The sequence below is a fragment of the Macrosteles quadrilineatus genome, unplaced genomic scaffold (assembly GCF_028750875.1).
Source record: "Macrosteles quadrilineatus isolate MER2022 unplaced genomic scaffold, UCM_ALF_1.0 Scaffold_2__2_contigs__length_208266976, whole genome shotgun sequence".
NCBI lineage: Eukaryota > Metazoa > Arthropoda > Insecta > Hemiptera > Cicadellidae > Macrosteles > Macrosteles quadrilineatus.
Genome location: NW_026542595.1, coordinates 105,709,076 through 105,853,254, shown reverse-complemented (window position 1 = coordinate 105,853,254; position 144,179 = coordinate 105,709,076). Strand labels below are relative to the sequence as shown.

The 144,179-nt window shown below is 37.0% G+C and overlaps 2 protein-coding genes across 3 annotated transcripts; one reads left to right on the top strand and one right to left on the bottom strand.

Moving 5' to 3' along the window:
• Positions 1-56,238: 56,238 nt before the first annotated feature.
• On the bottom strand, positions 56,239-115,621 carry LOC128987077 (kynurenine/alpha-aminoadipate aminotransferase, mitochondrial-like). Of its 2 annotated transcripts, none has more exons than XM_054407767.1 (11): positions 115,403-115,621; positions 80,615-80,719; positions 79,588-79,745; positions 79,136-79,304; positions 69,641-69,830; positions 65,807-65,923; positions 64,866-65,009; positions 63,440-63,619; positions 61,986-62,112; positions 60,108-60,319; positions 56,239-56,445 (listed from the first exon to the last, which is right to left on the bottom strand). In XM_054407767.1, exons 2-11 carry the CDS (start codon positions 80,659-80,661, stop codon positions 56,392-56,394), a joined length of 1,398 nt encoding a protein of 465 aa, XP_054263742.1. In that variant the 5' UTR covers positions 80,662-80,719; positions 115,403-115,621; the 3' UTR covers positions 56,239-56,391. The 2 variants fall into 2 exon arrangements, with proteins under 2 accessions (XP_054263742.1, XP_054263743.1); XM_054407768.1 differs by lacking the exon at positions 115,403-115,621 and adding an exon at positions 81,053-81,151.
• On the top strand, positions 82,951-139,047 carry LOC128987078 (CD151 antigen-like). Its single transcript, XM_054407770.1, has 6 exons — positions 82,951-83,025; positions 97,770-97,979; positions 108,094-108,276; positions 133,752-133,955; positions 134,827-135,003; positions 138,867-139,047. The coding sequence occupies exons 1-6, from the start codon at positions 82,963-82,965 to the stop codon at positions 138,897-138,899; spliced, it is 870 nt and encodes a 289-aa protein (XP_054263745.1). The 5' UTR covers positions 82,951-82,962; the 3' UTR covers positions 138,900-139,047.
• The last annotated feature ends 5,132 nt before the right edge of the window (positions 139,048-144,179 follow it).

Below are 144,179 nucleotides of genomic sequence, written 5' to 3'. Positions count from 1 at the left end.
GAAATAAATTAATTCACCTCTTAGGTATCTTCATTAAAATCACTTTGGCTTGATCACCAATTTCATGTGATCATGATCATATTACTGGTAAAAGTTTATATTAAACTATTGCTTGCATATAACATATAATATACAAACAAAGTACCGTAGCTTAAATGCTTACTGAAATTGTCCTTATTCTTTTGGGGTTTAAAAAGTTCTTGGCAAAATTTGATTGCGCCATTGTCAATAGTTCTCAAGTGAAGATAGAGTTTCATTTCCTTCAAAAGATTTTAAAGACGTTTTATACACTTCAAAACTCAATTTGTTCTTATTATGTATTTTAATACATGTATTGAACAATTTCCTATCCAATTGTTTTGTTGATTCCAAAATAAGTGAGTATCGATTAAAGGTACAGTAGAAGGTCTGTGTTTGTAGTTGCAACTCCTCTAGTGTCACAGTTGACACTTTTAGGCGTTGCTTCTTTTATGAAATGTATTATTATATTAAATTCTTCCCCAAAACGTCCTACCATCACATGCCCCTCCTTTGGGAGATATGGTCCCCATGTCTCCATATCTAAACACAATATTACTAAAAACTTTAAATACTACTAAAATTACATTATTTTTATTTTGTAGAAATACAAAAAGTATACAACCGTTGTTTGTAACAATAACGAAATATAGTTAACAATCGACAAAACAAGCTATACTAAAAAGTTAGAAATTTTTAAGATAACAGACTGAAAGCTACTCAATTCACCCCGAATAGTCACCGAATAATCTGTTCTTGGAGGTCTTGGTTCCATAATTAACTTTAACAGATCAATTTTGAAACTAAGGTAGACTACGCTTATAGTTAGTATAGTCATCCTCAAACACACCAATAGAAGAACAAATGATTTGTCATCATGTATGTCATACCAGGATTTGGGAAGAGCTATTGAAGCAAATGAATCACAGTCTTCTTCTATTTATAGTCCCGGGATCAGTTCTCATGAGTGAAGTAATTACTTTTTCCATCTCTTGGAATGGTGAGTTTATGTCGCACGCCTCCAATGGCTTCTTTCATCCTGAGGCTTACATCTTTGGCAACACCTGTTATACTGTGCACCATTGAAGCTTCCAGTTTTGCTTTCTTTACCGGAGTCGTCTCACAATGACTTCCATGTAGGGATTGATGACATCTCCAGGGCTATAGCTGTCGGACTTTTGCTCTCATACTTGATGAATGCGTGGAATACTACAGAGTATCAAATAGGTCTTGGTCGTATTGCTGTTGCACTTTTCCTGAGAAAATTGGGTTTGAGCTGTTCTGTTGGGATATTTCGGTCAGGAAAGGAGTGATGTTTGCTGAAGCTAGCTTGCTGTAGAATTTTATCTTGATGGCCTCTTTGCAATTCCAAATTTCTCCATAAAGACACTTATTTCATGTCACCGGCTCTATTGTCTGATAACATTCAAGTTGAGTCAAGATACTGCAGTTACTGACCAAGTATTGGCCTTTAAGATTATTATCAATATCATTTTCAAGTATATTATTCACTAAACTTCTTCGTCGTATATTTAACTTCTTATTGTCAAATAATACTATCAATAATACCCAAACTAAGTAATGCAAAATTAATCCAAAGGATTTAAAGAACCAACACAATATTATGACACTTATATACTTAACTACTTTATAACACTGCCCCTCACTACCGCACATGATGTTTGCTGCACACAACCGACACAACATATTACGACCAACAGACCGAATTATAACAGGACAACTCACTAACTGGCCGTTAACTAATAAAACAAGAGTGGGTGTATAAAACAAGATAGCTGAATACTACTGTGATATGCAAAAAACCCCTCACACTTCACACGTTATCCTGCATATACAAATGGGAGCGTAGCCTTAGTGAAACCCGGATCTTTAACCTTATATGTATAATTCTAGTTATGAGCTGGGGGACTTCAATGAGAGGACCAGATTAATTTAAACGTACTAAACCTTTTTATTATCTCAAAGCAAACTACTATCCTATACAACAATAAAAAAATATTGACAAACCCCCACTAATAAATGGCTGGTGGGAAATGTCCTGGAGGCTGCTAGAACTCTGAATATAAAATCCTCAAAAACTAATCTACTTCCTCGTAATTCAATCAAACAAAATATCCGACCCTAAAGAATTTCCCTTATAAAAAAAATCACAAATCCTAATTAACTTATAATCCCAGTAAAAAAACTTCCCCTTGCAAAAACTCGTGACTAAAGGGCCTAACCCTAAGATAGAGCAACCAGTACTCACCCAACTCTTCTGGGCACCTTGCTCTGGGCGACCGACCCCTTTCTCTACCTCAGGTGTCCTATTTATTTTGCGTCTTCTTGGAGCTGTTTTAACGTTGTAGTTAAATTTTGTGGGTTGACAAGATTTTGTGATATAAATTTTGATTGCATTTGTCTATTATCTCCCGCTGCTTATCTTGAATGTAGTTGTATAAAATGTGGCTCCACGACTGTTGTATTGTAGCATAGATGTGTTGTAAAATGTTTTTACTGTGCTGAGATTTTATTTCGTTTAAGTTATTTTTAACAATTGTAAATCCTTTATGTACCTTGACGGCTAGGTTTTCATCATTTTTTGTAAAGTTGTTTAGGTTAGTTTTTATTCTAACTAAATCTTGATACTGAGTTCCTACGGAATCGATTATTTTGTTAGTATGCTCTTCGATACCTTTTTGGTTTTCGTAAATGTTTGAGATTTGAATGGTCGCAACACCATTCAAAGAACTTTTGTAGAAATAATAGTCCCCTCTTGCTTCTAGTTTCCGAGAAAGATTGGTTGGAAAGTTCAGTATTTAGGTAATTTAAATTTATCTGGTCTATGATAAGATTATGTAATGTAGCGAGATTATTTTGAATTGTACACAAATCTTGAGATTCGCTGCAGTCCGAAAAGTTTGATTCAGTTGTCCATGGGTCTACTTTAGGTTTAGTAAGAATAGTTGTAGTGAATATTGCCGGTATTATAGCCTCCAGATCTCACGCACACATATCACTTTCTCACACCTTAAAATTAAAGCGTATAAATACGCCGGAATAGAATTCCTTGACTTACTGAATTCATAACTATATAAACCTGCGCCAGCGGTTAAATTACGACCAAAGTCGTAAAAAGCAGCTTAACTAGGGTTGGTTGGCGAGGAAAGATGGGTAGCCACCTTTTTTTATCCCTAACTTAAAAATAATTATAACTAATACAATTAACACAATCACAAATACCACTCACACGTTTTGAAAGGCCTTTACCTGAAGAAATATCTTTGTCACGTATAAGTTCTTCGAATTACCAAGAATCAAGAATACTATTTATATCAAAACAAAATTCCAACATATAAATTTATCAACCGCAATTTAAAATGGATGGAAACAGCTTGGGAATTAAAAACACGGATACCAGGAAATATTGCCGAATTGAACAGGAACTCTACAGCTCTACGCTACTTTTAAACAACGCTACCACTCCCAAGAATTTTCTCAACATTCATCCAGCATTAAAATATACTTTGTAAAATTATAACACAAGAATTTACAAGAATGACGCACCCAACGAAATTTGAACGGACCAACGCAACTATTGATGCTTACAAGAATATAAAATACTAGTCATTATATCTTTGTGACAATCAATAGTTACCCACTCAACTAATAATTAAGTATCATATATGGTGGACGAGGCAACAAAGAGAAAAAATACTTTCATCTAAATACTTAAGAAAAATAAAATTATAATAAATAGAACGCTATATTTTACACGCCTACTCAAATAAAGAAAATTTAAACCCTGTAAAAAAATATCACAACATTTAAGGACCTACCTTCACAATGGTATTCCAATGTATTCCAAGAATTTTAGGAACCAACACTATATTCGTCACTACCCCTTACTACCGCACACAACGTTTACCGCAACAACACAGAACGCACAAAACAGTCAACGACCAAACTCGACAACTCACTAACTAGCAGTTAAAACAACAGTTAGAAACTAGAACAACAGTGGGTGTATAAAACAAGATGGCTGAATACTAAGAACATACGTGCATTCCACCAACGTCTGTACATTTTATAAGATAAGAGCACCGAGAAACGCAGCGTTATAGCCTGGACTCAGCAGATCCCACGCACTAGTCTGCAGTACTTCCACGGAAACTGGACAAAGTTAGAATATTCATCTCAATTCTTCAGAATACTTCTAGAACAGTTACATAAAAACCACCAATTACTGTCATTTAAAGCCATATTACGGACTGATCACCCGTGTTATGTCTATAAACCCACAGTAATAGCCATTACGAAAAAACAATACAACCCACAAACAATTTATCATAAAATTTACGATTTCAGGTCGAAAAAATAATATCTTTATAACCAGGAAGTCATATTTTAATTACAAGCATGAACTAATCTAATTTAGTATCACAATGTCCAAATATTGAATATTACTAATACAATTTTGCGGTCCAGATATCCTACGGCCTAGAAATGAAATATCGAAAGCTACTACTGTTATTGATGTTAATAAGTGCACACTCCCCCCACCTCTGGATCATGCTGCCCACATCGGGAGCCTGAAAAACTACTTCCATGTCATGGCATAGCCCTTCCCAGTTCTTAATCCATCCCACCGTAGACCTATACCAAACCAAGACAGAACCAGAACAAATCGACAGCTGAATTGAATAGGTCGACAGTACTGACCCCTCTAGCCACACGCAGTTCCTCTACCCGTTGCAGGAACGCTCCCACCCTTTGGGATTTCCTGTCAAACTGCAGGCCCCACTTATACACAGGCACTGTCCCCGCGAGTACCGTTTGTTGCGACATCGCCGGACATTCTTCTCCGCTCTTCGCCTTAGGGGCTACTGCGACTGGACTCTCACCTGCGACAATACTGATCTCTTCATTTGGAGATTTGTTTTTATCAATTTGTCCTAGCAGAGCACTGAATTTCTCCGTTAGCTCATCACGCCGCGCAGTGTCGTCGCCGTCATCTTCCAAAGGAATACGATCAGACCTCGTTTGGTAATGCCCCAGCCGCGCCTGTATTTTCTGAATTCCTGTGTCATGATAGTCGTCCTCGTACTTGGTTAGCATCGTCGTCAACTCTTCCAGCGCCTCCTCGCAAGCTGGAATTCACTTTCGGTGTCCAGGGCAGAGATCGCGGTATCGGACAACGGTGTTTTCGTCTTGAGGCATTTTGTCAAATTTTTTCCGTAACGTATCTGCATCGCCCACCGCTGATTGGCCTCTTATTCTCAACTCATACTGGTCTTCAGTCTTTTTCAAATGATACGCGTTTATGTTGATATAAGACACGAGATTCCACAACGCAATCGAAACTGGCATATACCATTGCCCAATATCGGAGTAAAGCTCGAGGTATCAGCCGTTACAATCTCTTATTTCGCGGTAATGTCTTTGGCGATACGATCCGCCAAGATTTATTACTGGTCCAGCTGAACGTCCATTTAATAAAATTTTATTCAGTAAAAAAACATTAAAATATCTATTAAATGTTTTTAAAGTCTCTCTCTCTCACTTTTCAATTATTTTTTTATTACTTATTTATTTAACATCAGATCACTCAGCTGGTCAGTATCAAAAATCAAATTCAATTTGGCCGCCTTGTGCTAAACTCTCCAGATGCCTACTATTTATCGGCGCGGAACTCCCCTTTACCCACTACTTTTAGAAAATCTTCCAAAAAATAAGAAATTCACCGAAGTCGATTTCCTTTCAATTTACGTCCGTATTATTGCTTACAGCTACCAATTAGTCAAATTTTTTTACACAAATCGACCTGATTGCTATCAGTATCTGGAGAGTAACCACATTACTAAAATCAATCAATTTATTTATTACTACTTGAATATAAGCAATTCCGCAGGCCTACTTACGTTCAAGTTATCAATTAATTACTATTGTGAGGAAAACAAAACTTATTTAATTTCAACTATTTACTTTACTCTCCAAGATAGCAACTAACAACTGCTCTTTGTTTCTCAGTCGTCAACCAAGAAGATTGTATTAACTCCACACTTAAATATTTAAATGTTATTTTACAGAAGCTTTAGCACTAGGTTAATGTGCATGCAATTATATGGATACCTAATTAAATTTATTTCATAACAAAACAATTCTTATTGACAATATAAATTTAAACTAAGCTCTGCCTTCAGTATATCATCACACGAGGTGACACCACGATTCCGCCATCTTGTCTTGTCTTCTTGTTGGATAAGCTTGTCAAGAGGTAGAGGGGGAAGAGCTCAAGCTTCTCTCAGCTTTGGTGACGCAATCAAGTCGCCATTATTAATCAACACACCGATTCCTAACAAGTTCATTACTCAGTTACCGTTCCAGATCGTAGAATGCTGCTTGGCTGGAGTGAAGTACTTGTACCAAGACTCAGACAGCAAAGACTGGGAGGATGAAGTGATCGACATGATATACGATCTATCACGAGATGAGAATGAAGGGGCAATAGCCCCACCTGGAAAAAGAAAAGAGAACCTCTCACGTAAGGAGAAGGAATGCGAATCCACCATCGTGTCGCTACGCTCCTCACACCACCAAGTAAGGTGGAAATAATTTTTTTTACCTGGAAATAAAAGAAACAACTCCGGGAAATTCTGTGAGACCCAAGTCCCACCAGAGGGCAAGGGGGGGGGTCGGGGTGAGTCGTGACACCGGCTCCAACAAAAACAGAACAAGTGTGAAGTCGCAACGGACATAAATTAACCTGAACCAAATTAATTTAGAGACCCATGTTGGTTGTAGGAAGCCAGGCACTAGACAGAGAGTTCGTTCAGTCGATTTACTCGCCTGCTCGCTTGCGCATGCGCGAGCAGCCCTGGGGTTGAGATTAGGCGAGACATTTAAATAATTGCTGTGCTGTGGTGATTGACTCCACAACGCACGTCACTACACAAAGTTGTGGAAATGTTCTGTGTACTTGTCACTAAACTAACTGTTTTTTTTTGTAGCGTTATTTCACTACCCGTCATCTTACATACCTCCGATCGAATTGGAACCGTACCTCCACATTGTAGAGGAATTTGTATGTCTTCTAATGTGTAAACATTAATTATGTGTTGTTGCAATACCCCCGTAATTAATGTCCTATCTATGTCCTGATAATGGTTAGGCTCTCCCTTGTGTTCCTCTCTCTTAACGGAAAGATTAGCAACCTGTAGCTGCTGCCCTAGCTGGGTTAGCGAATCTAGATATCTCTCCAAACATTCGTTAATTGCCGTGTTAGGAGTGCCTCCAATATTTTCCAGCCCTAACCTTTGTCTTATCAAAAAAGATTACATTTCATATTTTGAAATGTTTTACTGCAATTTCTCCGTTTTCGAGTTGTCCAGCATCGAAATTTGCTGAAGGAGGGCTGGGTTGAGCCCTTTAAGGACATGACCACATTTCTTGGCCTCCGACATCCCATTGTCAATTCCCACACATAATTTTTCTACGTCCACCAAATATTGTATTACTGATTCCGTTGGCAACTGAACTCGTGAGTTCAGCTTAGCAAACATTAACTCCTGCGATTCGGCTAGAGAGAAAACTTGTACGAACCTTCTCTTAATCTCCTTCCTTTCTATCTCTCCATTCGTCCTTTCAATATTCTCAAAAATATCCAGGGCCGTGTCCATTAAATAGATTGGGAAATATGTCTTCTTTTTTCTATCATCCGAATTGTTAATGGTCGCTTCCCTTTCGTATTAAAAAAAAAAATACAATGGATTCTGATTGAGCACCTCTAGGCTACCCTCCTTTGCAGTATTATATATTCCCTTTCAACAGTTACAAACTTTTCTTGAATGTTAATAAAAGCAACAAGTTATTATTAACTAATGGTACCGTAATCAATAGATAGAAACAAATTTCCTTTTAATAACCTTAACTTCTCCACCTCTTGTAAGAATTAATTGTATTTCCTTTTTTCCAATTTAAGAAAACATTTTATTTAATGTTAATATCAGCCCAACTTTAAAAATCTTCAGTAGAGGAAGTTAATCTTACATAATTTATGGATTCATCATTATACCAACTTACTAAAAAAATATAGATATATTAGCCTTAAAATGTCCAATATTTGATAATATAACAAACTGTATCTAAAAATAAATTTGATTGAAAATCTATAATTTTCCAAACAATTATTTATTATGTCATTATTCATCTATACTATATGATTTAAACTCTGCAAGTTCTTTTACTTTGTCTAATCTTCTTAATTCAGCCATTAGATTAATAAAACCACCAAGTTTCAATTCAGTTACAACTGGATTCTCTACCTCACTAATAGATTGAACAGCTTCTTCTTCGTCTCTAGTTGTTTCTATTCTTTTAATTGCTTCTCCATACCTGAGGTTGTCTTGCTGAGTTGTTTGATTCAGATGATTGCAAGGAAGTCTGTTGTTGTCCAAAACTCCAGTCCTCAACAAAGGTTCTTCTATCCTCAGTTGATTATGAGTCCTCTCCTCTTCTGTAGGATCACTATCTCTTCTTCGCTTATTGAGTCTTAAACCAAGTGACTTTCTTGATTTATCCTCAATTTCTGGTCTTCCATCTGTAGACAACAGTATATATACACTAAAGGTACTAATTATCAGCAAGTTTGACCTGTAGTAGTAAATCTGGCTTTGTTTTTGAATTATTAAGTAACCTATTAACTTTTTATGCTTTAAATTGATTCTAAACATTGGGGTGAACATTTCTTTGTTGTAATAAAGCATTTCCAAGCATTAAAACTACTGAATTACAAAACTATAATCTAATGAAGTTAATTTTTCAGTAAAAAACTTGAACTTTCATAAAAAATCCACCTTCTTTATCTTCTACTTAATAAACACAATTCAAGAAGTTTTTTTTAACAGAAAATGATAGGTTTGGCATCACTTTAATTAATTGACCTTTATTAATCTCTCCAAATGTTATTATGCACTAAGATAGTATTTGTTAGGTTAACGAAATAGTAACATTATTATGGAAAACTACTAATAACTTAAGATATTTCACCAATCTTGAATAATTTATATTAAAAGTAATAATAATCTATTAATACTTAACCCTTTGGATATTAAGAAGGTAAAATAAGGTTAAAGCAACAAATATAATATAATATACTTATATTACTTTAAACAATATTATGTTATTATTATACAATATTTAAATATTTACATTCAATATAATACACAAAAACCATTATTCTATTTACAATTTATATACATATTAGAGTTTTACTTCATTGTGTACTATCCCATTCCCTTACTAAATTCACATTTTCAATAGAACATGTTTTATGAGGTTTATGATGAATACAAGTTTTCAATGGTTTATATGTAGAACTTAATTCATTTTTAAAGATGGACATCCATAGTCTTCTATGTTTACTATCTTCTTGCCATGAATTAAGTTGTCAACAATTGTCTGTTTTTCTAGTACTTTAAACAATATTGCTTCAAAGTCACTGGTACATAATTCAAATATTCTTCTTACTTCATTATAATTAATGTAACCATCATTCCAGTTATATCCATGATGTTTATCTTCAAGCCACTTTGCAACCCTTTTTTGGTCTTTAGACAATTCAAAAAAATCATATAGTGGTGTAACATTTTTCCAAGGTTTTTTGCTGAAATAAATCAATTCACCTCTTAGGTATCTTCATGAAAATCACTTTGGTTTGATCACCAGTTTCATGTGATCATGATCATGTTACTGGCAAAAGTTTATAATTACACTATTCTTGAGATAGGATTTTCAGAACTTCATTAATGCTTGCATACAACAAACAAAGTACCGGTACCGTAGCTTAAATGCTTACTGAAATTGTCCATATTCTTTTGGAGTTTAAAAAGTTCTTGGCAAAAGTTAATTGCGCCATTATCAATAGTTCTCAAGTGAAGATAGTAAAAATTGGATCCACACCTTGACATACAATTTTCTAAACAAAGTGTTTCATTTCCTTCAAAAGATTTTAAAGATGTTTTATACACTTCAAAACTCAATTTGTTCTTATTATGTATTTTAATACATGTATTGAATAATTTCCCATCCAATTGTTTTGTTGATTCCAAAATAAGAGAGTATCGATTAAAGGTACAGTAGAAGGTCTGTGTTTGTAGTTGTAACGCCTGTGTGCGACTAACACCTTTAGGCGTTGCTTCTCTTATTAAATTTATTATTAAATTAAATTCTTCCCCAAAACGTCCAACCATGACATGCCCCCTCCTTTGGGAGATATGGTCCCTATGTCTACATATCTAAACACAATATCACTAAAGACTTTAAATACTAATAAAATTACATTATTTTTATTTTAAAGAAATACAAAAAATATACAACCGTTGTTTGTAACAATAACGAAATATAGTTAACAATCGACAAAACAAGCTATACTAAAAGTTAGTATTTTTGTAATTTTTAAGACAACAGACTGAAAGCTACTCAATTCACCCCTAGCCTGATATTAGAAAAACTAATTTATTTAATTTAGCGAATAATCTGTTCTTGGAGGTTTTGGTTGCATAGTTAACTTTAACAGATCAATTTTGAAACTAAGGTATACCACGATTATAGTTAGTATAGTCATCCACAACAACACCAATGGAAGAACATAAAATGATTTGTCACCATGTATGTCATACCAGGATTTGAAGAGCTACTGAAGCAAACGAATCATAGTCTTCTTCTATTTGGAGTCCCGGGATCAGTTGTCATGAGTGAAGTAATTACTTTTTCTATCTCTTGGAATGGTGAGTTTATGTCGCACGCCTCCAATGGCTTCTTTCATCCTGATGCTTACATCTTTAGCAACAGCTGTTATTCTGTGCACCATTGAAGCTCCCAGTTTTGCTTTCTTTCCCGGAGTCGGCTCAGAATGACTTCCATCCAGGGATTGATGACATCTCCGGGGCAATAGCAGTCGGATTTTTTGCTGTTGCAATTTTCCTGAGAAAATTGGGTTTGATCTGTTCCGTTGGGATGTTTCGGTTAGGAAAGAAGTGAAGTTTGCTGAAGGTAGCTTGCAGTAGAATTTGATCTTGATGGCCTCTTTGCAATTCCCAATTTCTCCATAAAGGCACTTATTTCATAACCATCATGAGATTTCCTTATGCCTAACAAATCTTGTCTAAAATCTGAGGGTACAACTAAACGCCATATATCTTGTTCTTGGGGTTGAGAGTTTTCAAATCTTACTTCTTTGTAGAGGTTGTTTGTATATGCGCTCGGATACTGTAAATTCGGTTGGTAGTCGTTGAAAATACTTCCCTATACTGTCTGATGATATACGTACAATTGCGGGGGCTATTCAGTACATTCATCTGAGGCTGTACCACCAGGTAGCAACGTTCTATGTCTACCCTTTGCGTCGTCAGATAGGCGAAATCCTGTCCCTCCACAGTGATATATATGTCTATTCAAGTTTATCAAGAACATCTGATATCTTTTGCGGAAATGCTCAAATAGTGCACACATTTTAACGGCATGAGTTAGACAGGCAATAATCTGAAGGAAGATTGGTGGCTCACCTACAAACACTCTGTCTAGTTCCAAAACATTTGCTTCGATTACCTGGTCCGCATATGAAGGTAATACCGCGATTCCGTCATATAATGGGTCAGGGATTACTATAACGACCTCAGTTTCATGATTTATCTAACCGTTACCGGTAACAGTTGTTTCGTCTGTTGTTAGATTCCTCCATACGTCTCCACCTCCTTTTCCAACCACTTTTAGCGGATCATTGCGTAGTTCGCGAGTATATCCCATCGCTACCAGCATATCACCTACAGTGGCGTCAATGGTCCGAGCACTCACGGGATGTATACTTCGAAAGAATGGGGAAGTTGAAAATAGTAGCTTACACATCAGACCTAAAACTCCATTACATATCATAGGTTTTAAGTAATCAAACACCACATCCACGTTCACTTGCTACGGGAATAGCAACGCGAGCATTATTCTCCAAAAAACCAACAAACCTATGAAACAATCCATTAGATGGTTTGTATGTAGTTTCATATATCAAGCCTATACTAGTTACTGCATTTACTGTAGGACAAAAATGAATTCCAGAATCCCCTAGATTAACAGCTTTGTTTTGTATTTTATCATAAGCACTAGTTAACCTTTTATACGTTATTCCGTTGTCAACTGGGTTTCCAGCTCCAATATGTTTTGTTTCCACATTTGTGAAACTTGATTTTGTTGGCAAATCACTTAGAGGACATCCATATAGCAATTTGGAGGTAATAGAGGATTTAAGTTTAACTAGACCATGTTTTTCAAATCCTCTCTAAATTCCCAAATAATGATTTAGAGAAAAGCTTTTTATTGCTACACCATTGGCTTTTTTGTATTGACTGACTATTTACTCCTAAGCTATATATTCTAATTGTTACTTATTCTACATGACCTGTGTAAAAAAATTTATTATAGTATTATACATTCCCTTTCAACTGTTACACACTTTTTTGAATGTTAATAGAAACAACAAGCTATTATTAACTCGTGGTAATTAATAGATAGAAACAAATATCCTTCACCTTAAATCCTCCACCTCTTGTAAGAATTAAATGTATTTCCTTTTTTCCAATTTCAGAAAGATTTTTTTTTTTAGTTTAAATTTAGGATCAGCCTAACTTTGGAAATTTCAGTAGAGGAAGTTAATCTTACATAATTGATGGATTCATCATCATACCAACTTGCTCCAAAAAATATAGATGTATCAGCCTTATTTTTTATAACATATTAATTTTGATACATATTGATTTTTAATAGGTTTGATTGAAAATCTATAATTTTCAAAAAAGATTCTCTATAAAGTAATTCTTACTATCTATACTATACAATTTAAACTGTACAAGTTCTTTTACTTTTTCTAATCTTCTTAATTCAGCAATTAGACTAATAAAACCACCAAGTATCAATTCAGTTACAATTGGATTTTGTACCTCACTAATAGATTGAACAGCGTCTTCTCCATCACTAGATGTTTCTATTCTTCTAATTGCTTTTCCATACCTGAGGTTGTCATGCTGAGTTGTTTGATTCAGATGATTGCAAGGAAGTCTGTTTTGTGTTCAAAATTCCAGTCGCCAATAAAGGTTCTTCTATCCTCAATTGATTATGAGTCCTCTCCTCTTCTGTAGGATCGCTATCTCTTCTTCGCTTATTGAGTCTTAAACCAAGTGACTTTCTTGAATTATCCTCAATTTCTGGTCTTCCATCTGTAGGCAACAGTATGTATACACTAAAGGTACTCGTTATCAGAACGTTTGACCAAGGTCCCGTGCAAATGGTTTACCTTCAGTTTATCTACCTAGCTTGACCAGTTACCTACTTGGCAGGTAAATAGGTACTAGATCTTTTACCCTTTTACCACAGACAGACATTATATGATTATAGAGTGTTTGAGAGCTGTGTGGTGCATTCTTTCAGTGTTTAGTACCATTTTAGGCAATGAGTCGACAAGTTGAGTCACGATCCTAGTATTTTTTGCAGCTTGATAGAGTGACCATTCTGCAATGGAATTCAAGGAACTTCTAAGTTTCTTTGTCGTGAACACGGACTCCTTGGCTTTAACATAGCACACATAGCATGTTGTGCATGTTTTAAAACATCCTTAGCAATTTCGATTTGCCCCTGATTACGTTTTACTTTAGGCTACACAATCTAATTTTGTCAACAATAGACTGTTAAAGTACTTGATCAATCTGCACAATTCTACCTTGCATATCAGCCAGTCTTTCCAATGCAAGGTCCATTGACTGTAACAGCTCCTGGACATTGTTCTGGAACATTAGAGGATTACTCTCAATCAAGTTGAAAAGATCCACGGCTTCTTGGAAAAACAGGCCAGATGTTGTGCATGTTTTGAAACATCCTCAGCAATTTGCCCCTGATCATGTGGTACTTACATAACCTAACTTTGTCAACAATGGACTGTTATGTTCTTCATGGTTAGGTAGCCTCTGGATCACTAAATTTAAGCTAAATGGTTTATGTTACCTGGCTTCGTCAAGTGATTCTGCTTTAGTAGTACACTACTATAGTTTCGGACTTAAAAAGTCCATCTTCAGGTTGTACAAAAACGTCAATAAGTCATCTGACCAATTTTTTGGTTAGATTCATCGTTAAGACTTAATAAGCGAACGAGAGATAGTGATCCCATAGAAGAGGAGAGGACTCATAATCAATTGATATAGAAGAACCTTTATTGGCGTCTGGAATTTTGGACACCAACAGACTTCCTTGCAATCATGTGAATCGAACATCTCAGCATGACAACCTCAGGTATGGAGAAGCAATTAGAAGAATTGAAACATCTAGTGACGAAGAAGAGGCTGTTAGTGAGGTAGAGAATCCAATTGTAACTAAATTGATAATTGGTGGTATTATTAGTCTAAAGGCTGAATTAAAAAGTTTAGAAAAAGTAAAAGAGCGTGTAGAATTTAAATTATATAGTATAGATAGTAAGAATCAACTTATAGAGAATTTTTGGAATTTGGTATTTAGGCTATTAGTGTATTAGGGGATGTGTATATATGGTATTAAAATAGAAATAGTTCAGGGTAGTTATTAAGCTAGTTATATAAATGCAACTCTAAGCCATTTTTGATGTAAATGTTTAGGTTTAGATACAGTTGAATAGTGTACAAATGTTGATGTTAATATCTCATTTGGTTTTCGTTTAAATTAGGAATTTCAGAATGGTCTAATGGTTTCATTAGACAAAATATGGATATGTGTTGTGTTACAACTTCGTAAACCCTGTTATTTTTTCCATAAACAAATCAATGATTATCAGTGATATAATATAATACTTTTGGTAATATAAATAAAAAAGTTTGTTATAGGTCTACATTTTTATTACGATTATAATTGAACACTCAAATACTAACGCATTATTAGAATTTGCAAGTCCATTTAGTATGATCTCTCTGGCCAAATTGCAAGTGTGAGAGGTAGCCGAATGAAACAACGAAAATGCGCTAAGAATAAATAATTTATCATACTTATATGACGAAACAAATATGTAGCTTCTGACTTGCTGTATACAGTTAGTAATTAACTTACCTTTAGCTTACAAACACGATACTTATGGTCACAAATACTAGCTGACGAGTAAGAGAGAATACAATTTCGATATGAGTCGTTTGTATCTACAAAGTTAATTTACAGATTTTCATGATAAAATACATTTTAGAAGAGTGGGGAAAGGCCACAATTTAGATGACCGACCGAGCCGAATTTAGAATTTAGACTAACTCAACTGAGTGCTCTCTGCCCATAGCCCAGAGTTGGGTGAGGAGGGGAACCAGCCAATCACGTTGCGGCTATGCCGCTTGACGTCAGTGCAAGCACCAGCAAGTTGCCGCGTAACGATCACTCAGGGCGTTAGGCAAACTGTAGTTACGCATTAACTGATTTCATCTAGCAACCTGCTGAGCTGTCTCAGCGAATTCCAGTCATGCGCGTAACACTTCGGAGAACATTGGCCTGGCCTAGCGCTGAGCCACGGCTGACGGAATATTCCATGGTGAGGCAACTGGCTGACACAGAAAGTTGGGAGGTTAACAATCCAATATTACAGACCCTCCTTTTATATTTGAAATAAAGCAAAGCTTCTGTGACGGTACTGACAAGAGTTTCTTGGAGGTGTAGCAAAAACCTCCCCAACTGATATGTAATGGGTCTGGGAATTTTTGGGGCCGTCACATCCCCCTCCTCCTCAGACCTTGCTGACCCCAGCAAGAGGTAAGCAGGAAGCAGTGAGCGAGCCTTGCACCTGAGGACTCTCAAATCTCCATACTATGGTTCTCAGCCACAGAAATCCGGCCAGCCAAACCCAACGCCACGCCAAGGCCAATTTAAACGCCTCGTAAAATGTAACTTAATGAATTTAAATTTTCCAGACGAAAGACCCATAAAAAGAAAATCATATAATTGAACTCTTTAGCGTCATCACCTTTCCCTGTTATTGCCATAAATTCCACTATTACATCCATAACTCTGGATTCCAAAAACACTAACATTCAACCTACAATCCTTACACTATATATAAAGTTATTCAATCTAAACAGCAAGTCGAAGCAAAAGAACAAAAACAATAAACCACAACAAACTACAATAAATAAAATCCTTCATAACTGGACCTAACACTAACAGTAATAAAACATTTTAGTAACGATACATTAATTTTAAATTTCAAGAATAAAAATCAAACAAAACAGATTCAAAGCTATCCTCATCAAGAAAAATTTAAACGATTATTGCTACTGCATTAATACAGTAATAAATCAATAGCTTAAACAAACAATAATAGTTATGTTCAGCTCGGATAATGCTTGCTTCCCTCGGATGAGAGAATGCACAGACCCGCTTATCTTCGGTAATGATTCAGAGCAAGCGCTCCTGCCATTCTGGTTGGTAGTCCTTAGAAATATAAAGGTAACAGTGAATTTAGGCAGTCACAGCCTAATCTATATATTCTCCCCAGGTAATATCATGGGATGTACTTCAAGTTGGTTGATAAATTTGAATGTAAAGTGAATACGGTTTGCAGCAAATATTTCTCAGCCGAATATAAGGGGCGTTTACAATTTACAACTTAGTTTAGTTTCATTAATACTTAGCATAATGTACCAAATGCCAAAACGAAGCAAGCACTGTAGAGCAGAACATGGCACTACTAAGTGTCAACAACAATGGGAAAAAAACTATTATAACATTATCCCTCTGCTAACTTCCAAGGATTCCCAACATGTTGGAATCTAATGAACATGGAAACTGATAACTCCTAAAACTCAACTTTTACTTTTACTTCAACTAACTTTTCCATGGCTAAAACAAAAAGCCAACCAAATATACCTATCCAAATAAATAACACTTACCTAAACAAATAATGAAATAAATAAATCTAATAAATAAATAATAATAGATAAAAAGCAAAATCCGTTAAATGACAATTTATTGTGTCATGGGTCTGGCTACCGAGGTTGAAGGTGCCGGCCTACCTCCAAACAAGGCACATTGGCTTGACAATGTCCAAAATCGAGTTACTTATTATTTGAATTCAAATAAAATTTGATTATAATTTTTATCAGATAAGAAAATATCATAGTCCAAGGCCAAGGGCACGGTCCAGCATTATTAGATTGTAGGGAAGGATAAGGGTAATTAGGAATTTAGTAGGACTGTAGCTGCTTACTTTCCCGTGTTGCCTTAACTATGCCATACACACTCACTGAGGAGTACATTTTCTTCATTTAGATTTTAAATTTCTTCTATAAATAGCTGTAAAGCAAAATTTTGGATCAAACTTTAACAAGCACAGCCGACCCAATCCACTAACCAATATAGGAAACACGAGACACCAGTGCCTAACGGTGTGCATAAAAAAATGGAAAATGAATTAATTTTTGGTAGCGCAATACACATCATACTACTAACGAGCATCACATAAAAGTATGCATTGTCCTATGGCACCTACTTCTAAATTAATACCCCTTTTCTTTAACAGTGTGTTAATAAAATACTTATAAAAAAAGAACACCAATTATATAATAGGGAAAAAACCTGTCAGTTTCTGGAGTTCCATTTTAAAAGTGTCCTACCACTCGCTCACTGCACTAGTCAACTCACGTGAAAGTTACGAGGAGTCCGATTCACTGCCTACAAAAAATCCCTCTCACACTTGTGAGTCTAAAAGAATATATAGGCTAGCCTACCTCCAACGCTTCATTATATTCTATACCGGATGATGTCTCTGGGGCTGCAGTCCCCTCCTCCACTCATATATTTGAGTCCAGTTGCCACTCGTTGCCAAACTCAGTTGTATTGCACAAAGTTGGCTGAAGCTGAGCTCCTCACACGGTGTTGGTATTACCCCAGAAGTCAAGCCCAGGACAGGTGATCCCCCTCTAACTCTGGGTCCCGGCAGCTTCCAACCTTACACAAGAGAGACAATCATTAGCAACATTACAATGGCACTTCTCTTTACATTAGGCCTACCAGTTGGACCGTAAGTATTAAACTTCAAGTGCCAAGCGGGTTATTGTTTTGGTTACTTCTCAAGGACGTCTTTTAAACATTTCATCACAAATACACACGTCATGGCCTTGAAAAGGGAGGCTCTTTGCTCCACCCCCCTCTACAGCTCAAGTGTAGCTGGTAGTGGCTAACAGGTTATGTTAGGCAGGTGTACGCAGGCACGAGCAACAGTCAAAATGAAATTGACACCAGGGGAGGCTCTCCTTCCCTCTCCCCTTTACGGCTCAAGTGTTGCTGGAAGTTGCCAACGGGTTTTGTCGGGCAGACATACGCAGGCACGAGCAAAAATATGCACTCTATCTCTCACATATCATTGGGAGGGACTAATGGCAAAACAAAATTATTCCCAGAGATCCTTATGGGACGTCCCTGATACTGTTTGAAGTTCTTCCAGACTGAAATAAATCTTAAGGTACACTGAATTTACTCTGCTCACTACCACACTAAATCTAGTGTTGCACTTCAAATGTGAATCTTTTGTAGTGGCCTTTTATTTACTGTATTTTACCAAACTTCTATTGAATGACTATTAATGCTAAAAAGTAATACCAGGATATTGAGAACTATGAAAATATATAACAATTAAATTTATTATGCAGATTAATCAATGAAAACTTTTCACACTTTAAGATTATTTCACAATGTCTAGTTAATGAATTCCTACACTTTAACGACAATATAATACAACGGCTGAACACAGGTTTCGAGTGCAACAATCAGTAATAAGCTTTAATCAAAAAATGGTAAATGAACCCATTGAAAGGGAAGTATATGGCGCGGTTACACACTGACTCCGAATATGCCAAATGAGGTGTGATATTTACTTTAATTTTTTATATGACCAGTACCAGCAAATCCTTCGTTGGCCAACGACTTAAAAAGGTGAAGATCGAGTCTCGTAGTCCAACTGGTTAAACAGTATTTCTGTTTGAGTGTAGTAATATATGTTAGAAGATTGCTTATTATTTTATAACTAAAAGGTACTTTGGCGGTTCATCTATCACAAAACACACACTACCCCAATTAACAACTCCGTGTCTAGCCAGTTGCCTACCTCAACTTTCAACTATGGATAAAGGCAATTCATCTCAAAAACAATTTTGAGGACAACGGGGTGTTCGATTTGAGGCATTTTGTAAAATTTGTCCATAACGTATCTGCATTGCCCACCGCTGATTGGCCTCTTACTCTCAACTCATACTGGTCTTCAGTCTTTTTCAAATTATACGCGTTCATGTTGATATAAGACACGAGATTCCACAACGCAAACGAAACTGGCATATACCAATGACCAATATCGGAGTAAAGCTCGAGGTATCAGCCGCTTCAATCTCCTATATCGCGGTAATGTCCTCGGCGATAAAATCCCCAAGTGTTATTACTGATCCAGCTGAACGTCCATTTAATAAAATGTTATTCAGTACAAAAAACATTAAAATATCTAATAAATGTTTTTAAAGTCTCTCTCTTTTGCTTTTGAATTATTTTTTATTACTTATTTATTTAACATCAGATCATTTAGCTGGTCAGTTAAAAAAATAAAATTCAATGTGGCCGCCTGGTGCTAAACTCTCCAGGTGCCTACTATTTATCGGCGCGGAACTCCTCTTTACCCACTACTTTTATAAAATCTGCCCAAAAATTAGAAATTCACCGAAGTCGATTTCCTTTCAATTTTAGTCCGTATTATTGCTTAATGCTACCAATTAAGCTAATTTGGTTGACACAAATAGACCTGATTGCTATCAGTATCTGGAGAGTAGCCACATTACTGAAATCAATCAATTTATTTATTTTTAACAAAAAAGTGTAGTGTTCAAAATAACTTGATTAGCGTTACTGATTATAATTACTATTGGTAATGATGTTAGTACTTACCCAATTGACCCATCGTTTTTCAGCAAGTAGATTGGATATTTCTGATTCCAAAAGACCCCACACCTATGACACCAATTTGTAGCGCGAGCTCTTGTTGTCAATCAAGGCACCCAGTCGCAAGTGTTGGATTAAATAACGAGTTTGAAACGACTACAAAAAACGATGATTTATTACATAAAAGAAATTTAGATGCAATTACTACAACACCATGATATAGCATGTCAGAGAAAACCTGGTTAATTGCTATCGAGAAGCATTATTTAGCAATTCTAATGCCCATCGGTAAACGTTTTCACTGATACAAACCCTTGTGCGTAACAAAAGCTGTATATTTCCGACATCTTTCTTTCAATGAAATTTGGAAAAGGCCTGATTAATATCCATTGTACAAAAATATTTTGATGACTCCAGTGTGTCTAGTATAGAATCGACTGTAGCTAGAGGAAATCTATCGGGCACGATAGTAGCATTAGTTTTGGAATAATTTACAGTTAATCTAAATTCATTTCCTGGCTTTTTGACCAAAAGTGCCGGTGCAGCAAAATCACTACGTGATTTTTCGATTACACCTGCCTTCTCTAACTCTTTGATCAGCCTAACCATTTCTTCCCTCTCTAGCTTACTTAATTTATATGGAGTCACTGCTATAGGATCTTCTGACAGCATTTCAAAAGAACTAGCAGGCACCCTCGCCTCATTTAAGTCCTCTGCATCTTTGGCAAAAACATCCAAATATCTCGAAATTAAAACCTTTGCAGCTTCGTACTCTTCGTGAGCTAAATCTGGATTTAGATCCTGTTTCGGAACTAGCATTATTAGCCAAATGATTAGCACATTATTCCATAACCATGTCTTCGTTGCAATTTTCCGGTATAACCCTTCTCCAAACGTAACCGTGCCAATACACAAGTCATTCCATAAGGTCGCGGTAACTTTCTGCATATCTGTTACATAAATAAACGGTGGAGTCATTCCACTTTCTCTTTCTGCCATACAGTAATGACCCTTTCTGTGTAACATATTGCCATCCTCAAAATGATAAGGGATATCATTTTGTAATGTTCGAAGTCTGTTTAAACCGGAACCGCAACTCTACAATGAGGAGGAACTCGAACGTCCTCTGTGGTGTAAATACTTATGTGTAACACCTCCTGTCTAGTATTGAATTTCAATAACCAATCCTTGTCCATGCGCAATATCAGCTTAGAATTTTTAAAATCAAACTTGATTACATTATCGATATAATCCAAAATCACATTATATTTCAAGAAAAGTCATTTCCTAAAAGAACTTTGGAACTTAAATTTTATACAACGTAGACATTTTGATTGAAACGAACATCATCAATTGTAAATTTGATATCCGTTTTGCCTAATACATTTAGAGGAGAATTATTTACAGACTTAAGTAAAACCTCTCCTGGGTTGGCCATAGTATTCTCTTTAACTAGACTGCAATCAATTAAAGATACATTTGCCCCTGAGTCTACTGATATTTGTACATTCCTTCCATTCAATAACCCATTGGCATGCAAGGTTAGCTTAGTAGTATTGTGATTGTTGTTTACTGACTCAATGTCACCGGACTTACACACCAAGGCCTCAGCGCTGAGCGGCGCAACGTCAGCACTACTCGAGTTCTCTGCACCGCTACGACCTTCTTGATCATCAAGACAACTAGAATTACTGATCCTCCACCTTAGTATGTCTCATTCTCGTACTTGTCCTTGTTCTGGTTTTCGAATACAACCTCCCTATCTAAATTTGGATTCGATAGCTGTTCTTGTATAAAACAAACTCTCCTATTCCACTTACTTATATCCTCATAACATGTATTACCTTCTTGCTTATGCTTATGCTTATCGTCTAATTTCATTAACCCTGTCTGTGTAGCCAATGGGTGCTGCTCGCTACCTTCCAGGCTATCACGAAGCAGGTCAGCAACTCGTACTCTCTATCATAACAGAAGAAGGACAACAATCGTCAATAGTTCCACACTCAAGTTCACCAGAGAAAGCTGCTGATAAATCAGGCAGGCATTCTGCAACTATCAGTAACCAAACTACCCATGGTTCTGATTCGAGATCTCACGCTCACAACAACACAACACTTCTCACTCTCTCCAAAGGAGGCTCTCTTACCACTCCCCTATATGGCTCAAGTACAACTAGTAGCTGCTAGCGAGTTATGCTAGGCAGGCGTACGCAGGCACGAGCACAGTTACTCCATCCCCCACCGAGAAACAACTCTGTAGTAACACCTGGACATAGTATGTTGCCGTGTGTAATGTAATGTAATACAGCACGGACAAGCAAGGCAATCTCAAAAGGTCAACCACCCAAGGGTTCCACCACACCACAACCGTTCTGACCATACTCAATTATGTCTCTTGCCTCCAAAACCAATTCTTCTGTGTATTCATCCATGGGAAATCTTCACAATAAGAGCCCCAAATTCCATGAAAGAATGCTTGAGATATCTGGTGTGGAACTGTGAACCTTTTGGAAACACTAACTCGGTCATCTCTGCGACTTCATTATAGTTCAAGAAGGAGCCTTTCCATTTGCAGTCCCAAGTTTGCAATGCAGGGGCGATCGGAAAGTTTCCAACTGCATCCCTGTAGACCTAGGATGGCTGGTAGTGATCTTCAGTTTTTCTTCCTTGTCTGATGTAGGAGCCCATATTACAGAATAATGGGTGCCCTCCTCCTGGGTCAGACATAGCTGAGCAATCATGGGAAGAAAGCTCTGTGTTGGGTTCTGGGTGGCACCACCAAGCTTAGCTTTGCCAGTGCCAAGACAAGGTGAGCTGATGATGTTACAAGCAGGCGTTCAAATGAAAGCTACTGCGTCACGATGCTTCTTCACGTAGTCTGAACCTTTGGTTTCCTTCACTAGCCTCATTACACCTGTGATTGCTCCCACTGATTGAGCCATGGATGATCTTACCTCTAGGGGGAGCAACAGCCCTTCACAGAATATGTGGTACTTGCTTGTGATTCCGAACTCAGAGGCCTTAGCGTCTTCTTCCACATCATTCTTTTTGCCAACTGAAAACTTAGAATGTCCCACTCACAATTATGTTAACCTGTGTTTCCAGTCCAATAAATGAGACATGGCATCGCCATCTCCTACCAGGGTGTCCTTTATCACCCTTTCTAGGCATTTCCATGATGAGACTGAAAAAGGTGAATACATTCCTCAAGATGATTTCTACAGAGTCTCTCTTGCTGTTGACAATGTTTCCGTCACTGTGAAATCTTTAGAGTCATATTCTTTAGAGATAAACAGCACACATGTGAGCAGCAAGGGCAGCACCAAGCACAGCCTACGTGCGATTATGTGCTGACGCCGCGGTACACTTCTGCTCCGAGTGTGCAACAACCTATAAACCCGTCACTCGTGAGTCTACTGTAAAATTACAATCCTTTACATTTTACATTTACTATCCGTCATAACACTGTATGCAAAATTATACCTTTATAAAGAAAATCCCTACCAAAAAACATTTTTTGAATAGTTGTCTTCACATAACTCTTTGACTTGTCAACTAACCTCTCATCAATGCAACTGACTCATGCTCCAGTGTCCAATATGACATGCCCTTTCATTTGGTTGATCTATGCTTCAATCTCCAATACTCCTAGCGTTCTAACAGTACTGGTAATGGGTCGCTCCATCAGTGGGCTAGCTTCTGGTCTTCCCGGTAGTGCTGTTCTCGGTGGGTGTCTGTACAACCGGTAGGTATCTGCCGATTCCTTCCTTTCAGGGTTTTTACCCAGGTAAGACATCTGATTGTGGTTGGTTGTTGATTACTGTTGTGGGAAGTCTCTGTCTTACCTTGGGAGGTCACCCGCTTCCCTGCTTAATGGCCTCCTCTCCCATTTCCCTGAATCTTGGCTCTACATGCAACAGCAAAATGCCCCGTCCGGTAACATCAGTAGCAGATAACTCTCCCATCAGTGGCCCGGCCGCTTCCGGGCCTAACTTAACTTCTTAACGTAACTTAACGTAACTTCTTTGTCTTGGTTCGTATCCCCCTCGTCCCTGTTGATCACCAAATGTCCTTTTTCCTCGTCTACTGCTGTCTCCTCTGGATCTTTACCTGTTCTCCTTCGTCGTACGTCTAGTTTCTGCCCTCCAGTCATCGTGTAGTTCTCTGGCTAGCTCCTGGGGTCCTTGTCTCACCTCCCTGATGACCTTTTGTAGTGTTCTCCTACCTGTTGCAGTTTGCTGCTCCATCAGCCTCATGTTAAGTTTAGTGAATTCTGCTGCCAAGTTTCTCAATTTTTCATTTTGTTTCTACTCTGTGTTCCTGAGCATTCCTTCTCTTAAATTCTATCCTATCGTAGATAATCTTTTTGATGGTCTCTATCGATGATCTGCTTGTTCTTGTCAACGTACCTTTACGTTCGTACAGTTCCCAAAGAGAAATGTTTTAGGTTTTCAATAAAATAATTTCCAAAAACAGTTAAAAATCACAGACCAGTGTCCAATTGATAACTGTTTCTATATTTGTGAACGGTTATGTGGTTTTATTTATTGATCATTCCCATCTCCTGGGATTGCTATTTTATCTCTGTGTTGTGGGAGGCATTTGGTTTCCAAGCCTTCCTGTTGGGAAGAACTTCCTTATGGTAAAATTATACGGTGCTACCTACCTTAAATGCTACCCTAACTGGGGTCCACCTTAGGAAACATTTATCAGATTCAATTTTTAATTGGGTTTCCCTAAATCTGAGATTCATCATCCCCCACACTAGACCTTTCTTTAGTCCTTAGAGCATTGGTGATTGGTAGAACCTTTCTAAATCACTCTTCAAAACAAGGTATAGCCATGTTTGTGTGGTCATCAGTTCCTCAAACCTTCCTTTACTTCCTGTTTGCTTTGAAAACCAAACTGACATCTTTATTTTTATTATATGGGGTTTCAAAAATCCATCTTCGTTTCTGATATATACAACTATTAGGTGACTTACTCTTCTGGAATATATTTAATCCTGTCGTTTTGCCTTTTATGACATTACTAGGACAATTTAGAAGTTGGGAATGCCCTGCGAATTCCCCGGGGAAAGCCTGACTTAACAGACGCTTTCATCGTTGTCAAAGTTTTCACCGGATATCGGTGCCATCTTTGATCTTTCTATTAACTTCAGAGTGGTATGCTGCAGTTTTAATGTGATGGATACTAAAATATTTAGTCATCTCTTGAAATAAATTACAGTCAAATTGTCTTCCTATATCTGCATTATTTTTATGAAAAAAAAAATACATAAAATACATAGCCTCTGCCTTTGATTTTGAATAAAAAATAGATTAAATGGGTTGACATAATGAAATCAAGCATTATTTACAAATCAGATTCTACTCTCTACTCCTGGGACATGAATAGGCAGGAAATGTCTTCGCTAGGCCCAGGAACTACATTCTCATCTTCTGTTGTAGTCTACGTATTGTTGTCTTTCTATTCCACTACACCTCAGACCACTCTGTGCTCTTCTATGGCTCTCTTGAACACTAAGGCTGTATAGGTGAAGAGTTGATTGTAGAGATTCTAGGTGTCTCCTCCCAGGCTGCGTGTAGGCCGACTTGCTGAGTTTCTCTCGGAACAGGTTGCTACATCAAATAAATCAAAATGCTACAGAGTGATACCGTACTACGAGTATAATGACTGAAAAAGTAAAATAGATCAATAAAGTTTAAATATATTTTGAATATGTACACTCTATATTTTGTTTGAATAGTCTGTTTCTTTATACAAAAGTTTGAATGAAATATCTCCCTGAAACCTTAACTATTAGCATGATAAATCATGAACACTTGGAATATTTTAACCTAGATTAACACCAATGTTTACAAGCAATTGAAGTCATCCTTCAAATATTCTATTTTAATCAAACAAAATATTTAAAGATTAGGCTAATCGTAAAGTGGATATGATTTCATTGGAGTCCCGTTTCAACTGATAGGAGAACCGTCCGCGGTTAAGAACTATATATAACCGGCCAGGCATAAGAGTAGTGAGGATTTGCGGTTACTGGCCAAAAGGGTACCAGGTATGACATACCCAGCATGTCACGTCTACTATAGTAAATATGACATGTTTACTATAGTACTCGTGTGTGCTACGAATGTCATACCTAGCATGCTATGTATGACATGTCTTCTATGGTAGGGATGTCATACTTAGTACCCCCTTCTGCCAGTAGCAACACCGGGTTCTGGCACAAGTGTGGTTTCTAGCACAAAGTCGTGACTAGCTGATGTAATCGATTATATTGTATAATCGATAATCAATAATCAAATAATCAATAATTAATAATCATTAATCAATCAATAATCGATGGTTAATAGTTGTTTATATGATGAGCAAGTTTCACTCAAAGAAATACCTAGCATGCTATGGTATGACATTTCTACTATATTAGTCCTATGTAATACGTATGTCATACCAAGCATGCTACATCGTCACATGCTTGCTATAGTCAACATATGATGTGGTGTACAACGCGAGATGAACAGGGAGGATCAAAGGTTGGTTTAGCAGTAGATATTTAAGGTTAAATCTTTTTTTGACAACGTATACGGTAGGCTTTACTAGAGAAATTTTGGAACTTAGTGAAAACGGTTTAAATGAGGCAGTGAAAGTTGTAGTAACCTTAGACTTGAACTTTTCCCACCGTGTCATCCTTGTGATCATTAATAGATTTAATTCTGTTTGGATTATCATTATTTCGTCTCTCTTTCTCATTCTTCCTGAGAAAATAATGGACGAGAGTTTACCACCAAGCAAAACATAACTTCCATGAAAATCCAATGTCGTCGTATAATTCCTTCATGTTTATCAGAGGATTGATCATAAATATAACAGATTTCAATATCAGCGTTATCCCTATTATTGCTGAAACGTAATTACCAAACCAACCGAGGTGATAGAGTATCTTGTCCCCCATATCTGACCGATTTTGCTATTTCCAAATTTTACTAATTCTTCAGGTGTCATCATGTTGGTAACAGAAGCTGGTCCAGTTAAATGTCCTTCTCCTGTAATGGCTCTTGTTACTTGGGTTGTGATCGCATTATGGTTTAATGAGGGTTACATAATCCTTTCTATTATATCAAGATCTTGGGGGTGTATATCCTGCATATGCAAAATTCTCAATGCCTATGAATTCCCAATCGTCTGATTGGTTGATTTTTTTCTTGTCCGGAGGTGTAGCCGACATGATTCCTCCTGGAATTATAGTGTACCAATTGTTTTGCAATTTGTACTTGACTGGCATAATAGAAGAGCATTCTACCAAGGTACCTTCATTGCGAAGAAGCCCTGAGCTGGGAGACATAATTTTTATGACTCCCATATTGATAACTGGTATTTCCTGGTAGCATAGTCGTTCAGAATTTTAAGTAAAATTGACTACTACTGGTTGGTACATAACAACATATATATCCTCTCCTCTTTGACTTATTGTAAATCCTTCCTCTCCAAAATACTGGTATGCAAACTGATGAGGTGAAAGTGTGGCATTCTTTGATTCCAATATGATAATATAATGAATTACCAGATGTTCTATCATTGATACTATTTATATCCTCATTCTACATGTTTCTTTCATGAAATGCAGTCCTACTATTTTTTGAACCCTCAATTATTTTGTTCTTGTTGTGAGTCCCCTTATTAAGCATCGCACGTATCTTTTGGTTCTTCAAGCTGGATATGTACACTTAATCTTCAGTTGCCCTGGTATCCAACACTCTGATTATACATTTGTTGTCGTGTCCGTTGAGTTTCCAGTTTCATATTGCCATAAAGTCCACTATTCTTGCTCCACCAGGAAATTTCTACTATGTTCAATGCCTGGTCAATGATTCTTTCTGCACTTGAACTTCGGCGATTTCCCTAGATTTGGTTAGCCGTATAGCTACCATACTTCGCTGAGATAGCTCTAGTGTTCGACCATAAATAAAGTCAAGAGCCGATCTGAAGCAAACACATGAACCTCGTGAGGGGGAAGAATGAGCTTCGCCCATGGAGCCATTACTCCAAGTTATTGATATTGGCATATTGGTGCACAAATAGGGTGTAAACTTTCCCAGCTCATTCCCGCTCAATAATATATCATTTGTGGATTAGATCCATACCAGTATCATATAGAAATTTTTCATCTCCGAGTTTCTTCGAAGATTTACGACGACACTGATTCCTTTGGCCCTTATGTGATTGCTTTTGGACATAGACCATATAATTCGAAATACAATGATCTATGGTCCCAGTAGACTCTGACCTCATCATAGAACCTCCTGCATGTAACTAGAGTCGGTCTCAGATGGGTCAGTTTTGGGTCTGTATCCGTTGAACCTAGCGGTCTTGAGAAGGATCTTGTTCTTTTGTTCATCCAACCAGTATAGTTATTTGAATTGAGTGATTTGCCTATTAGCGTGAACAATAGGCTGGATCCAAAGATGTAGTGCGCTTGATGTCATATGGGTTGATTGTGTGACTAGGGCCAGAGTTAGGTGTACTTTTCTTCCTGATATGTATCCAGGATTGTTCCCTTGTCAATGGATTCTCTCAATTTGATACAAACATCTCTTGAAACTCCTGTTACTCGGTGTACCAGTGCAGCTGCCTTGATTGCATTTCCAGAGGTTACAACATATCCAGCCTGTACCAAGCGTCCAATTTTCTTCGATGCACTTCTGTGTGCAATCTCATCTGCCTTGTCATCTCCACTCTTTTCTTTCAGAGCCCTGTAGATACCTGTGTATGTCACACCATATGCGAATGATGGATCTTAGAGGTTCGCCTTGTGTCCTGGCCTGTAGTATTCAGACTCCCAATCAAAACCACATTGTACGCCATCTAAGCATAGCAATAAGTTTATTGGTGTCCTGAATACCATCCTTACAGCTGAGTTGTCCTATCAAAGTCGTCCTACCATCACATTAGTAATTATAACTGTACTTACCTGGCGGTCCTACTTAGGAATTATGTATCCTAATGTTTAACTAGGGGATTCCATAAATAAGAGGTCTATTATCCTCCTCATCCACACCCTTCTTTAGTCTTTCTAGCACTGGTGATTGGTAGAATCGTTCTAAATCACTCTTCAAAACAAGGTCTAGCCATCTCTGTGTGGACATCAGTTTCTCCAACTAATTTTTGTTTGCTGTGAAAATCAACTGGCATCTTCGTTTTCATTATCTGGGGGTTTCAAAAATCTATTTTTGTTTCCAATATGTACAATTATTAGGTGGCTTCTTCTTCTGAAATATTGTTAATCCTGTTGTTTTGCCTTCTATGAAGAATAACAAGAACAATTTGTAGGTTAGGCATGCCCTGCGAATTACCTGGGGAATGCCTGAACTCTACCAGACTCTTTCATCGTTTTCAGAGTTTACACCTGGATATCAGTGCCATCTTTCGATCTTTACATTAGCTTTAGGGTGATACGCTGTAGTTTTAAAGTGATGGGTACCAAAATTGTTAGTTAAATCCTGGAATAAATTACTATCAAATTGTCTTCCTCTATCTTTAATAATCTGATGAAAAAGAGATTACATATACATAGCCTATGCCTTTGATTTTACATAAAAGTATATATTAAATGGGTTTACATAATGAATATAAGCATGATATACAAAGCAGATTCTACTCTCTACTCCTTGGACATGAACAGGGGAATCGGACAATGCGTTGATGTCTTTCCATTCCCCTACAACTTAGACAATTCCGTGCTCTTATGGCTCTCTTGAACACCAAGGCTTTATAGGTGGAGAGTTGATTGTAGAGATTCCCGGTGTCCCCTCCCTGGTTGCGTGTTGACCGACTTGCTGAGTTTCTCTTGGAATGGGTTGCTGAGCATGGCTTTCCTTTTGTCTGAAAAGACTCATCTTCACCAAATGCTGTGTCCCTTCGGAGGTGTAGTTGGTGGGGAGTGCTTCCGATAGCTTGGTGTACTTGGAATCATCTTGAAGGTTACTAATGTCTTGGATGACCCTTTTCGGTTGAAAGAGTCGCCTAGGTCTCTCCTGTTCATGAACTTGACGGTCACGAAGTCCACATTGAGTTCCTCCCAATGGTTTCCCCACACTGAGTGAGAGACAATCACCCTGACTGTCTGTACGCTGGCATTACTGAACATGGTGAAACCAGTTTCCTTCACCTTTTTCATATGTAGAATGCAGCTTTCTCTGAAAAACTCTAATTTACATACATAAACCCGTCTCTCCTTTACATCCCCCCCCCTAACTTACGAGACGATGTCCTCAGCGTCTCCACTATATAAATCTCACCAAAAAGTTTAAAAACAAAGTAAATTTTAAAAAAAATTACAATCAAAGTTCTATTGTATATAACATCTTACTCATTGGTCAAAAATGTCTATTATAATTACTCCCCCCTAATTTCCTATTAATCTGTGCATTTAAATCCAACAGTGCAACTTCAACATTAAACTTGTACAATTTTAGACTTATATAAATCAAAAGAACCCATAAAATCCCCAACCGTACAAAAATCACAATGTATTTCAAAGACGACACATATGTGACATCCCACCATGTGTCTGGCAAAACTACGTCACCACCCATGGTGGAATGTCCTGGTGGACCACAAAAGAGGGAGAAAAAACAGTCCAATTCGTATTTGAAATCTGAGAACAATTTCTAAAAACCGCACTAGAATTGGACACAAACGGATCTACTGTGAATTGTCCAAAAAGTCCACGCCCCAGGCAGTACATGAATTATGGAAGGTAAATCTGTGTTCGGCAAACAAGGGTATTGCCTGGATATTTAAACCACGCCCCCATCAATCAACTCGCAATTGAAACCTATTTTAATCTCAAACTCCCCTGGCACATCTACGGGTAAAACTGACGAAAAAGTGGGACAGGAAAGGGTGATGTTCGATGAAGGATTCGTGACCAGGAAAGAGTCCTTTGCCACCTGTGTCACCAACACACCACCATGCGAAGGGCTGCAGTAGAATGGGCACAGCTTTCTCAAATCCTCTTTGGTTCAGCGTCCAACAACTTCTCCACACACTCCATCGATTAAACTGATCCCCGTTGCTGTAGTGGTAGCTTGAAGATCCGCGTCGCCCCAGGCCTGCAGTCATCCTAGAGATAGTTCGAACGGTGGTCCCCGCCAGTGCCAAAAGAGTTGAAGCAGCTCATTTTTCACCATAAAACATTTCTCGAAGCAAGCAACCTACAACAATAACAACAACCTACAATCGCTCATGTCAGCGTTAGCACACTCCACCGCTACAGTATCAGCGGTTGTTGTCTCTGCGCTGTGTCAGCTGCTAGGCAAGGTCATTCACTGAGACCTAGTGAGTAATCCACAACTCTGATCTTTGCAAATAACTAATGACATAATATTACATTGTGGAAATATAAAATTTACAATCTTTCTGAAAGTACATTAAAAGTCACAAAACGGTCAGTCATTCGTGAAGAGTATAGACATTTCTATTCCAAGGTAAGCCCTTTCATTCTCCTTTTTACAACCTTTTAGGACCTCCCGATTAAAAATACCTTCACAATGGTATTCCAATTTATTTCAAGAATTTTAGAAATCAACACTATATTCGTCACTACCCCTACCCCACATAACCGACACAACACATAATGACCAAACCGTACATAACAACGGACCGAAACACGACAACTCACAAACTGAGCAGTTAGAAACTAGAACAAGAGTGGGTGTATAATACAAGATGGCCGAATACTAAGAACATACGTGCATTCCACCAACATCTGTACATTTTATAAGATAAGAGCACCGAGAAACGCAGCGTTATAGCCTGGACTCAGCAGATCCCAGGCGCTAGTCTGCAGTAATTCCACGGAAACTGGACAAAGTTAGAGTATTCATCTCAACTCTTCAGAATACTTCTAAAACATTTACATAAAAACCACCAATTACTGTCATTTAAAGCCATATTACGGACTGATCACCCGTGTTATGTCTATAAACCCACAGTAATAGTCACTACGAAAAACAATACAACCCACTATTAATTTATCATCAAATTTACGATTATAGATAGAAACAATAATATCCTTATAACCAGGAAGTCATATTCTTAAATATAGCATGAGCTAATTTAATTCAGTATCGCAATGTCCAAATATTGAATATTACTAATACAATTTTGCGGTCCAGATATCCTACGGCCTAGAAATGAAGTATCGAAAGCTACTACTGTTATTGATGTTAATAAGTGCAGCCAAGACGGTGACGGCTGAATCACAAGACAACTCAACACGATTCCAAATTTTCTCAGGACATCACTTTCAAGAAAGAACAGACTACATTCCCTACGAAGCTATAATACCGGCAATATTCACTACAACTATCCTTACTAAACCTAAAGTAGACCCTTGGACAACTACTGAAACTAATTTTTCGGACTGCAGCGAAACTCAAGATTTGTGTTCAATTCAAAATAATCTTGCTACATTACATAATCCAATCATTGACCAGATAAACTCAAATTACCTAAATACTGAACTTTCCAACCAACCTTTCTAGGAAACTAGAAGCAAGAGGGGATTATTATTTCTACAAAATTTCTTTGAATGGTGTTGCGACCTCGCAAATAAACAACAAATCTCAAACATTTACGAAAACCAAAAAGGTATCGAAGAGCATACTAACAAAATTATCGATTCCGTAGGAACTCAGTATCAAGATTTAGTTAGAACAACAACTAACCTAAACAACTTTACAAAAAATGTGGAAAACCTAGCCTTCAAGGTACATAAAGGATTTACAATTGTTAAAAATAACATAAACGAAATGAAATCTCAGCCATAGCTTTATAGGTGGAGAGTTGATTGTAAAGAGTGAAGGACAGGACAATATCCCTTACTGCCTGCGCGCTGGCATTACTGAACATGGTGAAATCAGTTTCCTTCGCCATAGGTAGAATGTACCTTTCCCTGAATGGTCTATCCAGCTGGATAGGTCACAGACTATATGTCTCTTGCCTCCGAAACCAATTCTTCTGTGTATTCATCCATGGGAAATCTTCACAATAAGAGCCCCAAATTCCATGAAAGCATGCTTGAGATATCTGGTGTGGAACTGTGAACCTTTTGGAAACACTAACTCGGTCATCTCTGCGACTTCATTATAGTTCAAGAAGGAGCCTTTCCATTTGCAGTCCCAAGTTTGCAATGCAGGGGCGATCGGAAAGTTCCCAACTGCATCCTTGTAGACCTAGGATGGCTGGTAGTGATCTTCAGTTTTTCTTCCTTGTCTGATGTAGGAGTCCATATTACAGAATAATGGGTGCCCATATTACAGAATAATGGGTGCCCATATTACAGAATAATGGGTGCCCTCCTCCCGGGTCAGACATAGCTGAGCAATCATGGGAAGAAAGCTCTGCATTGGGTTCTCGGTGGCACCACCAAGCTTAGCTTTGTCAGTTCCAAGACAAGGGGAGCTGATGATGTTGCAAGCAGGCGTTCAAATGAAAGCTACTGCGTCACGATGCTTCTTCACGTAGTCTGAACCTTTGGTTTCCTTCACTAGCCTGATTACACCTGTGATTGCTCCCACTGATTGAGACATGGATGATCTTACCTCTAGGGGGAGCGACGGCCCTTCACAGAATATGTGGTACTTGCTTGTGATTCCGAACTCAGAGGCCTTAGCGTCTTCTTCCACATCATTCTTTTTGCCAACTGAAAACATAGACCTGTGTTTCTAGTCCAATAAATGAGATATGGCATTGCCGTCTCCCACCAGTGTCATTTATCATCCTTTCAAGGCATTTCCATGTTGAGACTGAAAAAGGTTAATACATTCCTGAAGATGGTTTCTACAGAGTCTCTCTTGATGTTGACTATGTTTCCACGTTCTGTCACTGTAAAATCTTTAGAGTCATGTCCTTTCAGCGATTCTTTCTTGGATAGCTCCTGCTTCATTCGTCTGAAGGATGTTAGCAGCACCTTCTTGCTTATTCTTATCATCTAATTTCATTAATCTTAGGCTAGATCGTAAAAACTCTAAGTCAGCTCCCTTAGGTATAGGTAATTCTAGTTTATGAAACACTTCTTTCGCTTGTTCCTTGTTTAAATTTTTTATGTCAGTTAAACTTAGAACCACATCCATTCTCTTCGTAAAATAAACAATTCATTTTCTATTGTAACTGTAACTCTAAACTTCTAAACTAGGTTAAGAGAATGCTTTGATCGAATATATTGCCTCACAGTATACCTTACTAGACACAATTAGACTAGATTGCTTAATCCCTACTGAACAAAGTACAGCAGAACCTATGTAGCAATATTGCTAACTATGCCGAGCTAGCACAAATCTAGCATGTCCTAACAGCAACCCAACTCGCTCTGTATCGCAAACAAAAAATTGAATTTCAAACAAAATATTTGAGAGCCAAATTAAATGAGGTACCAGAATCGAAAATTTTGTAAAAGTTTACAAAATTCCGGCGCCTACACCACTTTGTGATATGCAGAAAACTCCCTCACTCTTCATAGGTTATCCTGCATACGCACATGGGAGCGTAGCTTTATAGCAAACCCGAATCTTTAATCTTATTCTACTTTATGCTATGAGCTGGGTAGCTGCATCAACAAGAGAACCAGGATGTTAATCAAACAGGATTTTAATTGTCTTTAAGTAATCAAGTTTAATACAGTGAGTTATTTTCAAGTATAGCCTACTAACAAATGCCTGGTAGGAATCGCTGTGGAGGCAGATTGAATATTAAATTTGTAATCCCAGAAAAACGAATCTATCCCCTCGTGATCTAATCAAACCAAAGTATCTATCCCCAAAAGAATTCCTTCAAATCAAATCACAAAACTCCAATTAACTTACAGTCCCCTTAAATCAAAACTTCCCGTACAAAACTCCCGACTACAGGGCCTAACCTCAAGATAGAGAAACCAGTACTCACCCAACTCTCCTGGGCACCTTGCCCCGGGCAACTGACCCCTTTCTCTACCTCAGGTGGCCTATTTATTGACCCGACAGCTACTGAGTGCAAAGCCCTCAGTGTTTACCAAAACACCTCCAGCACGCTTCACAGCAAGCAAGGCCTGACCACAGGTCATCAACCTAGCTTGCCCAGGCTACCCTCCTTTACATTAGGATTATGCTTGCTATCTGGGATGAGGTATGGAGGTTGAACAAACCGAGTCTGTTTTCGCTGACAACCCAGATATAAGCTGTGGAGATGGCTTTTAGGCTTCTGCCTCTCTGGTCTTCATTCAAGACGATTTGTTGTCACTTACTTTCTTGCAATTCCTGGTTTCTGTCATCGAAAGTGACAGTTTTCCTTTGCTTCTTTTGCCATAAGGCTGAGTCCCTGAGGTTGGGGTATGTCCATAGTTGTGGTACTAGTCCTTTGAAAATGGTGTGCATTTCGATTCAGTATGAGAGATACCGAAATTTTTACCCGGCGCCTCCACCAATTTGTCACGATTGAAAGTTACGTGACATTACGGGATCTCAAAGAGGTATAATAATATTTGGCAAAAATGAAATACTAACATTCCTTGATAGGGGTCTTATCTCGCATGTAGTGAGAGGTATTAAACAATATTTAGGCAGGAATCATAAAATTTTAATTCAATTTTAAACTTAAATTAAAGACAAAATGTTAATACCAGGAACAAAAAACTAAATTATTTCCTAAACGGATCGAAACAAAAGTATACAAAATAAATTAACTATTACCAGGAAAAAATTACAATGTTAATAAATAAATGTTTATAAAACAACTTCAAAGTACTTGATGACCCCAATTGAACAGTTAAAAGGTACTCCTCCTATAACTCGAATAAAATTGATAATACAAAATATAAAAATATAAATCAACCAATCAATGATTTGAAGTAAGATAAAAATTATTCTGGACAAATCCGTTATAAAAAAAGTAAAGATTAAAAAATATACCGCGTTACTACAAAAACAAGGTGGAGATGATTTGGACCTTTGTGTCCAAAGACCCCAAGCTAACTCTCTCGTCTCTCTAGCCGTCAACCCCGGATCAAAACTGACGCTGAATCTGCAAGAGCACAGGCGAGCGCAACACTAGGCGAGTCGAGGCAACCTGAGTCAGAGAGAAGCTTAGCGCACCAAGTGTACTCTCTCACTTGCACTCGCTTGCATTGTCTTTTTGAAATATATGTGACGCAAAATTCTAGGGGGGGAATAAACTGGTATTCACCTAAGTCAGGCTAGGCCTACCCTAGAACCGGCCACACTCAAATTTCTTCCCCGGAGTGCTCAGAAGGAGCCGAGAAAAATCCAGGGGTCGATACGAAGGTGTCACGGCTTTGACTGATCAATTTATTTAAATTTAATCGAAGGCTCAGAGCTCTAGAAGCGCTCAGGAAATCCTGCAGACGCTCAGTAGGAGCTATTTCATCCTCACCTTCGCTAGCGTGTTTTGGAGAATTTTGCCTAACTTTTGAATGACTCTGTAGGGCCAACGAGTATTCAATCTTAAGCCAGTATGATTCAATTACTCGTAATGAACTTTAAAATAATTAGCTAAAAGCCTAGGTAAATAATATAGAATCGAATATAATGTAAAACCCAATCCCTACAGAGTCGTCGGGGCCTAATTAATATAATTGGACGGATAATTTAACGTGAGTGGTTTAAAATAAATTTAATACTAATTTTTGTAGCTGATTATTCAACTCAGCCTGCTCCCAAGACTTGGTTCTTTCACCCGCCAAAGACGGGGTTTAGAACGTAGACGACAAGTCTCGGGGTATTAAAACGTCGAATCGACTGGAGTAACTTAAGTAATAATTTAATCGTGAAACGAACTGAATAAACGTAATTTAATAGCCAATTGGTTTAAAAGAGCCGAAAAATATCCACCGCTAGTCACTGGCAGGCAGGAACTGGCGGGTTTTGTACGAGTCGGCGAGAACTAAGTTAATAGAATTTAGAAAATTATAATCGAACGTAGACGGATAAAATAAATAGCAGACGAGTATGCGTATGTTAGAAAAAGAATATTTAAAAGAAAGTAGGAAAGTCTGAAAACGTAGCTAACCTGAATCGGTATCGTATGGCGAAGTTAATTTCGTTGTGCGAAGAGGCTTCTCGTTAACGAGTCGACGGTCGAACAGCGAATAATTCTTGTCCGGCTCAAATCCCGATTTCCTCGGCCGCGGCTCAAGCGCTGCGGTGGCGATTTCGGAAACTATCCAACAGCTGATTGGGGATTCGCCTGTTGAGCCGGTCTAGTTGTCGTCTGTCGTTGGTCAACAAACACCATTTTGAGGTTAAGTGATGTTGTCATCGGCGTTAAATATTCGTAAAATCGGTCGTTTTAACTTTATTTGGTGAAAAGGATTGCTATTATGAATAAATATGTAGTTGTGGGTGTGTTCGTGTACTTCACTGTTATCAAAAGTAGGCCTACGTTCTTTGGCCCATAGCCCAAGCTAGGGCCAACACATAGGCCTAGGATTAGGATGTTGTGGATAAAAATCGGGTAAGTTATGGTGTTTGTTGACTAGCAATACGTTTTTACCCCCCTTAAAATTTGGTACCTCACACCCCTTACCAACTTCACAAAAAAAAAGAGAAAAAAAAAGATTTCTAACGTGAGGGGGATGGTCCAAAGGGTCTCGAAAAAGGGGCAGCTGAAGAAACGGCGTCGTGAAGAAGAGGTCGTGTACGAGAGGGAAAAGGAAACGAAAAAATAAAATCTTCTTGAAAACAAAATAAAAAGGACTTCTTGAACGAAAATAAAAACCAACTGGTATAAAAACACCTCTCGTAAAATCGAAAAACGAATAAAAGAACGATAAAACTAAAGAACTTCTGAATCATCCGTAGGGGTCGGCCCTCAACGTTGGTGGTAGGGCTTCAGGTCCTTCACGTGAACCACGTGTGACACCCCCGTGCGCACGTCTCTCACCCCGTAGAGGTTGGCCCCACGCCGCTCCTCAACCTCGCAGGGTCCGTCGAACTTGGGCGCGAGCTTCCCGACCACGGCGTCGGCCGCGGAAGACAGCGTGTGAATCCGCCGCAACACGCGCTCGCCGTTGCGGTACCTCACCTCCCGCCGGCGGAGGTTGTAGTACCTTGCCTGCTGTTCGTAGGCGGTCTTGAGGTTGGCGTGGACCTTTTCGTAGAGGCGTTCGAATTCTCTGCTGCGGCTATCGTGGACTTCGGCGAGCGTTGGCTGTCCGTCAACGTCGGGCGTCGCCTCCAACGTTTTCCCTCGGACAGCCTTCGGAACTCTGAGTTCGCGGCCTAATGTTAGCATCGCCGGCGTGTAACCCGTCGAATCGTGGACGGCGGTGTTTATGGCGAACTGGAGCTCGGCGATATGGGCGTCCCATGACCTATGATTCTCCTTCACGAACTGAGAGATCATGGTCTTCACGACACGGTTGACTCGTTCTACCGGGTTCGATTGCGGACTGTAGGGAGCTGTGTTCGTGAAAGCTATGTCCCAATCCGTCGCCAGGTCCCTAAAGAGGTTCGAAACGAACTGAGTCCCGTTGTCGGTGATTATGGACTCAGGTGCTCCGTATCGAAGGAGCATCTCCTTAGTTTTACTGACAACGTTCTTGGCCGTTGCCGACCCGATAGGACATAGCTCAACCCACTTGCTGTACGTGTCCTGGATCACCAGCAGGAAGCGGTGGCCCTTGCCAGACCTGGGTAGCGGACCCACTAGGTCGGCGGACACCGTGTACCACGGACCTTTTGGAGCCCGGAAGTACATCTTCCCTGCCGGTTTCGTCTGCGCCACCTTGTACTTTTGGCAGGCATCACAGGATCTCACGTATGCTTTCGTCTCCCGACGCCATCCAGGCCAAAAATATTCGGGCCCAACACGACGAAGTGTTTTCTTGACACCAAGGTGTCCTGCCGTAGCGTCATCGTGGTTCTGTCGTAGTACCGCCTCTACTTGCCCTGGAGGAACGCACATTCTCCAGGACAGCTTACCACCACTCCCATGGCGTTGGGAGGTTCGGTAAAGGCGGTTCTCCACGATTTGATATCACGGATAGCGTCGAGGGTTTGTGGTCACAGCTGCGTACAACCGGTCGTACCAATCAGTCGGAGGGACGTCGTTGGCTTCGTCGGGGCGTGCGTCGGATTGCGTCGCGTCACTCGGTTGATCTTCCGGTCTCGTCGATTCCCTGCGTCTGGTCGTGCGTCGCTCGCGAGGCGCGTCTGTCACCTCCGATGTGAGATGGCTCACCGCGACCAGGCCCGATTGGCTCTCGTTGGTCACGGGTTGCCTCGACAAAGCGTCGGCGACGCGGTTCAGGGTTCCCTTCCGGTATTTGATCTCGAAGGTGTACTGCTGAAGTTCCATCACCCACCGCGCCAGACGTCCGCTAGGCTCGTGTAGCCTCATTAGCCATTTCAGCGCGACGTGGTCGGTTATTGCGACGAACTTGTAACCCTCGAGGTACGGCTTAAATTTCCGGGTCGCCCAAACCAGAGCAAGACACTCTAACTCCGTCGTTGTATAGTTCTTCTCTTGGTCCGTAAGCAGTCGGCTGGCGTACGCGATGACGACCTCGCCGGATTCTTGGTTCTGCGTGAGAGCGGCTCCAAGACCGATGGTCGACGCGTCGGTCTGGAGGACAAACGGGACCGAGAAGTCGGGACAGGCCAGGACAGGAGCGGAGGTGAGGCGTCGTTTTAGTTCCTCAAACGATTCTTCCTGTTCAGGGCCCCACAGCCACCGAGCGTTCTTCTTCAGTAGTTGTCGCATCGGGGCGGTTACTTGGGCAAACCTGTCCACGAAACGACGGTACCAGGACGCGAGACCGAGAAAGCTTCGAAGGGTTTTACCGTTCGTAGGTCGTGGGAAGTCGGCGATAGCACGGACCTTCTCTGGGTCGGTCGATATCCCCTCGTTGTTGACGACGTGTCCGAGATATCTGAGCTCCTTTTTGCAGAAGTTACACTTCTCTGGGTTTAAACGTAGGCCAGTCTTTCTAAGGCGTTCGAAGACAACCCGGAGGATCTGCAGGTGCTCAGTAAACGTGGCGGACACCACAACGAGGTCGTCGAGGTAGGCGAACACCTTCGGCTCAAGCTCCGGACCGATGACCTTGTCCAGGAGGCGTTGAAAGGTCGCTCCGGCGGAATGGAGTCCGAAGGGCATAACCGTGAACTGGAATAGGCCTAACCCGGGTACGGTGAATGCGGTGATCGGCCGGCTTTCCTTTGCTAACGGCACCTGCCAATAGCCTTGCTTCAGGTCCAGTGTACTGATGTATCTCGCCGGCCGTAGTTTCTCCAGAATCGCGTTGATTCTGGGCAGCGGATACGCGTCGGGGACAGAGCATTCGTTGACTTTGCGCATATCGATGCAAAACCGAAACTTGCCGTTGCTCTTCCTCGTCAGCACGACTGGTGAACTCCAAGGGCTATCCGATGGTTCGATAACACCATCGCGGAGCATCGTCGCCACCTCTTCGTCGATGATAGCCTGCATCGCGGGATTTCTGGGGTAATACCGCTGCTTGACGGGGGCGGCGTTTTCTTTGAGCCGTATCGTGTGCTCAGCCAACGCCGTCTTCCCCGAAACGTCGTCAAACAGTGGAAGTTCGCGTTCCAGAAATTCCGCAAGCCTCGTGTCTTCGTCGGGGGTCAATGTCTCGAGAGCGTTGACCGGACAGGACGGAGGAACGTCGTCGTGGCGGAGGTTCCGTACGGCGGTGTGTACACTGACAAGAGCGAGGTCAGTAATACACCGAATGCCAAGTACCACCTCCACGCTCAGGTTCGGGACATGTAGGGCATCCCACAAATACGTCTGGCCCGCGATTTCACCGTCCACTCTGTATCGATCCGAGACACGGCAATTCGCTCCGTTGGCCATGCGTAGGTTGACGTCAGCCTGGTCGGGTACGATGCCGCACGTCCGAAGGTGACGTACGGCGCGATCTCCAATCAGACTGACCGACGAGCCGGTATCGATGAGGGCGCTGAACGTCTCACCTGAGATGACCACGTCGACGAAGGGTCGGTCATCTCTGGGGGCGCGTTCACGGCTGACGGTTCCGGTGAATTCCGTTATGAAGCCGAGCCAGCGATTCCACTCCTCGGAGGTCGTGCGACGTTTCGTTCTACGGGGCTCAGGCGACCTCCCGCAGACTGAACCCGATGTCCGTTTCCCGAGCCGCAGTTGCAGCGACGCGTCGAGATGCCTACCCTCTTGCAGTGGTAGCAACGCAGGACCTTGGGCTTCGAACACTCGCGAAACAGATGTCCAGTTTCGTCGCAATTCCAGCACACGAATTGCCGAGAGCCTGCCGCTCGTTCGTTCGTCGTACCGGGTGATCTGGTTCTCGTAGAGTCCGGCGTCCGCCTCCGCCTATAATCGTCTCGTGGCGAAGGGTCACGGGGGTTTGACCGCGCAAACGTCGTTCTCTTGCGGCCGTCCTCCAAGGGTTTACCAGGTCGTGACCTGGCCGTCACCTCGGATTCCTCGGCATGGTCGTCCGACCAGCGATCAATTGCCGCGCTGCTGTAGACCCGGTCGACTTTCCGATCTTGAACGTAGGCGGTTTCCGGGATCAGCGACATCGAAGGTGGTGGCGGCGGACGGAAGGTCTGCCGGCTCCGAACGTATGCCTCGTAACCCTCAGCTCTCTCCAGCAACTCCTCCAGAGTACAAAAATCGGTACGACGTAAGACGAGTTTGTACTCCGGGCGCATGTTGCGGTATATAAGGTCCAGTTTACCCTGCTGCGAGAACGTACCGCTCCTCCGGATCAGCGTTGAGAGCGCTACGACGTAGTCACGAATGGATTCGCGCTCGCCTTGTGTCCGTCGCCTTACCTCGTCGTCTAGATCTTGTCGATATAACGGAGGGAGGTATTGATCTTCGAACTGACGTTTGAAATCTTGATACGTCTGCCAGCTGCCGCGACAGTTCCGATACCAAAGCAATGCCGGGCCGTGAAGAAGTTCCGGCAAAGCCTTCGTCACTTCGTCGATATCAATTGAGTAGGCCTCCGCCAACTCCTCCAGACGTTCTAGAAACGAGACCGGGTCCTTCTTGCCGTCAAACCGCAGATTCCACTTGCGGACCCGATTGCACAACGACGGCGTGTCGTCTCCCACTCTCGTCAGTAGAGAGTAAATGTCTGTTCTGGCACACGAAATTTTGAGGAAAAACACTGTCTGTTCTGGCGCACGAAATTTTGAAAAACACTGTCTCTTCTGGAACCGAGCTGGCTGAAGCTGGGAGGCAAGAGCTCCGCTGATGAGGTTTAAGTAGTGTAGCGTTGCAGAATTTCTTACATTTACACTAACTAGAGACTCTGACCGTCCTACATACCAAATTTCAACTCTATATCTCAAACGGTTAAGGAGATATTAATTGTAAGGTGAAGGTAAATAGTTAAGCCCAAGTCCTACATTTATGATTTTTTTTCAAATCCTTGCATGCGGGTCAACTGTATTTTATGTCCTTAACATATGTACAAAATTTCATATAAATCGGTTAGTAAATAACCAAACACAAGGCAACTTTTAAAAATTCACATGATCGTGTGTAGTGTGCAAGCTTATGAACCATTCCGAATTTTGTTTGCACTAAAACAAACTAGAGACTCTCACCGTCCTGCATACCAAATTTTAACTCGATAGCTCAAATAATAACGGAGATATTACATATTGGGCAAAGGTCAATAGTTAGGTCCAACCCAAACATGTCCTAGAGGAATGAAAATTATATAATTATATAGCTCATGTATGTAAACCTTCTTTATGGAATTTCTTAAAAATTTTCTTATTTTTGCTCTATCTCTTACCGTTTCCAAGATATAAGCGATTAAAGAATTTATTGGTAAAAACAAAATTAAATTTAAGTATAAGTTTTTAAAAAGTTAAAGTTTCAAAAATATTTAAGTTTCAAAACGATTCTAATTCTTAAATTGTGTTTTACTCACCAAGTTAGTGGAAGGAGATGCTCACTGAAGCTAACACAAAACCACAGCTTGATTGAACAGAGACATCAAGTAATATACCCAATCTATCATGATTCTGGCTGACGCAAATGAGTGATAATCATGAGCATGTTGTAAAGGACGCACGTGGTGTTAACAGTCCACTGTGCAACAAAATTTTCCACAGAATAACAGAAGTTGGCAAATGCACAAATTAGTGATTGGTAATCAAACATGGTGACCCGGAGGTCAGCGCGCCGCTGATAGCTAAAGATTGCTACAGCATTCTGTTGCCCTGATACCCAAAACAGTAAAAACATCTGTTAACTTCGATATATCGGTATTTAGTTCGATTCGATATATCGATATTATTTTCGAAAATCGATTTATACAGTTCGATATTATTGTAACTATATTCCTACTACATTCTGCCAGCCGGATAACTGTTTCAGAATTTGTCTAAATCTTTTCTTCAATATTTTTGTTTTAAAAATCAGTTCATTTGTTTGAGTTTTGTTTCAAATGTGTCCTTCTATATCATAGCACCTTAATACTTTTCCCTAATTGGTTTTGTTTATTTTCTGCGTATTTAACTATATTACTTTAGTGACTATGTTGCTGAAGCATCATCGGGTGATGAACATTCCGAGGCACCTGATTCCGGATCTGAATCAGATAACTCAGACAAGTTTGATAGGTTATTTGTTGTAAAATCCACAAAAAAATCCTCTAACATTAGGCAAACATTTCAAACCCAAAAGAAAAGATTGAGGAAGAAACTTATCACACCCGGTGAGGAGGGGCGTTACATGATTAAAATTGAGCTAACTGACACTAAAGATCTTAAGAAATGCCCAACAAGCAAGTTTTGGACTAAAGTATCAACAAAAGCTATTTTCTTGACAGAGCCAAAAACACAAATTTTTAAAAAGATAAGGAATGTTTTGTATGATGTAGGAAGGGCTATAAAAGAAACTCCTGGAGTTGAGTGTGAGGAGGTTAAGCTAGATAGAAAAGCTAATTAACAAGCAATTGTTTGTAGGTGTAGTATGTTAATAGGTAGATAGCTCATTACTAATAACTTATAAATAGTGGTGTTAGTTACACAATTGTAGAGGAGAAACCATTCTTAATAGTTTTATTAATCCACAGGATGGAGGTAAGCTCGGAAGGGGAGATGGAAACGGATGATGAAAGTGTTGCTCGAACACATTCCAGATTTTACCGGTCGTGTTCTGGACCTTTTGATGAATTTGTTGAATTAAGAAACGCATTCAGTGGAAACTTAAAAACATTTTATCTTAAAAATGGTGATGAGGAAAATAAGGACTTGTGTTTTTTGTTAATTTCGGTAGAATCAAAAATTAAAAGTATTATTCAAAACCTTTTAAGTGACTATGGGGCTTTAAAGTTCAATATAGTTAGTGAATGTACTTATATCAAACCAGTGACAGATGAAATACAACTGAGAACATTTAAAACTAAAAACAAGGCTGTACTGGAAAGTTCTTCAATAAACTCAATCTTGAGAAAAATGTTTAGTAAGCTGTGTAATGAAGAACATGAATACGAAGGGAAGGGGTCAGGATGGACACTGTCAACCGTTGATGGATTGCTTCTGAGATTTAGCAGGTATAGACCATTGCGAGGAAGCACCTATATTCCTCTACCAAAGGAAATCGCATTAAAAAAAGCCATCATCAACCCCCAAAACCATCGGGATATGAACTGTTTTGAATGGTCTCTCCTAGCAAGATACACAAATGACTATAGAATAACGGCTAAAACTTTAGAACACAGACACAAATTTGACTTTACAGGAATTTCCTTTCCCACACCAATCAAACAAATAAGTAAATTTGAAAAACAAAATCCTGGAACCAGTGTTAACGTTTATGGTTTAAATCAGCAGAACATAGTCTATCCTTTAAGAATAACCAATGAAGAAAAACCTAACCATTTTGACTTGCTTTTTATCTCAAAAAATGGGGTTAACCATTACTGTTATATTAAAGATTTGAGTAGATTAATTAGGAAACAATTAACTACCAACACTGGAAAATTGTCTATCTGTAAACGATGTTTTAAACATTACCAAGGTCCTAAGAGGAAAGTAAATCTAACTGCCCATTTAACTGACTGTTCCAAACAGACCCCAGCAAGAGTAGTAATGCCATCCAAACCTTCAGTAAATAATCAATCTGTCACGTCAAACATTTTGAAGTTCAAAAATCATCACTATTTATTTAAACTGCCAATTGTTTGTTATGCTGATTTTGAATGTTTGCTATTAAAAACAAACAAAAAAGTTTCTGATAAGACCTATGTTAATAATGTTCATGAACCAATGAGCTTTGGAGTGTATGTTGCTTATGATGATTCTCTGCCGGCTTATATAGCTAGCTATTTGCCTAAAGAACCTTACATTTATCGAGGGTTGGATGCTCCAGCAAAATTTATGCATTACATGAAAACTCTGGCTAATTTAATTGGTGATTTAACACAATTAAATGTCCCTATGTTGCCTTTAACAAATGATGAGAAACAACGGTTTAAAAATGCCACAAACTGTGAACTGTGTGACTGTGAATTTACATTGATTAATTGTCCAGTTCGTGATCACTGTCACTTTAGTGGGCGATTTAGGAATGTGCTGTGTTCACAATGTAATCTTAAGAGACAATCTCAGAAATTTTTACCAGTTTTTATGCATGGAAGTTCTAACTACGACAACCATTTTGTAATAAGAGAATTAGGGTGTGATAATTACAGAGTGGGTGTAATACCTAATTCAAAGGAAAAATATGTTACATTTTCCAAATATACTCAATCAGGCATTACTTTAAGATTTGTGGATACTTATCGTTTTATGGATCGATCATTAAGTGAGTTGGCTAATAACTTGCCAAAAGAAAACTTTTCCCATACTAAAAAATTTTTTCATGAATCTGATTTACCTCTGGTCACTCGTAAGGGAGTGTACCCATACCAGTATACGGATAGCTGGGAAAAACTAAATGACAAAAAATTGCCAGATAAATCCTTCTTTTACAAGGGTTTGGGAGATCCAACGATGGTTGATCCAGAAAACGATTCGTACCCTTATCAACTAGAACCGATTGATGAAAATGAATATCAGCATGCAAAAACAGTCTGGTCACATTTTAATTGTAGGGATTTAGGAAGTTATAGTGATCTCTATCTTAAAGTAGATGTACTACTACTTTGTGACACATTTGAGAACTTTCGATCAATTTGCCTTGAAAATTATGGATTGGATTGTGCTCATTATTTTTCTTTACCAGGTTTAACATTTGATGCTATGTTAAAATACACAAATGTAGAATTAGAACTGTTTACAAACTATGACATGTATTTGTTTATTGAAAAAGGTGTAAGAGGTGGAATCACATCCTGCTCTAAAAGATATGCTCGTGCTAACAATAAATATATGAAAGAGTTTTATGATCCAAAAGTAGAAAGTTCTTATCTAATGTATTTTGATGCCAATAACTTATATGGCCTAGCCATGAGTAAATCTATGCCACTAAATTCATTTGAATGGATGAGCAAACGAGACATGACATCTTTTAGAGTAGAAGATATTCCTGATGACTCTTCTGTTGGTTTTGTTTTGGAAGTTGATGTTGAATATCCAATTCATCTCCATGATTCACATAATGACTTACCACTTTTTCCTGAAAATAAACCACCACCAAATTCTAAGCAAACCAAACTGTTAACTACTTTAGAAAATAAGGAAAGATACATTACCCATTATTTAAACCTTAAACAAGCTATTCAACTAGGCTTGAAAGTAACAAAAGTCCATAGAATCTTAAAATTCAATCAGAGCCCTTGGCTTAAACCCTACATAGATTGGAATACTGAAAAAAGAACATTAGCTAAAAACCCTTTTGAGGAAGACTTGTATAAAAAAATGAACAATGCCATGTTTGGTAAGAGTATTGAAAATATACGTAAAAGAATGTGTCTTGAACTGGTGACATCACAAAAACGTTTGGATAAATTAGTTTGTAAACCTACATTTTTGAATAGAACTATTTACAGTGAATCCTTAGCTGCTGTCTCTTGTTCAAAAGAAAGTATTGTCTTTAATAAGCCTATTTATATAGGATTTACAGTGCTAGAGCTGAGTAAACTTCATATGTATGATTTTCACTACCAAATCATAAAAAGGTTTTTTGGTTCAAATGTTAAACTCTTGTATTCTGACACAGATTAACTTTTTTATGAAATTATCACTAATGATATATATGTAGACATGAATAGCCCTGAACTAAAACAGTATTTTGATACTTCTAATTTTTGTAAAAATCATCCATGCTTTTCAGCTAGTAACAAGAAAGTGCTAGGTAAATTTAAGGATGAATGTTCTGGCAAAATAATTATTGAATATATCTTTTTAAAAATTTGTGTTTTTGGCTCTGTCAAGAAAATAGCTTTTGTTGATACTTTAGTCCAAAACTTGCTTGTTGGGCATTTCTTAAGATCTTTAGTGTCAGTTAGCTCAATTTTAATCATGTAACGCCCCTCCTCACCGGGTGTGATAAGTTTCTTCCTCAATCTTTTCTTTTGGGTTTGAAATGTTTGCCTAATGTTAGAGGATTTTTTTGTGGATTTTACAACAAATAACCTATCAAACTTGTCTGAGTTATCTGATTCAGATCCGGAATCAGGTGCCTCGGAATGTTCATCACCCGATGATGCTTCAGATGATTCAGATAGAGATGGTGAACGATTTCTTTTCCTCTTAAGGGAAATTTTAACACTGGGCTCATGGGTTCTTTTTGGAACTGAAGGTTTATCATTATCATCATCTTCAATCATGCTAACCTCGGGCTCTGATAAACCACAATTAAAACAAGCCAAAGCATCTTCCACTGCTTTATTAAAAAAATTGCTTGTTTCAATTGAGAAGAACCTATCACTGAAATTTTTTTTCTTTAACAAAGGTTTGATGGATTTAATTAGATCTTTAGATGAGATTTCCTTAGCCAAGAGTCTTGGGAGTTTTTCTTGTGATAGATCATTAGGGAAAAATTCAAATAGTTTTGAATGTAAATGTTGAGATATTTGAGTTAGCAGCAATTGGAGATTCGCAAGTTCAGGATGAGAATAGAATCGTTCTGAGTCTCTTAATTTTGGAATTATATTCAGCCATCGTTCTACTGAATTTAATCCAAGAGTAATTAGATTTTGCACTATATGTAGTAGACTGATCATGCCCACTGCAGATTTTACAACGCCCTCTTCAACTGACTGTTTAGACGGTGTCTGAGAACTCATGACTGCAAATATGTAAAAAAAATGTTACAATTTTTAAACTTGCAATAGCATTTCATGAAACAGTAATATTTGATTTTGAGCTTTGGGTTTTAAAGTTAAATGTAGTTTACATTCTCACAACTAACCCACTACTAAATCTAGTGAATTACTAACACAAGAAACCCGCCTATCCAAAAATCTTATTTTACAACTAGCTTATGAAACTTTTTCTTATATTTTTTAAATATCTGCAATATTTTAATTTGATATTTTGAAGCTATGCCTTCTTGTTTTGGCCGTGTTGGAGCCATTACTGTAAATAAGTAAAATTACTAATGTTATTATTATTACACAAGTAATATAGTAATAATATTAAACTGTTAATAAAATTTATTGTTAAATAAAAATTAAATTTCCCATCCTAGACTTCTGCTACATTACAGATTGCAATCTATCGTCCAGTAGAACCAAAACCTCCTGCACCCCTTTCTGTTTCCTCCATACAAACTAGTTCATACACCTGCGGATAGCAAATCTTTTCGCAAATTAATTGTGCGATTCTGTCTCCCCTTTCTACCATATAATCCTCATCTGAATGGTTGCACAGTATAACCCCTATGTTACCAGCGAAATCCGCATCAATCACTCCGCCTGCCACATCTATACATTTTTTTTAACGCGTGACCAGATCTCGGTGCAATTCTGCCATAACAATTGGCAGGCAGTGTAACTGCTAGATCTAACAACACACAAGCTCTCCCATTTGCAGGAATAGTAACCCTAATTGGCGATCTTAGGTCTAAGCCTGCTGCTTTGTTTGTGTGTCTATACGGGATGAAAGCGTGCTCGGACAGCTTTAGAAATCCAATTGAATTCATTCTGAAATTAAGAATAAGATACAATTATAAACGTTGGCATGTTTAAACCTATTAATAGTTTATGGTATTTTAAAATGAATTTTTAATAATTTAACTATGCACATACCTGATTAATTGAGGGTTTAGCTAGAAGTCTGGAAGATGAAAGTGGTTAAAGAGTAAAGCTGGAGGTTGAGCAAAGGCTGGAGGTTGAGCGAAGGCTGGAGGTTGAGCGAAGATCGGAGGTTGAGCGAATTTACACACGCAGATTCCTGAAACCATAACAGTAAATTAGTAAGCTGTAATCAGTAATATATAATAGTTTAGTTTATATTCAAACCAACTTAGATGGTTCAAACCTTTATTAAGCTGAAATAAATTAAGCTCAAGTATTGAATTTGAAATGCAGCAATAATAAAATAGATATTTATGTTGCAGGGATGGTGAGATACAAAAATTATTGTTATTAAGATATTTTGGCTCACTAGTTATGTTACATGGTAGTCAATTGTAAAACAAAAGCTGGTAACTATTGTATTTTATCAGGGTTACAGTTTATAACACAATATAGAAGTTAAATAAAAAATTAATATATGTGTTAAAATCCAATAAGCATATAATTTTAATGGCATTATAGTTTTGATATTAAATTAATATAAGTGTTAAAATGTGTGTGTTAAAAATCAGAAACATAATGGAATAGTTAACAAACAAAAATTAAGTTTACGTAAAAATAATTACTTGAACATTACAAACTTACTTTAAGTTTTACGGCGTAGAGTGTATGGACGTAGTGGAGTAGAGCTGAGCAACAAGACGGTGTAGGATGGTAGATGGTGTACTAAGCCGGAACTAAGCAGCAAGATGTTCAAACTGGAATCAACCAATATTATTAGATCACTATTACTTTGCATTTAAACATATAAGTGTATTACTAACTAAGAAAATAAAGAAGCTAATCATGTTTCACATATTTAAACTCTGTGTTTACTAAGTTACAAAAATAATGAAACAAATGTTATTCCATAGTAAAAACACATATTAACATTTTAGAAATATTCATTTAATAATTTAAAAGAATTTTCAGTACAAAACTATCCTACACTAAAACGTTTAGTAAACAACTTAGCTAACCTAACAAGTCAATATTGTGCTCTTGCAAAGTTAGTTTAAGAATTATTTTTCAATAAACAATCAAAAAATAATTAATATCAAACCACTAGTAAACACTTAGCAAGTTAAGTTATTCTTACAGAATAAAAATACAAAAGTTTGATTAAAAATTAACCAACTTTTCAAATGTTATTTTGACTTTAAGTTATAAAATAATTAAACCAACATTAAAGTTTTAAGTTAAAAATATGTTAAAGTGTTTTAGTTTGACAATAAGTCTTAATAAACTTACATGGTTTGGAGCTTGAAGGCGTAGTGAGGGTTGACGAACTGGAGCAACTGAGTGTTCAAGCTGAATGCTCCATCGTTTTAGCCACTACTTATACTAACACTCGTGCGTCACTAAATGATTGCTTATGTGATCAGAGTACAAATTACATCAGCAAAAGGCTGATGTGAGCACAGTACAAGTTGCATCAGAAAAGCTGATGTGGGCAGAGTACAAGTTGCATCAACATAGTCACTAAAGTAATATAGTTAAATACGCAGAAAATAAACAAAACCAATTAGGGAAAAGTATTAAGGTGCTATGATATAGAAGGACACATTTGAAACAAAACTCAAACAAATGAACTGATTTTTAAAACAAAAATATCGAAGAAAAGATTTAGACAAATTCTGAAACAGTTATCCGGCTGGCAGAATGTAGTAGGAATATAGTTACAATAATATCGAACTGTATAAATCGATTTTCGAAATTAATATCGATATATCGAATCGAACTAAATACCGATATATCGAAGTTAACAGATGTTTTTACTGTTTTGGGTATCAGGGCAACAGAATGCTGTAGCAATCTTTAGCTATCAGCGGCGCGCTGACCTCCGGGTCACCATGTTTGATTACCAATCACTAATTTGTGCATTTGCCAACTTCTGTTATTCTGTGGAAAATTTTGTTGCACAGTGGACTGTTAACACCACGTGCGTCCTTTACAACATGCTCATGATTATCACTCATTTGCGTCAGCCAGAATCATGATAGATTGGGTATATTACTTGATGTCTCTGTTCAATCAAGCTGTGGTTTTGTGTTAGCTTCAGTGAGCATCTCCTTCCACTAACTTGGTGAGTAAAACACAATTTAAGAATTAGAATCGTTTTGAAACTTAAATATTTTTGAAACTTTAACTTTTTAAAAACTTATACTTAAATTTAATTTTGTTTTTACCAATAAATTCTTTAATCGCTTATATCTTGGAAACGGTAAGAGATAGAGCAAAAATAAGAAAATTTTTAAGAAATTCCATAAAGAAGGTTTACATACATGAGCTATATAATTATATAATTTTCATTCCTCTAGGACATGTTTGGGTTGGACCTAACTATTGACCTTTGCCCAATATGTAATATCTCCGTTATTATTTGAGCTATCGAGTTAAAATTTGGTATGCAGGACGGTGAGAGTCTCTAGTTTGTTTTAGTGCAAACAAAATTCGGAATGGTTCATAAGCTTGCACACTACACACGATCATGTGAATTTTTAAAAGTTGCCTTGTGTTTGGTTATTTACTAACCGATTTATATGAAATTTTGTACATATGTTAAGGACATAAAATACAGTTGACCCGCATGCAAGGATTTGAAAAAAAATCATAAATGTAGGACTTGGGCTTAACTATTTACCTTCACCTTACAATTAATATCTCCTTAACCGTTTGAGATATAGAGTTGAAATTTGGTATGTAGGACGGTCAGAGTCTCTAGTTAGTGTAAATGTAAGAAATTCTGCAACGCTACACTACTTAAACCTCATCAGCGGAGCTCTTGCCTCCCAGCTTCAGCCAGCTCGGTTCCAGAAGAGACAGTGTTTTTCAAAATTTCGTGCGCCAGAACAGACAGTGTTTTTCCTCAAAATTTCGTGTGCCAGAACAGACATTTACTCTCTACTCTCGTCCCACCCCACGGGTTGGGGTTGTCTGGACGTGAGGTTGAGAAGGCTGGTCGTGGTTGTGACGTCACCAGGCCCTGGTTGGATCGCGGCCATTCGTGGGTCCGGTCTTCGAACTCGTGACGCGGGATGTGGGTTCGGGGCTCGTAGGTCCGGTCTTCGTAATCGTGACGCGTCGTCTGGGTTTGTGACGGTATGATAGGCTGTCGCGGAAGTGTCAGGTCGTGCGACGTCAGGTAAGCAGTTGGCCGTTCTCCGCGACTCTCAAACATCGCGTGGGATTCGCGTTCCGTCGGTAGACCGGAGGGTACGGGGTACGACAAAATGTCTTCCCCGGTCGACGGGATGTAGGCCGGACGCTTTACCAACGCCGCGAGGGCTCGTCGAACGGATTCAGAATCAGCGTTCGGAGAGACTCCGAGAATTTCTCGCACGCTGGCCATCTCCTGGTACGCGGAAGGAGGTGCCAGCCACTGTCGGATTTGCGTATCGTAGGCTGTCGAGGCTGTTATCACCGTCGGGTTCATCGGCTGACCGATGCTTCCCAACGGTTTCTTCCAATAATCGCAAAAACGTTTGCGGAGCTCGGCGACGCTACCCTCAGTATCTAGATGATATTTACTCATCTCGGCTATCAGGAGCTGTTTGCTCAGAGTATGAATCCAGCCGACGCGTGAGTCGTCCAACGGTGATTTCGGGATGCTCTCCATCGTCGAAGGTATTTGGGAGATCGTCGTCGTGGTCGTGGTCGTCGTTGACGTTTGAATTCCCACCGTGGATATCGTCACGTGGCCGATCGGTAGCGTATCGGGTCGGGCAATAGTCGTCGGGGTACTCGAAGTCGTGGATTTAGTTTCTCCAGTCATTTCGTCTAAATTTCAAAGTCAAAACCGTGTTTTCGAGTCCAAATGTTCGGGCGCCAGAGATGTGACGCAAAATTCTAGGGGGGGAATAAACTGGTATTCACCTAAGTCAGGCTAGGCCTACCCTAGAACCGGCCACACTCAAATTTCTTCCCCGGAGTGCTCAGAAGGAGCCGAGAAAAATCCAGGGGTCGATACGAAGGTGTCACGGCTTTGACTGATCAATTTATTTAAATTTAATCGAAGGCTCAGAGCTCTAGAAGCGCTCAGGAAATCCTGCAGACGCTCAGTAGGAGCTATTTCATCCTCACCTTCGCTAGCGTGTTTTGGAGAATTTTGCCTAACTTTTGAATGACTCTGTAGGGCCAACGAGTATTCAATCTTAAGCCAGTATGATTCAATTACTCGTAATGAACTAGCTAAAAGTATAATAATTAGCTAAATAATTAGCTAAAAGTATAATAAGTAGAATAATTAGCTAAAAGCCTAGGTAAATAATATAGAATCGAATATAATGTAAAACCCAATCCCTACAGAGTCGTCGGGGCCTAATTAATATAATTGGACGGATAATTTAACGTGAGTGGTTTAAACTAAATTTAATACTAATTTTTGTAGCTGATTATTCAACTCAGCCTGCTCCCAAGACTTGGTTCTTTCACCCGCCAAAGACGGGGTTTAGAACGTAGACGACAAGTCTCGGGGTATTAAAACGTCGAATCGACTGGAGTAACTTAAGTAATAATTTAATCGTGAAACGAACTGAATAAACGTAATTTAATAGCCAATTGGTTTAAAAGAGCCGAAAAATATCCACCGCTAGTCACTGGCAGGCAGGAACTGGCGGGTTTTGTACGAGTCGGCGAGAACTAAGTTAATAGAATTTAGAAAATTATAATCGAACGTAGACGGATAAAATAAATGGCAGACGAGTATGCGTATGTTAGAAAAAGAATATTTAAAAGAAAGTAGGAAAGTCTGAAAACGTAGCTAACCTGAATCGGTATCGTATGGCGAAGTTAATTTCGTTGTGCGAAGAGGCTTCTCGTTAACGAGTCGACGGTCGAACAGCGAATAATTAATTCTTGTCCGGCTCAAATCCCGATTTCCTCGGCCGCGGCTCAAGCGCTGCGGTGGCGATTTCGGAAACTAGCCAACAGCTGATCGGGGATTCGCCTGTTGAGCCGGTCTAGTTGTCGTCTGTCGTTGGTCAACAAACACCATTTTGAGGTTAAGTGATGTTGTCATCGGCGTTAAATATTCGTAAAATCGGTCGTTTTAACTTTATTTGGTGAAAAGGATTGCTATTATGAATAAATATGTAGTTGTGGGTGTGTTCGTGTACTTCACTGTTATCAAAAGTAGGCCTACGTTCTTTGGCCCATAGCCCAAGCTAGGGCCAACACATAGGCCTAGGATTAGGATGTTGTGGATAAAAATCGGGTAAGTTATGGTGTTTGTTGACTAGCAATACGTTTTTACCCCCCTTAAAATTTGGTACCTCACATATAATCCCAAGATTTAGAAAATAATTTTGGTGACTACCTGATGAATAACTGGTGTCAGCCCCTAAAGGCAGGTTTACAGAGTATGGCCATCAAACTGGAGTCAAAAATAAAAAAATAGTAGCGAATCAAGGCAAGAATATTCTAGGTCGTCACACCTCTGGACCTTTTTTTGTCTATTTATCATAGACATGAATGGTCAGGTCGAGCAAACAACGCAACGATGATGGCCACAGGCTGGCAAGACCGTTGTCTTCCTGTTTTTCTTTTTTTTTTACTGGGAGTGTTAAAATTTAGGTTGTTTTACAGTTGGGCGTGGGAACTTAACAGGTTTATGTCAGGGCTGGGCAAATGCTTTGGTCTCTGAAGTGTTGTTGGTTTGTTCCTGTATTTTCAATTTTGTAAATTTCTATGTAGTATGTTGATTCAAAAATCTTTGAGCTGGTGTATTCTCCTTTTTTGTGTATAAGGGTGTTTGATCTATTTGTATTTTTGTAATATGGTAGTGTAGTGTTGTATATTCGTAGTTTTCCTTTTTATGATTTACAGGAGGTTTGGTTTAGAGTAGTGAGGGTATTAGGAAAATGTATTGTGTAGATTATTGGGTTTTTAAAGATACTTTTCATACATCCCTCAGATAACTATTAAATATAAGTTATCTTCTGTAGTAAGTAACAGTAAGAATTTATTACTTGGGAGTAAATAGTGAGTCTATACAAGGTAACAGTGTAGCAATAAAAACTTTCACTTAGAACCATGACTTGGAACTTTGGAGAGGATTTGAAAAACATGGTCCACTTGAACTGGGATCCTCTATTACATCAAAATATATAAATGGATCTCCTCTAAGTGATTTTCCAACAAAAACAAATTTCACAAATGTGGACACAAAAGTGCTGTCTCAGAATTAAAACCAGTTGAAAATAGAATCACATACAAAGGATTAACTAGTACTTATGATAAAAAACAAAACAAAATAAAGCTGTTAAAAACTAGGGGATTTAGGAATACACTTGCCCTCAGCATATGAAATGGCTAATCCAAAAGTAAATGCAGTTACTAGTATATGCTTGATATATGAAACTACGACTCGTACATACAAACCATCTGAATGATTGTTTTATAATAAGTCATCAGCTTTTCACAATAATTCAGTTATACAGCATAGACCCTAGACCTTACAATGTCAATATTGATTTAGCTGTTACTGATACTAGGCTGATAGTGATACTGTGTAATGCTACATAAATTATTAGCAGGAACTTATCAGGTTTATGTTATGGCTGGGCGAATGCTTTGATCTCCGAAGTGTTGTCAGTTTGATCCTGTCTTTCCAATTTTGTCAGCTTCGATGTTAGTATATTGATTTAAACAAAGTAGAGCTGGTGTAGTCTTCTTTATCAGGATGTTTAATATATTTATATTAAAAGATTTGTATAGTAGTTTTGTATATTAATAGCTTTCCTTAACTTTTGTGGATGGTCTATATACATACACTTGGTTTAGAGTAGTGCGGGAATTGGCAAAATGTATTGTGTGGATTATTGGGGTTTTTAAAGATAGTTTTCATACATCTCTCCGATAACAACTATAATAAAGGACAGTTTCTGTTAGTCTGTGAAACCCGTGGACCTCGTTAGCCGAAAACTAACGCTACGTTTGAACTTCACGTTGGACCAAGAAACTTTTAAGAGCTTATAAATTACGCACAAAATTGAACAAAAATGGGATTTATTCATTCACTGTCAAAATGGAAATATATGTGCTTATTTTAGGATAGGTAGTAATAGAACAGGATTATTTTTTTTATTATTCACAAGTATGACATAAACTGGTTATAGCACTGTTTGCAAAAATGTAGATTCCATAGTAGTTCAATCCTATTCAACATTTTTTTGTAGCTTGTTCTTTAATAATTTCTGCCAAAAGCTTCACTCCCTAAAACAAGAAAAAATCATTTTAAAAATACTGGCCTATTTAAGTAAGCAATAATTATGCAGAGGTGAACATTATGTCCAAATTTGTACACTTATCCTTAATCCTACATACATTACAAATAGACATTGATAGTTATATTTAGTAGAGAATGTCAGAGAAAGAGGCACCAGGAAGAACACTAAAAAACTGACCACTATCATGGGAGACACATGTTGTAATGGAGGATAGCCGAGGCAAACTAGGTTGATGACCTTTGGTCAGGCCTTGCAAGATGGGAGGCGTGCTGCAGGTGTTTATGTAAGCACTATGATGCTAGGAGGGCTTTTCACTAAGTAATTGTCTAGGTCAATAAATAGGTTACCTGAGGAAGGGAAAGGGAGCAGTTGTCCAGGGCAGGGAACTTAGGGGTGAATACTAGTCACTCTCTCTTAAGGTTAGGCTCTATGAGGAGGGTTTGTAAAGGGCAAGTTCTGTTCAAAAGGATTTGGGATTTCAGAGGGAATTTTCTGGTTTGTAGAATCTAGTAAAGGGAATTTTAATTTGGACCAGATACTTGATTGTTAATACCTTGTGCGGGAGTATATTTTATTTTAGTAGTAGAGCTACCTCCTGGATGTTTCCTACTAATAGTTATTCTTAAATCAAGTTTTAGTGTCAGTTTATTTAGATAAACATGGTCATCTTACTCAACAAAGTTAACCAGCTCTTGTCTAACATCTCCTCATACATACATCAAGGTTTTGTTAATACGCTCCCATGTGTATATGCAAGCTATCCTGAGGTTAGTTAATATGGATTTCTCGCATATCAAAAAGTGGCAGCGACCGTGAACAATTGGGACGATGGGAAAAAGAAAACCTATTTTCCCATTTATTTAACGGACACAGCCTTAGATATTTTTGAAAATCCGGAGAGGAAAATTGGGGCATGGACTGGTATGAGATTAAAAGAAAGATTATAGAAGTTTTTTTCTCCGGCTGAGTCACAGGAACTGATGTTGGCTAATTAGCTGATGTTAACTGAATTAGTGATTCAATATTTTGTAGATACCTGGCCCTCCTTTATACAACTTCGATGCTGGACAACTCCACAACAGAAAAAAACTGTAGGAAAACATTTCAAAATATGAAATGTCGTCATTTTTGATAAGACAAAGATTAGGGTGTTAGCTGTTTAGCAATAGGTTTATTAGGTAGTTTAAAGTTGTTTATTGGAAATGTATAGCTTATCTTAAAAGTAAAGATATGATATAGGTTTGTCAGGTATTTAAAAATTGACTAGGGATCAGGCAGGATAGCTATTTGATAAATTAAAGTTACAAATTTCAAAAAGAGCCTTAGAATTTTAATGTCTAGCCTTAGGAAAATTGGATTAGGAGCCTAAGAGAGGGAGGCATGATAATAAGTTTTACAAGAATATAGCTACGTGGAACTGGAGGCCTAGTTATATCCAGGAAGAATTAGGAATATGTGATAAAAAGGAGAAAAATAATTGCAAAAACATAAAATTATCACTTTAGTTTTTTGTGGTGCGTCAGCTATTTCTATTTAAAATAAGGTGAGAAGAAGAACCAACTATCTCCATGTCGGTAGCACAAATAAATTAGCGAAACTGAGAAGAGTTTCTTTATCACAATTAATGCCATTGTCAAGAGGGGGACGTAAGGTCGCCCTTTCTTGATTTTCAGATTTTCCTCAATCTTTCATTGCTTGTGGAGTTTTCACTATTATTATTTTTAAAGCTGATAGCTTCAAAGTCATATTTTAACTTGTGCTGGATAAAATGGACATCTCGTTGTTCACTTAAGTTGGAGGGGGGTGGGGGGTTTAAATATTTATATACAGTATTTCATTCTTGTATTGTATTCTAAAATTTAATTTATTGTATATGGGGAGAATTTTTTAATTCTCATTTAAATCTGTTGTTGTGGTTTATATCAACTGATGTGGAATATTTTCTTGTAAATATCCTTTAAGGCGTTTTGTTACTGAGTGAGAGGTTTGGCCGATGTAGAAGCTGGGTCAATCATCAAACGTGATTTTGTAAATTCTAATCTTATCAGTTGTACCAATAAGGTTGTTGTTTTGGCTTTTCAACCAATCGGATAACTTTTCGGTCTTATACAATATTGTTAAGTTGTTCATTGATAGTTCTGATACCAAATCATTACTAAGAGAAACAATATTTAGTGCATACACATTTTTTACCAATTACTTTGGAATCTTTGGGTGTTTTGTACATGTTTGTTTACCAATCAGTCAATCAATGAGTTGTAAATGTTGAAGGCTGCATGTATTTGAGTATGTTTACATCTTTGTCTCAGTTACCTCGGCTAAGTGTAATGGAATAATCTATGTACACAACAATTGGACACAGAAAGTTTTGAATTGTTTGTGGGATTGGATGACTCGAGTATTGTTTGAGATTTAGTGGTAGGTGTTCTATACATGTATTGAAATCGAATCTGTCGACATATTTGAAGACACTTAGAGAATTAATTGCATTGTCTGTTTCCTACTCTAATGTGAATCTTGTGTTCTTGTGGATGGTGTTCAGGCAGGTTCCAAGTACATTTACCTGTTGTTTATAGCCTCTAAATAAAATGTCATCTAATTAACAAAACAAAATTCTTAGTTAAAACTTAATAAGTCTTCGATCGGAGACTTTTGCCATCCACAAAAACAATAAATTCATATAAGCAGAGGAACTGATAATGTGATTAATCTTTTGATCTCAGTGTTTTCAAATATGTCGACCGATTCAATTTCAATACAGATCACCTACCACTACAACTCAAACAATACTCGAGTCATCCAATCCCACAAACAATTTAAAACTTTCTGCGTCTATTTGTTTTGTACATAGATTATTTCATTACACTTAGCCGAGGTAACTGAGACAAAGAAGTAAACACACTCAAATACATGCAGCCTTGAACATAAACAAAAACTCATTGATTGACTGATTGGTAAACGAACATGTACAAAACACCCAAAATCACAAAGTAATTGGTAAAAAACGTGTATGCACTAAATATATTGTTTCTCTAAATCATGGTTTTGCATCAGAAATCTCAATGAACAACTTAGCACTATTGTATAAATTATACCTAAGACCGAAAAATTATCCGGTTGAAAAGCCACAACAAGAACCTTATTGCTACAACTGATAAGATTGGAATTTACAAAATGACGTTTGATGATTGCGCCATCTTCTACATTGGCTAAACCTATCACTTACAAAACGCTTTAAAGAAAATTTACCAAGAAAATATTACTCACCAGTTGATACAAACCACAACAGATTTATAAAGGAAATAAAAAATTCTCTTCTTTTTAAATCAAGTAAATTATAGGAATGCAATAAAAGAGTATGAAAATATATTACATAAAATGTTTTATGTATTTACGTTTTATGTGCGTTTTTTATGTTTTGTCCAATGGATTTACTGAACTGCCCAACTTGGACAGATCAGTAGGGTTACTAATAACCTTGGACCACTTGACAAAGCAAGGTATCAATTAAACCATTTTTACTTTTTTTTTGTGATTCAAAGGCTATTTCGCCATGAAATTTGACAACTCTTAACTAAGTCTCCTCACTAATCTCAAAAACAAAGGTACTTAACAATGTACATACTTAAAGATATTTGTTAAACTCACTTCATCCATTTGAGCAGGAGAGGCCAAAGAAAATGAGAGTCTGATAAAGTTGTAGGTCGCTGGAGGGACTTCTCCAGTGAAGGGATGTCCTGGAACAATCAGAAGACACTTTTCCAGGCAGTGTTTGGCTGCAAAATTCCAAGTGTCCTCCAACAACGGGACTTGCAGCCATAGAAACATTCCTCCTGAAGAAGCATTCCACTTGGCTAAACCTGAAAAAGGGAAAGAATCACGAGATTTGTTATATTCCCTTTAAGTGAAGTAATCATACTATTAACGTCTTCAAAAGGCGGAAAGAATAATTGACACCTTTCAAATACTTATATTGTCAGCATCAAGTGAACTCAGCTCTTTTCCAATCTAGGTCTGAGTGTAGCTGTGAGGATACGAGGGAAGTTTGGTCAGGTGCAAAAATATAAGATTTAGTTTGCTAATGTTAGTCACATCTCTGGCGAAATTACCACAAGAAAAGAATAATTACTTAATACCTTTGAAAAAATTAATAGTATCTAGAAAGAAAACGACAATATATAAAGAGAACATAATTCAGAAATGGAAGAAGACAGCGACAATACAAAAGTACTGAAATACTTACAATGATAAAGGTACATATTTTGAGGTAGACATGATAATATTAAATATTTAACTGTTCAATTTCATCAGTTGACTTGGATAAAAGTCACTTTTTACGCTCGTCATTGCTCGTTTGACAGGTTGCCGAATGAAACTACAAACTTTGAACAATTAATTTATTATAAACTTAACTTCCGACTTACTTTAATTAACAAAAATAATCCAATTACAAATGTATAACCCACCATCATACAACATATAACAAATGTTTTAGCTAAAAAGTAAAATAACAATCTTAGAGTAGAATTCGCGACAAAACTTCACAACGTTAAATTAGACATTATTGTGATTGATAGATTTAATTTTAGAAAGAAGGGAGAAAGGTGACGTGGAATTTAGACCGACAGAAATTAATTTAGAATTTGGACTATGATCAGCTGAGTTCACCTCGTTCATAGCCATATCGGCCGTAAAGAGGCGTCAGCCAATCAGCTTTGCAGCTATGCCGCATGACGTCAGTTGGCTCACCGTAAGGTGCTGCTTCCTATCGGTCACTTGGGGCGTTAAAAAAACTAAAGTTGCACAGTTACTTGGTTCAGCCACGTGCCGTGACACTTCCGAGAACATTGGCCCCAACCTAGCACTGAGTCTTGGTCGCCGGAATATTCCATGGGACTACGGCGTTGATGCAGAACTTGAGAGGTTAAAAGAGTTCATTATTACAGACCCTCCTTCTATATTTGGAATAAAAATAAGCTTTCGTGATAGCATTGACAGGGTTTCATGAGGGTGTAGATAAAAAACCTCCACAGATGATTATGTAATTGGCCTGGGAGTCTTAGGGGCCGTCAAATCAAATCAAATCAAATCAAAATACTTTATTTCGTATAAAATAGACAATATTTACAAAATGTAATATATGCAATAGAAATAGGTTTTAAAATGTATTACTAAAAATAAACAAAATTAATCCCACATGGGATAACCCGTGCGTGGGAGTGAGTCGTATGATGTTTGATTAGAAAGAATTTAGAAGGTTTGATAACAAAAAACAGGTACTTCTAATAATTACTGTGCGGGCTAGACTCCAAAGCGCCAGTAAGCTGTTACTCAGTATATGAGCGTCACGCTCATATTTCACAGCATCAGGCTGTGATCGGCACACTGTAGTTGATATCAATTGAGCCAATACAACTCCTTAGATACAATTAGTCTACAAAAATAAACACCTCGCTCTCGACCATGCTTTCTAGCCTACTCTCAATTAAAATACATTCAGTGTATACAGTGTTTATTATTATCTACCTGTCAGATATTTATCACAAGCGGCCAACATAAGATCTCTCCTCTCCCTGTAAAACGCTCGCACATTTTGTATGTGTTTAAGATACTGGTCGTATCCCCAATGGTCGAGCAGCTTACTCACCACCATCTATGGAACATTAATTTAATTATTAACAGAGATAATTTGAATCTAATCTAACAATCTTTATTCAAATTGTACATACATACCAACATAAATAGAGTGAGTCACAAGTTTCTGTACTAGAAAGTACTAGAAACACAAACACAACTTTTACAGATTTACAGTGGTTAAAAAACTAGAGATATCATATTTCTAGTACTGTAGTGAATTAGAAAAGACTGAATCAGATTGTACTTTCAGTATGACCAGTTTGAACATTATTTATTATCAATAAAAAACAGTCAGTTTAAAATTTCCAAAAGATTCTTCTGATAGAAGCTTTGGACTGTAATGTATTCTGTTGGCCAGAACCTTTTAGCTGTCCTCAACTCCTTCCCTAATAAGCTGAGTCACCTAACGTAATGATGGTTTCACTTTCATAATTTTAAAATGTAGTATTTTTTATTTTAGACCACCCCAGAGAAGGAAGAAGAAATTAACATACCTGGTTTGTTATATGACAAAAATTAATTTTGAATACCTACTTGCCAACATGTTAAAGAAAATTGAAATATTGCCTACAATTCTAACAGATATTTTAGTACCCTGATGATAACTACGGACAGGGAAAGATAGTGCATGCTCACAACCGCAAGTTCCCAATTCTTTACACTTCCGCTGCGTCAGAATTCTCATATGCAACCCACAAATGACACAATGAGAAGGGAAGAAAATTTTACTAAAGGAGAACCCGTTTCTAGATTAAAGTAATAATTTTCTTGATTATTAAAAATTAATTTGAGTCACTTTACTACATTTTGTTACTCAGAGAGTTTGAATATGACATATCTATACTCAAACACAAATGCGTGGAGGGAAAATAGTGGATATTAGCAATCACAAGTTTCCCATTTTGCAACCCCCTGCTCTCCTCACCCAACTGTCCTACGCTCCTCGGTTCAGTGGTCGTAAAACACACCAACGTTTTGTGTAGTTTTTCTGACACCTCTTGTCAGCAAAAGAATTCACGCTGATAAAAACAAAATAGAAATGGATGAAAAAATACTTTGTGACACGGCAAAAATATTATTAAATTGCAAAATAATGCTGACTGAGTGGCAACACGTTTCTCTTACTCATTAACCAATAGCAGGGGCTATGGCTGAAATGTACAACTATAGGTTAGTATCCAGGGTATTTATAACTCATTGTGAATGAATCCCTGACCATTACATTTATAAAAATTGGAATCGGTATCCTTATACGACCCAACATTCAATTTCATAAAGTTGAAGACAGTTAACAAATTCAAACTGTTGTTAGTCATATAGCCTAAAACCACAAATATTCTTGCCTGTGAAAGAGCGGACGTGTGCAGAGTGGAGACCTGAAGATGAAGTTCTATCTGTCTGATCAAAGATGAAGGTCCTGTAACGTAGCCAACTCTCAACCCGGAACTGAGAATCTTGGAGAATGAGTCTAGTCTGATCACTCGTCCCTCGACATCCATAGACAGCAGACTTGGAATGTTCTCCTGTATCAGTTCACATAAGAGGGTACTTGAATAGAGGAATACAAATAAATGCACACATAGAGGTATCACTATGGAAAAAATATGTTGGTGTGGAGAACCATGCTTGCTACCCTCAAAGTTTCGAGTGAAGTTGTGTTGCTCTGGAATTCTATCCCCTTAATATACAGCATCATTTCATCTTCTTCCATTTCTTCATGTAAGCAATGGAAGAAGATGATAATGTGAAACTACCATTTACAATGAATTTTCAACAACAAAGCAGTAACTAAGATTATAAAATAGTAATTTGTGAATTGTTTTTTCTACGTGCAAATTTCCCTATAATCATAAAAAAATTTTATAGAATTTTGGTTTCCTTGATGATCATGATGACAATGAATGATTACAACCATAGACAAATAGAATAATCATATACCGACAGCAGTGCTGCGGTTAGCATATCGCGCTAGGAGTGCCGTGTAGTTATGGTACACACCGCTACACTCGCTGCAGGCGAGTAGCCATATGCTGCCAGCAGACGCTGCGTAACTAAAGGCACTCCAAGTTGCACATTGCGGAACCTTCCTGTGACAGTCTATATTTATTCTATTTGTCTGTGGTACAACACTTCATCTTAAAAACTTTGCCTGAGCTCCAAAACAATGCCAATGCTTCTGACAAACCTACTCAGCGTCTCCACCACTTGTACCGATTCATAGCCCTAGGGCTGCCTCTGCCTGGAGGATGAACCACAGCTACTTTGGGCAACATCATTTCGGAAATGAAACTCAACAGTTGCTGACAACACAACTATATTTCAAACCCAATAAGTAAGACAAAGAAACAAAATAATTGCTTGATCAGCATCGTACGTGTTATTAAACAAAACCAAAATAATTTGTAGCATAGAGCTTAAGTAATATCATAAACACCAATTTGAAAGAAGTCAACTAGCCAGAAAAATGTAAATCGTTATCTTCTAACTGGTTCTCATTGTTTTTGGAAAAGGCCTCTAATAAACTTATAAACTTTACTATATCTCTGTGATTTATAGCTGGCAGATCTCTGATAAAGGTAAGCCTAAATTCATTCAGTAAAACGTCATCAACATCATTAAAGCCAACATTCCAAATTGATTTACTACACTAAACCTAGCAAATCACAAAACTGCAAACAATGTATTAGAATGGTACTAGTTAATATTCAAATTATATTCGTTCTATGAATTAATATAACCTAAGTATTAGTTTATCACTATTGAACTCACGTCTAAAAAGTGCAATTGATAGTACGGGTCATCCTCCAATATTATAATGTTGTACTCGCAAGCTATCTGGTAGATTTCTTTCCTTCTCTCCAGAAGAAGATTCCTGCCGGTTGGGTTGCAACCAGTTGGGTTAATGTACATCAACTAAAAACAGTATGAAGATTTGTTATTTTACATCTGTATTCTGAGGTAACTTCAAGCTTCAAGCCAAAAATTAACAACTTTATAAACCAAAGACAAATCTGCTCATAATGGTTTAGGCTGCATTGGTAATCAAAAATATAAATTTGGTAAGCAAGGTTAAATACAATTAACACTTGATAATTATACTGTAATCAAAATAATCAGTGCATAAAGTGCTCTATAATACAGTGAAATGATTTAGGTAGTATTGCCGTGTCAAAGACTTCTGAGACAAGATTTTTTTAAGGAGGTAGAATTTGAGTTCCCAGTCAGAATCAGGGATTGGATTCATGTCAGTCCATTCAAAATAGTCAGCTGAGATCTGAAAATGACTTTATGAATGTTTGTGTTGCTGTACTGCATTGCATTGGTACTTTATTGGTTACACAGCTTAGGATAATTAAGTTAGTATTACCTGGACCTAAGAAAATGTTGTGGGGAGTGAAACATCCTCTAAAACATCACAAATAATAGTAAATCATATATAGTTTAGTAGTATAATCCTCGTAAACTATGCTGATGGATAATCATTTTCCTTCGACAAAACTCCTTTAACTTAATGATTTCAAAATATTTTATGCCTAAGGTAACTCATTATAAGTACCCATAACAATCATAAAATATTTTTTTTTTTTTTAGATTTAGTACGGCTAAATACTTTTACTTTTCAATACTTTTCAATGAAATGGCGACCATAAAAAGTAGGTATTTTAAGCCAAGTATGAATAAAGCTATATCCTACCAAACAGTTATTGTACCTTAGGCATTTTCTTGTTTTTCTGCTTCCGTTCTTGTAGTATTTGCCGGAGTAGAGTGGGTTGAATCCCGTCTTTGTCCTGCTGCATGGCGATGTATTCTGGCTTGTAAGCTCTCAGCTGAAAATTTGTTACTACAATTAGTGTCAACCTGGATTCAAGCAAGATAATTCTCCTAAGTGATACTATTTCCCCTGCTAAAGGCTAATACCACCGCGGATGCACCTAGACTGCTAGCCCCAGTGGTGAGGAAGCAACGGTATTGGCAAGGGTGACTCTGTTACTTCCCCGTAGTGCAGGGGGGGAAACGCCTTTTCGGTGGGCTTAGCACTGATAAGGTAGGCGAAATCAGAGAACCCGAACCCGGTCCTCCAAGGGCATGTGGGGGTTGAGCGTCGGGCCAACAACTCACCTCGGAAAACCACCAAGTTACGAAAAACCAACACCATGCCTCGGACACAGGACGGATTACACGGAATGAACTTCGGCTACCCTTTAGGACTTTGAGACTTGGTACGTGGAATGTCAGAACACTAGCAGCGCCTGGAGCCATAGACATTCTATCAGAAGAATTAAATAAATATGAGATGGATCTAGTGGCCCTGCAAGAAACAAGATGGCCATTGGCAGGAAAGCTAAATACCAAAGATTACATTGTTTACTATAGTGGCAATGAAGATGGAAGTTACCAAAGAGGAGTAGGTTTTGCTGTAAGCAGGAAGATTGAGAGTGCTGTGATATATTTTGAAGCCAAAGATGAAAGATTATGTATTATTAGGATTAAAGGTAAATTTAAGAATATATCTGTAATGTGTGTTTACGCGCCTACGGAAGATGCGGAAGATGATATTAAGGATGATTTTTATGAAATGGTGGAGGAAGAATATAGGAAACTTCCAAGTTATGATACTAAGATAATGATGGGTGATTTTAACGCAAAAATTGGCAAAGAGCAAATATGGAAAAATGTTGCAGGATCACATAGTCTTCATTCAAACAGCAATGATAATGGAGTGAGACTTTTGAGTCTCTCGGTAGCCATAAGCATGAAGGTAATGAGTACATCTTTTCCAAGAAAAGACATACACAAAGTCACATGGACATCACCAAATGGAAAAACTAACAACCAAATAGATCATGTTCTAATAGATCTCAGACATTCTAGTCATATTACCAATGTACGTAGCATAAGGAACGCAGAATGTGGGTCAGACCACTACCTTATTCTAGTCAATCTACGACAGAGAATTAAGATAGAGAAACTAACAAAACAGAAAACTGCAACAAATATTAATTTTGAAAAGTTAAGAGAAGAAAGAGTAAGGAAAGAGTTTCAGCTTAAACTGTCTAACCGTTTCCAAGCATTAAATAACCTTGATCAGGAAGACTCAGAGGTAAATAGAATTGAGAAGGTTTGGAAGAACATCAAAGAGACCCTGCAAGACTGTGCAAAAGAAGTTTGTGGGAAAAGGGAAAGGAAAAACAAAAAACCATGGTTCGACGAAGAATGTAAAGCTAATGTCTTACAAAGGAAAAAAGCAAAAGAAGTCTGGCTCAATAAGAAACAAGAAAGAGATAGAGAAAACTACACAAAAATCTCAAGAGAGACAGTAAAGGTACTTCGGAGGAAAAAAAGAGAATGGGTAAACCAAATCTTAGAGAAAGCTGAACAAGACAGGACAGCAAACAACAGTAGAGACTTCTACCGATCAATAAGATTTTTTAGGAAGGGATACAGTCCAATGCCATATGGGATTAAAAACAAATCAGGACAACTGGTGGTGCAGAACAAAGAAGGACTACAAATATGGCAGGAACATTTTAAAGATCTTTTGAATGTAAGACAGTCTGAACAAGAAGAAGAAGAGGAGGAAGTGTACCAGAATGTAGATCCAATTGTACCATACCCAACAATTCAAGAAGTAAAAACGTCCATCAAGGAATTGAAAAATAATAAAGCCCCAGGGGAGGACTCTATCCCATCGGAAGTAATCAAAGCAGGAGGCACAGAACTGGCAAGGGAGATCCACAAACTGATCATTGATATTTGGGACAACGAATTGATTCCGAATGAATGGAAGGAAGCAGTTATCATTCCCATTCACAAGAAAGGAGACAAAAAAGAATGCACCAATTACAGAGGAATTTCCCTCCTTAACTGCACCTATAAAGTATTATCAAAGATTTTACAAAAAAGACTAGAGAAGTATACATCAAATATCATAGGAGACCATCAAGCCGGCTTCACAAGAGGAAGATCAACCACGGATCAAATTTTTATATTGAAAGAGGCAATTGCAAAATATTATGAATTCAACAAATCCTTTCTCTGCCTTTTCATTGACTTCTCCAAAGCATACGACTCGATCACTAGGGGAAAACTCTGGAAAGTAATGGAAAAGTATGGAATACCTAAAAAGTTAATAAATCTATCAAAGTCAACTGTTTCAGGATCTAAATGCAAGGTTAAAGTCAATGGAGAATTCTCAGAGGATTTTGATATAAATACTGGTGTGAGACAAGGAGATGGTTTGTCCCCATTGTTATTCAACCTAGCTCTGGAAGACTCTCTACAAGAATTACAAAAGCTAGAAGCTGGAATTACTATGGGAACCAACATTAATATCCTGGCATTTGCAGATGATGTGGCACTTGTGGCCAAAAACGAAGAAGAACTAAAAGTTATGGTCTCAAAACTCATAAACCACACTAAAAAAGTTGGCTTAAATATCAATGTAGACAAAACCAAGATAATGGAATGTGGAAGAGCTATCCAATTAAATAATAAGAATCATGTAGAAATAGAAGGACACAAATTTTATAAAGTAAACAATTTCTCTTACCTAGGAGTAATGCTGACAGATAATAATGAGGAAGACTCTGAAATTCAGCAAAGATTAAATGCAGCTCATAAAAGTTTATCGGCATGCCACAAATTGTTGAGTTCTCGCCTACTCTCACAGAAAACTAAAATCCGTATATACAAAACTATAATAAGACCAGTATTACTATATGGCTCAGAGAATTGGGTGATAAGCAAGAGAACTGAGAAACGACTTATAGTGTTCGAAAACAAGATTCTAAGGAAAATCTTTGGACCAACCTTTGAAAACGGAGAATGGAGAGTTAAGCACAACAGGGAGTTGAGAGAGTTGTACAGGGACCCAGATATTGTGGCTGAGGTGAGAAGTAGGAGATTGAGATGGGCAGGCCATGTGTTAAGAAAGGAAGAGGGATCCTTAGTGAGAAACGCCCTAAACAACAATCCCGAGGGTAGAAGACCTCCTGGAAGGCCCAAGTTGAGGTGGAGAGATCAAGTGAGAAGAGATCTGAGAAGAATGGGAAGAAGAGAGGATGAAGCAATGGATCGTGCAGTCTGGAGGCAGTGTGTTGGCGAGGCAAAGTACCTCCTTGGGTACCAAGAGCCACGGCAGTAAGCAGTAAGTAAGTAAGTGATACTATTTACCAGCCAAATCAGCTACAGGATCAAATCAAATCAAATATTCTTTATTTGTAGTTTCATCAAAAATTACAATGACGTCATACTGAATGCAAACTATTCAGATTTAGTGTTTCCTAGTTTACACAAACACCCCCAGGATGCTTCCTAGCTCGCAGTTGCAATCTCTAATAACAGGTCATGAACCAAGCTTACTTAGGCTTACCTCTCACTGATACAACCCTTAATACTGCCAAGCTATACTTTAAAACTAGCAGTGGTACCACAACACCCACAATTCTTGTTTAACACACCAGCCAATGTGAAGACAACCTTTCTTGGGAATTTATGCTTGACAACAGGTTATGAAGAGCCTAGGACCTTGTTTGAACACTTACTGCGTCAGCTGAGCCAGGGTACACAGGTATAGGAATGATGATCGGGTCACCCTCGTCCAACAGAAGGTCGAAGGCTGAGGCCATGGGCTCACTGCCACCACAAGTCACTACCAGACCAGTGTTTGACCAGTCTTGTGGTCCATGAGCTTTGTCTTGCAGTTCTTGGAGTTGCCGCACTAACTTAGTGTGCCTGTAAATAGACAATATAATTTACAAATTCATTGAGAACAGTACAGGGGCATAGGATATTTACAATTAGTGGTTTTAATAGGTAACATGGTTGGTATGTTGATTACAAAAACAGACCATATTTTAAAGTCATATTTGGATGAATTCTTTTTCAGCGTAGAAGGGGTCTTTCCAACAGCCAGTATTGTGATTGTTTGCTGTTACCACTCTAATCTTAGCTATAAATACTGTTGATTAGATTATTGTTCACATCTTGATGGTTGATAGTATGGTGTTCAAAATGTTGGAAATTTACTCTCCTATTTCTGCTTTTTTATTTCTTAATGCTTTTTGAGGAAATTAGCACTTGGGGTTCTTTAGACAAAGAATTGAACTATATCAACCAATGATCCTTGTATCTTTTTACGAGTATGTTTGATATCTATTTATTGTTAGGTACTTATAAACTGGAGTAGGTGTTATGAAATGGTGTGATGAGATTAAATGCAACAAACATATTTATGAATTTATTGGGTATAATAATAGCCGATGGCAAGAAGGAATATTGATAGTGTTTATGTTAGTTAAGGGGTTCGTTAAATTCTTGCAGGAGGTTCTCATAAGTATTGAGGATGTTTATTTCCATTAAGTGGTACAGTGAGTTCTAGCAGTGCTGTAGAGAGGAGCATTGAGACTGTTTCTGTTCATTAAGTGGTTTATTGAGATCTTGCATGACGTTGAAATACCTACTAAACGTCATAATTTCTATAAATTAATACAAAGACTTCTTTTTGTTGTGTACCTGGTTGTAAACAATTTATCAAAACAAATATATTTATAACAATAGTATCTTTTGAGTTGAGTACGTAATGTTTTTTTGCATGAGTAACATTTTTTGGAAACAAAGCTGACTGAACAAGATATGACTGCCGATTGCTTTAACCAACCTTCTGGGAATGTAACTGACAGCTTGCAGACCTTTTGCATTCACTAATTTCTATTCATAGAAACACCACTGTGTTGTACCTGTTAAAGGTTGTATACTTAAAGGTTGTTTCTTTATCCTCAGTTGTCTTTTTTTCAACTTGCATGAGCAAATTGGCATCTGATGAACCAGTCCCTTTCCATTTGTTCTCCGCCTGTACTTGGTTTTCAGGTTTTTTAATGTTACTTTTCCAATTAAAAATAATACATTTACAACAATTGTCATAGAATACATGCTAATAGTCTCGAGTCATTTTTCTTCTGTATGAGTCACATGTTTTGATAAAGTGCTGATATAATAAGATTCTGATAACCATTTATGGTGTTGATGGCTTGTGAGTATATTTCTTGATGCTGGATAAATCACAAGTGTAGATCTCCTTTCCATCTATTATTTTGAAGCTTAGGACACAATCACTGCATGAGTTTTGATTCATGTACATATTGAGGGTGTTAATTTCCATTGATTTAACTTCAGATGTTGGATATTCACTTCTGGGATAAGGCTCTAAGAGGTTTTGAAATAGTTTTTCCATTGAGTGGGCTTTTAAGAGATTCCATGATGTATTGAAAGAGTTTATAGGTCAAGTTATCATTAACATTTAATTAACAACACATTCAATACATTGCATTCAATGATTGGAGATGTGTTTGAAGGAGTATTTTAAAGGGTTTATTTCCATCAAATGGCACATAGAGTTCTTAAAGAAGGTTCTAAGAGGTTCTAAAATAGTTATTTTTATTGCATATGTACATTTTTTATAGCTTGGTTAATATAAAAAATATAATATACAACAACATATAATTACAACAACAGTCTCTTTTGATTTGGTATTTGGTTCTGGAAGAAGAAGAATTACGGCGCTTCCTCAGAAGCAATCTCAATGGTCTCGATTTCTTCCTTGTCCTCTGTTAAACTATAGTTTTACATTACTTTTATTGATGTTGAAAAATGCACTGTAATTCTCTTAAGAGTTGAGTACGGTACATAATGTCCTAGGCTGGAAATAAATCTGCCTGAACAAAATTTGACTGAAAATGTCCGTTACCAACCTTCTGGGAATGTAAGTGGCAGCTTTTAGACATTTTAATTTCTCCAATTTCTATTCAAACAAACATCACTGTTAGTGTATCAGAGGGTCGCATATTAAAGTATATACTATTTGTGTAGCTTGGTTCCGCTTTGATTCGTCTTGTCAACTCACGTGGGCGAATTGGCAGCCGATAAACGAGTCTCTTTCCATGTGTTTCTCATCTTGCTGTACTTTGCGACTGCAATTTTCGATGTGTTTGTTAAACATGATACATGTTTATGAACAATGCTGATAATTATTTGATATATTGCATTATTATGTATTATACACATATGTTGGCCATTTCACAATAAAGTATTAAAACTAATAAAGCATAATATTTAATACAATAAAAATATATATGTATACACGAGCCGATAAACGAGTCTCTTTCCATGTGTTTCTCATCTTGCTGTACTTTGCGACTGCAATTTTCGATGTGTTTGTTAAACATGATACATGTTTAGAAACAATGCTGGATGAACAAGAGATGACTACCGATTCCCGTTACCAACCTTCTGAGAATGTACCTGACAGCTTGCAGATATTTTGCTTTCTCCAAAGTCTTTATAATTCTGTTCAAAGTAACATCACTGTTAGTGTACCAGTGTTAGGTTTTCTACTCAAGTGGAGTGAATTGTTTGTATTGAATTTGAGTGAATAGGGTAGAGTAATTTAACCTCAGCGGACGTATAGCGGCATCACTGCCTGCTGGTGATGTCCATTGCTGGTTTGGGTATTTGTGTTGTCCACTCTTATGGGCAGATCGCTGTCATGTAAATGAGTCTATTTCCAAATGTTCCTTCACCTGCACTGTGTGAGGGTAATTTCTCCTTTTATTGTCTATGCGTTTCCAATAAAAAATAAAACAAAAATAATTACAACAACAGTCTTGTTTGATTTGGCATTTGGTTCTGGAAGAAGAAAAATTACGGCGCTTCCCCAGATGCAATCTTAATGGTTTCTTCCTCATCCTCTGTAGTATTGTAATTTTACATTAGTCTTACTGATGTCATAAAATGCACTGTAATTGTCTCTTAACACATTGAGCCCTAAGGGCCCTAACAGGGCTTATATGCATATATACTGGGCATTTTTGTATTAATTCAAACATTTCAAACTTTTTAAGTTTTATTTAAACACCACGATCTATACATCAGTTTAAAGAAAAAAACAAGAGTATTAAGAAAATATAATATGTTATAGGGTTATTAAAGAAATTTATTTTCTTTATTTATTTTATAAAAAAACAATAAACATAAAAAATAGAAAAATAGCTACGTCTGAAATAGCTAGTCTGAAAGAGTTCATATAAAATTGATCCCAATGTTTTTATTTATTTTTTATGCATACATTAATAGGTTCATTTGATCCTTATTACCAAATAAAATTAAAAAAAATATTTTAAAGGAAATAATTATATTGTACATTATTATATATTATATCGATATTTTTGCCATTTCACAATAAAGTTTTAAAAGTATTAAAGCATAATATATAATACAATAATAATATATACATAGCATAATAATGCTAGGCCTAAAATAAAATAAAATTAAATAAAAAAATAAAAATAAAAAAAAAATATATTTATTCAAAAAATATGAAAAAATGATGCCCGATCTATACTCGGGCTTCGTTCTCAACGGCATCGGCGGCACCCTGACCTATACTTGGCCATAGGGTTCAATGTGTTAAGAGTTGAGTACATAATGTCCTAGGCTGGAAATAAATATGGCTGAACAAAATTTGACTGAAAATATATATATTTATTACCAACCTTCTGGGAACGTGACTGACAGCTTGAAGACATTTAATTTTCTCCAATTTCTATTCAAACAAACATCACTGTTAGTGTATCAGAGGGTCGCATATTAAAATATATACTATTTGTGTAGTTTTGTTCCGTTTTGATTTTTCTTGTCAACTCGCATGGGCGAATTGAGAGCCGATAAACAAGTCTCTTTCCATGTGTTTCTCATCCTGCTGTACTTTGCGACTGCAATTTTCGATGTGTTTGTTAAACATGTTACATGTTTAGAAACAATGCTGTTTGAACAAGAGATGACTACCGATTCCAGTTACCAACCTTCTGAGAATGTACCTGACAGTTTGCAGATATTTTGCTTTCTCCAAAGCCTTTATATTTCTGTTCAAAGTAACATCACTGTTAGTGTACCAGTGTTAGGTTTTCTACTCAAGTGGAGTGAATTGTTTGTATTGAATTTGAGTGAATAGGGTAGAGCAATTTAACCTCAGCGGACGTATAGCGGCATCACTGCCTGCTGGTGATGTCCATTGCTGGTTTAGGTATTTGTGTTGTCCACTCTTATGGGCAGATCGCAGATCGCTGTCATGTAAATGAGTCTATTTCCAAATGTTCCTTTGCCTGCACTGTGTGAGGGTAATTTCTGCTTTTATTTTTTATGCGTTTCCAAAAATTTTTTTTATAACAAATATAGTTACAACAACAGTCTCTTTTTATTTGGTACTTGGTTCTGGAAGACGTAAAATTATGTCCGCATCCTCAGATGCAATCTTAATGCTTTCAGTTTCTTTCTGGTCCTCTTTAATATTGTAAGTTTACTTTACTCTTATTAATGTCTTAAAATTCACTGTAATTGTCTCTTAATAGTTAAGTACATAATGTCCCAAACTAGAAAAACATCTGGGTGAACAAAATTTGACTGAAAATTTCTGTTACCAACCTTCTGGGAATGTAACTGACAGCTTGCAGACATTTTACTGTTTGCAATTTCTATTCAAAGAAACACCACTGTTAGTGTACCAGTGTTAAAGGTTGTATACTCAAATGTCTATCTTTATCCTCAGTTTGTCTGATTTTTTTGTAGTCCACTTGCAACTACTATCTGATGAACGAGTCTCTTTCCAATTATCGTTCCTCTGCTTGCATTATTCCATATTTCCTCTATCCATGGAGTGGATGTGGCGTCGACACACACACTACTTAAGGGGGGTTGTGGCTTGAAGGGTTGATCGGCTGAATTTACTGTTTGTTATTGGTTTTATCGATTGACTGATTACTGATTGATATATTGATTGACTGATTTTGGTGCTAAAACTATTTAAAAGATTATGAGTTTCCCTTTGTTTTACACCAACTGATTACTGACTGTTAGATTGACTGATTACTGATTGATGTATTGATTGATTGATTTTGGTGGTAATATAACATGTTTTTAAAAGTGTAACGCAATCACCTTTTGTTTAACCTAAAGTCACGTTTGATTATATAATAAAATTAACTGTTCTAATGCTCTTCTGTCCAAGGTATATCACTACTAAATATTGTGTATACACAGGCCTTCAGATGATCACGTAAAAGGCCAGATGTAGAATAAAAGACATATAAGTGTTGGTCTAGGGGTTATGGCAGAGAGACATAAGACATTAGGACTTGTGCTTAGTGTTAAACGTGGTAGAGTGAACAGTGATCTAGAAGAAAGAAACAAAAGACCGTGGTTTACGGATCGTCCTCGACTTCATTCAAAGAAGAGGGAAGGAAGATGAACCCCTATCACCAGGTGTTCCAATAAAGGATTCTGGACTTGGACCATCTGCAGGACTCACTATACCTAGCTTCAATTACCTAGGACCTGGAAATCCTCTTGACAATGGACCACCAAGGAACCAGATAAAGAGATAAAAAGGTGAATACACCATAATAGAGGTTATATTTTAGATGTTATCATATAGTGTACATTTAGGTACATGCTATATCTCATGTTGCTGACTATGAAAGAACACCAACACTTTTACACATTTAGTAAACAGAATGTACTCCAAGTCAGTTATTGTTGATCTTCAAGGGTTTAGAGGTAAATTTAATGATTTTGTTATTAAGGAAAATTGTATTTCTTTCATTTACATTAAAAATTATTCAAAATTTTACATTTAAACCACCTTATAATTTTTTTGAACTGTCCAAAGACCAACAAAAAGTTGCAAACTGGCTTGAAAATAAACATCATGGATATAACTGGAAGGATGGTTACATTAATTATAAAGAAGTAAGAAGAATATTTGAAATCTGTACCAATGACTTTGAAGAAATATTTGTTAAAGGACTAGAAAAACAGACAATTGTTGAAAACTTAATTCATGACAAGAGGATTTTAAACATAGAAGACTACAGTTGCCCATCTTTAAATTTATTAAGATCTACATAAAAACCATTGACAACTTGTATTCATCATAAACCTAATAAGACAAGTTCTTTTGAAAATGTCAATTTAATGAGGGAATGGATAATACACAATGAAGTAAAACTATAATATGTATATAGATTTTAAATAGAATATTGTTTTTGTGTATTATATTGAATGTAAATATTTAAATATTGTATAATAATAATATTGTTTAAAGTAATAAAGATATATATATTATATTTGTTGTTTTAATTAAACCTTTATATGCAAAGGGTTGAATATTAATAAATTACTATTACTCTTAACCAATGCAGACATTTTACTGTTTGCAATTTATATTCAAAGAAACACCTCTGTTAGTGTACCATTGAGAAAGGTTGTATACTCAAATGTCTATCTTTATCCTCAGTTGTCTGAACTTTTTGTAGTCCACTCGCATGAGCGAACTACTATCTGATGAACGAGTCTCTTTCCAATTGTTCGTCTGCCTGCATTTGTAAGGGAAATTCTTTCGTTTTTAGTTATTCAGGTTTGGAGTTATTCTGGTACATCTAAAGCTACCAGACAATGAAGTTGATGGATTTGTGATGTTAACTGCTGAATAGCATTCAATGATTTGAGGTGGACGTGGAGTTGCCATTGGATGTTTTTTTTTAACGTTTAGGGATCTTGAAATGGAATTCTTGTAGTAGGTTCCAAGAGGTTTTAAAGTGGTTTATTTGTACTAAGCAATATATCGAGGGCGTGCATGAGGCCATGAGTCACATGTTACAAAAAAAAAAAAAAAATACTAATGTAGGCCTATAATGAGGGTCTGATCTAATTCAAATAAATTTATTGACACAAAAATAAGCGTTACAATGCTTATAGCAGTAACTGGTGTTTCTTCAATTACAAAAATGCTTATAATAGACAATAGACATTAGAGAAATTTCTTTATTATTATTTTCTTCAAGAAATACAATAGTGCCATGTTTTTTAGATCTCTTGCTTTACAGGTATTTTCTTCTACCATTATAAGAGATTAACAAATTCTAAACATGTCATCCACAATATCGTTCCATAATAAAATACAATAAATACCTAGGCCTACTCAATTCAATGATATTGTGATGTTGATTTCCATTAGTTATCTTTGGGGGTTGGAGAAGGTTTGGAGGTACATTCATCCTGTGTAAGCTTGATCACTGATAAGGCAACAGTGTATACTTTCTCTACCCCTTCCTCTAACTGTTCTAAGAGGTTTTTAAGTCATGTATTTTCATCAAGCATTTCATCAAGGACTTGCATGAGGTTCTGATATATTAGATGTGTTGATTCCATCTAGAGGAGGTTCTAATATGGATTCCGTGTTTATCGGCAGTCAGAGATGAATAGAGTTTCTTGTATAGTTTTGTTTGAAGGAGTATACGTAAGTGTTTATTTCCATCATGTAGTACCTGAGTTCCAAAAGGAGGTTCTAAGAGGATTTCCAATTGTTCATTTCCATTCCTACATTGAATACGTTTAAAAGGTTCCATGATGTATTGAGGGTGTTTATTTAGACAAAGTTGCAAATTAAAACTTAATAAACACAGCACAGAATCAGAATCAGAGTACTTCATTCTTGAGCATAGAGTACAGAATAGGTGTCAAACATTACAGAGATTGAAATATAAAACAACATAAAGTTTTTGGGCTTTGAGGCGCTATCGGAAGTGATGGTTATATGGCACAAAATCGTCAGATGCAGTCAGCTGCTGATGGTGAAAAATTACAAATATGAGTGAAAAACCTTTAACAGTACTGGTACACTAACAGTGATGTTTCAGAGGATGAAACCATTGGGTATGTATAGCAGCATTGGTCATCCCATGCTGCTTTGACTGTGGTGAATTGGTTGTAATGTTAGTCTAGTGAACAGCGTTCGGGACTTTGGTGCGGAGGGACGGGTTCAATTCCCAGCATTCACAAACCTTTAATGGGCTTGAACCCATTTCCCTTGAAAGCTTTTTGACTTAACCAACTTAGACTGAGGTTTAAAATGCCCCTTATATATCGTTGAGTCTTGTTGTCGTTGGTTGCATGTTCACTTGCTGCCTGATGGTGATATGATGTCTATTGTTGGTGATGTAGATGAACTCACATTAAATTCATTAAAGTGACACATCAAATTTTGAACCAGCTTTTAATTTATATTTTGTATTTTTAGATTACAAGGGTATTGTTGTTGATATTATAGTGTCACACACTGTGTAAACGTAAAAAACAAATTTTTCGTGTTGTCTTGTGGAATAAAGTCTGTGTTTCTATTTGATGAGATGAGACATTTCATAAATCTATTGAATGTAGTAACACTTAATATTTATAAACTTTAACCCTTTGCGGTCGAATGGCGAGTGGTCCCCACCCACTATTTTCCCGACTGCTCAAACGGCAACCTATAATTGCCAAAAAATGAACAAAAATTTGACCTCAAAGGGTTAATATACAGATAGACTAGAGAAGCACATCTCTTGGGTACAAGTCTCAGAGATAACGGATCAAAGGCTCTGCGAATGTTATTACTAGCGTAGTTGATTAATTTTTGGCTTTAAGTAGACCGGCAGATTTTATGTGACATGCTACTGGCCAGAGAGGTTTGGCGCCCCTCTACCCATCCTTACACCCTTAGAATTTTCTCTTCCTCGCACCCACAACAGGCAACAGACATAAAACTTATTCCATCCCTGGGCCAAGGTTACTAAAGCGGGCTTGGCTTTAATATTAACACTGTTGCCAAAACTAGGATATTGCATTCCTAGAGAGTTTGTATAAAAAAAAACCAATGTTTTTAGATGCACTCTATCACAAATGCGATGATAAAAAATAATTTCAAATCAAAGCTTACTTGTCAATAGAAGATATTGTCTCCTCTTTCCTCCCCTTTGTTCAGTTAGGGGAGGAAAGAATATAATAGAAAGAAAAAAGAGTCATATTTTTACTCTTTGATCAAATAGAGAACCATAATCACATACTTTAACTACTTTAAAAAATATACAAAATTTAAGATTACAACACAAAAATCACTCTATTGTCTTCCTAAAATAAAGAAAAGTTCCTCAAATAAGCTCTAGAATTACCCAGAGGAAGGCATGTATTGCAGAGCTGCCTCTAAATCTTCCCCGTCTATGTTGTAGCTGGAACCATCTTTCAGTCTCACTGACACCTCTTGGAATGGGAAGGTGTTTACGTTCGGAACTCCAACCGCAAACTTGATTGTGTGAGGAGGCATCTGGCTGATTGTTTTTGCTGTAAATGTGATTTCAAGATCAATGTTGTTTTCACTGACAAAAATGTAAATCTGGAAAAAATAATTGGATAAATAATTGCAGTAATAATTTTAATCTTTGTTTGAAGTTCATTTTTGGCGGTGGTGATTTTGTAGTATTAGATTACTGTTCTAAAATTATTTTTACTATACTATTAGATTCTCAATGAACTACTTTTTGTTAAATTGAGCAACTAACAATTTTATATCAGTAAACCTGAAAACGTTAGGTAAAATTAAAAAAAACCATGGTTTTAAGCTCACTTATTTCCCTCAAAGCTGATGGTTTTCTCCTTTTTGCTCTGGTCGTTATGAAACTTTCATAGTCTGTGATTCTTTTAAAATCTTCCTTAGAACTTTGAGTAGATGCATTGGCAGCACCACGACATTGTTCTTGAAGAATTTTCAATGCTTCAGACATCCTGTAAAATTAAATCGGCTTTCTTGAGAATAAAAATAATAATTAAAAATGCTCTGATAAGTTAAGGAAAGAGACTTGATTGACTTAAAGAATATTTGAAAGTCATTTTACAGGATTAAATGAAATTATAAATATTAATAGGTATGATAAACTTAAGTCAATAAACAATGGTGAACTAACAACAGTTGATACAGTAGTGCTTACCGTTACGTCGAGGGAAGGTAGAGGGGGTTTTCAAGATTGTTATGGTAACACACTAAAAAATGTATTTTTCCTTAAGTACCAAAATAGAAGGACATTAAGGAATGGATTCAATGGCCCTGGGTTGAATACGATGGCGAATAGGATCAATCTGAATTTTGTACTGGTTAATAAATGTAATTTTTTCATAAGTGTCACAGTAAAAATACCCTTACACAAAGAGATGTTTAGAATACAATAATTAATGATTTTTTTTTAAACTACGTTATATTGGTAAAACGTTAAACGGCTTAGATATTGTCTTCAAATACTGTAATGTTTCTTCTGGATGTTTGTTTTTATTGATACCATCACTTGAAAACAAATTTTTTTGACTTCAAATAAAATTTCTCCTACCTAGATTTATTACTCACAACCTTTTTTAAAAATATCTGGCAGCGTTACGTTACATAGTGGAACGGGGGGGAGGGGGGAATAAAGCTTGTGTTAAGCAGCATCACAAGGGGAGGAAGGAGTGTATTAATGACAAAATCATGTTATGTAATATGTGGAGGGCCCTATATGCTTATACTCCCTATATGTTATGGTTTGTTTTTTTTTGTACACTACATATATTTAGAACTTGTTGCTTATCCTCATAAACTAGTAAAACTCAAGTAAAATACTTACAATTTGTGGACTCTTCGAGGTCCTAAATTCTTCAAGCTTTTATGCATTCCAAGCTACACCACAGGACTAATTTGGGAAAAATCTTGAAGGCTTTCAATAAATTTACTGAAAAATGTATTCACCATTATTAATAACCTATCATATTTAATTATTTGATGGATACCTTAGAAGCTAAAAATTTAAATTCCCTCATTCAATTTTGTTAATTATAACTTAATGTTTACTATTTTATTTCTTATATTATGATATTTAAATTCGGACAATGCACCTACTATGGATGTACCACCACATGTAAAGAATGTTATGTGCAAATAAAATATGTCTTTGTCTAAGCAATCTTAGTGCAAATCTGTAAATAAAAATTGGACAGTTACAGAAAATGAAACGTTTAAAATATACAAGTTCGTATTTTACTGTTGACTAATCATTTTGACTTACCAAATCAGTTAAGTTTAAACCCTACTCATCTATCACTGACACAAATTCATCACAGTTCGCCATACTTTTATTGAATCCACAATAGATGAGGAAAAAGTGCTGAACAAGAAATTATCAATAGGTTGATAACAATACAAACACGAGTCCAATTGTGTAAAATAAAGAATTCTGCTGCTGAGATAAAAACAATATTATATAACACTAGCTGTGTACCCGTTCTACTCTTGGGAATCTTTATATAGTAGTCAGTTGAAACCTTCTTATTTAAAGAACAGCAGTTGTTGGTTTGCATATTTTCAGATATGCTGATGAAACTATTATATATTAACAAATACAGTATCTGACATAATTAGAAGGAAATGTGAAAAAATCACACAATGTTGGGTTTTTGAACGTTTTAAATTTATTTCCTAAGTAGGTAGGCCATGTATTCTAGGTAAAAGTACTGGTACCTATCAAGGATAGTCGTTGGATACCTATGACTATTGGTACAACTTAAATCAATTAATTATCAATCATTGAGATGGGGGCGACACCTAGGTGCGTATTTTAATGAGTGAAGGACGAGTGAAGAATGGCGTGAGATGATCTGTGTAGCTTTGCTACTAATTAATATCAGCTATTTCATTATCAAGGATCATTTATTTAAACACCGATCAGGAACAGCTGGGTCCAGTTTCGAACAATCCAAAAGCTACTGACTTCTCAGGATCAAAACGGTGACCTTTTGATTGTTAGGCGAGCACCATAACCACTCAGACAGTTTCCAATAGTCAATGCTCGTACGTAAAGATTAAAAATTGACTATGAATCCAAACAACACTGAATCTTACAAAAAGACCTTATGTAACACTGTTTTGGGAACCAACTGTTTAAATAGTGCTTGCCTTCAATCTGAAGAGTGCTGGTTCGATTCCAAGAGATTACAATATCGTCTTGGTTATTAGACCAAGACACTGTTTGTCTTTCGGCTATCTTTTCTAACAGGTCGACGTTAGATAGTAACATTACGAGGGTTTGGACCGTTTCTTTACTAATCGTAATAAATGCCATTAACATAAATAGACACAATAAAAAAGGGAAAGAACAGTATAATATGTTTTACACTAAAATCACTTAGTCATAAAAATAACTATTCATACCTAGATTTTTTCAAACAAAATTTAATTTGTTTTGCACTGGTTGCATGGTCTAATTAAGAAAATTATACTACGAGTAAAAAAATTCTGCTCATTTTGCTCCATATAAAATCTTAGCCCTATTTAGTTCAGGAAAAAAATTAACAGATCAAATCAAATACCAAATTGACAAAAACATTACATCAAAATGCCTTAATCTACAACACAACTAATTCTTAATTTAATTAATTAATTCTTAACTAACATACCGGTAGTTAAACAATTAAATTTAACAATAAATGTTCAGTAGTATTGGAAATGAGTTATTTTAGACAATTATGTTGAGATAACCAATTTCTGAGTCCTATTCACTTTTAAATAAATTGGTTAAAATTAAAATTGTCGTTGGTGTTACTTGCAATATGGCTAGGGTATTATATTCTTTACACCAACAAGAAGAATTCCAAATTCCTTTGTTTGAAATCTGTGGTCAAACCAGACTTAACGATACCCCAGCATTTTCTGTATAAGCAGGACAAACTCTTCGGTGTAAAACAGAATGCAACAAAACATAGGTTAAATTTTCACTACAATACTTAAGACTTAAGTACTTGTTGGTATCAACCACAACCACAATGTTTAAACAATTCGACAGTAGCAGTAGTGGATACAACAGGTGCATTGGTGGGTGTGTAATACCCATTGGACCTTACTTCCTTACTTCCTGTTAGTTTGTTTGCAGCTTTAATTCTCAGTGTTAAAGCAGTGACAGGTGCATCAAATTCTTTTACTATGTTTTGTGCTTCAATAGACTTGAGTATTATTGCTCTTATCCTTGCCAATCTAGTATTTATGGTGAGTTTTTGTTATTTTGGTTCTATTCTTGTGATTTTATTTAGTTTTACAAATATTCACCACTGTCTAGTATTGTTTTGAATTGTGAAAAAAACTGTATAGCTTGTTTTTTTACATTATATTAAATTTACTTGCTGAAGTAACGGGCAAAACTTTCAAAAATTACATACAGAAGAGAAATTTAAACATATAAATTTTTGGTCTAATAAAAGCTTACGATTACTTTTCTTTTGATTTACTACTTCTCATTCACCTCTATTACTTCGTTTCAATCGCAAAGACAGTTGTTGTTACCCTTATCACATACAACAGAACAGTTAATCTTTTTTTATTAATAGAACCCACCACCAACCCGAACTCCGTAATTTTCTTTCGTATCGCTTTGATTTGTGATTCAAGTGATTATTCCCTAAAATTCAGCATTACAATCAAAATGAAACCAAAGAATGTACACCATAGAACGTTCTGAGAGCGTGCTAACCCTTTGATAATCAAATCGTCACAAACTAAATCCAATCTTTGTAAATATGCTCTAAAAATGGTTACATATATGTTACTGATAAAGAAAGAATAACTCATCTAATTAATTTCCTTCCCTGTTATAGACAAAAATTTGCAAATTACAATTAGAATTTTTTCTTTTTTTCTTCTTTTTTTCATGGTAGCTTATTGTTATATGTCTTCATCCCTGATCTAGACTAGCTAAATGAGCAGACTGTGTACTTCCAAACAGGTTAAAATAGCCAAGTGAACCAAGAATCATGCCAAAATACATCATTAGCCAAATCACCATCAACAATGAACCAAACACATTTTCATAGCTATTTTTGACTTCTCCTTATATACTTTCAGTTTTGACCCAGCCTCTACTCTCATCTGCTCTAATACACATTTGTCCTTTTCGGGTTTCTCGACTTGCTCAAGCAACACATTAGTCACTCGAAGCGTCATCGGACGGGATTTATTTTAGATGTGTTGTGTTATGACTCAGTTTGTAAACCCTGACAGTGTGTGGGCTTCAAAAGGTCTATTTCGGATTGAGGCTGGTACCTAGGTCATGGAACTCTACCTGCTCTGTTGGTAAAGGACTGATGTGAAGGGTTGGACCAGGTGGACAGAATAAGGTGATGAAAGGTCAAAAGGGATCGTAAGTCTCATGGATAACTTCTGGATACGAGAAGAGAGGAATTTTCTGTTAATTTACAGTGGCAAATTCAAATTCTTTATTCACTCAAAATAGCATCTTCAAAAGTACAAAGTTAAAATTGTGGTAATGTTAAACTATAACTAATAAAATCACAGAACTAAAAATTATTTCTGCTTACGTCAAGTAAAAGTTATCATTTCAAAAAACAACAAATAAGAAACCATAATGCAGCTAATAAAATAAATGAACAGCATCAGGTACATATATGTGTCCATACATGAAATTAGTTTGTAAAATAATTCTTGTCCATTTAAAAATTATCGGAGTTACAGTAATGTCTTCTATTTCAGTATGTTTTTTGGATTGTTAGTGAAACTTTTTGTAATATTAAACATGTTTATAGACATGTATTTTGGTGTATGTGTAACGACCACGCACGGGAAGGGCAGAAACTCAAAGATCGAATGCCGAGTAGAATTCAGAACTCAATTTATTATGTTAATTTACAGAATGATTTGTAATAAGTTACTATGAATTTAAAATTCAGATAATTTAGATTAAATCATTTGAAATTGAACATGTTCAGGGAACTTAAAGTATCAAAGTATTGAAATAGACGGACATGTCCACCCACGGGGAAGGGAAAGGTAGCGCATCGCCGCCACTCACCGACACCTCGATCTCGACTCTGATTGACTACCCCCAGGTTTGGCGGTCCCACACGTCACACAGAATGATGATACCTCATGTCAGCAAAACAATCAGGCCATGCATTCCATGCCATGATCCAAACAACCGAACGTGATGTAGCAATCGATGTACTCAATACTTTGGGACACTCAGCAAAACCCCAAATAAATTGCAAGACAATGCTGGCTAGCGGAGTTGCGACACGATTGCCAATATTACCGGCAATATCCAATTCTGGGCTTTGAGCTGTTATCCATAATAACACTAAAAAAATACGGTCAACAACTGCCTGACCGTCACATATGTTCAAAAAGAGTGAGTCTATGTGTTTGGAATTGAAAACTAGCTGTTGTGTGACCGAGTGTGGTGGCAGGTTGGCGCTTCGTAGGGTTGGGAGCTACGTAGTTTGGGCTTGACACCTTGGGTGAGTGGAGCTCACGAGGATTAACAATACACGACGTACAATTGAACGAGTTTATTTAAGACTTGATAAGATTTAAAAATGTACGAGTAGAAGAAAAGACTTACAATTTAAAAATGTAGACTGTTTAAAAACTTAACTAAAAGTTACTGATCTCAAAATTCACACAATGACAATGCGCAATGCTACCGGTGCTGGCAGTCAGCAGTGACTGATACCCAGTGCCTCCATCTCTAGGTTTTTATCTGGTCCATTGTTAATGTCAATAATTACAGTTATGACACAGAGTCCAGAAGTATGAGATGATTCTAGATGGTTAGAACCTAGACAAATTTCTTTATTATCATTTTCTTCAAGAAATACAATAGCTTCATGTTTGTTTAGATCTCTTGCTTCACAGGTATTTTCTGGTCTTCTATCTCTATAGGAGATTAAACAATTCTTTGGTTGAGGAAACAGGTCGTTCCACCAACCAGCCTCACAGTCCCTGTTTTAATGTGTTTCCTCTCATCGTCTTGGAGCAGTGCATTGATGATCTTGCGGCCGATATAGGATGGTTTCTTACTGAACTGCGTTGTAAGGTGTGCAGGAAGGCTATAATCTGTTGCTCTTCTGGTCTGGTATGGGTGAAAATCTCCATTCCTGCTAAGGTCCAGCTGGTCAGTGTATAGAAAATGTGAGTCCCATGCCTCTCTTAAAATTAAGGTCTCTTAAAAGTTACACTCGCTTAGCTGTAGTCGAGAGGTGAAAGGTTGAAAGAGACATTAGACTGCTAAGATGTGACTCAACTTGTAACAAAACAAAATAAATTTAGAAAAACAAAAGGTTACAAAGGGTAACAGCACCAAGTAAGGACTTAGAAAAAAACATAGAGGAACAATGAACAATAGTAATAAAAAAAATTACAACATTAATTTATAAGAAAAGAAAATTAATAGAAAATTTAAAAGATTGAGTAACTAACAAATTATATGACTTGTTTGTTTTACATCTTTTAAAAGTTTAGTAATATTTTTTCTTACATACTGCTAATTGTCCCAGAAGCACACGCACAGACCGCACTCCGATACTCCAATCTTCGTTGTCCTGTCGCCTGAGGTAATCTCCTCCGTTTTTTCTTTGAGGTCCTTCAGCTCCGTTTCTTGGAAGTCAGCCCTACCGGTCATCACCTAGCTCACGTCAGCTGGGGAAGGAATTTGTAAATCGATGCTCATGCTACTGGTCAACTCTGTTCACACCAACTGGTCGTCTAAGTGTAATGTGAACAGAGTGTCTGCGTAGATGAGCACCGTGGGTATAGGGTTAATTCCCTTTCTTACACCCCCCTAGTTAAAATGTCTACCTACCCCCGGTTGACAATAAAAATGAGAAAACAACTTAAGGAGATACGCAAATACATCAATCGCGATGGTTGGAATTGAACGGATATCTTGATGTACGTTCCGACTCTTCTTCCCCCTTCCTGCGATGCGACGCGATCTTGAGGATCGGCGCAGTTGCTTGTTTTGCGACCCTTCCAGCGTCGCGGTAGAATGAGCTGGTGGTGTATAGCTCATAGTCGCTCACGTCTTCTTTTGCCCCTTCGAGTCTCCTTAAGTTAATTAATTGTTTTATTAGTTTTGAATTATTTAAATATTATCTGTTTGTAAAGATTTTTTGTTTGTTTTTATTATTATTATATATTGTGATTATAAATTATTTATTCTGGGTAACTCTTAGTTATGCTAATAGTCTCTTTGAGGGGTTTAAGGTTTTGTGATGAGATTTATTTTAATATTAAGTGTGTGGATTAAATATGCTGAAATAATGTGTAAGATTGTCAATATTATTTTCAAGACTAATAAGATGTACATAATTACTCTTCTATCATCTAGAATGTCGGTCCAATTATTCTTTAATGTTACATGATTAACAATTGAACAGGTTCTAGTTTACTTAATTAATTTTTATATCTGCAATTTTCTCCATGTTGATGTGGTATTTGGAAAGTTCCTGGGAGCTAAGCAAGTTTGCTTGTTGTATCCAACGGCCTAGTTTATCATTACTGCTGGGTGTTATGTAAAGGAATGAGTGTGTGTGCCTTGAGATAGCAACGATGCAGTGGTGCTGTGATTCATAAATTTCTTCTCTTTTAGCAGATGTTCGTATGACAGCTATGTTTTCTGCTTGCCGTCCTTGAAATTCATGTATCGTAGATGCGCTGAAACCTAGCTTGTTTAGTTCTCTTTTGTCAGCTTGTTTGAAGACCAAGCATTTGTATTTATTTTTGTTGAGAGTGAGGTTCAGGCTTTCTAGTCCCTGATACTGCTGTGTCGCCAGTTCTTTCTCTGTCTGGTTGGTGGTTTGCATTCCTTGGCTGTAGAATTTTGAGAGGATGGCTGTGGTGCTCTTTGTGCATCTGTAAGTGGTGTTTAGTATTTTTGTTGTTGTGGCTATTTATGTAATGTTGTGGTATTTAACTTCTAGGTTCTCTGTTCTGTTTATATATGGTATTTGGTTCATGTCCCCAATAAGCAATACTTCTTTAGCAGTTGATAAAATGGCTGCAAAGAGTATTTCTCCCGGCATGCATCATTAGGGCTTCGTCGATGAAGAGCCTGTTATAGGTGTTTCCTCTCTTGAGATGTTGGGTGGAGTTTATTATGAATGAATGCACGGTTCGGAAGGTGTCATTGCATTTTGCCTGGCTATGGTCTGGGTGGTTGGTTTTGTATCTCTGTCGGAAGTCCATTGCCGCATCTCTTGTAGGAAACAGGATGAGGTCCCCTGTAGCATAGTTGTTGAGTAGGAAAGTTGTTTTCCCACATCCTGGCACACCTTGGACTAAGTTTAGTTTAGTGTTGTATGAGTTTTTAATGTCAATGTGTTTTGTGCTATTATAGAGATGTAGTTCGTTTAGGAGTATTGTCTCGTCTGATACTAAGATGTTTTGATTGTTGTCAGCAATGTAATTGCTGAAACTTACTTAACAATTGAATTAGTATATGTTTTAATTGTTTTATTCACAATTGTTGGTAACATACAATTTTAATCGTATGCTTTTTCTACTAAGATTTAATATTTATCTACTTATTGTAATGAATATGTCATTATTTGAAAAGTATGTTACATTGAAGTTAAAATATAATACTTATGTTGTTAGACACATAATTGTAATGTCCAAAAAGGTATTCGGTACGCAATTCCTTTATGATAACTCTTTGTTCTAAGAGTGTTAACAATAAATTATTTTTTATATTTATTTATAAATTCTTTCATGAAGTCATTCATGGTGAAAGTCCTATCTTTATACTCGCCTTAATTATCTAGGGAGTTGTACAGATATTTTTGAGTAAATAATGAAGGGTGATCAATCCTAAATTACTTCTCACTGAGCAGAGTTTGTCTTTGTGGTGTACACCAAACTAACTTGTTTGTTACTGAATATCACTAATTCTTCTTCATACGCGCACTAGTAAATTCACTAAGTGTCCACGTCTGTAAGTCAGTCGCTTCTTGCAAGGTCAACATTAATTCCTGTGACTCAGCCGGAGAAAAAAACTTTTATAAATTCTCTTTTAATTTCAACCCAGTCCATGTACCTATTTTACCTCTCAAAATTTTCAAAACATCTAAGGCCATGTCTGTTAAATAAATGGGGTGGGTTTTCTTTTTCCCATCGTCCCAATTGTTCACGGTCGCTGCTTTTTCATACAGATTCAAAAAGGATACTATAGACTCTGATTTAGCACCAGAATAAGTCCCAGGATTTTAAAATGGGAGTTTATTTTGGACTACCGTAATTGCAACAGGTTCTTCTTCTTCTTCCTTATTTTCAATCCAAATAGATGACGAACTAAAGTCATCTACACCTTCATAATCATTCATTTTCATAGATATTCGCTTTCTGGATACTAGAATGTAACCTCTCTTGAATTAAGCTAGCCCTCCTATTCCACCTTGTAATTGTAAAATTGATTAGTCTGCCCTTCTTGGGCCCCAATGGCCCCAATCTAATCAACCTAAGGCTAGACCTAAATTCTAAGTCTGCTCCTTTTGGAATCTCTAACTTTAATTAATAATTGCTCGGCCTTATCCCTACTTGACAAAGTATGACGCTACCTTTGTAGCAACATTTCCATTTCCTCCACCGAGTTGTACACAACATTTGCTGTTTCAACGGTGAGTTGATATGCTGAGGCTATTACAAGATCAATCATGAAATTATAGTGAAGAGTTTTCAAGCAATCAGGTGTTCCGTTATCTGACATTTCATGTCCTAAATATTTTATACCTAAATAATTTATATGATGCAATGTTGCAGTTGGTTTTGTCTTCAGTTTTAAGAACTCAACACCTATTACCCTATTGATTTCATATATGGAAAAGCACCATGTCGGACAACGGTAAAATGTGGTCCAAACAGTCTCTTCTTTGCAAAAGAATCACTACCCTAGTGTCGTTCTTATTCTACTTAACATTCTTTATGTTGTTCAAAAATTCCATCAAATACAATTCAGCATTTTTTCAAGAATTGCTTAAATTTCATGGAGCCTTAGCTTCTGTTCAAGCAAATCTTTGGGGCGACTTTGAAAAACCTTGTTTTTTTCTACCAGCTCATTTGGGACTCCCAGAGAAAGTTAAGAACCAACGAATCTGAATTATTGAACCAACTCCTATCGTTCTCCCAGGATCCACTTCGCCCTCTTTCCTCTTCCTTCTTCCCCAATCTTTTGGCGTGCAGCTGTTGCACTAGTTGAGCTAGGATATCTAACTTTTTGTCACACCCGTTATCTCTTCTAGTGTTAACCCTCGTGACAGAAATATCTAAAAAAATAGATATTTCGAATAGATATAAAAAATCTAGCCCCAGCCTCTACTGCATCATAGACAATGACATCTCGTGGTTGAATACCCTTTTATTAGCTTCAAAATATGATTATACACACAGTTAAACATATATATATATTGATGACAAATAGTACATAATAAATATAATAGGTTAAAACACACATTCACTAATAGTATCACTAAAGGAATAGGATGATAATCTAGCTCTTATCTATACATAGACTTGTCCTCTGTGATCTTTTCATCATCATCCTTAGATGTCATGACAGACAAGACAGAAGCACAGACATCCTCCATGGCGTCCTCTTGAAGGTCTTGTACGACCCTTGTCCTCTCGAGAGAAGAGAGGGATGGGTCAGTCTCACTAACCGACCTGTAGCTGATGGTTATTGACCCATTCAGCTTGTATTTTTGGCCCTTCTCTTTACAATGTTATATGCCGTATAGTACTGGTAGAGAAATGCTCCTCCTAGTACCCAGGTATTGTTGGCAGCGGACGGCTGGGCAGGCTAGAACGCAGCGAGACAAACTGTGATCCCGCAGTAGGAGATCTTCTGAATGTAATCTCGAGCAAGGATCTTGAACCCCTGGTTAGCAATGGTAAACTCGACCTTTGGGCCCTTCAACTCATTGATGCATGGTGTAACTCATTGTTGTGACTTTGTATTAGATAGTAAATAGGTGATAAGTTAATTGACTCGCTTTGGCTATTGCGTGAGTGCCTGGACTGGGAACAAAAACTAGAGTTACTAAATGAATTTACAATTTATTCAAAAGAATTGAAGATAAACTAGACCAAACAAAATACAATGATGATATATATAAGTCTAATACAGTTTAAACAAGGGGAAATGAACCAGCACAGTGAATAATCAAATTAATAAGATAAATGATACTTTATCCTAACAAATAAATTGGTAATTGGAGTTTAATAAAATTAAAAATGTAAAACAAAATAATAAAATATTAATTATGCTTTAAATTCAAGAAAGTAAATTGAATAGATTTTTTAAGTTTGAAAAACTAAGTTCTAAAACCTTAAATTATTTATCCCTGAGTAAGCGAGCAGGACTTACATTTTTAGTTTAAAGAATTACAAAATTGACATACTTGATGGGTTTGTTGCACTAGACGCTACACTAAAGAATTTTAGTCTGCCTTTAAAGGCAACAGGCCATGGTAAAACAACACTTCATTCACGAATCACTTGCGACGGAAAACTTCGATTCCCGAACGCGGTGACCTCACCGAAGACTTCCTGGAGACTGTCTACTGTTGGTTTTTGGTGGAATGGACGTCCCCCTGTCCGCCTATAGAGACAGCCAATCAAAGGGTGTGATCGTTGGTTAATCTTCTCTGATTGGTTGAGACAGTCTACGTGGACTTTATGTGGCAATGACAAAAAGTTCATAGTTTGCAGATTGTTTTCTGTCTCTCTCCACAATTTATGCATCGGTAGCTGAATGTTACAACACCGTGGGACAGGAAATGTATAGACGGGTGGGAAGACATGGATAGGATTTCTGAGATCCGTGGAAGTAGATGATGTAGGTAGTTACAATGGTACAATGATAAAGATCCATTTGTTTTTACCTTATTAAAAATTAAAAGTAATTTAAAGATAAATTGTCCCTGGTAAGAAGTATAACAAACAAAGGTACAGAACTAAGGACAAACATTTAAGAACAAACTTTACAGTTTATATGAGCACAATATTTAAAGAGATTGATGTTTGCAATAAAATGTTATTAAAAAAAAAACAATTGTATAATACACTTCTCATGTTTTCTTGTGTATTTAGTGTCTTTAGAGAACTAAATTTACACTAAGGAAATTTAACATTTTATCATTTTGGTACTTAAGAATAAAATATATTTTTGTGCAATACCGTAACAATCTTAAAAACCCCCTTCCCCTTCATCAAAACACTCATGTGTGACAGGTTGCCCAATGAAACAACGAAAATTCACTACGAATAAAAAATTTATTGAACTCAACTTATAGCAAAACAATAATAATGTATTTAGCTTCCGACTTGCTGTATGGAATCTATTTATGTTTAGTTTACAAATACAACACGAATAAGTTATTGGGGAACATAGCCTCCCGAGGAGGCTATGGGGAAAGGCGACGCAACTTACATGACCGATTGAATTGAATTTTGAATTTTGACTAACTCAACTGAGTGCGCTCTGCCCATAGCCCAGAGTTGGGCGTGGATGGGGGAACCAGCCAATCGCGTTGCGGCTATGCCGCGTGACGTCAGTGCAAGCCCCGGACAGTGCTGCTGCCTAACAATTCATCAGGGCATTAGGCAAACTATAGCTACGCATTAACTGGATTTCATGAGCGACTTGCTGAGCTGTATCAGCAAATTCCAGCCATGTGCAGTACACTTTCCCAGAACGTTGGCCCGACCTAGCGCTGAGCCACGCTGACGGAATATTCCATGGTGAGGCAACTGGCTGACACCAAAAAGCTGGGAGGTTAACAGTCCAATATTACAGACCCTCTTTTTATATTTGAAATAAAGCAAAGCTTCTGTGACGGTACTGACAGGGTTTCCTGAGGGTGTAACAAAAACCTCCCCAACTGATATATAATGGGTCTGGGAATTTTTGGGGCTGTCACACATGACACCTAGTCACAATTGTGTAAATACAATGTAGCATTTCTTGGATGTCTCCTTGCTAATTGAGCAGGCTCACTAGGTTGGTGCCATCTTTGGTAAACTGCCCTCTTATGCTTCCATTGGAAAATCCAATGTTTTCTCTGCCGCTATATACATTGATGCTGAGGCCAGCCTTATTCTTATCTTGCTTGACCAGTATCATGATAGTTGCTGGTATTGGTGAGAACCAGACATTCCGCATTCTAGAAGCCATGGTTGTGGGTTTCTTCAGTAGGCAGAGCAGGAATTGCACAATGATCAATTACCATAATAATGGTACAATACCTCGTCAAGTAATCCAATCCAAGTAATCGTCAAGTTTTGGATTACTTGACGAGGTATTGTACCCTTAATATAGTCATATAAGTAATCCAAGGGTCATCAACATGGAAGATCATTTACCTATCTCCCATGACTCTATGATATCAGGAAACCTCATCCCCTGTATCCTGGACTATAGTTAAAAGCTGAAGTAACGGAAAAACTGAAGTAACGGAAAAACTGAAGTCATCTATTACTTTGTAATTATTTTCGTTCTCGTAATTATTTATCTTCTTCTCAATAGGTAAACCTAACTTTTCCTGGATAAAACTAGCCCCCTTGTTCCACTTAGCTATGTCCTCTAAGACAATAGACAATATTTCTTTATTTACATAATTCATAGAGAATAGTAATGCGTCAACAAATTTTTGATGGTTAACTTAAAACTATTTATAACATTGTAGGGTTGAGGGGAAGATCCACTGGTGCTGTTTTTTCAGGTGTTATTGGCGTAGTTGATCTCCACAAGTTGTTTTCTATCTTCTATATAGCTTTCAAACCAATCTGCTTCTTTTCCTGTTATGCCCAAGGTTCTTAGTTTTTGGAGTAGCTGGGCATGGTTTAGGCAGTCAAACGCTTTGCTAAAGTCTAAAAATAGACTAGTGGCCATGCAGCCCTCTTCCAGCTTGTCTATTATATGTTCTATAAGATGTATCAGCACTGTTGCTGTTGATCTCTCTTCCAAAAATCCTTGCTGTTGGTTTGTAAGAAGGCTGTGGTGTTCAAGGTGGGTCAGTAGTCTATGAAGAACAATTTTTCCTATTATTTTTGAGAATGTGGGAATGAGTGAGATTGGTCTGTAGCTTCCAGTGTCAGTTTCTTGTCCTTTTTTATACTTTGTATATATTTTAGCTATCTTTAAATTTGTTGGGAAAACTCCTTGGTTCAGGGACTTTTTGATTATGTTTGTGAGCGGGCCGGTAAGTGCTTCTTTACATTCTTTTGTAATTTTTGCTGATATTTCATCGATGCCTGAGGAAGTTTTTGGTTTTAAGGAGTCTATAGCTTTCATTACTTCTGCATGTGTTGCTGGGTGAAACTGTAGGTTGTGGTCTGTTATGGGTGGTATGACTTGGGGGATGCTTTTTGGGTTTGTGTTGTTGGCTTAGACTGTCCTTTCTGCTACTGTGGCAAAGAAAATGTTGAAGTGGTTTGCTACTTCATGAGGGCTACTTATTTGTTCTCCATTTATCTGGAGCATTAGCTGATTTTCTGTGCTTCTTGCTGCTTTTCTTTCATTGTTTATTACCTACCACAGAGCTTTTGATTTATTTTGTGATAAGTCATCTATGATAAGTCTGTCATAATGAATGCCTTGCTGGATATGCTGTGTGGAGTTTATTAAAAATGAATGCAGTGTTCTGAAAGTATCGTTGATGGTAGCTGTGCATGTGTTAGGGTGTGTGTCCATGAACCTGTTTCTAAAATCGAGGGCCGAGTCCCTGGTAGGGAATATAATTAGATCACCAGGTCTATAACTGACCAATAGGAATGTAGTCCTGCCACATCCCGGAACTCCTTGAACTAGGTTAGGTATGATATCAGGGGTCTGGGTGATGTCAATGTGTTTTATACTATTATAAAGTGTTCAGTCATTAAGAAGTTGTGTGTTATCTGACACTAGGATGTTTCTGTTTATCGAGATGTTGTTGGGGGAGAGTGAATATTTGTGGTCATTATTTCTATTTAGTTCCACTAGACGTGCACCATCAAATCCAAAGTGGTATTGCTTTAGGGGGTTTTCTGGTGTAAGGAAGCTACCTGTCTGTATGTCTATGATAGCATATTTTTTATTTGTATTTGTGTAGAATTGGTCAAGTCAGTAGGCTTCTGTTAGGGGGCTGATGTTGTATTCTTTATATACTTTACTTAGCTCCTTCAAGATGTAGGTTTCCTTTTCAGTATGGTAGTGTATGGTAGTTACAGTAAATATGGTGTCCCACTCTTCTCAATTGTAAGCTTATTTGTTGATTTGTGCATTTAATTTAATTTGACTGAACTCGCTTGACATAAGTTTGAGGTACAGGAACAGTTAAACACTGGCATTCTGTTACAAGAGGAATGTAATAAAGAAATTAAGAGCAAAATAACAAATTACAGAAAGATTGAGTACAGTTCAGATTGAACTAACAAAATTTGTAAATACAATAAAATATAAATTGCAAAAGACCAGCAAAGAAGGGGTATTTAAAAAGAAAGAACTTAACCCAAGATCAAAAGATTGAAGTCCTGGTGATTAGGGAGATAGAGTGCACTGAAAAATAAAATAACAAATGAAAAGTAGAAATTAGAATTATAAAGTACGGTATATGTTGTAAATATGAAATTAAATTTAAAAAATAATAAAATAAAACCATAGACTAACCAACACAAGTAGACTTCTCATCCCATTGTAAATTTTGAAGCTCGTTTTTCATGTCCAGTTCATGTACGCCACACTGGGCGCTAGTGTCGACGAAATTTTGTTTCTATTATTTTAGGGTTAATTTCTTGATTTGTGCTTTACTGTTTGGTTAAATAACTAGGGGACAATTTATTGTTTATGATTACATCGTATTATTTGGTTAAACGTGGTTTTAAATTACTGTATTAATGGGAAACAAATTGTAAACAAAACACGACCTCTACATAAACCGTACAGAACTAACAATAAAATTGTCTTCAGCTGTTCCATTAGGATGAGAAATCTACTAAGGGAGTATGTTTTATCTATGATAAAACCAAGTTTATTCTCAACGAATTTCTCTCTAGGGAGAGAGAATCAAATGTTTAAAACATATTCTTTTAATTATTTTGTGAGTGAGCAAGCAGATTTAGAATTATAATTAATATGGTTACAAATGGATTTAAATTGATACATACATAATTCACTTGATGTTTGCACATCCTAACTTCTGCCACTAAAGTGACAACGGGCCATGGAATCTAAACTTCACATACATACACAACACCCGCATGCGACACTTCAACGAAACATTTTAACGATTTTGCAGACTGGAGACTAACTCACGCTAAGCCGAATTCTAGAAGACTGTCCATTTCTTCTGCAGATAATCTAGAGGGTCTTCACAGATGTCGGAACCTCTCCGCCAATCGGGTGGTGAAACGTCATACAATCCAGGTCTTCTTTCAGTTGATTGGTTTTTGTGAGTCTACGTGATTTGCACACGTGTCGATACTTCCAGAAGTTTATTGGCATATTCTCTGTCTCTGTCACAGGAAAACGGATGTGTAGCTTGCACTTACTTTTGGGAATAAGCCCAGACTGTCTGATCATTGGAAAAATATAGTAAACAGGAACTGAATGACAGCTACAGATATTGAGTATTGAAAATAGGATATAATGGGTTGAACTACAAAGTTCAGGAAGCTTGAGAAATATGAATTGAAATATGTTTCAGGGTTTCAGAACTGGTAAATTAAAGAAATAAAATTTTTAATTGAAATTGAGTTAGTAGTTACACAATCAAGAATGTCTCTCCATTCGCAGTTGTAACAACCGCGCACGGGAAGGGTAACTCAAAGATCGAATGCCGAGTAGAATTAAAAACTTAATTTATTATGTTAAATGAACAAAATTATTTGCAATGAAAAAACTACAATGAATGTAAATACTATCAATTGAAAATATAACCTATGCAAAAGTGATTTAGAAACGGACATGCCCACCCCCACGGACACCCGCGAGGGAGGGAAAGATAGTTCGGCGTAACCGCGGCTCATCGACTCCTCGAACCCCGACCCCCGACTCTGACTGACTACCCCAGGTTCGGAGGTCCCACACGTCACACAGAATGATGACACCTCATGTCAGCAAAACAATCAGGCCACGCATTCCATGCCACGATCCAAACAACCGAACGTGATGTAGCAATCGATGTACTCAATACTTTGTGACACTCAACAAAACCCCAAATAAATTGCAAGACAATGCTGGCTAGCGGAGTTGCGACACGATTGCCAATATTACCGGCAATATCCAATCCTGGGCTTTGGGCTGTTATCAATCATAACACTAAAAATTACGGTCATCAACTGCCTGACCGTCACACAGTAGTAGTGGCTGCAGCAACTCCATGTTCTTCATATCCTCTCAAGCTTATGGGTAATTTCATTTCCACTAGATAGCACTCCCAATCCTGAACATAAGCATCCCCAAATTCACTGAATTTATTTATCCCGCTGAACTGAAATTTTCTCTTCTGAGTCCATCTTTCCAGTGCTGGGGACCCTTGGCAATGAAATAATCTCCCACCCAAGCATTCGTCATTGTAGGGACGGCACAATGGACCTATGGGACACTGGTGGTGATTAATGATGTCCAATATAAGAGAGTGGGGGACTTTGACCAAAGTTTCGCTGGTGTGGCATTGCTCATCTAGATGGTAAACGGAATTTGTCCGTCTCGCATCCTCACTCTGGAGTAGGCAAAGGACCCTGTTCCTGTGCCTCAGACTTTTGGCTTGATATCCATGGTTTCTATTTTGAATGGTGACTTAATTAAATAAGAATAGCCCTCTTTTCCAGTAAATATGGTGGGCCCACTCTTCTCAATCAAGAAGGCCTCTCCATTCGCAGTAATACTCACTTTATGACTTATGCTCAACTCCTGGCTTCAGTAACTTTTGTATCAACTTAATGAATAACTCATGTTGTCTGTGCAGGGAGGAGGACTAGGCCTGGTGTTTTCTGGAGGGTTGCTACTAGAAGACACGGAGAGAATACTCACTTCTCGGTTGATACTCACCTCTTTGACTGAGCCTCTGTTCTACTACATCGCTCTCTCTCTCATGATGCTTGGTCTTATACTCACTGCTCTGTCTGTTCTTGGATGTTGGGCAGCACATCTTGATAACTACTGCGTCCTTTCTTTTGTAAGTTATAATTTTTGTTTTCTTATATGTAAGATTAGAAATCAAATATGTTGAATCCAAAAGAGCCAATCCCAACAAAGGTGTGTCATTGCCACAAATTTTCTTCAGGTCAACTCTAATACTTACACATTGTGGCTCTTGGGTGTTTCTAGTGCATATTGTTGAGGATTCTTTATTAGTGAAGTATTGTTTTACTGTCTAAACTATGTTAAGGAGGATGAGTTTTGGTGGTCAAGAAATTCAGGAAGCGCTGGATACTCTTACTACATGATTAGAATTTAGACAGGTAGCAGATGAATTTGACAAAACTTGTATGGAAGATGCACAGGATAACGAGGTCATGAACCCCGTGTACACGAGGCTAGTACTAGCAGCTAGTTGATTAGCGCTAGTAAATTCGCTCCGTGTAAACGGTCTACTAGCGTAAACAATTACTAGCATTTTAAGGCTAGCATTTTACTCGCTGCTAGTCGTTTTGAATATGTTTGATATTACTAGCGCTAATAAGTGGAGGGGGTGGTCACGTGACCACTAGCGCTAGCAAATTAGCGAGATACTAGCGGGGCATTTGCACTTCTGCTAGTGCTAATCGCCACTCGCCATACGCCAGTGATAGTGCATCAGTTGTTGTTTGTCTGACAAGTAGAAGTGTTTGTTACTTAAAGTACTTAAACTTAAAGTACTCTGTAGGGTCTTCCAATGCCAGTTCTCTTAAAAGAGTATTGGACGCACCAAGAAGTATTCGCCTTCTAATCCACCTTCAAACCCACACGGATCGTCTCTTTGGATTAAATTCATGTTCACACAACTCTTGTACACCAATTCTTAAAATTTGTTTAAAAACATTTCGATTTAAGGGAACAGAAGACATTTTGTGCTAAACTGAAATAGCTATTGCGACCAATGAACACTTCACTTCTACACGACTAGGGCTAATAATAAGCGCTAATAACTAGCCACGTGTAGATGGGAATTTTCGTGCTAGTGTGGTAGCGAATATTAGCTGCTAGTAAACTAGCTACGTGTACACGGGGCTTTATGGGGAGGAGCTTTAACTTTGACTTTGGTGTGTACCTGGCCGAGTGTGTGGTCGCTGGCTGTCGTAGGATTGGGAGCTACTACATAGTTGTGGTCTGACACCTCGGATGGTGAGTGGAACTCACAAGGATAGAAACACGACGTAAGAGTAAAAAGAGTTTATTGTTCAACACTTTAAAACTTACGACTCACAATTTAAAATACAATTGAATAAAAACACTTTTAAAAAGAAACACTTATTAATTTTGACTACTAACTTTGACACAAACTAACGCGGAATGCTAAACGGCCTGGTGCTGGCAGTCAGCAGTGACTGATACTCAGTGCCTCAATTCCTAAGTTTTTATCTGGTTTGGTTAATGGAACAATTACAAAGATGACACATAGCCTAGAAGTTTCTGGTAGATTCGTGATGTTTCGTTATTGATAACTATTGGTAACTACTGTGACAACAATGATGTAACCTAGTTCTGTTCAAAAAGTGTTAACTTGATTGCAAAACAAACTCATCTATTAATGGTGTTTAAATGGCTTACTCATGGTCTACTAACGAAATTTCTTTTTAGTTGTTGAACAATAATATATATTTATATGTATATTTGAATATTAATAATTATAAGCTACTATACAACACTTCCCCCCTTATGATAGAATGGAGCATCATTCTTTATGGTGCGTCATTCTTAGTTCTAGATTGTCTCTTTCTGGAAAGCTTAACTCTATCTTCCAATGGCATTGAATCTAATTCTTCACCAACATCAAGTTCCTCTGGTTTACTAACTTTAAACATTACAGGTAAGTATCTTTGATGTGCTTTTCGACAACTTTTATGAATTCCTAAACAATAAATTAAATACATTTCTACAAGGACAACAAGACATACTCCACTAATTGTCCAATAATGTGTTTCAAAAGTTACATAGTTGTCTGGTTCATATTGTTTCAAAAATTATTCTAGTGTTCTGAGCCTAATGCTTGCTGAGTTTAGATCATTGAGAGATGTTGGTACAAATTTTATGAGAGATGTGATATTTTTCAATTTCTTAGCTAGAATCTCATATGTTTCGTTACTAATTTTGACGATTTCATTAGATATACGTGTGTTGTTCTGAGGTATCCTAATTACGCTACTTATATTATAGTCTATCCTACTCTTAGATACTACTCTACTGTAAATTCTAAATGATGATCCAAACATTTGACATCGTGGTGGTAGTGTGAGGAGCTCAGTTCCTTGTACCCACTCGGTACCTTCGTGCTCTAGCAGTCCATCTCGTCCTGGACAGGTGATGGTCAGGAGTTCTTCCCTCGGTAGCACAAAGATCCATTGGTTGGTGTCGGTCACTTCAGTCCAAATTGAAGTTGGGATGTATGCCAATCTTACGTCACACGTGTCCCTGGGTGGCTCCACGTTCCTGTAGTAGGCTAACTCACAGGTCTCCTGTCCGGCTACCACGTTGTTGACAAGATTTGGTCCCAAACACACTTTGATTGACTCGCCTTTGTTATTGAGTTTTTGTTGACACTGACACTGGCAAAACTTCGTACATGGTGAAAACTCTTTTGCTTTGTTTTAGTGGCACATTTAAAAAGAATCTAAGTATGTGTCCATTCACTAACCATGCTTGAACTCGAATTAGTGTGTAATACTCATCGATACTGTCTTCAGTAACAACAAGAGGCAAGGTGGAACCTTTCTTTAAAAATCTAGTGATATCTCTTAAATACTTCATTAAATCGTCTGGGGCTAACAACAGTGTACTTAAACTACCATGTCTCATAGAGGTAACGCCTACGTTCAAACTATCAACAAAATTATCAAGATCTTTACAAACTAAATCTACAATTTGAAGCGCTCCTAACACCTTAAAATGACAATCCATTGTTCGCTAATTGTTTCAATTTTCTTACTGAATAACTCCTGTAACTGTTCTAAGTAATTTTGAGTTTTAATAATGGTTTCCTGATTATCCCTAAAGTCCCTAAATGTGTGAGTTATGTCCGATACAGTATTTTTTACAACTGTTAATTGATCTTTTTCAAGTTGATACACTCTATGTTGATTACTATCTATGGTACTAATTTTCTCATTAAGGTACTCAGCATCGTCATTGTCCATTGTTCCAAACAAAGTTTTTAAGCCGGTTCCAATTACATTAAATATTCCTCTTCTTCTTCTTTTTGACGTCGGAGTTGGTTGTGCACCGATGATCTCATGGAGTCTCTTAACTTTTAATTCTGTGTTCTTCAGTGTGTTCCGAGTCTGCTGGAATTGGTGATGGGACCACGCTGATCCGATGGTCTTCAGTTCATGCTGTAGCTTCTGTGCTTCGTTCCAAATGCTCGATACTTCTTTCATTTTGTTCTTTAGTTCCTGGAGGTTATAATCTACGGCGATTGTCCATGACTCAGTCGCTAATAAGAAACTAAATCTTTTTGAGAAATATAGCCCTGGGTTATTGCCGAGTTTTTCGATGTTGTATTTCTTTTGATCGCCTTCTTCTGTTTGCATTAGTATGATTCCAATTACCTGCAAGGATACAGTTGTCTTACTTTTTAGTTTCTTTCTCTAAATGGTTTTAACCTATTTTTATGTACAACATATTCGTATCTACCTTTCTTAATCGTAACATTAACATAATTATTAATCCTAATTACTCTATAGGGTCCTATCCATGGCATTTGCAGTTTCCTACTCCTACCCCTCTTAGCTTGCATATCTACACCATCATAACACTAAACACTAAATCACCTACTTTAAACTCTTTCTCCCGAGCATTCCTATCGTAATACTTTTTGCTCGATTCCTTTCTTTCTTCAATAGCTTCTCTTGTCTCTCTGTATGCTATTTGTAGCCATCTCTTCACCTCGTTTACAAAGTCCTCTTCTGATAGATCTTGTTGAAGTTCTTCACAAATCCAATCTGTAGGAAGGCGCATCTCACGTCCATGAAGGAGGTAGTATGGCGAGTATCTAGTTGTGCCATGAGGTGTGCTTCTATACACCATCATTGCGTAGGGTAACCAATCATCCCAGTTTCTCTGGTCCTTATCGACAAAACACCTTAGATATGACATCAGTGTTTGGTGACTTCTCTCTACTATTCCATTGCTTCCATTGCTATTCCATTGTAGCTCGAACTACAACTTCCATGCAGTCTGGCATGTCATTCGTTAGGAGGAGGAAGTGCACTGGCCCCAGTACAGATCCTAGTGGAACCCCTCTTAATACACCAGTTGTTGGAGATTGGATTTTGTATTTTATGTTATTTCGGGTGTGATTTATTTCTACCAGTTGCTTTCTTCCTTTGAGATAGCACTTAAACCATTCTGCTTCTTTACCTTCTACTCCTAGGGCTCTTAGTTTTTTTAGTAGCTGGACCTTCAGCATCTCGTGATGTGATAAAGTTGTTAAAGGATATTTTACTATTGAGAAATCTCTGGTGTACTCTGGAGGGAGGGTGTGTTCTGGTTTTCAATGTCTATGAAATGGATGCCACATGCTAATGGGAGATCATTATCTTGCTTGTGTTGTGTAGTGAGTAGTGGGGTTTCTTCTGGTGGGAAGGAGAAGATTTTTATCCTTTCAATGTTAGCGTGGTCTTCCTCAATGATTTTAGATGTTAGGCCGTTATTTATGTCAACTGCTGTGCGTCTTATATGCTTACAGCTCGGGGATCTTGTTTCGCATATTTCATAATCATCTTTGTCACTAACAATGGGCTTAGTCTGGTTGCTCTTGCTTGTTTCAGGGATCTGAAGTATTTTTTTGTTTATTGTTTTCAATTTATTAGTCCGGCTGTCTCCCTCTGGTTTCGGTTCAGATGTCAGTTTTTTAGTCAGGGTTTGGCTGTCTCCCTCTGGTTTCGGTTCAGATGTCAGTTTTTTAGTCAGGGTTTGGCTGTCTCCCTCTGGTTTCGGTTCAGATGTCAGTTTTTTAGTCAGGGTTTGGCTGTCTCCCTCTAGTTTTGATTCAGGTATCAGTTTTTTTAGTCAGGGTTTGGCTGTCTCCCTCTAGTTTTGATTCAGGTATCAGTTTTTTTAGTCAGGGTTTGGCTGTCTCCCTCTAGTTTTGATTCAGGTATCAGTTTTTTAGTCAGGGTTTGGCTGTCACCCTCTGGTTTTGATTCAGGTATCAGTTTTTTAGTCAGGGTATGGCTGTCTCCCTCTAGTTTATTTTTAAGATTCATTTTTTTGGTCATGTTTGTCTAGGTTAGGTTGTCTGTTTTTGCATCAGTGTCAGAATACAGTTTTTAGGCTTTAAGTTTGGTTCTACAGCCATGTCAGTGTCTCCAGATGGTTCTTGTATTTATTATTGTTGTCTGAAACGTTCCATCTGAAGTGACACGCTAAAGTGATTTTTAGATTCCCTAGTTTTTAGACCCTTTCTCCTAAATGAATTGGGTCCGGATTGGGGCCAGGCAGGATCGTTTACTAGTGGTGTTGGGATATTCTTTGTGTCTGCCTCGTTGGAACATTTTTTGGAGCTTGGTGTGTTTTGTATCTTATTTCGTTCTTGTAAGTAGTTGACAGCACGTTTCAGACTGTCTTGTCTTTCCTTTACAAGTGATAGTGCCATCATGAGAGCTGGTATGGTCTGGGGTGGTTCAGTGGATTGGGTCTGTGTTTCCCCAATTTTGTATGTCTTTTTCATATTATTGGTGTATTCTCTATGTAATTTTGATTCACTTTGAAGTCTTGATACATTCTTTTCAATATTATCTATTTTACTTAGATAGTAAATTAATAACTTATTAATAACTTGGTTCTGTGAGTTGTCATAGTCTCCATAGATTCGCTTAGGATCATAGGTTTCTACTGATGTGCTTTTAGTTTGTGTATGAGCATGTTTTACTTCCTTGCTTTCATTTAGGGCTTGTTCTCTTTCAGCTTTCCTTAGCTTCAATTATAGTTCTTTTATAGACATGGATTCTGAGTAAGATTGCTGGGGTAGTGTTTGAGATAGGATCATAGGTTTCTACTGATGTGCTTTTAGTTTGAGTATGAGCATGTTTTACTTCCTTGCTTTCATTTAGGGCTTGTTCTCTTTCAGCATTCTTTAGCTTCAATTATAGTTCTTTTATAGACATGGATTCTGAGTAAGATTGCTGGGGTAGTGTTTGAGATAGGATCATAGGTTTCTACTGATGTGCTTTTAGTTTGAGTATGAGCATGTTTTACTTCCTTGCGTTCATTCAGGACTTGTTCTCTTTAGGTATGTTTCTATATTCTGCACTCGCTCTCTATCTCGCTCTTCAAAAATGCTTTGTAGGTCCCTTCGATTGTTTTTTTTCTTTTTCCAAAGTGTTGTCTAGTTCCATTAGTTGTTTTTGTAATTGTTCGATTCTTACCAGATATGAGTGTTCTTCAGTTTCCAGATCCTTTATGGTTGGCTGTGTGTTCCTTCTGTGTTACTTGGAGAATGTTTAGTTTAGTAGTTAGTTGGTCATTTTGCTGTTTTAGGGCCTTGTTCTCCTCCAGTAGAGCAGCACCAGCTTTAGCTGCAATAGTTAGTGCATCCTCTTCACTCAGCTGATTGTCTTCTGCCAGTCTACTCTCGAGGTCAGCCAGGAAGTTGGGACTCGAAAGAACTTGGGATAATTGTTCTGTGTCAGAGTCAATATTATCATTACTTGTGGTTTGTTGAGTAGCTTCAGATTTAAAATTTTCCTCTGCAAGTGATTTTTTAAAATTATTTGGCAAGTATTTGGATTGTTTTGGAGTTTCTGTTTCACATAGGGGTGTTGCTGTTAGTGTGATAGTAGTATTTAGCCTAAAAGTATATTCAGCTTGTGTAAGGGCTTCATTGAATTTTCTGTTTCTAACATTTTCTGTTTTTGGTATCCCAAATATAGCCTTGTGCTCATCGTAGGAACTTAGAACACTTCTATTAACTACATCGGTTGTATAGTCTCCAAAAAATTTGATGTTGTATTTTGGTGTCTTAATCAAATCAAATCAAATCATTCTTTATTTTGTAGTATCGTTAAGAATAATACAATGGCGTCAATAAAAATACAATAATATAACTTAAAACTAGTAGGCTACAAGAGTTTTTTTTGTTTTTTTTTAACAATGTCATGAAAAATTTATTTCAAGTTAATGATTCAGATCAGATTCAAGTAATTCCTTCAAGGAGTAGGCAGGTCTGTCTATCAGCCACTTAAATGTGTTTTCAGCGGTTTTCCCTTCAGTGACTTCAGTGATGGTGGTAGGCTATTGTGGACTTTGCGGCCAGTGTAGGATGGTTTTCTGGCGTACTGCGTGGTATGATGCACTGGCAGAATGAAGTCGTTTCCTCGCCTGGTGTTGTAAGCGTGAAAATTTTCACTTTTTGGCAGATCAGACTCACTCACCAGAAGGACTACTGCTTTGATGTAAAGATTTACAACAGTTAGAATACCAAGCGATCTGAAAGCTTCCATGCAGCTGCCTGAGGGTTGAAGGTTGGCAAGTATACGTATGGCTTTTTTCTGCAGCTTCAATACTCTGTTAAGGTTGCTTTTAGTATAGTCCCGCCCCAGACAACAAGACCATATTGTATATGCGACTCCATTAAAGCATGTCAGGGGTCTTGAAGTTCAGGTGTAAAAATTATATCAGTTTTGAAAAGTTTGGCTGGTTCTTTATGTCAGGAATCTTGAGGTTCAGGTGTGAAATTGTATCAGTTTTGAAAAGTTTGGCTGGTTCTTTATGTCAGGAATCTTGAGGTTCAGGTGTAATATTGTATCAGTTTTTAAAAGTTTGGCTGGTTCTTTATGTCAGGAATCTTGAGGTTCAGGTTAAAAATTGTCGATGATAAAGCTCTTATGTTTTCCTTCCAGGATTATGGATTCAATTGCTAATGGCCAGTTTGGAAAGCTTTTGATTTTTGCAAAAACCATGTCTCCTGTGGAGAAATCAGACTTTGTCTCCACTGCCAACTTCTCCATTGGTGATGAAAATAATGATACAGTTTTTTGTATCCTGGTTTGCCTGATTCCAGTAGGTAGTCAATTAGTAGCAATAGATCAGTTTTTTATTTCCTGGTTTGTTTGATTCCAGTAGTTAATTTAGTTATAAAGACTGTAATTTAGCTTTTTGTATCCTGGTTTGTCTGATTCCAGTGGTTAATTTAGTTATAAAGACTGTAATTTAGCTTTTTGTATCCTGGTTTGTCTGATTCCAGTGGTTAATTTAGTTATAAAGACTATGATTCAGTTTTTATATCCTGGCTTGTCTGATTCCAGTGGTTAATTTAGTATTAAAAACTATAATTCAGTTTTTTATATCCTGGTTTGTCTGATTCCAGTAGTTGATTTAGTTATAAAGACTATGATTCAGTTTTTATATCCTGGTTTGTCTGATTCCAGTGGTTAATTTAGTATTAAAAACTATAATTCAGTTTTTTATATCCTGGTTTGTCTGATTCCAGTGGTTAATTTAGTAATAAAAATTATTATTCAGTTTTTTATAACCTGGTTTGCCTGGTTCTGGTGGTTGTGAGTAGATAATAGGAAAAAGTTTTATCTATTTATATTTAAATCAGAGCCATATTGGTCGGCAATTGAGGTAGGTCAGCATGTGCAGCGATTGTCAGAGGTGTTGAGTTGTCTGCTGAGTTGGATGTTTTTTGCTGTTTTGGCAAGTAGGTCACCAAGTTTCAAGTGAGCTGATGAAATATTTAGATTACTTAAAGTTTTTGTGAGAAATAGTATCTTATGTTTAGCAACTCACAGTTTGAAATGTCCTATCCGGTGGTCAGAATTTAGTTTCAACTGTTTAGTTTCCGTTGAGAAAAATTAGTTTCAACTGTTTACTTGGTTTGTGCTTCAAAAATTGTTCTTGGATGTTTATTATCTTCAAGGTATTTAAATGTCTATTTGGCTTTATTAGAATAAACTTACAGTTTGGAAGTAATGTTTGGTTGCAGTTTGGTATTTTGTTGGTTTTACCAAAAAACTTCACTTTAAAAGAGGGAGCACTTTCACACTAAATGATGGGTGTCCACCATCTTGGATTCATCTTCATCATTCATTCATCAGTTGCTGGGTCACAATAGTTGCTATAGCTCATAAAAAGTCATTCCATCATTTTGACTTGGTAAAAACCATTGTGTAATCGGCAGGAATCAGTCATTTGGATCAGCGCAATCTGTAGGTGGCTCACATCAACTAAGACAAATTTTATTTAAAACCTGGCTACAACTTTAACATGGAGATGGAATGTCTAGTTGTTGTATTATTTAGTCAAAGCTATTACTATCTCCACATCTGATATTATCTTCTCCTGATAATACTCTTTAATTATCGACTTAGCCCTAATTAACACATCACCGGAACTACGCACAGTTTTTTTTTACCACGCTTTCTGTGATACTGGTACCAGGTAACCATAGCCGTCAATTATCTTACTTTACCAGAGAACGAAGCCTGTCGCAGGATCTCACCTCAGGGCTATCCGGCACGCCTACACTAAATCTGTTACACCTTTTGTCACCATCCTTACTCTCTTTTACCCTGTGACTTCCCAGTGCTGTCCAGTGACACCCGCTTGGCTGTGAGACTCTGGGGGGGGGGGGGGGGGGGATGACAAGGACTCCAAAATAACAATAACGTCTTACCTTTTATATTCCATTTATTGACCACCTTGTCCCTTGCAGCGCCACGCTCCTTCTGAGGCCCTACTTACATCTTCTGGGCAAACTCTGGCTATGTACACGTTGTTTTACCAACTGGAAACTTACCAAAATATGGCAGCACTGTTACATTAAAAATTGAGTGGCCACCATCTTGGATTTTTTGTCACTCACGTTTCACTTCTATTTAAGGAGACGTACCAACATTGTTATTTTCAGTAATCGTCTTTGCAGCAGTATTAAATGGTGTTGATTAAATGTTTTGTGGATCTAATTAAAGAGTTTTGAAAAGACAAAAAGTCATTGATAACCCAACAGTTAATGAAGCGCTTCAAAAGGAGGCACATAGGCGAGCCCTAGATGTGAGCTGGGCCTGGCGGGAACCATGGAGACCATAGGTGGTCATAATATTCATAATGTGGTCCCAGACCAACACTTAATCATAGGTTTTCTTTTGCAGTACCTGTTTTCCCTCCTTCTACTCCTGGTTGGGGAGAGTGTTGTTGGAGTGTTGGCGCTACTGTGTCCTCAGTATCTTGGTCTTACCCTGGACAGGGAGATGTTGCAAGACAACTGGCAAAGGACCTATGGAGTTCCAGGTCGAGAACAGTACACCGCGGCCATAGACCTCGTACAGACTCAGGTGGGTATATAGTCTTGCATAGATGTTTAATATAAATGAGTTCAAGCTGAGGAAGTTTGCAATTAAATCAACACGTCTTCTTCTCCTATTTGTAGTCTCTGGATCAGTGTCAATGATAGATTAGATTACTTGTTCTATCTCTTGGATTGCCAAGTTTATGTAATGTGGAAAACAACTTGCAATGTGGAAAGCATGAACAAAGACCCTTCCATTTAGTTGAAATCCTTGCATCTGGCCCCACACCAACAACACGGTGATGACGCTGGGGAAGAAAAAGAAAATGTGATCAATGAAAAACCGTGTCGATATTAAAATACCCAGTTTATTATTATTATTGAGAAAGTTCTTTTGAAGTAAAATATTTAATCGAAAAATTATATTCAAGACAGTTAAGTGCAGAGTTAGCAAATTAAAATTATTAGATTGCAAAGAATTTTCAAATGCAAGAAGCCTAGTATGGAGGAATACAAAATGTGGGACTTGTTAGCTGTTGACTGTTCCATCTTCCTTGAAGACTTGATAAGGTCCTCATGATCCATCTTCTCAATCAGCTCAAATCAAATCAAATTATCTTTATTCACTTTATACATTTTATATACATGAATAGTGTCAAAGCATACAACATTAGTTATACAACTTAATCTAAATGACTTAACCATAAATTTTACAATTATTTTAGAATGGACAGCTAATTCATTTTTTATCTATAAACTCATCTATACTATAAGGAGCCAGATTAATTAAGAATGATTTTAGCTTCTTCAAAAAATTGGGTTTGTTTTGATCTTTTTTTAGTAAGGCAGGCAAACTTTTAATGAATAAATTGCCAATATATGAAGGCTTCATTTTTTAAAGTTTCAGACGATGATGACTTTTTACAAGTAAGATTTTTCCACCTTGTATTTTATTTATGGGATAGTTCAGTGTTTTTATCTTTATAAACATGCCGAATAGTTTTAAAAATATACAAACCGTACACTGTAAAATTTTCATTTCTTTAAAGTACTTTTTCATCGACTTCTTAACCTTAAATTTTTCAATAACTCTAATGGCCTGTTTTTGCAGTTTTAAAAGCTTTTTCAAATTTTTTCGGGCTGTCCCACCATAAATTTCGATTCCGTAGCCAATAGGCCTATGACATTCTATAAGCGAGTGGTATATCAATTTTAACAAAGCTTTATCACAGAGATAAGCCATTGATCTCAAAACAAACAAGCCTGAATTAATTTTACCAACCAAATATGTAATATGTTCATTCCAATTTAGATGTTCGTAGCTGATGATTGTTTTGGTGAGTGCTGTTGACGTTCTCCTCATTTGACGTGAGAGTGTGGAATTTCCCTTCTGTAGCTGTAGGGCAGCACTAGCTTAGGAAGTCGCCGATTGAATCAGCTGTAAGTCTTCTTCTCCAATTCAAAGTCCCTGGAGCAGTGGTCATGATGGAATAGACTACCCGTTCTACTTTTGTAATTGCCCAGGTTAGGTTTTAAGTTTCCATTTTCAGATTTCCCATTGAAACTTGGAAAAGATTGCAAGGTCAAAGTCCAGTAGTTGTCTGTCAGCAGGACATCATCTCCTATCTCGAAAGTCTCCCATTGAAAAGAAAAGTCCAGCTGTTAGCTATTAGACCACTAACAAGCAATACAAGGAAACTAAATGTAAAGGATTAAGAGTTTGGAGTAGTGCTATGATTTACGTTTCAAAATATAAACTCCAATTTAGAAAAAGACTCTAAAACAACAATTTTAAAATTGTTAATAAATATTTTACCTGGACGGTGACTTATGCTCCCCCCAGAGGGACCCTGTCCTCCAACACACAAAATTGACTCCCAGACTAAGAACACGTACTTAAAGCAATAGTCTTCTATAGGTCAGCACAACAAGTTATTGGTTCTACTCACACAACATTGCCAAACACTTCCTCTTTACCATTTGGTCCCACCTATAACAGGTAGACTGATCCCTGAGGGACACCTCTATCTACTGCAAGTTTATGAGATCTCACATCAGTGAATGTGCTGTTCCTGGTTTGCTTAATTTCAACAACTTGTTCCCTACTAATAAGAAAATGTGAAACCATGCAAGTGCTGTTTCTTCAAAACCAAGGGCATGAAGTTTGTCTAGTATCAGAATGTGACTGAGACAATCAAAAGGCCTTAAAGATCAAGAAAAATGCCTATGATAGTTTCACCTTCTTCGAGCCTATCCATAATGTCATCAAAAGGAAGAAATCAGAGCTGTTGACGCGTGTTTTTTGCTGGTGAAGCCGTGCTGTTTGTCCAGGACAGTGCCATTCTTCTTTAGATGATTTATTACTCTGGACAGAACTACTTTCTCCAACAACTTTGAGAAAATTGAAACCAAGAAAATAGGTCTATAATTGCCTAGTTCATGTTTGCATCCTAACTTGATCACTTTGGATGATTTCATTTTCTTAGGGACGAGGCCATGTTTGAAACTAAGATTGATACTATGGTTAAGAGGTTTTACAAGTTCCTCTTGACATTGATTGCTTCAACATCTGCGAAGACACTTCATTCAGCGCATTAGAAGTTTCATGCTGCAAGTTCTTCTTTGATGTAGGATTGAATACTGGATATTCAATTTGCCATTCAACTTGTGGCAAATTTGTCTTCTCCAAATCTTGATCTCCTTTTGTAAAAAAAAGGCTGTCCATTGCTTAACAGATTTGATATGAAAACCAAACTGTTAAGGAATTATGAAAGTATGTTCTTATATTAAACGTTTACCACTTGCTTTCATGACAGAAAATTCTTTAACCAAATAATACGGTCTAATCATAAACATTAACTCGTATCCTAGTTCTATAACCAAACAGTAAGGCACAAATCAAGAAATTAACCCTAAAATGATATAAACAAAATTTTGTCGACATTAGCGCTCAGTATCACTGTACATGAACTAGATACGAAAAACGAGCCTCAAAATTTACCATGGGATAAGAAGTCTACTTGTGTTGGTTATTCTATGATGAAACATATTTTTCTTTCTAACTTCTTGTTATTTTCAAATTTAATACACACCAAATTCTCAATGAGTTCAAACACTCTAACCCGGCACCTCCCACCCTGTAATCGAAGTAAACCTCAAAACTACAAGTGTGGAGGTAAGTTACAGTTGTAGATAGAATGGTAAGCAGGCAAATTACAAACAGTGTAGATGTATAAGTGTGGAGGTAAGTTACAGTTGTAGATAGAATGGTAAGCAGGTAAAGTAGAGATATTGTAGATGTATAAGTGTGGAGGTAGTTACAGTTGTAAAGCCTGTAAATTACTGACAGTGTAGATGTATAAGTGTGGAGATAAGTTACTGTTGTAGATATAATGGTAAGCAGGTAATGTAGAGATATTGAAGATGTATAAGTGTGGAGGTAAGTTACAGTTGTAGATAGAATGGTAAGCAGGTAAATTACAGACAGTGTAGATGAATAAGTGTGGAGGTATGTTACGGTTGTAGATATAATGATTAGCAGGTAAATAACAGATATTGTAGATGTATAAGTGTAGAGGTATTTTACAGTTGTAGATATAATGGTAAGCAGGTAAATTACAGACAGTGTAGATGTATACGTATGGAGGTAAGTTACAGTTGTATATAAAATGGTAAATAGGTAAATTATAGATATTGTAGATGTATAAGTGTAGAGGTAGTTACAGTTGTAGATAGAATGGTAAGCAGGAAAAGTAGAGATATTGTAGATGTATAAGTGTGGAGGTAAGTTACAGTTGTAGATAGAATGGTAAGCAGGTAAATTACAGACAGTGTAGATGAATAAGTGTGGAGGTATGTTACGGTTGTAGATATAATGATTAGCAGGTAAATAACAGATATTGTAGATGTATAAGTGTAGAGGTATTTTACAGTTGTAGATATAATGGTAAGCAGGTAAATTACAGACAGTGTAGATGTATACGTATGGAGGTAAGTTACAGTTGTATATAAAATGGTAAATAGGTAAATTATAGATATTGTAGATGTATAAGTGTAGAGGTAGTTACAGTTGTAGATAGAATGGTAAGCAGGAAAAGTAGAGATATTGTAGATGTATAAGTGTGGAGGTAAGTTACAGTTGTAGATATAATGGTAAGCAGGTAAAGTAGAGATATTGTAGATGTATATGTGTGGAGGTAAGTTACAGTTGTAGATAGAATGGTAAGCAGGTAAAGTAGAGATATTGTAGATGTATAAGTGTGGAGGTGAGTTACAGTTGTAGATATAATGGTAAGCAGGTAAAGTAGAAATATTGTAGATGTATATGTGTGGAGGTAAGTTACAGTTGTAGATAGAATGGTAAGCAGGTAAAGTAGAGATATTGTAGATGTATAAGTGTGGAGGTGAGTTACAGTTGTAGATATAATGGTAAGCAGGTAATGTAGAGATATTGTAGATGTATAAGTGTGGAGGTAAGTTACAGTTGTAGATAGAATGGTAAGCAGGTAAAGTAGAGATATTGTAGATGTATATGTGTGGAGGTAAGTTACAGTTGTAGATAGAATGGTAAGCAGGAAAAGTAGAGATATTGTAGATGTATAAGTGTGGAGGTGAGTTACAGTTGTAGATATAATGGTAAGCAGGTAAAGTAGAGATATTGTAGATGTATATGTGTGGAGGTAAGTTACAGTTGTAGATAGAATGGTAAGCAGGAAAAGTAGAGATGTTGTAGATGTATATGTGTGGAGGTGAGTTACAGTTGTAGATAGAATGGTAAGCAGGTAAAGTAGAGATATTGTAGATGTATAAGTGTGGAGGTAAGTTACAGTTGTAGATAGAATGGTAAGCAGGTAAAGTAGAGATATTGTAGATGTATATGTGTGGAGGTAAGTTACAGTTGTAGATAGAATGGTAAGCAGGTAAAGTAGAGATATTATAGATGTATAAGTGTGGAGGTAAGTTACAGTTGTAGATAGAATGGTAAGCAGGTAAAGTAGAGGTATTGTAGATGTATAAGTGTGGAGGTAAGTTACAGTTGTAGATAGAATGGTAAGCAGGTAAAGTAGAGATATTGTAGATGTATATGTGTGGAGGTAAGTTACAGTTGTAGATAGAATGGTAAGCAGGTAAAGTAGAGATATTGTAGATGTATAAGTGTGGAGGTGAGTTACAGTTGTAGATATAATGGTAAGCAGGTAAAGTAGAGATATTGTAGATGTATATGTGTGGAGGTAAGTTACAGTTGTAGATAGAATGGTAAGCAGGAAAAGTAGAGATATTGTAGATGTATATGTGTGGAGGTGAGTTACAGTTGTAGATAGAATGGTAAGCAGGTAAAGTAGAGATATTGTAGATGTATAAATGTAGAGGTGAGTTACAGTTGCAGATAGAATGGTAAGCAGTTTAAGTAGAGATATTGTAGATGTATATGTGTGGAGGTAAGTTACAGTTGTAGATAGAATGGTAAGCAGGTAAAGTAGAGATATTGTAGATGTATAAGTGTGGAGGTGAGTTACAGTTGTAGATATAATGGTAAGACGTAATGTAGAGATATTGTAGATGTATAAGTGTGGAGGTAAGTTACAGTTGTAGATAGAATGGTAAGCAGGTAAAGTAGAGATATTGTAGATGTATAAGTGTGGAGGTGAGTTACAGTTGTAGATATAATGGTAAGCAGGTAATGTAGAGATATTGTAGATGTATAAGTGTGGAGGTAAGTTACAGTTGTAGATAGAATGGTAAGCAGGTAAAGTAGAGATATTGTAGATGTATAAGTGTGGAGGTAAGTTACAGTTGTAGATATAATGGTAAGCAGGTAAAGTAGAGATATTGTAGATGTATATGTGTGGAGGTAAGTTACAGTTGTAGATAGAATGGTAAGCAGGTAATGTAGAGATATTGTAGATGTATAAGTGTGGAGGTAAGTTACAGTTGTAGATAGAATGGTAAGCAGGTAAAGTAGAGATATTGTAGATGTATAAGTGTAGAGGTAAGTTACAGTTGTAGATATAATGGTAAGCAGGTAAAGTAGAGATATTGTAGATGTATAAGTGTGGAGGTAAGTTACAGTTGTAGATATAATGGTAAGCAGGTAATGTAGAGATATTGTAGATGTATAAGTGTGGAGGTGAGTTACAGTTGTAGATAGAATGGTAAGCAGGTAAAGTAGAGATATTGTAGATGTATAAGTGTGGAAGTAAGTTACAGTTGTAGATAGAATGGTAAGCAGGTAAATTACAAACAGTGTAGATGTATAAGTGTGGAAGTAAAGTTACAGTTGTAGATAAAACGGTAAACACGTAAATTATAGATATTGTAGATGTATAAGTGTGGAGGTAAGTTACAGGTGTAGATAGAATGGTAAGCAGGTAAAGTAGAGATATTGTAGATGTATAAGTGTAGAGGTAAGTTATAGTTGTAGATAGAATGGTAAGCAGGTAAATTACAAACAGTGTAGATGTATAAGTGTGGAAGTAAAGTTACAGTTGTAGATAAAACGGTAAACACGTAAATTATAGATATTGTAGATGTATAAGTGTGGAGGTAAGTTACAGTTGTAGATAGAATGGTAAGCAGGTAAATTACAAACAGTGTAGATGTATAAGTGTGGAAGTAAAGTTACAGTTGTAGATAAAACGGTAAACACGTAAATTATAGATATTGTAGATGTATAAGTGTAGAGGTAAGTTATAGTTGTAAAGCAGGTGAATAAAAGATTTTGTAGATGTATAAGTGTGGAGGTAAGTTACAGTTGTAGATAGAATGGTAAGCAGGTAAATTACAAACAGTGTAGATGTATAAGTGTGGAAGTAAAGTTACAGTTGTAGATAAAATGGTGAACAGGTAAATTATAGATATTGTAGATGTATAAGTGTAGAGGTAAGTTACAGTTGTAAAGCAGGTAAATTACAGACAGTGTAGTTGTATAAGTATGGAGGTATATTACAGTAGTTGTAGATATAATGGTAAAAAGTAACCATCTGCTACTAAATTTAGAAAGTCTTGTTCTAAAGTGTTCTATTTTATCTATGAAATACTGTGTTATTCAACTTTTAAAAGTAGCTACAAGTAAGTAATATTGATAGAAGAACAGTTTTTTAACAAAACTTTCATATAACCATTCAAAGAAGGCAGTAAATAAACTTAAAAACATCTCAAATAGTTCTACTTACAAATTGGCTGCACATTTTCACATGTTTTCAGTGGTGTTTAAAACCACTTCAGACCACTTTTATTCCTAAATTAAGAGCACTGACAATGTGCAAAGTATTTTATATCACTGGGAATTGTATTCTGAATAATAATTAAAACAGTTTGATTATTATATAAACAAACTAACAAACATCACAAAAACAAATATAATTGACACTACTTTTTAAATTGGGTTCTGAATTCCTATGTATTGATCTGCTTAGATCATGATCTGGACAGGTTAGGAACTAGACCGGTTCAAAGACATGTTAGGCACTGGTGTCTAAACAATACAGACTGACGACAGCTTTTGAACCCTGACCTCACTGCACAATTTGTTTTTCAGGATTAATTTTGCCAACAGTGTCATTTAGAGGCTTCTGATTTACTAAAAAGAAGGTTTAGTAATTAAAAATTATTTTTGTTCATAGAATAAAATTACAAGTGCCTCAAATTCAATTTTATATTTTTTTATTATGAAATATGAAACCGTCATAACCTAACCAAACCAACCAAACGTGCTGACAATGAAAAAATCGAATGAAGGTTTATTAATCGAAAAAATAGTTCTGTTCATAAAATAAAATCATAAATGCCTCAAATCCTATTTGATAATTTTTTTATTATAAAATTAAACCATCATAACCTAACCAAACTAACCAGACTTGCTAATAATGAAAAATCAAATGAAGGTTTATCGTCGCGGTAATGATGTTCCCTCAGCCAATCAGAAGCCTCAAAATAATACTGAAGGCAACACTAATCCTGAAATAAAAATTCAGCGACCTCACTGACCACAGACAAACTGCTCCTTATCAATCAAGGACTGCTCATAGTACCTAATCAGCTGTATGTTTATTTCGAATTTGAACCATTTATGAACTACATCACTGGATATTAACTTAAATAAATTTTCTGCAAATGTGAATAATGTTTTCGATTAATGATGTGGTTTTTGCTAAGATAAAAGGTCATAAGCCACGGCCTGCTTTAATAACTACAATTGAAAAAGACAAATATAAGTTAAAATTTTTTGGAACTGGTCAAACTGGCACCTGCAAACAAATGGATATATTTGATTCCTCTATGTATGTAGAAAATATTTTACCGTCCAAGAAATTATCAAACCCACTAAAACTAGCAATTGATGAAGCTAATTCTTTTTGCAACAATACAGCAGATGAGTTTATTTATGATCCTGATAAACAAAATGAATCCGAGGATGGAACTAGTGTTTTAGAACTAAGCGAAATCAACAATCAACTTATGTTTGAAAAAAGGAAAATGGAAACGTCTCTGAGGTTAGCTGAAGAAGAGTCTGATGAGTTATCCTCTAAATTTAGAACTGAAATAGAAAATCTCAAGGTAGACATCTCTCATCTAAAAGGGCAGTTAAAAAATAAGGAATGCCTGATTAACAAACTAAATGAGGAACTAACACAAATGCATACAAACAAAGAAAGTAAATCTACTATGACTGCTGGGACCCAAACTGAACAAAACGCATCGAGTAATTCCACAATCAGTACAGTACTATCAAGTTCTAATTTGCTGTCTAACGTAACGTTTCAACCAAAACTATGTTCAAATGATAATTGGTTATCAGATGACACAATTTCTTCCTACTTTGCAATGCTTCAGTCAGAATCTCAAAAACTGAGAAATGACATATTGTTTATTGGGCCTGCAGTGTCGCAGCTATTGAAGCTCCAAACTAAAACAGACGTTGAGAAAACCTTAAACAACTTGTCTTTTAGTGATATGAAATTTGTTTTCTTCTGTATTAATAACAGCAACACTGTGAACTGGGAGGAAAATACTGTAAAAGGAGGAACGCACTGGAGTTTGGTTCTTTTCGACAGCCAAGCTAATTCGGCTTTACATTATGACTCAGCTCGGGGCATTAATAAGCGGCACGCGGAGACACTTCTACAGCAGATTGGGCTTAATGGTGTGGTTCTAGGGGATGCTGTGGTTGCACAGCAAGTACGCAACTTTGAGTACGGCTTACACGTCATTGTCACTGCACGACTGCTACTCTGTCAGCTGTGTGACGGCATTGTAAGCCCCCAACTTCCTAGCAGCAAAGGCAATGTCAATACTAAACAGTGGATTCATCCCATTGTAATGAAGGAAACAAAAAGAAGGATAAGACACAAAAGACAAAACATGCACCTGTACAAGAACAATCTTCACCAACAATTGCATTACAAAACAGCTTTGAAATATTATCATCTTCTGAGACCAATGATACAGTAGACATAGTTTTGCAATATAATCCACAATCATGTATTGAAACTATAGCAAACCATAAGTCAAAGAAGCAACCCCTGATAACAAACATACAACATAGTGACAATCATCTAGTTAGTAATGCTGGAGAGGGAAAGCGCAACATCTTAATCTTAGCAGATAGTCATGGAAGGGATATTTACTCGTACTTAACGAAGATTTGGCCTAACAGATTAGATAATATATGCAGCATATACAAGCCTAACGCCAAGCTCAATGGGGTTACAGAGAACCTTGTAGCACTTACAAAGTCATTCGGATCGGAGGACTACGTTATTATTATAGCTGGAACTAACGATGATCTCAGTGATGACAGCTCTGCTGGACCTCTACTTGATGCTTTTAAGAAGATCATTGATATGACAGCGCACACTAATTTGATTGTAGCAGAATTACCATACAAGTATCATGCAGCCCAACTAAATAATAAAGTTACTTGCTTGAATATGGAGATAGAGCAGTTGGTAAATAATGCTAAGCATGCAGTTCTGTTACCACTAGGTGACCTCTCCCGTACGCTGTACACAAAATACGGCCTTCACTTCAACAGATTGGGCAAAAATAAAATTGCTTGCATGTTGCAAGATATTTTTTATCCACAACCCCAAGACCCATCTTACAATGAGTTAACATTTGAAGAAAACATGGTTGATGTTAGGGACAAAAATATGAGACAAACTTTTGAAAAGTATAAAGCTGACTCCACAGTTGCGTTTGCTCATACTATTTCTGCCGACAAAAACTGTAATAGAAACATGAGCGCTGGAGTGGCAGTTACATTTAGACAAACATTCGGAAGGCCAAAAAAAGATGATTTCATTGATACTCAGCGTGCGAGATCATATTAAGCTTCACCAGTTTGTCTCAAATGCCCTATATTTTCATGTACAGACCGGAGCTAGGATCATCATCATCTTCCATGACCAGGACTCTGATCGAGTATTGAGAAATGGACTGTCTCATTCAGCTTTTCTGTCAAGACTTAGAAAGGAAATACAGAGGCATACAAAGTTGTCAGCTACTGAGCAGGATGCTGCTATGTCTGAAGCTGTGGCGACTCCAGGTCCATCACCCCACCATGACCATCCAACATCTCAGAGGCCAGACGATGATGTGCCTACCCTGGCCAGCCTCAACACCTTCCCTCCACTCACCCCATCACACTACCAGTTACAGCATAGTGAAAATATCAAGTGCAAAAGTGGTAGTGAAAAGCAGAGTACAAGTGATACCCAGGGTAATATTGATCTGCCAAAGACTCCCATTTCTGGCAGCAATGAGAATGATTTTTTATAGATAGGAAATTATTATTGTCAAAAAAGATACATTCAATTGATAATGAAATACACATAAATAATAGTCAAAATAACATGGATGATGTTCATTTAACTAACAAAAAACGACTGGAAAGTCAAACTTTTATGAATTTGGATTTTGAAAACCCACTAGACATCTCTGAAAATGTATCTTTTTTGCCAAATGGTTGGTTGAGCTGTAAAGATACTACTGTAAATAATGTAAAATAACAAACAAACATTCCTCTAACGTTTTAATTCTCCATCAAAATATCCAGCATTTTTCATCTCGTACTTCATCCCTTGAAATTATTTTAGACGAACTAAAGCCCCATTTTGTTATTCTTAGTGAACACAAGCTCAATAATGATGAAATTAATTTTGCACACATTTCTAACTATAATATTGTAAGCTATTACTGTAGGAAAACCTACTTAGGTGGAGGTGTTATGATTCTTTCTCGTGACTGTAACCATATTAAAGTTAAAAAAATTATAATTCCTGCAGTTGAAAATTTGGTTAAGGATAAGTATTTTGAATGTTGTATGATTGAGGCAAGAGTTAATGATTTCATATTTTTATTGGTTGGTTTGTATAGAACTCCAGGATCTGTATACGAAAATATTTTTCTTGAAAAATTAGATAACCTTTTGTGCTCTCGTAAGAAATACATTTTCATTTTCTGGTAACTTCTTAATTAAATCATAAGTAGTTTGTGCTCGTGTCTAGCAAATAATAATAGTGCTGCACCCTTTTGGGGCCAATTTCATAACTATTGTTTAAATACGACTTTCACAACACTTAGACTCAGTGAACCTCTTACACCCATTTCTAAAACAACCTGGGGCTGGTACATTAAGCTTGGTTGTGGCGACGATATTAAGTATACATTTGGTTTTAAAATAATAGACAGTTTTCGTGTCGTGGTAGGCTTTTTATCATCGAAATTATTTCGTGTTTGGGCTCAATGTTCTTGTTATTTGATGCAGGTTACAAAAATGACGTTATTTAATTGATTGGTGATCGACGGGATTTGAATCAGGGACCTCGGGGACCGAAGTCCAGTGTTCTCACACGAAACCAACTCGCTCCTCCCAAAAAATACAGTCGCACGTTGTTACAAATCAATGCTATGAGTGTACTGGGCATTACTTTTTGTGCCTTTTGTTGGAAGTGAGAATTTTATATGAAGCTTATCTCAGAAATCCCTCTGAGATATAAGTTATGCAAGAGCCAAGTGAAAACTTAAAGGGAAGGGATTAATAACTCCAATAGCAGAAGATCATATGAAAGGTTCATTAAACTATGTTCTCTTTGATTAGAAAATACCCCCGCTGCAGCAAACCTGCCGACTTAGCGAATCCGTCATACTAAACCGATTTTTACGATTGAGGTGTCATTCTTATGCTCATCATAGGTGCAAACGAAAGTCTTGTGATAAAAATTTAGAATGATGTAGCCCTTTATATTCTGAACAAAATGGTGTGACTCCCATTTTTGTAAAAATTTTGGTTCAAAAGTTATTGTAATTTATGTTATTTCCCATAAAAATCTCCATAAAATAACGAAAAATCTAAATTTTCGGGGCAAAAATAAGTTTCCCAATGTCCCCAGTGTCAATAAGCAAACTTTTTTAAATTAAAATAAAACTGCTTTTTCGTGGTGGGCCCTCCATAATAGTAGGCTATTTTTATATTTTAAATTACAATGCAAATACTAAACAATCTCTGTGGTTTTTACATTTATTTTTTCATTGAGATTAATCGAGTTTTTTCGGTGGACCTTGATCTCTAAAAAACTCATTTTTGACTTTTACTAGATTCTTTCCGGACTCTATATAATCGATAGTGCTCGTCAAGACGAGTGCAACGAGTATATTATTGCATATGTTAAGAAGATTACGAAATCGTGAAAAACTGGGCTATCAAGTATCTGAGGTCTTGGGGGACATAAGTAGCTGAATCATCAAATATGGTCCATCTAGACAGTTTTAAAACACATTAACATTTGGACAATCAAACAAGGGTGTTAAAACATCTTGTACAATTAAATCTACAGTTCTGTTGGGTCGATTTTGTTAAATGATGTGTCTTTGGAAGGCATAAACTCTTTGAGTTGCTTCTTCGTTTGATCTGTATTTTATAGCGGTATGTTTAATAGTATACAAATTATAAAGCATTAAAAGACTTTTTGTTTTGTAGTCTTTTTGCATGGACCTGTGTGTCATTTTACATCCAGGGTGTTCTCCGCAAACGAATGTCAAAAAGATTTTTCGTTTAGGCACTTACCTGAAGTCAGCTGTAAATAGTACACTTTGGTAAAACATGTCATTCATGAAGCATCAATATGAAACAATTGATGTTATTGTTACACTAAGGTATGTTGTCAAATGATTATGGATCTATTAACATCAAAAGCAGGGGTTTGAAAGTAAGTAGGTTTACACCTGGTGTATTTTCGAGAAAGCCTGTTCCTCGTTATTTTTGAGAGGTTGTTATAAAAAACAACATAATTAACAATAACTTTTGAACCGGAATTAGTGGTTTCGCTAGATAGTAGATAGGGACAGAGAGAATCTCGTTAATCCATTCATGCGCGTCACTAATTAGATGACGAGGCATTTGGCTATTTGTTGTGTTGGCAATAGCCACCAATGCCCCTAATTGGGTGAAAAGATTTTAGTAAAATTCCCTTGGCAAGCCAAGGTGGGTTTGTGTTTTATTTTACACCATCATCTAATGTCATCCTTAACTTCAGATCATAATCGTTTTTTTTTTCACTCTGTTGTTCTCTGTAATCCTCTTGAGCTTCTCTCTCTCTTTTCCGTTATCTCTATCAAAGCGCCCGAAGGACAACCACTGCCCCTGCGAGTCCAAACCTCAAACGTTGGGGCGTCCCTGAGGGGGAGTCAGAGACGGGGCCCCCAACCCCGCAGTACCAGTAATATCATCACAGCACTGGTGGACCGGGTTCCTCCCCACATAATCCTAGCCTAAATCTATGTGGGCCCTGCCAATTGCCACAGACTCACTCCCATCACTCCACAGATCACTCCCATGACCATACCCTTGAGTGTGACATGATCCGTGATCCCCAGGAGAGCCAAGTTCTTGAGTGTCCCCTGAGGAACCGCACCTCTTGATCCAAACACAACCGGCAAAACATCCACCTTATCTACACCCATACAATTTCTAACACTATTTACAATTTTTTTGTATTTAGTCATCTTCTCCTCAGCACCTTCTCTAAGTGAGTCTCCCTGTTCAAACCTGACAGTGACGTCCACGATCCAGGCCCTCCCCGGTGTTTTGATGACCAGGTCAGGGCGAAGGGGGTGGTCGTCCCCATCGATCAGCTGTTCCTTAGCGACTGTCCATCCAGCTCTCAAGCAAACTCCCTCTATCGTACCAACTATACTGTCATGTCTGTCAATCCGTCCTCCTCTGCCACAGGACACTGACCCAAAACATGAGCCAGTGTCTCGTTTTTCTCATGACACCGTCTACACTTGAGGTCGCATTCCTCGTCGATCCTTTTAAGGTACTCCCTGGGGGGGAACACATTGCTTCTCATCTTCAGCATGTCAATTTCTTCTCCCGGGAATAGTTCCTCCTTCTTAATCCAAATGTTGGCCAAACTGCTCCCTCTGAAGCCATGTATTCCCCTACCCTGAACCTCTTGCTGCTCCCATTCAGCGTTCTCCTTCTTCTTCCTCTTGACTTTCCATCTTTCAATAGCCTTGACATCCGTTGGCCACTCCAAGCCTAAATCTGCTGCCTCCCTGCGACACCTCTCGGCACTCCTTCCCGCAAACAAGTTTGTAAAAGCAACGTCTCCCATAGCCAGCTGACCCAAGTAGGCCTTCAAGCTCGATGCTCTGACCATATCTTCCAGTCTTACTAAGCCTAACCCACCATCGACCTTCCTTGAGTATAAAAGGCTATTCGAGGTTCCTGCCGGCAAATGATAAAAGTCCTTAACCTCCTTTCTTATCTCCCTATCCAGTGCCGAGAGACGTGTCTTGCCTGGTGGATCGGCTATCAATTGGTGGTAGTATGCAGGTAGTAGGTATTTGCTGATCAGCTCCAACTTTTGTCTTGGCTTGAGAGCTAGACGGGCACATCGCTTCACCGCATGTAGAGCTTCCACGCATGTCTTCTTGGAGGAGAATCCATTAGCTACACTAAATATCGAACCTAAATATCTAACTTCCTCTTCAACGCTAAAGTTCCTTAACCTAATGCCGTTGATGTGATGTGGCGAGGTGACAGCAATCCAAAACTTTCCCTTCTTCTTAACGCTAAAGACACCACATTTGTCAGCAGACAATCCTAGACATATTTTCCTAAGGTAATCTACAGTAGCATCTAGTCCCCTCTGCAGGGCCTCGGGAGTTCTGTACATTAGAACCAGGTCACCCGCAAAAGCCAGCACTGGCACTCTTTCCTCTTCCACTAAGAAACAGCCCTCTATCTCACGCAGCTCATCCAAAAGGGGGTTCAGTACTAGATTGAACAGTAGAGGTGAAAGTGGGTCGCCCTGCTTTACACCCCTCTTTATACTGATTTCAAATCCCCCGCAATTCTTGAATTTGGTCTTTATATCGTCATACATGCCCCCAATGTAGGATCTGAAGCTACGAGAGACCCTCTGTGCTTTCAGGACCTCGAGAATGGCTTTTCTTGGCACACAGTCAAAAGCCTTGCTTATATCCAGAACTGCAGCGCATAAGGAGTCTTGATTACCCAATCTAATAATCTCATCCATCATTCTGACGTTGCCGAAGCACCCGTTCCCTTCAACAAAACCCTTCTGCCTAGGAGAGAGAGTTATAAGGCTCCTAAGCTTCGACTCCAGTATGCCACTGAACAGCCTTGCCAATATGTTACCCACGGTGATTGGACGCCACCCACCCGGCAGCGACAGGTCCTTTCCCTCCTTTGGAATCATGGATGTTAGATTCCTTCGCCAAGCAGTTGGAAAGTACCGCTTAGCCAGCAGGAGGTTGAAGACACCCGCCAACAGCCCACAAATGCCCCGCACACCCTGTAGATTTTCCTTTCTTAAGCCGTCTGGACCAGGGGCGCCCCTAGGCTTCAACTTCTTCAAGCGGTTCCTCACTTCCGAGGCTGTCACCGGAGTGAGAGAGCCAGAATGAGGTCCCTCCGGCAAAATCAATTCACATGTTCCATCAGTGCTCCAAAGCTCTGTGTACGCTCTTCTTAAGTCGTCCACTGGCGGCAGTACTTCTGGCGTTTCATTGAGCAATCCCCTCAACTGGTTCTTTCTGACCAAATCAGCCAATCGTTTTGGGCAATCCCTATACAGGTTCTGCGTGTCTGCATACCTTTTGCGTTTGAGACTGGTTCTATTAGTTCTAATTGCTCTCGTCTTGCTCTTAGCTCCACCTCTCGGATCAGCAGTGGTTGACTCTGCAAGAGACCGACATATCCTTTCAATAAATTCTTCAATCCAGTCCGCACCCAGGCTGTTGTTCACCACCCATGAGTCCTTTAACTCAGTTGCAAGATCATGAGTTTGTTCTTGCTCACACCACTCGGCCCTAAGAGAGTCATAGTTACTCCCGCCGTTTACCCGCGGGCGTCGATGATACAACGGCGTAATTATGTCAGATTCGTTAACAAGAGTGTTTGTAGCCTACAGGGTGAAGAGAGGATTGACAGTAGGGGGAATAGGGGTGGATACAATGAGTTACTTTATTTGCTATATAGTAAGCTATTGTAACTTATACAAGTGACAGTGGACAGTGGTGGTGGATTGATTGTGGAGATGTAGCCTGCAGCGCTGCCCTGGAGCCGCGTCGCAGTGGGAAGGCTCTCTGTAGACGCGCTTCACGATTTCATTTGCATATTTTGCAGGAAAACTACAGACCATGCGAATGTAGATTTTTTATCACGATTCCCAACTGAACACACTTCAATCAATCATGTGGATGACTGTAGTCTATTTCAAATCAGCCAGCTGGACTCGTTTATGCCTTGCCGTTGGACGGTAGGCTTGGATACCTTCGGCACTGCCTATGGCGTAGGTATGAAGGACTCTTAACGTTCCTACGTTTTTGGATTTTCTGCCCATAACGGCAAACTAAATGGTTGAAGCATATTACAACATTGTTTATTAATATAAAAAGCTACAAAATATCTCATTTTAAAGGTTTTAAAACCACGGATGTGATTTGCTTTCTAATTTTTAATTTTAATTGTTATATTTTGTCAAACTACATAAATATCTTCTATATTATTAATATGCAACATGGAACTTTGTGAACAATAAGGCATCAATAAGATTTGACCCCAAATGTTAAATATAACAAAATGTTCGTCTAGGTGTGTAGATTTGCAAACTGACCTTGGGAATTTGCCTTCTTTAAATGATGTATTTATAAGATAAACCAGAGGAGAGATGAGTTCTTGAGAGCAGTGCTTTATCATCTTAGAGGAAAACTCATCTATTACACTTGATGTTTTGGCTTTTACGGACAGTGTAGATGTATAAGTATGGAGGTAAGTTACAGTTGTAGATTGAACGGTAAGCAGGTAAATTACAGACAGTGTAGATGTATAAGTGTGGAGATAAGTTACAGTTGTAGATAGAATGGTAAGCAGGTAAATTACAAACAGTGTAGATGTATAGTGTGGAGGTAATTAAGTTACAGTTGTAGATAATATGGTAAGCAGGTAAATTACAAACAGTGTAGATGTATAGTGTGGAGGTAATTAAGTTACAGTTGTAGATAATATGGTAAGCAGGTAAATTACAAACAGTGTGGATGTATAAATGTAGAGGTAAAGTTACAGTTGTAGATAAAATGGTAAACACGTAGATTATAGATAATGTAGATTTATAAGTGTGGAGGTAAGTTAACGTTGTAGATATACCTGGTGTCCAGCCTAAAGTTTTCCAATAGCTAACTTTTTAATTTTACATCCGACAAACAACTTCTTATGGGGGACTTCCCTTTATTTTTTATTCTGCATTTTGGGGCGATTTCGAAATTTTTCTAAATGGCCGCCATTTTCCAATATGGCGGACAACTTTGTTTTTTCTTATGGAACACCCTGTATTTTATGGTGTTTTTGGATACTACAGGTTATTTTAAGACATTTTTGTTCTTAGGTATTTTTTCAAAAAACCAATTTTTAAGGAGATATGAACGGTTAAAGTTTATTTTCCGCCATAAGAAATGCCTTAAGTTTTCCAAGAAGAGTTTGCTATTGGAAAACTTAAGGCATTTCTTATGGCGGAAAATAAACTTTAACCGTTCATATCTCCTTAACCATTGGTTTTATGAAAAAATACCTAATAACAAAAATGTCTTAAAATAACCTGTAGTATCCAAAAACACCATAAAATACAGGGTGTTCCTTAAGAAAAAATAAAGTTGTCCGCCATATTGGAAAATGGCGGCCACTTAGAAAAATTTCGAAATCACCCCAAAATGCAGAATAAAAAATAAAGGGAAGTCCCCCTTAAGAAGTTGTTTGTCAGATTTAAAATTAAAAAGTTAGCTATTGGAAAACTTTAGGCTGGACACCCGGTATAATGGTAAGCAGGTAAATAACAGATATAGTAGATGTATAAGTGTGGAAGTAAGTTACAGTTGTAGATTGAACGGTAAGCAGGTAAATTACGAACAGTGTAGATGTATAAGTGTGGAGGTAAGTTACAGTTGTAGATAGAATGGTAAGCAGGTAAAGTAGAGATATTGTAGATGTATAAGTGTGGAGGTAAGTTACAGTTGTAGATTGAACGGTAAGCAGGTAAATTACGAACAGTGTAGATGTATAAGTGTGGAGGTAAGTTACAGTTGTAGATAGAATGGTAAGCAGGTAAAGTAGAGATATTGTAGTTGTATAAGTGTGGAGGTAAGTTACAGTTGTAGATTGAACGGTAAGCAGGTAAATTACAGACAGTGTAGATGTATAAGCAGGTAAATAACGAAATTATAAAGCTTAAAAAGGATAACGTGGTCCTGAATGATGAAGTGGGCACGTTAAAGGACAGAGTTCGTCAATTAGAGCAATATACCAGAAAAAATAACATTGAGATAAGTGGTGTTCCGGTAACCGCAGGGGAGAATATTAGTAAAATACTTGAAGATGTAGGAGCTGCGATTGGAGTAGAGGTGCATAGCAACGACATCTCGGCGGCACACAGGATCCCCAGCTTCAAGAAAGACCGCTCGCAATCTATAATTGTTCAGTTCACCACACGCGTAGTAAAGGAAACCTGGATTTCAAATTATAAGGAATTAAAGACTCCTCTCACTGCCAAACAGATCAATGCGACCTTCACACATCAACGAGTGTACATCAGCGAGCATCTGTCTCCAGAAAACAAACTGTTCCTGAAGGCGCTGAAGGAAAAGTGCAAACAAGTTGGATTCACCTACGCGTGGTACCGGGAGGGGAAGTTTTTTGTGAGGAAGGAGGATAAGGACCGTTGCAAGAGAATCAACAACTACGATGAACTTAATGCGCTCAAGTGAAATCAAAAGTGAGTCAATGAGTCATTTCATGGTTGACATTTTTCTTGCTAATTTAGTTGTATTAAATTTTTATTTTTTTTTAAATACAAGGATTAAAATCTATTTAAGTCTTCTTTTTCACTATTACAGAAGATAGTTCGTCAAAAATTATCAATTTAAGTAACTTTTTTTGCGACAAAAACACAACATCTGTAATTAACTTATTGTGTCTAAATATACATAGTTTGAGAAAAAATTTTGACAGTTTTTTATTAGAATTAAATCAAATTAAGGCTACAATTCATTTTATTATTTTGAGTGAAATATGGATAGGCTCAGATGAAACTAATTTATATAACATACCGGGTTTTAAGGCTTTTTTTAGTTGTAATGATGTTTACAGAGCTGGTGGAGTAGCATGTTTTGTAAATAACTCGTTTAGTATTGATACTTTACATTTTGACTTTAAAACTGCAGATATTCTAATTATTCATGTTAAATTAAAAAGTTGTTTCTTCAAATTGTTTTGCCTTTATAGATTACACAAATTTTCAGAAAACGAATTTACCTCAGAACTGTCAAAATTGTTGGAGAATGTTACAGGTAATGCTATTTATGTAGGTGATGTCAATATAAATTTGTTAAGTATAGATAATGCAACGTTAGCATATCACAGTTTATTAAATAATAATGGATTTGTCTCGATGATTAACAGTCCTACTAGAATTACCAGTACTTCTCAAACATGTATTGACCATATTTTTATTAGGTTTAAGGATGTAAATAGTTTTGAAAGTGCTGTTTTTGATATAGGTGTAACAGATCATTGTTTTATAGGGCTTAAATATAAGGGTGTATTTGATACACAGAGTGAAACATTGAAAATTCAGATGTTCAAAAAAATGCATTGATATAAATTTATTCAACGAAAAGTTAAAAGAAGTAAGCTGGAAAAATGTTTTTGATAACAATGATACAAATATTAGTTTCAACTTTTTTCATAATAATATAGTTGATACTTTGGAGAATTGCATGAAAGAAACAAATGTAAATAGTAAATTGAATAAGGCAAAAAAGATTACACCTTGGATTTCATCAAGTATCATAAATAAAATTAAAAAACGGAAAAAACTGTATAACATTTTTAGGAGGAGGCCATATGATACATATTTTGAAAGCTACTTTCGTAGGTTCAGTAGTAGTTTAGGTAATGAAATAGCTATTACAAAAAACCAATTTTACGAAACTAAACTAGAGAGCTGCAAAGGTGATACAGCGCAGCAGTGGAAAATAATAAATAGTCTAACAGGTAGAACTAGCAAGGGCACTGTGGATAAGATTGAATCACATGATAACAAGCTTATCTCTGACCCAGCTGTTGTCGCTCAAGTTATCAATGACTACTTAATCTCTGTACAATCTGGACAAATGACAGGAATAGGTACAATCGTATCTGGTGTTCTACCGCCGCTTAAAATCCAACCACGATCATTTTTTTTATTACCTACTACAGTCGAAGAAGTAAATGCCGTAATAACTAGCCTAAAAAACAAAAAATCCTCTGGTTATGATAACATAACAGTGGATTGTGTCAAAAGATGTGTAGATGTAATTTCCCCTGCCTTAGTCCACGTTATAAATTTAAGTTTTGTAAATGGTGTTTTTCCGCATAAATTGAAATCAAGTATTGTAGTTCCAATATGGAAAAAAAGTAATAACTTGAAACTTGACAATCTAAGACCAATAAGCCTTTTGTCTGTGTTCTCTAAAATATTTGAAAAGATATGTAAAATATGTTTGTTAAATTTTTTAAATAATTTAAACTTTTTTAGCAACAGACAATTTGGGTTCATTAAAGGTAAATCTACAGAAGATGCTTTGATTACAGTTACTGAACAAATTTATAACAACTGCAACTTAAATTTAAAGACTACAGGGCTGTTTATAGACTTTAAAAAAGCTTTTGATTTTGTGAATCACACAATTCTATTAAACAAATTAGAAGCTGCCGGTATCAGAGGTGTGGCCTTAAATTGGTTTGAAAGCTATTTAACTCAGAGGAACCAACAGGTAAGAATTAAAAACAATGTCAGCCAACCCCACATTGTAAGATCGGGTGTTCCACAAGGTTCAGTGACGTCAAGCACTTTATTTTTAATTTTCATAAACGACCTTTTGGAATTACCATTCAGAGGAAGGATCAATGCTTTTGCAGACGACGTTGCTTTATTTTACTCGCATCAAAGAGAGCAGGTCATATATGAAAGCATTACACACGACTTGGTGCTGCTGAGAAACTGGTGTGTAAAAAATCACATGGAAATAAATGTCAGTAAAACAAAATATATCAACTTTGATTTTTCAGGTTTTAAGTTCTTATCTCCAATAAAATACCATGCGCATGACTGCAATGCTACTATATGCGATTGCCAAGCTATTGAACAAGTAGCTAGTTTCAAATATCTTGGCGTCACATTAGACGAAAAAATGAACTGGGATATACACATTAACAACCTCCATAACACAATCAGATCAACAGTGAGAACTTTTTACTATTTACGAAATTTTTGCAATACTTCACTTTTGAGAACTTTATATTTTGTCTTGATTAACTCTAAATTACAGTACGGCATAATCTGTTGGGGAAGTGCTTTCAAATATTTAATAGATCGGTTGAGAGTCACTCAAAACTTTTTTATACGCATAATACTGAAGAAAAATGTTAGGGAGAGTTCATCTCCACTCTACAAGGAATTAAAATTATTACCTATACAACATTTATTTATTTATAAAGTATTAAGGGTTTTTTACGTAAGAAGTGGCAATAAAAACATCGAATACAGACATTATGGAACGAGAAGTACTACACAAGGGATTTTTAAATTGCCAAAAGTAAATAAAATATTATTTAGAAGGTCATTGTTGTATCTAGGTCCGAAACTTTTCAACCAATTACCTACAGACATAAAGCAGTTAAATTCAAAGAAAACCTTTTTTCAACAGGCTTTTAAATGGTTATTAGAGAAAGACGATGTTAGTCAGATGAGCTCTGTACTCATTTAGGTGTAAGTGTGAATGAGAAGTATAACTGTGAAATAAATGAGTAGTGTGAGTGAATTAGCTATGCATCCGAATCCAGATGTACCACGGGGACAGTGCATTGACGGCCCTAGGATACCCCGGGGCTACCAGCCGCCCGTTGGTCACGGAGAGGGTTTGTAGCATAGCCGATTATAACATGACCCTTGGTTAGATAGCAGTAAGATAATAATGGTAATGGTAATTTAATAAAGAGTGAGTGAGAGAGTGAGTGAGTGAGTGAGTGAACGTATGTGTGTGTGCGCCTACAAATGAGTAGATAGTGTTATCGGTAGGCCTCATCCTTGTTGCACACTTCATTATTTAGATTGGGAATGCGAGAGTAGAGATAAAAACAAAATTTTGGAAATAGCATGATGCTTGATGTTGTCCATAAAATTACCTCATCTAAATGTAATTTTAATTTGAATTTAAATTAAGTATTGTTTTCTTTGATTTTTTAGTTTAAGTATTTAGCTTTATTAAGAAAAGGATTGTCAAACATCACAGAGAGCAGGTGTCATTTTTTATGTTGAGCTAGGCTGATTTAATGTTTATTTTTAGATTATTATAATTTATTCTACTGACCACACAACTTGTTAAAGTGGTCAGTTATATTTCCAATATTACAAATGTTCATACATTGTTAATTTTTGATGGAAATAAAATCATTTATTCATTTATTCATTTATTCATAAGTGTGGAGGTAAGTTACAGTTGTAGATAGAATGGTAAGCAGGTAAAGTAGAGATATTGTAGATGTATAAGTGTGGAGGTAAGTTACAGTTGTAGATTGAACGGTAAGCAGGTAAATTACAAACAGTGTAGATGTATAAATGTGGAGGTAAAGTTACAGTTGTAGATAAAATGGTAAACACGTAGATTATAGATAATGTAGATTTATAAGTGTGGAGGTAAGTTAACGTTGTAGATATATAATGGTATTCAGGTAAATAACAGATATAGTAGATGTATAAGTGTGGAAGTAAGTTACAGTTGTAGATATAATGGTAAGCAGGTAAATTATAGATATTGTAGATGTATAAGTGTAGAGGTAAGTTACAGTTGTAAAGTAGGTAAATTACGAACAGTGTAGATGTATAAGTATGGAGGTAAGTTACAGTTGTAGATAGAATGGTAAGCAGGTAAAGTAGAGATATTGCAGATGTATAAGTGTGGAGGTAAGTTACAGTTGTAGATTGAACGGTAAGCAGGTAAATTACAGACAGTGTAGATGTATAAGTGTGGGGGTAAGTTACAGTTGTAGATAGAATGGTAAGCAGGTAAATTACAAACAGTGTAGATATATAGTGTGGAGGTAATTAAGTTACAGTTGTAGATAATATGGTAAGCAGGTAAATTACAAACAGTGTAGATGTATAGTGTGGAGGTAATTAAGTTACAGTTGTAGATAATATGGTAAGCAGGTAAATTACAAACAGTGTGGATGTATAAATGTGGAGGTAAAGTTACAGTTGTAGATAAAATGGTAAACACGTAGATTATAGATAATGTAGATTTATAAGTGTGGAGGTAAGTTAACGTTGTAGATATATAATGGTAAGCAGGTAAATAACAGATATAGTAGATGTATAAGTGTGGAGGTAAGTTACAGTTGTAGATATAATGGTAAGCAGGTAAATTATAGATATTGTAGATGTATAAGTGTAGAGGTAAGTTACAGTTGTAAAGTAGGTAAATTACGAACAGTGTAGATGTATAAGTGTGGAGGTAAGTTACAGTTGTAGATAGAATGGTAAGCAGGTAAATTAGAGACTGTGCAGATGTATAAATGTAAAAGTAAGTTACAGTGAAGATCAAATGATAAGCAGGTAAATTACAGACAGTATATATTTAAAAGTGTGGAGGTAAGTTACAGTTGTAGATAATATGGTAAGCAGGTAAATTAGAGACTCCGCAGATGTATAAGTGTAAAAGTAAGTTTCAGTAGTAGATAAAATGATGAGCAGGTTAATTACAGACAGTGTATATTTTAAAGTGTGGAGGTAAGTAGATAGAATGGTATGCAGGTAAAGTACAGATATTGTAGTTGTATGAGTGTAGGTGAGTTAGGTACAGTTGTAGATAGAATATAAGCAGGTAAAGTGGAGATAATGTAGATGTATAAGTGTAGGAGGTAAGTTACAGTTGTAAATGGAATAGTTAGCAGGTAAAGTACAGATAGTGTAGATATATAAGTGCAGGAGGTAAGTTACATTTGTAGAGAGAATGTTGAGCAGGTAAAGTAAAGATTGTAGATGTTTAAGTTTAGAGGTGAGATACAGTTGTAGATAGAATGGTAAGCAGGTAAAGTAGATATACCGGTAATGTAGATGTATAAATGTACAGGTAAGTTACAGTAGTAGTTAGAATGGTAAGTAGGTAATTAAAGTACAGATAGTGTAAGATATACAAGTGCAGTGAGGTAAGTTACAGTTGTCGCTTGAATGGGGTGAAATTTAACCCATTGGGGGAGGAATTAATGCACTGCCTAGAGTGCCCTCTGTAGGCAATTATTTTTACCGAATTTGTAGACTTCTACTCTAATTTTTATTGACTGAAAATTGTAGGGAATCAATTGAACTTTATAAATTTAGTCTCATTTGGTGTTTGGATTAATCTTGGAATTTGTAAATCAAGTTAACTTTTAAAAATTGTTTTAAAAATTAACTTGATTTACAAATTCCAAGATTGATCCAGAAACCAATAAATGAGACTACTGTTTAGTTGAGTTTAGAATATTGATTCCCTACGTAGAAAAATCACAAGTAGCTTACTTTTATAAGTAATAACATAGAAAAAATTGTTGTTTTACATTACCACAGCTGATTTTGGTTGTATTTGGTTTCCATGGCAACACAACCTGTTGGTTATTTGCAAAAATAAATGAGTATATATGCAAAACAAGAAGCTATATATTTATAAACATCATAAAAGTAAGAAGAAATAAAAGGGGGGAAAATATTAATAATTAAATAACCAGTGGCACTGCATAGCAGTGAAACAAGCGGCACTGCATAGCAGTGACACGAGCGGCACTCGTAAGTCAGCCGCCGGGCCTGCAGCGGCCGTACGAGTGGATAGAATATGGTAAGCAGGTGAAGTACATACACCGTTTCCCAAACAAGAAAACTTCAAAAATGCCATTTTTTCTAATTTTATATCTTTTGTTCACAGCTGCAATGCTGCGGAGTGGAGAGCGGAAATGACTTTACTGCGTCCTGGTGGAGACTGCGAGAACTAGCTCCGGCGTCGCTGGTTGTGCCTCTGTCTTGCTGTGTACAACAACATCCTGTTGCCTTCCTGGACCCTCGGCCTGTCAATACTAGCCTGTGTCAACATGAGGACGTGGAACAGTACAGGCTGGCCAGGAGTGTGGAGGTAACATATCTCTAAATCATATCTAGATGTATCTTCATTCTCCCGAGCAGACGGTCTCAGCAGCAGGCCCGCGAATTGCATGGGATGCACTATGGGCCTGAGTGATATTGCCCCCTCCACTGTTCATTTTGGGGGGATTTTTCTATTCCTTGTGCCCTCCTACTAACCTTTAAACCTCTTGCGCCGTTGCTTACTAAAGCGATCCTACTTGACTAGGGTTCTAGGGCTTCTGTCTTTTATTTGTCCACTTTGTGTCTTCTTGGGAGTATGAATTTATTCTCAAATATTCCTCGTTGGATTTTTTCAGAAAATATAACATTAACTTGCCTCGGTATTAATAACTTATATTCTGAAAGCTAGTTTGATCCCATGCTTTTAGGCTGTGCTGCAGGAGGTGGGAATAATCTATGCCCGAGGATGGCATTTTGATGCCGAAACGGCTGTAATATACGGAAACTTCAGAGCTATGATGAGGTAATTGTATTATAGTTATTGTAGTCATCAATTCAGCTTAGGGCTGAATACACAATAACTCACAAAATGTCAGGGACTTTTGTTAAGACAGACCCCCTAATCGTACTACTATAGATATCAAATCACGACGGGGAATTTTGTTAAAGCAGACCCCTTAGCCAACTGCTAAAGTTTGCGGTATAGATTTTAAATATTACGGCACATAACACTGAATTTGATTTGGCATATGAATTTGAACGGATGGTGTTTTTGGCAGCTAGATTTTAACATGTCAAAGGAATTTATAATTTAAAATTTATTTTATTTTATAATTTTTAATTTATTTTATTGTGTTTTGATAGTCTAAGCTTAGTAGGTACTTCTTAACTTTACATATTTAGATTCTCGCTTGTTTCAGGGTTGTTTCAACAAACTTTCATCATGGCTGCAGTCTCACATCTCTCTTGGGCTAACAGCTGGTCTTGCCTTGCTGAGTCTCCAGTTACTTCTTCTTCTGCTCACTGTTGTGTCTTGTGTTAAGAGAGCGCAGGCCCCTGCACCACCACCGGCTCTACCTCCTAAACTACTCAACAAGGTACTTGATCACTATGACTAGGGTAAAGAAACTTATTAAAAGTTGATCAAGATTTAAAAACCAATAATTTAACGATTCTCTATTTGTGATTTCATAAAAATACAAGGGTGTTACAAAACATATAGGGGGCATTTTTGCGTGTACGCCACAAGCAGGCTCCTCCCCACTTACTGCCATCATTTGTGAATAGAATGGGATCATTTTCAGCTCTGTAACTAACGTGTACACTTTGCTGTGTGTCTAGAAAATGTTTAACATTATTGAATCTCCTGCCGCTTGTGAGATCTCCCACCAGTCAGTGACATGTTTTTTGCTGCAAGAAACATTTTGGCTGCAGAATTCATTGCCAGATGACTGATGCTTATGGCCTTATTGCAGTGAGTGAGGGTAAAGAGCAGTAATGAGTTAAGGATTTAAAAGATATCTATGAAAATCTCAATTTTAGAAGAAATTGTGTTTTTGGTAGGTACCCTGACCTGTCACATACACCACAAAGGAAAAATGTTTTCCTGGCCATTTTTACACTTTCTAACCCAACTCGCATGTGGCAGGAGAATCAGTAGTTTTAAAAGCTTTCTAGACACTCAGTACAGTAAAATGTACACCTCAAGCCCCGTCTCCACCAACCGAACATATCCGCTGAACACTGTTCGCATACATAAAAAAACGGACAAATATTCCACAATTAGTCTGTAAAAAATGTTCGACGGACATTTTCAGTAGCTCACGGACTGTTTGCTTATAGTAGACCCCCTCTTAACCGACCCTAATGGGACCGGACCTAGGTCGGATAATTCAAAAGGTCGGATAAAACGGGCAATCCCTAAAATCATAACATAATGAAGTGCTATTCATTTAGAGTTATATAATCGTTATTTTGAAGTCATACTTGCATTATTTACAAAATAAACTACTCTTATCTCCTTTTTCATATTGATATAAATGTCACAAATAATAAACACAAATCATGGTTAAGTCAAATAGGCCTACTTTCAGTGAATATATTATAATACTAGGCAAGAGTCAATAAAATTCCTATTTTAATAACTTTACTACTGTAGTGTATTAATTAATGCTTTTCAAATACATCGTAATACAGTACAGAACCTTTTGTCGTCATTAAGGATACAAGCGACAATTTTGTTACAAGACAGGACGTTTATTTATGGCCACTCACTGGAGGTTCGAGGCACAAAAACTCTCTTGACCTTGGAGTTGTTAACACCCCTTCCCTGTCCTCCCTACAAGTTGTGTTGTTTGTTTACTCCAGCCATAAGATAATCAGTTCTCAAAATCGTAACGCACTTTATGATGTTATAAATTTGCCGCACAGATAACATATCTGATTAGATGTGCTCGAGCTACAAACGATGATGACAAACTGACAATAGGCTATGCTATATTTTTTGTGATCAACACAAAATAACTTATTGTTAGTCATATCCTGTGGAGATAAGCGTATGGTTCAGTTCTCATCGCCCAGCGTGGGAGCGGAAATGCCGAGATTCCTAGAAAGCGGCGGTTAAACCGAGCTGCTCTCAAATCAAGGTCGGTTAAAACAAACTGTATTATTTTACGATCAAAGGCGGATAATCCGATTATCGGTTAATACGAGGTCGGTTAAGAGGGGGTCTACTGTAAGAGAATCAGACATTTTGATTAGTTGGTGATCTTCTGTAGTGATGAGTACATCTACATCGTGTCCACTCGTCGACCTCCTCATTGGTGACAGAGACAACTGTTTAGAGGAAGAAATGAGTGAAGTGACCATTTTCGTGCAGAACTAACAACAGAACTGTGAAGTTCCTTATTCACAAATTATACAAGGGTGTGTAGTGAGGATTTCAAATTACTTATATTGGGCCAACTATTTTAAATCAAGATACTAATTAACACAATGCTATAATCAACCGAAACTGAATTGACAATCAATAAAAAACTAATACAAAACACTATGTCTTAAAAAAATCACAAGCAAAATCCAAACAATCATTAAAAAATGCTGCTAGTCGCACGAAGAGAAACTGTTCTGTAAATCAGTCAACAGTTTATTATTTACAACTAAAAGTCCTAAAGATATTTTCATAAAATGTAACGCTCCTGTTCCACATAAGAGATTGCATTTGTGGCAAACTAATGTTTTGCTTTGACTTAAGCCCGGTTTACACGCTACGACAAAACGTTGCATGCAAGACGGAAAGTGTAAACTGGAAGTCGTTACGTTTTGTCTGAGTTGGGGTGAGGTTGGAAGGTTGGTGGAAATCTCCACCAATTTCTGTAGATGGTAGCTACAAGTCGTTACGTGGAAACAGTGACTCAGTCATCGTTGCAACCTGTAGACCCGCACTTGCCAATCAAATATCACCTTGCATGTTTCAGGTATTATTTTTTAGAGGGATGGTTTAGAAATTTGTTTTGTGAATTCCAAGTCTTTGTAACTTCTACCAGTTGCAAGGAATCGTAACATTGCACAAGTCTTTCATAGGGAGATACGGTACTGCCTTTCTTGTTTTTTTGTTTTTTTTTATTATGGAGAAACCATGTTCAATAAATCGTTATTTTGTCAATTTGATTACTGTAAATCATGGAGCTCTAGTTGATCTGCTCTTAGCCATGTGTTTCTAGGAATAGAAACATTTTCTTTACAACCGCTTTCTTCAACCTCCATTATATCTTCATGTTGTTCAGGTCAGGTGGAGTTTGTAGCTTATTTTGGGTTTTTAACAGAAACCTCATGTGATTCAACAGTTTTTTTTGTCAATTTGATCATCATTATTATATTATCCTCTTTTTTAATTATTTCAATCTGAGCACCAGACAAATTAACTTCCTTCTACCTCATTTGCTGATGGAGCATTGCGATGAGTATTTTGTAGTATAAAATAAGAGTAGGAGTAAAAACTTTTCCTTTACAATCGCTTTCTTCAACCTCAATCATATCTTCATGTTGTTCAGGGAAGGTGGAGTTTGTAGCTTATTTTGGGTTTTTAACAGAAACCTCACGTGATCATCATTATACAAACATACCATCCTCTTTTTTGAGTATTCTCAAACTGAGCCTCGGAGAACTTCTGTCTCATTTGCCAATGAAGCATTGCGATCGGCATTTCGTAGTATGCTGCCCCAGCAATTTTCAGCCCACTTCTGAACTAAAAGACCAGTAACTCTTCTGGTGTGATAGGAGTATTCATTTCTGGGGTCATATTTGTGTGTGTGCTTGACAACTGCATGGATGGGGGTTATAGCTGTTAATATTTAGTGGTTTTAAATCTTCCCTGCAGCTTTGGCAAAGGCAAGGTTGGAGGATGCCTTTAGCCTTTCTTGCGGATAACCAGGATTTCATTAAGGCCAACCTCAGAAGCTCTTCCACATGAGATCAACACATATCTCATATGTGATTCAACCATAGTGTTGTATGCTGTCGTGGCAGTTTTCCAGCTCTCCTAAACCATTTGTTTTACTTTATAAGCCCTAGATGAAAACTTGTAGGGCACATAGATAAGCGAAGTCTCTGGGATGTGAGCTTTTTGTGGTAGTTTTTTCTGCTAGAGTTAGTCTGTCACTCCCACTTCATATTTCACTAGACAGTTTTCTAGCGTAGTTTAAGGCGTAAGGCTCCAAGAAGGTCCTTTTTTGCACTTTAACCTCTTCATCATAAACGATATCTATTTCTTCCCGTTTTCCTACTACTTTTACTGAGAAAAGCATGGTCCAATATTTGTCTTAGAGTTGTTAAGAGTAAGATGCCGTTTTAGCATAAGGTGTGTTAAACTTGTTATCCCAGTTTTTCAAAAACCAAATATGATACCATTTTGCATTTTGTATGCTAAATTCACATTGAAAATTTGTTTGACTTGTTTCAGGTTCACAACTCATTTCCTTACAGTGGTTCCTGAAAGTTTGTTTACAAAAGAAGTTGAACAAAGAAGCTTAACTAACTAGGTTGGCTTTGCTTATTTTTTATTGTAGGTTTACTAATCAGAGATTTTGTTAAGTAAAATGCCTTTTATTGATTTAAGTGTCATGTGTACAAGGCAAAAAATTACTACTAGGGTTTTTTTAAATTTAAATTTTTTAATAATATTTACAAATCCTTTATTTTGAGATAAGAGAATGTTTTGAGGACACAAGTTTTATTTCACTCTTGGCATTATAAAAATCACATTTGTAGTTTACCTTTGAAACACAAATTTAGTATTTTTTAAATATTTGTACAAACCAATATTTTGTGAAGAAAATTACCTATGTACTTACTAACTGTTATTCATACAACACAAAATTTGGTTTTACAAATTTCAAATGTCATAAAATGCTAGTTCATTAATTTGTAAAATTTTGCATTTACTTAGAGATATGACCTGCAAAATATGTAAATAGATTTTATGACTTGTATTTGTTATGTATGATTTGTAAGTTTATTCATTGTTTTTGAATACTGAAGTAGACACCCCATATATATAGACCAGCCATGGTATGGTAATTTTCCTTCTTGAAAAGAACATAGTTAATGAACCATCAATTGTGATATTATTCAAGATTTTTCTATTTCATTTGCAAATGTTCACTCGTTGAAATTTCTGTTCATAACAATTAATTATTATGCTACAAAGTTTCATCTGCGATTTGGTATTGCTAAAAAGTTTATTCACAAAAAAAAAAAAAAATAAGACACCTTCACATTTTATAGCAGCTCACTTTTTTGGCTAAATTTGTAAAAAGTTATTTTTATTCTGGATTTAGGAATGTCTACCTCTAGTATTTATTGTTCTATATCTATTTGTCATCAAATTTTTCATTTTATGTTTGAATATTTTTTATAGGTTTTAATCAAGTATTACTGATAATGTAAAGTAGTATTAATTGTATTATTAGAATTAGACACATTAATGTTTTATACACTGCCATCGTTATTACCGCAGTATTGTTAAAGATGTACTTAGTATACTATGCGTAAAGTAAGTACAATATTTTATAATAGCAGTATGAATTGAAATCCAGAAAGAGATTTTACATTACTCTTTCAAATTCTCTGTAAAGTGTTTTAGGGTTTCAAGATTGATATATATTAATGAAGCACAGCATACCACATATGTAAGTTTTAGTGTTCACACAACAATAGTATTAATAATTTTAAAACCTGAAATACCGTATTGAAATTATGAGACTCGGCCATAAAATTAAGGTCTTTGTTGAGCTTCTATCGGGACTAAGCAAGATAGTTAAACTCTGAGACAAATGCTGTGCTCTTTACTCTCCACAACGATTATAGTCAGTTCCAAACCTGATGCAACAGATATCATCGTCGTAGCACCCAAAAATAAAGGAAAATCTATGCTCCAGCCAAGAACTCGATAGTTCACCGTCTCATGAAAAGCACACGAGAGATCTTGCTTGGATCGGCACTGAAAGTGTGGCTCCTTGCCTTTCTGTATTACTCACACGAAGAATGCTTTAATGAAAATCTTACTCACAACTGACGCCAAATAATCTTAACTATTGTTATTTTCAAAATACTACAATCTAACGCTATTTGTAATCTCAACGATGATTCTCGATTCAGACAGTGACAAAATTCAGAGAAACATTGCATGTGGATTGTGGTGTAACTGAACGAGAGATTGCTGCACTGATAAACCTTGTAGTCTGCAACTCGCCAATCAATAAACAAAGTTTTCTCAGCTTTAATCACGATCTCCAGTTTTGGCGTCAATAGCGGGTGCAGGGAGGCCGGCGAGCTGGGGGAGGAGGGCCCGTGAGCCTTGATCGGGTTTTGCAGGAAAATTTTAGTGGACCCTGACCAGCTATGGGCCTTGCCGCAAGGGCCCCCCTTTCATAACAATATTTATATGAGTAATACCATGGCGGCAATAAGAACCCTCGGGCCCTCCGCAAGTTTGTTCAGTGCGTCCCCCTCTCCCAATAATCTTTAGAAACATTATGATAGGTGCCACATAAGCTTGCACTTGGGATTGGCACAGAATATTCCGAGGAATCGAGGCGTCATCATTGTCTGCCATGATCGGCCTCAATGGAAACTGATTACCGTATGTACTTCTGGACTCTTTGTCCTATGTGTAACTTATAGCCTTCTGCACTAACTCTCTAAGCCACTTATGTACATTTTTTTTATACCCTTTCTCTGTATCATTCTGTCACTTGGTGACGGATTTCAACAGAGGTTGACCTTCGTCCTACGGAAAGGTTTAACCATGTGCTACTGGTTCATACTTGACGAGAGAGTTGATTTTCCCTCAGATTGTTTTTGGCTACTTTGATAAGATTAATTGTCACATAAAGGTGTGAGACGGCTAGATTATTGGGGATGAGATAAAGAACACTTCATTGGTCTCAGATATTAACTCGTTGGAGACTTTAATTCATAGATAGCTCTCTAAGTTTAAAAATAAAAAAATTGCTAGAATTATTGTAATATGTTACTAGGTACGTTTTTTGAAACTTAATGCAAAATGAAAATTGATTTGAAGAAAATCATATAGTATGTGTTATTATGAAGAAGGTAAAAAACATAGGTAATGTTTTTAAATGTTATGAACATTTTTTTAATGATTTTAATAAGAAAACATTTTTTATAAATAAAACTGAAAATTATTTAAATGTGACTTTATTTATTTTCCCAATGGCAAGAACTAGAAAGTTGAATTATTTGTTACCTTATTTAGCAGCCTTTGTTAGGAAACAACTAACTTGCGATAACAAAGGCTACTAAATAAGGTAAGTAATAATTCAAACAAATATTGATTTGCTTATTGATAGGTACCAAATATTTAGGCTACGCGCCGAAAAGTAAGGTACAGAGGAATCACGCTTATGGGATGACCATGAGCTTTCAGCTCTGGTACATTATGTCAAAAATATAGGCCTTCTTGCGAAAAGGAAGGAGGAGTCCGAATAGTGAGCATGGTGCGGAAATTCCTATCGCAAAAGTCCAAAGGTCTTCATCCACCATGAGCATTGTACATGCGGGCAAGGGGGGCGGTGTTGGACTTTGCCCTAGACACCAGCACTAGTGTTAGACACCACTTGAGTGTTTCCTCTGTACAATACCTTACATTTCCCCAAATAATTCTATAATTCAATAACTCATTGAATTCATAATTTACCTAAACACTCAGCATACTGTACATCGCTGGAGGTTTCCTCAAACTTGTTTATAAACTAAGATAATATGTTTATAAACTAACAACAAAAGAGGATTTTTATTTTCAGTTTTACTTATTGATTAAAGTTCTAATACATTTACTTATTTACAATACATTTACAGCAATACATTTGCTAGATTTAAAAATAATGTTCAAAGTAAATGATAAAGTGTTTGCAAAAGTAAGAGGTTACCAGCCTTGGCCTGCATACATAACACAAATTGATGGGAAAAAGATTCATGTAAAATTCTTTGGAACTGATGAATTTGGTGTGTGTAGTGAGAATAATATTTTTAACTATGTCGACTACAAAACAACAAAAATGCCCGAGATAATGAAACCTTCATTAGAAAATGCAGTCAAGGAAGCTGACAAACACTGTGCCAAATGTGAAGAGGAGATTTTCTATCATAATCCAGAGATTGAAAACTTGGATGATGTTCTAGAAACTAGTATTATTGAAATTTCTGAGAAAAACAACCAGCTAAAATTTGAGAGAAAGTTAGGGCTGAAACTTCTCTGCGAGTTGCTGAACAAGAAAATGGAGAACTAATCGATGAAATTTGCAAACTTAAGAAGAAAAATGAAAACTTAAAGAATGAAATAGACATGAGAGATAAACTGATTAGGGAGCTTAAGACTAAATTAGAGGATAATAAAGAAGATTTATGTTATCTGACCCCCAAAACACTTATCAATACGGGAACTCAAACAAAAAATGAAAAAGATGCAAGCTCTTTCTCTAACTTGTTGAAAGAAGAATGCTTTGTAAAAATACAAAAGCTTGAAGACCAACTAAGCGAAAAGGAAATTTCGATTATACAGCTTAATGAAGTCATTCAAGAATTAAAATCGACAATCTCAGCCAAAGAAGGTTATTTGACCCCGAGAAACAAGACAAAGTATTCACCCAACAAATTCAACTCAGCTTTTTCTCTGCCCACTGAAAATAGATTTGATTTGTTATCTGATAGCTCTGATGATGAAATCGAAATACTTAACCAGAAACATGTTTCTCCTGCTGCTAATTTAAACTCCAAGACAAAGACAAAAACATTAAAAAAAGCCAAAAAAAGTCAATATTGAATATTGTGACAACTCAAAATGAATCAGCAAAAAACAAACCTCAGTTACTTGTGGTATCTGATAGCCATGGGAGAAATATTTCCCACATGATGGAAAATAAACTTGGGAAAGAATACAATGTATCTGTTGTGGCTGCTTCAGGAGGCAACTTCAGTTATGTAGCTAAGAATTTGAGTCAACTTACAAGAAACTTTTCAAAGAAGGACCACGCTGTATTTATTGCAGGCTGTAATGATTCTGAACAGCAAGCTCATCCAGTGAACATAGTAAACAGTTTTAGTCTTAAAAATCTTATCAATGTTTCCTCAAGGACAAACCTGCATGTTGTCAGTATCCCACATAGGTTTGATTGCAACAGATTGAATACAAAAATTGACATCATGAACAAAAACATAAAAAAATTGCTTGGAAATACAGATCTCTCCTACATTGACATAACTGATTTGCATAGAAGTTGCTTCACAAGTCATGGACTTCATCTCAACTATGGAGGTACAAAAAAAACTTGTTGAATCAATTGTAAACAGCGTTCAGGCTAACATCAAGATGCAAAGTACAGCTGTTGCTGTTGAGGAGAGTGTGTCAGCGAGACCTGCGAGGTCAACACCTGCTGCAATGTCGCTGAAGGAATTCCCACCACTTCCCTCACAATCCAGTAACGGACTCGAGCCAACCTCTCTGGCTGAAGAGCTAGAGCATGCTAATAACATTGCTCTGGTTGAGGCAGATATGAGGGAGTACCTTGAGAAATGTAGAAATGACCAAGAAACTGCGTTCGCTCACACAATATCAAGAGATCTACATCATGACAGGAATATGACAGCGGGTGTGGCTGTTGCTTTTCGTAAGGAATTTGGCAGACCTCAGCCCTCCAGCTGCCTTATAGTCCAGGACCTGACTAGGGTTCTGTGTGCATGTCGTGTATAGAGA

Excerpts from the sequence above, each read along its gene's own strand:
- LOC128987078 (XM_054407770.1), top strand. The coding sequence starts at position 82,963 with ATGTTTTGTGCTTCAATAGACTTGAGTATTATTGCTCTTATCCTTGCC. Across the intron at positions 97,980-108,093 it reads ACTACTGCGTCCTTTCTTTT|TACCTGTTTTCCCTCCTTCT; the intron begins GTAAGTTATAAT and ends TTTCTTTTGCAG. Across the intron at positions 135,004-138,866 it reads CTCCTAAACTACTCAACAAG|GTTCACAACTCATTTCCTTA; the intron begins GTACTTGATCAC and ends GACTTGTTTCAG.
- LOC128987077 (XM_054407767.1), bottom strand. The coding sequence starts at position 80,661 with ATGCATAAAAGCTTGAAGAATTTAGGACCTCGAAGAGTCCACAAATT. Across the intron at positions 79,305-79,587 it reads ATCAGCTTTGAGGGAAATAA|CAAAAACAATCAGCCAGATG; the intron begins GTGAGCTTAAAA and ends TCACATTTACAG. Across the intron at positions 65,010-65,806 it reads AAAACAAGAAAATGCCTAAG|TTGATGTACATTAACCCAAC; the intron begins GTACAATAACTG and ends TACTGTTTTTAG.